A 134,983-nucleotide genomic window follows, 5' to 3' on the forward strand; every position below is an offset into this window, starting at 1 on the left:
TATATGAAAGTACGTACACAGTTATTGCTTCTTAAAGTACCGTAGTTCATCGATTCACTGTATACATTAAATATAGCACTGTACAATATTACATGTTGTGGTGTTTAAAATAATAATGTACTGTAAATATTGATGATATAATTTAAATAACCTGTACTCATCAGCATTGTGATATAATATCAATCAACCCCCATGAATGACAAGGCATGGGGCTTAATCCAGCAGTGGATTGACAAAAACTGGAAGAAAACTAAATTATCTTCAAATAATAATAATGTAAAAATATAATTTCCAGCCAACGTTGTATTATTACGTTATATCTCATTGGAAAACCATCTAGACCACTTTTCATACATACATTTGAAAATTGTATTAAAATGTAAAGCTTATACAACATTGCAGTAACAATTGGCACGGTTGGCTACATAAGCTCAACGTACGTACATAATGAATAAATACTGCTGTGGGTTGACCTCTGTAAACAAGCCCTTTTACACTGGTTTATTGTTGCATTCTGTCACTGTTTATAAGACGTGCATTTATAAATTAGGTTAAGCTGGCATTGGTCGATTTAGTCAAGATGTAAATTCACGGCAAAGCAAGCATTGGCTTTGATGCCACATGCCTGCGATTTAGTGTGCCACTTGCTTTTGTATTTGATGTCAAAACTAAGAATTACCGCATGCACATAATGTTAGAGGAATGTTAAATATGGTTTACAGCGAGGTGAGGGTAATTTACTCTCTTATCACCACGTAATAACTTTGACGCATAAAAATCTTAATTGTGAATACTATGGGACGTGATCATTAACTCTGATTATGTTGGGTTTTTTTTAATTAAAGGAATAAATTGCTTCGGAAGAGAGATATATTCCAATGCTGATATATCAAATGCAAATACCAATGACCATTACTTAAGAGGAATGAATATATCAACTTAATATGCATTAGAAGCTGCCAAATGTTATACGTAGCATTGAATGGCAATATTGCAGTCAGGTAACACGTGATTAGAACTGGTCTTAATTCTATCATCTCATGATTTGTGATCAAATGTCATCATTGGGTGTCAAATTTTGTACTTAATTAAATGCTACAAAGGTAAATTGCTGAGAAACCTGGACAGGGAGTCCTCAATCTGTGGGTAATGGACAACAGTGGAACTGCGAAGGTAATGGGAAACAGTGCAAACACGCGGGCAAAGTTGTTGGCTGCTTAGGGGACATTCCATCTGTTCAGCAACATCGCAGGCAGCGTCGTCAATAACATTCAATGGTTCATTATGACGTTAATGTTTTTAATTGCCCCAAGTATTTTAAATGTTCCCCTGATATTAATGACTCATTAACATCACATATGGTCAAACGAGGCCAGGCATTTAAATAAATGTTCTGATGGAATTGCCCCAAAAAAAACACATCTTCACATGGTCGACGTTCTTTTTTGTTGTTTTCAAAATATACAATCATAACATTTGCTCACAATTCTGCACTAATGCCATCCGAATGTGTGCAAATATAGGAGTTGACCAAAATTGTCTCTGGAATGGGCGAAGCATGCTTTTTTGTTTCTGCCGAGCCCCAGACCTCAGACTGTTTAGAAGCACGGATCAGTCCGACTGCACAAGCGACCAACATTCTGTGGCATTAGCGGGACATTTTTGTGGGAGAAACACCGCCTCTGGATAAAAAAAAAATCCCTGCGGCACATGCAAGAAATGCATACCGCCCAATAACTGGATCTGTTTATCCACACAGACTTCATAACTTGCTGTCAAAGCAATGGCTCTCTCTGCATATCCACACTGGAATCCATCCTTTCCATGGATGCTGAAACGCACCATCCGTGAAGCTGTCATTTATAGCTTATTGAAAGTAATTAAGCATTAATTTTATATCTCAAACCAATTTCAGCGCTTGGTAACAGTGCACTCTAGCATTCAGTGCACATATTCTGTTCTATTTTTGCGAATGGCAATACGATCAGGAGCTAAATACCACTGTTTTGGTCTAGAGAGGGCTTCAGTTTAGTGGGCATATTATTGCTGACGATGTGTCATCTATATTATGTTTGGGATTTTTTTTGTAAATATTTAGTTTAATTCAACATACTTTTTATGATTTCAGATCATTTATCCTCTGTGGATTTTTTTCATTTTGCCCCCCCCCCACACTTTAGTGTACTGTCCAAACGACACCAGATTAGAAGTGGCTACTGTTACATTGTGGGGGGGTGGGAGGGGATTCATGGTGTTGGGAGCTCCTCAAGTCGTCTTCGAGAAGTCAACGCATTTCACATTACAAAAAACGAAACGCACTTAGTGAAAACTATCTTGAAGCAGGTGTTTGCGATTGTTTTGGTATAGCTTTTTTTTCCGTCTACTATAATATTTTCAAATACACAACAAAGTTTTTTTTTTCAAAATTCGAACCACTTGAAACATGTTTTGAGAGTTTACTGACAATTTTGTTGATGCTACACAACCCCCAAATATTGAAGCAAATGGGAGCACAGAGAACATCGTGGCAATTGCCAAGCCTTTGGCCACGTGTGGGAAAATATAAGTTGTCTCCATTTCTTCTCTACACCAGTGTCCAGATGGCTCCGAATCAATTGCCCTCAAACCCCTCTCTCTCTCTGAGATCAAAAACTGGCCGATCCTTCTGTGCTGCACTAACTCTAAGAATAATTTACAGCCCTTTGTCATCGGTGGTGCAATGGGTTTTGTTTTACCATACTTCACCACACAGGTCTGTGAAGGGGTGGGGTGCATGATTGGTTCAAATATCACTTGCTATCGATGTTAGCCGTGACTGTGAATTGAACTTGGATTCATAGAGCAGCACTCGAGCCAATACACCATCGCCTTATATAAAGCAGTTTATGACCAGAACGCCAGACAGAGTGCATATTTGAAATCTGGTGACGTGAACGAATTGCACGCAGATGTAGCGCGTTAGATGTAGCTGCGTGTTAGTGCCTCTTGGCCTGGAGGAGTTTGTCTGTGGTCTCCCTCTCCTAATGGGTGTTGCGACAGGCGTTACAGCGCGACGCATTCCCCCCGTTATTAAACTCGCAACTGGATCCCGCGGAGAGAGTCATGCTTCTCCGTGGCTCTAGCAACAGAGCCTGCTGTGGCGTTGTCATAACATCATCATCACCAGCGTGTGTGTGTGTGTGTACTCGTCACCGTGGCAACCCGTCCAGCCTCTCGAGCATCCAGATGCGCGAGACGTCTCTATTAGTGCCGCGTTGCCGGGTGCGCGCCGTCGCGTGCTGCCCTGCCGCACGGAATAGCGTCGAGCAATGAAGAAGAAAAATATTTAAATCCGTGAAAAAACGCCACATCGTTTATATCTGGACAAAAAGCTGAGCCAACACGTGTTGTGTACCAGCAGGGCATTGTGCTCTCGATTCCATGCAAGCGGCCCGCGAGCGTGCGTGGCTCCTGCCGCAATTTGGCGGCCGGACTTCAATTTGTGGGGCCCTGCTCTTTGCGTCCCGACGCGCTTGGTGTGGCATTTGGCGGGCACATTTTTTTTGTAACCCTCCCTCTCTTTTAGTTTTGTCCTTCTCCAAATGCAACCATTAACTCTTTGCCTCCTTCGATAGACCGCAGAATCGTCCAATAAAGCCACGCAGAGTGCGCAAGGGGGTCCGATTGTTGCTCGGGGGTGGGGGTCGGCTCCGACGGAAATGAAAGCTGGAGGAGGGGGATTTGTTGAGTTCCTGTCTTGCCGGCAGATTATTGAATGCGCAGCGCATAAATTTGAAACACATTTCACGCCACGTTTCGGAAAAACACGTTGCGGAAACGGCAGCTTTTCCTGCGCCTGGATATTCATACCACAGTTTGGACAACCTGGACCCTGAGAGATCCCAAAAGGATTCTCACCTAAACAGCGCAGGCATCATCCCGACTCTGCAGGAACGAGTTTCGCTAATGTCCGTAAATGCACTCACGTTGGCCGTACACCCTCGGAGTTATTCCTTGGATATATTTCATCTTGCAGTCATTTCAAGGAAGAGGAAGGTAATCTGGATTTGGTGCGATAGTGAGAACAATAATGGATAGCTCACGGAGAGGTGACAGGGACGCACCGACATACCAGGAGAGTAGCGTAAGACGGAGCAACATTGAGGATAAAATTTGCCTCGGACCTGTCCACTGTCAGGTAACTTAATGATGGTGATGACGACGAATGCAGTCGCGTCATGTCGTGCTTGTTCACTCTGACCTGCATGCATGCAATCTCAAATCGATGGAAATTGGACAAATGTGTTTTGAACAAAGGTGTTTATCAGACAACTCAAATTTTTGTTACATCCAAAAAATAGAGCAATAAGATGCACTTGCCCCTCCACCCCACCCCTCCCTCAAGAATATATGATCAACTCGCCTTTTGCATCGTCCAAGGACGGGTGTATTGCAGTAAATCTGAAACTTGCAAGCGAAAAGCAGACCGCGACGTGATATATTCATTGCATCAATTCGTGTGCAAGTTGTAAGGGCGCGGTGACACAGACCTGTTTCATTTAAAGGTGATAATCCCTTGTTCATCATGACGTCCTTTTTACTTTGATGTCTCAACAGCGTTACGGAGATCGCGTGACGCGAGGGTTCTGCCTTTGTAGTGAGGATTGTGAGTAGACGCCGAGGAGGGGGGAGAAGGCGCCTTGCCTCCCCCCATGTGGAGTGACGTCAGCCGCTAATTATTATGAATGGCGGGGGGGGGTGTCCATTTTGAGGACGTCACCTGCTCATTAATATTAATGAGGGCGGCTGGTCGATGCGGAGTGACGTCACGAGCGTTAAGGACATTCCTGGGTGAATATAGTAAGTATGTGCAAAATGTTACGAATGTTGGGTACAAAAATGCATGTGTGGCCTTCCGAGTGAGGCCGTCTGTTGAGAATTCCTTCTCTAAAATTTTGGCCAAGTACGACTGGGGGCACCTTCAACTCCTGAACATGGAAGACCACACTCAGATTATGAGTGGCTGAGAAAATCCTCGTGATGATTCCACCATCCCTTGCGAACTGATTCAAGTGTAGAGTGTTTTGCTTATATTGTCATGGATGTAGCAGCCTCTAGTGGCAGCAGGGGTCACATACACCGATTACTTACAAGGTGCATAAATCAAAAATAACAATTTTATGGATTGCACAATTCCATACGTATATCGTGATCAAATTTTAGTATTTAATCGATTAATTGATGCATTTGGTATAAGCATACGACTAATATTTGTTGCAGCTTGACAATGCTGAATTAAATAATGGAAAGCATGATTTCGTACACAACAGATTTTAACTAGAAAAGAGATATGCGAACAAGCAATTTGACCGTGCTGTCGTACACACAGTGGGGATATTCAGCAGAAGCTGATGACGTCATGTATTAGTATGAATTGCGCACTTTTTAGATTGTGATATCAAAAGAAATCGCCCGACCATAGAAACGTCATCATGTTATAAATTCTGATCATCATGTTGTTTGTCTAAACGGCATGTGCAAACAGCACACACGGTTGCTACACGTGTATGTATGTTGTACTTCTTTCGTACCGTACGTAGCCAACTGTGCTAATAGGAGGTGTTGTATTTTTCGATATAAAGCTTTCGTGATTGCAGGGATTCATCTTCTTGGTTCTTTCGGGAAAGTCACGTAGAAGGGAAGTAATAAAATAATAAAAATAAAACATAATACAATTATTCTCACGACGTTTCGGCCACAACGCAAGCAGCCGTCCTCAGGTGAAAACCAGGTCCGTCGAGGTGAGACACTGCTTAACCAATACATACTTCACCTGGAATGGAACTTTCTACAAGCAAACTGAGGGCACCCCAATGGGCTCGCCCCTATCTCCAGTTGTAGCCAACATCTTCATGGAGAAATTTGAGACTGACGCCATCAAGACTGCCACTCTACGCCCGACCTTATGGAAGAGGTACGTAGATGACACTTTTGTCATCTGGCCACATGGCCGGCCTGCTCTAGACCAATTTCTCGACCACATCAATTCCATACACCCAGCCATCAGATTCATCATGGAAGTCGAAAAAGATGGCAAGCTACCCTTTTTGGATGTACTAATTAAAAGGAGACCTGATGGTTCAATGAGCCACTCTGTCTACAGGAAAGCCACCCATACGGATACTTACCTAAAACCGGATTCCCACCACCATCCATCCCAGAAGAATTCCCTCATCAAGACTCTATACCATAGAGCCCAATGCATTTCCGACCAGGAACACATTGGCAGTGAACTCAAACACGTACGCCAAGCTCATAAGGCTAATGGTTACTCCGACTACACAATCCGCAAGGCCATCACTCCAACCATCAAGAAAGATCCTGTTGAGAAGCCTTTTAAGACCATCACCTTACCCTACATTGCTGGGGTCACAAAAAAGATCTCGAAAATCCTGATTAAACACAAGATCCAGGTCGATTCAACACAGTACATAAAATCCGTGATCTGGTCCCGTCTGTAAAAGATGTGGTTCCAGACATACAGTACCCTGGCGTCTACAAACTAAGTTGCCTCTGTGGTAGCAGTTACATTGGAGAAACCAAACGACATGTCTCAGACCGCATCCGTGAACATAAAGCAGACCTGAAACACGGTAGGACAAACACCTCGACCGTGGCAGATCACTGTTACAATTCAGTGGGCTCACATGACATTGACTTCTCCAAGACAGAGGTTCTCTGCAAGCCATCTGGCTATCATGAGAGATTCGTTCATGAGGCGATCCACATATACAAACACAGAGACAATTTCAACCGAGAAGATGGATTCTGGCTTAGCAATCATTGGAAGGACGTAATAAACCATTTCGGATCTTAACTGATTGTGTTACGTTTACGGTGACTTTCAGACCGCGTTCCACTCACTGGCATGGTGCAGTGTGCAGAGTAATGTATGGTGTCGTAATTGTATAGTAAATATATAGCAGTGTGATACACATTACGGTGGGTAGAATAATACATAGTGTTATATTAAAATGGATAAGGCAGCAACTGCAGCAGCAGCAGCAGAAACTGCAGCAGCAGCAGAAACTGCAGCAGCAGCAGCAGAAACTGCAGCAGCAGCAGCAGAAACTGCAGCAGCAGCAGCAGAAACTGCAGCAGCAGCAGAAACTGCAGCAGCAGCAGCAGAAACTGCAGCAGCAGCAGCAGAAACTGCAGCAGCAGCAGAAACTGCAGCAGCAGCAGCAGAAACTGCAGCAGCAGCAGCAGAAACTGCAGCAGCAGCAGAAACTGCAGCAGCAGCAGCAGAAACTGCAGCAGCAGCAGCAGAAACTGCAGCAGCAGCAGCAGAAACTGCAGCAGCAGCAGCAGCAGAAACTGCAGCAGCAGCAGAAACTGCAGCAGCAGCAGAAACTGCAGCAGCAGCAGCAGAAACTGCAGCAGCAGCAGCAGAAACTGCAGCAGCAGCAGAAACTGCAGCAGCAGCAGCAGAAACTGCAGCAGCAGCAGCAGAAACTGCAGCAGCAGCAGCAGCAGAAACTGCAGCAGCAGCAGCAGAAACTGCAGCAGCAGCAGCAGAAACTGCAGCAGCAGCAGCAGCAGCAGCAGAAACTGCAGCAGCAGCAGCAGAAACTGCAGCAGCAGCAGCAGAAACTGCAGCAGCAGCAGCAACTGCAGCTCCCTTTGATGCTGTTAATCCTGCATAATGCACATGCATATGTAGTACTAATCACATTCCTGCATTTCCCATAAATATGCTAAATTCCTCTTGATATGCAAATTCCTTTGTCAAGGCGCCCAGCTTATATATATGCTCCAAGCTCGTGTGCTGTTTCATTCAGACTCTGTCGCCTCGACGGACCTGGTTTTCACCTGAGGACGGCTGCTTGCGTTGTGGCCGAAACGTCGTGTGTCTTGCCTCACGGCAGATGGGGAGCGTACGCTCACAGGAAGTTCCTTTTTTTTATGCTAATATGGGTCACGTGACCAGGAAGTGACGATGTTAGATTTCCACTGTACCACGCGGGCGTCAGCCATTACACAGATAAGTCAAGATGGCGGCACGCATCGCATCTCAGTGAGACCACAGCCGCACTTGTCCATTGTGGGAGCTTAAGAAGCATTATCTGTAAGTTGTTTATATTCCTATAATATTGTAAATGCTGTTGTAATGTTGGAATGACCGTTATAGCAATGTAAATGCCTTTATGGTGCCGTTAAGTTGTTGTAGTAAATACGAGGCCTAGTTAGTAACGAAGCCTGTGACTTTTCTTATTGTGGATGTTACTTGTGATTTAGTAGGTCGAGTCAGACTTGTGCCTATGTTGCGATCCTGAGAGTGATGACGAAGTATCTCATCCACAGTTTAGTGTTAAGTGTAATGCTGTACATTTGGGGTGCAGTGGGATGAATACACTATGTGCCTGTATGCAACGCACCAGCTTGTGCCTTTGTCTAGTTGTTCAGGGGTAATGTGGGGGCCTGGTCCTTCCAGGATCTATTGTTATCTGAGACAATGTTCTGATGCTGTGGTGTTCATTGTGTGGGTGTTTCCGAATTATAACAGATGCTGTATCTGTGTTTTCTCACCAGTTTTACCTGTTACAATCAATAAATGACAATCGGAGTTGGACGGTCATCCTGGCTCCGAGGGTTTATTGAACACATGGTTATCTACTCGACTAGCGGTGCAACGCAGCGCACAGCGAGGCCGAGATATCGTGAGAATAATTTTATTATGTTTAATTTTTATTATTTTATTACTTCCCTTCTACGTGACTTTACCGAAAGAACCAAGAAGAGGAGGTGTTGTACTCTTTGTCATGTGTGATAATGCAATGATTTGCATATCAATGCTCATGCAACATTTTTCAATTCACAGTCCAGTATGGGACTCAAAATGTAACAATACATAGCTTACTTTTTTTAAACGGCTTTAATGCCATGCCAAATTCTGGCATTGTTGAGGAAATGAATAGTATTGAAATAAAACAGATTCGCCAAATTTTTGTTGTGAAGGTCTAATAGCATCATACTTCTAGCCCTCACGAGAAAAAACAAGAACCACCACACATGGCGTTTATGATACTTAACACATTTGAGCACATTTGCAGAACTTAAAAAATATACACGCAGCGAATGCTGGGTTTTCAACACAACCAAATGTCATATTTTGGCCGGCACAGTCCTGGTTTCAGCAAGGCTATGCCAGTATCTTGAAGCATTTTAGCAAAATTCAGGATGTTGTTGCAGTTCAACATTTTTTGTCCTCATGCTCAACCCTTGCTAATGGTAGAAGGTGGGCCTGAGGCGTGGGCAGGGCTGGCAGAGGGCTAGGTGGGACCGGGCGAGCATGAGGCAGTAGTGTAGCAACATCAGAAACAGAAGCCACTCACTTTTAGGTGGGGCTATTGAGTGGACGTATCTTTTCAAGAGAAGGCAGTGCTGACAGGGAGGGAGGGCCTGGCAGAGGGAGGGCGCTGACAGATGAGGGACTTATATTCTTAGGTTTTTTTGGAAAAGTCACGTAGGTAAAAAAATGTAAATTAATCAAAGTAAAATAAAAATAAAATAAAAATCACGACGTTTCGGAGGCAACACAAGCTTCCGTCTTTAGGTGGAACCGTCACAGCACGATAGCTGTATCAAGTGAGAGAAATTCCAAGAAAACAGTCCTTGTGTATATACTGGTTGAGGGTGGGAGGAGCCAAGGTAGGCCCTGAATATTATTTTTGTGAGGTTCGGTGCGGCTGAAGCACGCTGTTAGGAATGAGCCTTTGTTGTGTAAACTAGGTGCGGATGATGTAAAGGAACTTCTTCTTGCGTGCGGCTGATGTAAGAGATGCAGAGCAAGAGCTGCAATTCCACATTTAGGCGGTCAAGCCAGATAACCGCGTCAGGAGCAGCTGAGTGTGTCGCTGCGACGTCTTTCCTTCATATGTGTGGAAGGGAGGGACTGACAGGGAGGGACTGACAGCACACCATGTGTCCTCGTTGATCCTTCCAGAAATTTGCTAGCTTCGTAGTGTTTTAATTAAGTTCATGATTCGAGATATTATGCACCATCTGTTTAGAAACAATGCACGGTTGTTATAATTTTAGCACTCTTGTGGAGCACGTGCCGCTCGCTACACTATCCCCGATTGCATTCGCGTTCTTTTTAATGGACCTCACAGTCGATTCGTGTATAACGAAATGTATAAACGAGTTGACTGTAAGTATGTATAAAGTAAAAATACACAATGTAGTAAGGAGTTCAGAGCGGGATTGCTGCAAGACTGAGGACTACGCGGGCAGTCTGGGGGTGTGCCCAATCTTCGCAGACCGTTGTATAAGTTCTAACATTCTGCGCGTACATCCTTCACGTCAGTGGTCTGGCGCATCCACTCGCGAATACTGGAGTCCGACGGGTCGCGATTCGGGAATTAGCACACATTTAGTACATCGCGAATTTCGAACTCGCCAATAGAGAGGGTTTACTGAATAATGGTATTAATATCCTCTTTGGTTCTTTCGGTAAAGTCACGGAGAAAGAAAATAAATTAAATAATAGAATACGACGTTTTGATTTCAACACAAAGCAACCGTCATCAGGTAGAACTAAATTTGAGAGAAAGACAAAACACAGACACGGAGACACACAGACAGACACACAAGCAGAGAGAGACAACACAGAGACACACAGATAGAGAGACACAACATAGACACACAGAGACCCAATGCCTCTGTGTCGAGGCCTTAAATAGAGAGAGGGGGAGGGGGGCAGAGAGAGAAGTGGGTCTACTGGAGCAGAGAAATTAGCATGTCAATGAAAGACCCAACAAGACTGGTACATTTTTGAGAGAGTTGTGTGGAAATCCACCCCGAAGCGACCGAGGGAGAGAAAGAGCGAATGGGCCTATGAAAGCCTGGTAAATTTTAGAGAGAGAAATAGGCCGTTTGAGAAAACAAGCCGTGTTGCAATCGAAACGTCGTATTATATTATTTAATTAATTTAATTTCTACGTGACTTTACCGACAGAACCAAAGAGTAATTCCTGCAGTCACGAAAGCTTCAAATCAGGTATTAATATAATCATCCACAGCCCTTTGTCAATTCCATCGCCGCTGGACGATGGCCTCCCCACGTCATGTCGGATCATGGGAGTTGTTTGACCATTGCTTTACCGCACTCGTCAGTTTGGGTTGGTGAAAGGAGAGGGTTCATATTCTTAGGGTTTTTTCGGTAAAGTCACGTAGGTAAAAAAATAAAAATTTATAATCTAGAATTAATAGCCTCTACGGGGAGGAATTCCACCTATCTGTTAGAGTTTTTAACAGACAACGAGACAAGAAGTCACAGCTTCTCGAGACGCTGGCCTTCCTAAAGAGATGCCGAGATAACAAGGTAATACAAATACTGTTTCTTGGAATTTCTCTCACTTGATACAGCTATCGTGCTGTGACGGTTCCACCTGAAGACGGAAGCTGGTGTTGCCTCCGAAACGTCGTGATTTTTCTTTTCTTTTTCTTTTTCTTTTATTAATTTACATTTTTTTACCTACGTGACTTTACCGAAAAAACCTAAGAATATGAATCCTTGCAGTCACGAAAGCTTCAAATCTAGGAAGAAAGGACAGGGCTCAGATCGGGTTCAGATATCAACCACAACTGACATTGAGCCATGGTCAGGAATCAAACTTATATTGACAGGTGCATCGTACAATGTGCTCACCACTTCGTCTACCACTCGATCCCCCAAAGGATCCACATCTACCCACTTATATCAAACTGCATTCGCTTCTCACTTGGGCCACCGGACATAGTTTTTCATCAATCCGTGAAGAGCAATCACTGCAAATTAACTTATATTCTCAGGTAACACGGTGGAGGCGAAATGTACATTGACAATATATGATCAATTCCATGGTGAAAGTGCAACTCACGTAGCTGTGTAAAATACAAAGCTTTATACTCTTAGGTTTTTTCGGTAAAGTCACGTAGGTAAAGCCCCCCCCCCCCCCACCGTTCCATTCCCTGGCTACCACATTCAGATAAGCCCCTCCCCCCTTAACTTGTATTTAAGAGCTTGTCTCTTGGATTTTTCCTCACTTGATACAGTAAATTTAGCTGTGACGGCCCCACCTGAAGTCGGATACTTGTGTTGCCTCCGAAACGTCGTGATTTAATTGATTTATTTTCATTTATTATTCTTTTATTTCTATTTGTTTTACCTACGTGACTTTACCGAAAAAACCTAAGAGTATGAATCCTTGCAGTCACGAAAGCTTCAAATCTAGAACAAAGCTTTCTAGCTGCGCTTTATGAATGGGTGAAAGCGAGTGTCCGTTCACAGTGTGTCTCATCAGAGCGGTGCATTCAGTGCTAGCTTAGGCTGGAGTGCAGTTAATGGAACTGTAAATGTTTTCATATCTAGAATGACAGCTCTAAAGCCCATGTCTGCGAGTGTGTATATAGTAAGCTGGATAATGGATGTGTGTGTGTGCACTATAAGCATCTTGAATGTGAGAAGAGAAATTTACATCCTATGGCGAATCCAGTTGGGAATACCTCACTGATATACGGTGAGCATTAAATACCATTATGTTGAAAACCCAAACAATCTTCCATCATTATACAACTCAATGTCATCTGCTTCATGCAGAAGTATGCGGTCACGTGCACTGAAGCATTTACCCGTTCATTAAAAATATCTGTAAATACAGTACAGTTTGCATGGGATATTTCTTCCAAAAAGTTTAAACGACATCCCAACATCGTTTGGGATGCACACTCGAACAAGATTATTCTTGTAATGTGTCCTGAGAAATGCGAATACAGTATTTACATATAATTCATGCATAAATACATTCTCTTCACGTAGAAAATGTTATTATTGAACGGCCAATGTGCCTTGTGGAACAATATCATCCAGCAGTACTGAATTTGTTCAAGCAAACTCGGAACCAGTTTTAAACCTTGTGGGTCTCTTGGGCTAATGGGACGAAACATATGTATTTTGTATGTGGAGCATCCTTTATTTATTTTAAGAGCTGTAATGTAGCATCACGGCGCAAGAGTTCAGTCCGAGAGCCTGAGACAAAAATAACTTATTGGGGTTTTTTGGGGGGGATTTCACAAACTCCAGATGTTAACAAATGAGCAAAGCCATTACAACCCACCACATGGTCTCCAGAATTCCCTGCCTTGCGTTTTTTTTTTAAATGATCAAAATCGTATACTTATGCAACTCCTACATTGGCACAATTAATAAAGGACACGTTTTTGCATTCTTAAACAATGTGTACGGCGACACAACGCGCAGACCAAACGCACAGAGAGGATTTTTCCTTGTCGTTTTACTGGAAGATGGGTTTTTGTTATTTTCCCAAAATCATTTTGTTTTCAAAGCTACTTACAGCGGATTAGGCTGCCCAAGGTTCATTGAAGGACCTCTTAGGAATGGGGTGGCAAATATTCGGAACGTTTTTTTGTAAAATTTATGTGCATGACTCATGAGCAACATTCCTGTCCCTTAGTCAGAAATTATATTATTAATGTCTTCAGCAGAGACATGTTTTCTCACTAAAAAGCAAAGGGAATTAGTGTTAATACATGTGGTGGAAATTTAATTTGTATAAAATGCAAAGACGACTTTATATTCGACAATTTTGATTGGCAGGCTTAAATATCTGCTGCTAAAATTACCATCAAGAAGAAAGAGGAATAGTTCAAAAGGTATAATAGGTTGGTTTTAAAGCAGCTATTACCATTTTCCTGAGCTGAAACATGTGTTTGGTGGTATTTGGCATCGCAGAGGAGAGAAAATACCAACCGATTTGTTGCATCAACTATTAAACTACAATTATATTTATTTTACCATGTAAGGCCCACTGATCTATATAGCTCTATTTCAGAAGCTACCTGGCCACAAATGACAGATCAACGAAATGGCTTATCACGTGGAAATTTGCATGTTTATATGCCACTGCAGGCAGCATCTCCACAGATTGTGACCTGAAAGAGGCCAACAGCTCCGATTAAATATTTCCCAGAAATCCTGTGTTGGCAATGAAATTCCAGCGTGCGTGTGGCTGTCTGAAAAACAAGCCTCTCCAATTTCCCAAAGGTCTTATTGTCAGCGTATGTGCACAACCGTGCGCCGGCTAGTGCCGTGTGGTGCACACAGAAAGGAATGCGGCCCTGGTTAAAGCATCTCCACTTAAACGACCGGCCGCTGAAAACCGTTGGAAGTGGCCCGAGTGAAACGGAGACACATCTGGGTCCTCGTAGAGTACAGCTGGGATATCTGAGTATTAAGGTAATCGCTTACTCATTACCGATGATCGGTTCGATGACTCGACCGATCGGGTAACACGCCAAATAGATGGGGGGGTGGGGGGGAGTGTGACGCTGCCGGGCTTTGTGATGTGTTTGTTATCAACAGCCACGTCGCGCTGGGTGTAGCGTAAAGGGGGTTTCCCGCTTTCGGGAGACAGGGTGTGGGGGTGGTTTCCATTATTAAAGGGGCCAGAGTAATCGACCATAAATAAAGCAGGCCATTAAACATGTTTGGTCGATTAATCGACTTAATAAACTAATCGTCCCAGCTCTGTTATAGACACTCACGCACCGAAAGACAAAGCGGCTAGTGGGAGAATGCTGGGCGGACAGCATTGCCATCAACAAATTACAAAACTGTGGACACCTTTTAAGACTTACGATTTTACAGATAATCTGCGGTAACTTTGTTTGCATGCATTCTGTTTAATTGCAAATCTTTAATCTTAGCGATGGACATGTTCCGAACTGCACAGACTGGAGTGTGTCTCGCAACCACCAGGCACCATGGTGGCGACATGTTCACTACCTCGCCTGGTATGCAGGAGGTCGTCGGTTCATCCCGACCCCTGACGCCCATATTTTTGGAGGTATGTTCTCCCCGTGGTCGCGTGGATTTTTCTCCGGATCTTCCAATTTTTCCCTCCACATTTAGAAACATGTTATATATGTCCACATGATAAGCCACTTCATTGAACTATTATATGTGACCAAGTTGATTCTGAAAAGGAGCTAAATAGCTCAGTGGGCCTTACCTGGTAAAATACAAATAGTTTATAGTTGATTTTACAAGACAGTACAGTGTTGAAACCGGTCATGTTGGCAGTTGTGGACTGTCTTGCTCATTATAAAACAGCGGGGGTGATGTGCCAGAAAAAAAACTGAGCATTGTGCTTTTTCATCTTTCAAAATGATACAACATTCCCTGCTTTCGGATAAATCCGATTCTTAAGTAAAATCTCAACACCCTGAAACTTATATGTGGCATGAGACGTACACAGCATGTGCAGCATCTGAGGAATCTTGGGTCAAGTAGCTTTTCAGCTGTGTGCCATCAGTTTTGACATGGGCTTCAGCCAAACTTTTTTTCAGAGTTCTATAGCTTCATCACCGACTGAAGCTTCATCACAAGTTCGAGAGGGGGGTCCTCAATTTCAATGGCAGGTGTGGCAATCTTGATAACCGCGTGTGAGAACACACACCGGCTTACGGAGCACGTAAACATAACTTGGGTGGCCAAAGCTGCCGTTGATCAGTTGTGGAACTTGGAAAGTGAGGTATTAAAACAATGTACCGCACACGAGTGCACTGGCACTCTCTAATCTGGTGGACAAGTATCCTTGGATTGTTGATTCACTGAAGGATGAGAGTAACACCAAAATATTCTATTGATTATAACAATGCATCCTATACTACAGGGTGAGTCGTGACTTTGGAAACATGGGACACTTCTGTAACCTGTTATTAGGCCTAATGGTGTATAAAGTGTTGTCTCCACCCAATCTAATCCACTCTACCTCGCTGGCCTCTCTGCCATTGTCTGAAATGTCACCTATTCCGTAATTTTTACCTTTTTAAGGCAGTGTTTTCAAGGAATGTCTTGAGTTATTTTCAAATATCTGGGAAGAGCATTGCTTTTCCCAGGGAGTGACCTCAATAAGGTTGTAAACAGCCGCACGTATACATCTCCGTCTGGGCTCCTGGGCAGCAAATACATTGTGCACGTGAGAGTGGGAGGAGGTGCACTACCACAACACACGAATTTGCATGACGCAGTGTTAATATAGCATACCGAGACATACAATAGAAAACTCATACTTCAACATTGTTCAGAGAACTTCCGTAGCAATGTGTGAGATAAGGATGGGCGATCGTCGATCGTTCACAGGTGAATTCCACAGCCTGGACATCAATGTGACGCTATTGGACGTCCACACAGCTGATCGAAGAAAAGCTGTACAGCAAAATAAGACATTTTCCACTTTGGAGTGTTGAAAGCTGTGGAGTGTTGAAAGCTTTGCAATGAGTAGGAAAACCTCAAAATTTCTATCGCGGCCAGAAGCTCGGGTGAACATGACCTACAGAAGCGCTGATTGGTTAGGCAGACGTGTGAGATGCATTAATTCGTAAGTTTAATTGATTCTGACGCGCATGATATATGAGAATAATTATGCGAGTATTTATGCTGTACACATGCATCTCACACGTCTGCCTATTGAATACGAATGCTATATTTCAGCTAAAACGGAGTAAAAACCGTGCTTGTGCGGGCGACGACAACAAGCATACTATAGGTGCAGTAGGCATTGTGAGTAGTGGAGGGTAGTGCAACTCTGTACTCTCCCCACCGTCCACAACCCACACACTGACCAGTGTGGTGAAGTATGCTCATTTAAGCCTCACTGCCTGCATGGCTTCAGGAGGCACTCACCCAACAGTGGACCGCATATGTCAGGATACAAATCATCAGTACAGTGCTGGCGTGTCAGCATGTGATTCAATGAAGCCAGCGTGGGGTATCTGTTTTTTTTATTCAACAATCGAAAAAAAAACATCAAAGAGGGAAACACAGAGGTCATGAGCGCATAACGAACCCGGAGCAATATATCCTCAAATTAGGGACCGATTGGAGACACTTGGGCTCACTGACCTACCACAGTAGGAGCAGCGATGGGGGGGAGGGGGGAGGGTAATTATGTAACCAAACAAAACCGGACATAAAATAATATCAGCGCGATGCCCGAGTTTATCATTCTTGTTTTTGCCTCGGAGGCAACGGTCGTCATGTGTTTGCAATAATCTTTCAGTGTGAAGAGTCCGTGCCAGCGTGGGTTATTTAAAAACTGTATATATGTGGGTTACCAACTTTCTTCAAGACACCCCTGAAATCCACGTGGGCAGCAGCACTGACCCCCCCACGTTCTCTCCACTCACGCGCAATGCACACAGCGTAAGCGCAGAGGCGCCCCGCAGCTGCGGACCGTATCTCGTGACCCGAATTTTAAAGGGTTAAAATATTTTTTGCATTAAATATGCGACATCACCAAACTATTCTGACGCTGTCCTGGGCAGGTTCCCACAGGCCAGGCTCTAAGCTTGGTGTGGTCGCAGAATCATGTAAACACATCCGTGACTCATACACGAAACAGTAATTGAAGTTGTCTCTTAGATAAATGTGGCTCTGTGGTTTATGGGAAATAACGCTTTCTGTTTACTTAAGGCTATTAAAAGACGAAAATTTATTTTTCGCAAAATAGTTACGTAGTGTCCTGGCACGCAGCGTAGGACTCCATGTTATACGCACATATAAGCCTCGCAAGTATGGTAAATATGTCTATTATGTTAATAATTTGCACCTGACCTAAAAGTGACTCTCACGTTTCCACTGTATTCCTCATTTCATAATAATATAATCATTTGCAGCACTTTGTCAATCTACTGCTGGATGAAGACTTGCCCACGCAGTGCCAGTGATGGGGATTATTGGACCATACTTCACCACACCGATCAGTGCGAGTTGGTGAGGAGGGGTTCAGTAATGGTTAAGATACCACTCATCAGGGAGGGTTAGCCTTGGCCAGGAATCGATCTCAGGTTTCCGGGTTAACACCAGTGTGCGAGCCACTTCGCTAAAGCACTCGGCTTCGCAACCCCACCCATTGCAGAACCACCTGACACATTTATATAATAAAACAAACTGTGGATGCAATACATTATAAATAAGGTATTATATACAACAGCACACCATTCAGCAAACGTTCACGTAAACAGCATTTAATTGGCTGGGAAATGCTTCGCAAATGAAACAAAAATTCATCGTGCAAATGTCATCGAATTTGCCAGGTGTGGTGTCCACGCTTGGGAGGTGGATTGACAACCGCGCACGGTGCAATGTCATGCATCTTGCTGTGAGTATGTGATTAAAAACTGAACATCTGTGATAAATAGCTTTACAGATCATCGGATTCCTTCAGTATAATTAAATATTCGTATTCTGATAGGATAACGTACGATGCAAATACATAGTCTGATTATGAAAACCACTGTCCGTGCTGCATACTCGCCAAACATGCCGAATTGAGCGTTAGACTGACGGTTTTTAAATCCATTTCACTGTGCACGGATTTGGTAAAGCTAATCATTCAGTTTCTTTAAAGTGTGGAGATGTTTTTACTCTTTTTTATGAATCAGTACTCTATGCAATAAAATTGCTTCAAAATTGGCAGCCTCCCCTTTAGATCATGCTATGAAAAAAGTCCATTGCTGAAAACGTCACCTTTTGTATACTTTTCCTTTTTAGGCAACCGTGTTATTGACGAATGTGTTGCGTTTTTAAATATATGCTTGTGCAACACTGCCAATGCAGTTCCACCAAATAATTCGCAACAAATCAGTATGGTGCTGAGGCTCAAGCCAGCAGACTGCATTCACAGTTTACGTCTTCATACGCACACACATCCTCACTTACTCACTTCCATAAAAACTGCCTTTCAGGAAATAATATTTTAATTTGTGATTTTGGTATTATTTTTAATATCGATCTCTTTACATGTAACATTCGATCCGACTATCCCTGGCAAGATGTGTGCTTCAACAACAGCAATATTTTATAGGGAAAATGTTTCATTGATTCCATAAATCAGGATCTGATGAAGGCTTCCCCATGCCATGTCAGTCATCGGTGGAGATGGGAGCATCCAGTACCGGTTCAATATCACTAGTTACTGATGCTAGCCGTGGCCAACAATTCTCTAACCACTGTGTCAGGAATCGCTAACCACTGTGTCACCGCTCTAATTCCACCCAGTACGCTTATGCATCTGGCACTGATGAAGCTATAAAGTGGGCAGCCTCGCCCTATGTGCCGGCAAACTATGACGAAGCCGGAACTGGCCTTAGTCATACCAACTCTGGTTGGAGTTTCTAAAAAAAGACCGGCTGTGACCCATTCTCCAAAACCACTTACATAAGTGTATGCAACCCTTTATGAAATCTAATAAAATTGTTATAATTTCCTCAGGAATTCTACCAATCCGTGGGATTTTTTTAAAAGCTTGTTCCAATTATTTTTTTGTGTTCAGGAGAAGGTGGCTTAAGACCAATACAAGTTATGCACTCACCGATCACATTACACAAACTAATTCCATTAGCGCGTCTGTGAGCCAATTAAAATGGGTTTGTGTGCAGTTAAGTCTGCCAAAAAAATATGCACAGACGTGTATTGACACATGGTGGCTGCATATGTTGTTTCGAGCTAATGTTGCAGAGTTGGTCTTGGGCCTACAAAGATGCCTCCTGAAGGTAAGGCATGCTCCAAAGTAACTTTAAGCCAGATGTTGGCCGTTATATAATGCAAAGAATACCAAGAAAACTATGCATAAGGGTGAAGACAAAGGTGCATTCATCTATAACTTCCCTGAAACACGGCAGATCCAATACCCCTGCCGTGGATGATCATTGTTATAACGCAGTGGGCTTGCACGATATTGTTTTTTTTTCCGAGACCAAGGCACTCTGCAAACCTTCGTGCTACCATCAAAGATTTGTCCATGAAGCCATCCAGATATGTACACGGAGACAATTTCAACCGAGAAGATGGGTATAAGCTGAGCAATCATTGGAAGGACGTTATTTACCAGGCAAAGTCGTAACTTGCAGTGGTGCTTCCATTCTTCCCTGCCGTTTGGCTGTTATCTCCGACTCTCTGAGTTGCATTGCCCTGTTAGGTGCCTCTGCATTAACGGGCTGGGGTCTCACTAACATGGCCACCTCTGCTCCCTTAGCCTCGATGTATCGATGGTTCTGGCTGTGTGATGGGCTGTGTGTCTCACTGGCGCGACCACCGTTGCGGTGGTTCTCTTGCGTGGACGCGCTTGCCTCTCACAGCGCAGTTGGCATCGCCGCAGCTTGTGTTACACATAGACATGACATTAACTTGCTAATTCCCCTAGACTCTCTGCCTAATCTCTCCCATAAATACAGTGCTAATCTCCCATTACCGCGGCTATTGTGCACATATGCGGGGGCGATACTTTTATGCGGCGACGGAAGCTCATTTCATGCTAATCTCTCTCCCTAATCTCTCTCTCCCTAATCTCCCCCGTTAACACAACTGATGTGCTTGCGTGCGGGGATGGAAATCCTTTTCAGCTCAGACCCCGCCTGCTTGCCCTTCGCCACATATGTAACCTCTTGTTGTAACAGCTCTCTCACTGTGTTTCTTCCTGGTTCAGCAGTTTCACTGCTAGATTATTATTTCCGTCTGAGGACGACTGGTTGTGTTGCGATCGAAACGTCGTGATATATTACTTTTTATTTTATTTTTCTACCTACGTGACTTTACCGAAAGAACCAAAGAGTATGGGTTCCCTGCCCACCCCAGATAACAGAGCTGTTTGAAGCTACTGGACTCAACACACAAGAGTTTGCTTAGCATAATTATTTAAACAAACGCTTAAGGATTTGAATTACATTAAGAGTGCGTTCAAATTCATAGTAAAACAATTAAGCTCAACATGAATTCAACTATGCTTATGTATATTACAATAAAACAACTGACATGCCTTTTGGCAATGTTCCCACACGATATCAACGAGGTCTTAAAACCCCGGTGCACATGGAGGATACATTTTAAAAAATGTGCTCAGTGATTTGTGTCAAGATTTGGACATTGATAAACCATTGCCATCATGAAAAACAATCATCCTCAAACAGTGGACTCGTCACCATGAATCGTCACTAGAACGACAGCAAGCATATGCTTAGGGGCCGTCCATAAATGACGTCACGCACCTAGGGGGGGGGGGGTCAGACATTTGTGACGATCTGTGACGAGGAGGGGGGGGGGTTTGAGAAATGTGACGTCACATCAAAATGCGCAACTTTAAATAAATGTAGACAACACGTTCTACTTAATTGAATAGCCTTTTAATAAAAGTTTTCTCCTACAACATCAGAGTGCAGCGCTACATTAAATACGCACTACAATGAGAATAGTTAAAAACGATTTGAAGCATGTTTTCTATTTTTTTGGGGGGGGGACAGAACTTTGTGACGTCATATTTGAGGGGGGGTCTGACTTTTTGTGACGCCGTGTGACGACTGGGGGGGGGGGGGGTAAAAAATCGTCCAAAATCGCGTGACGTCATTTATGGACGGCCCCTTAGTCCATGGGCAAATCTGATTGATACAATTTGTTGGTCTCAGTTTTGAGCTCGAGGTTGCCCAGATCCGCGAAGGATTCACAATGCTTGGGGCTTCGCTGATGGCTGGGAATGGTGGGACGACACAGATAACGATCAATGATTTGAAGGATTACGCAGCAGCAATAATAATAATATAAATGTATAGAAACCAATTACAAACTACAACATTTTACCCCAATTGAATGTGTGCATAGGAACATCAGAAGATGTGCTCTAAAAATAGGATTTGAAATATAAAGGCACGAACGTGAACAGAATATGTTAATCACGATCGCAGCGGCTGCCAGTTACGCAAATGTGAGTGCGGGGATCGTCATTTATCTCCGGGTCACAGATCTCATTCACTCTTTGTTCCTTCATGCCTCCTCGTTTTCTTTCTCAGCCTATCTTTTGCGCTTTTTTTTTTCTTCCTGGTGAGTTTGCATTGTCGTCCTCGTGTTTGGTAACGTGCTTTGAGATGCCAGGGCATTTAAGCTCTAATTGAATGTAAATCCTTTCCCGTTTTTTTTATTTGCTGATGGGTTATCCATTATAACAAACCATGGGAATTAATCACAGGCAACGACTGAAGAACTTAAAATAAAAAGGAAGCCTGCAGAGTCTGCTACACAAATGAGGGTAACCTATTAAACGGACACAACTTGAATATATTTAATCATCTATACCTAGGGCAAATATTGATCACAGACTGGGATATTAATTAATTAATAAAGAGGTGAGCGAGAGCATCGAAAAACGAAACTTAACAGCGAAGAGCAACGTACCAGGGTGCCTAAAGAAGAAGGTTTTCAATCGGTGCGTATAACCTGCCGTGAAATGTAGATCGAGAAAAGTGAATACTGCTAAGTAAATGGAACAAAAGCTCAAGGGTGCATAACGATGCTTGGAGAGGTGCACGCTTGCAATGACACTGAAAGATAGAAAGAGGAACACGTGTCAGAGGACAAAGGTCAGTTAGCGACATCATGTTGACTGTGGAGAAAAGCAAAGTGGGCTTGGGTCGGCCGAATCGTGAGAAAGTATGATGGCCAACGATCGAGACTGATAACGGGAGAGTTAGCCCAATCAGGAAACATCCCTGAGATGTACACTATGGGGTGTGGATCAATCAACTTTAAGGACAGTGCACATTATCAGAGTTATGTTCTTTTGTTTGTATTATGACTGCAGGTATTGCGGTCTATGCAAACATGACTCCTTGTAAAAAGGTGTCAGTTTTGTTGCCAGATAGAAGGGTAAAGAACCAATTATCATCCCTGAGATGGTGACCACCTGTGAAGCTTGGAGAGATGAGATCACTTTTGTTCAGGAGATAAATGGATTGTGGCACCAAGAAGGATGGCAACCAGTTGGGGATGCCTTCATGCAGCAGTGGATGAAGCGTGATGATGACGATGTTGCATCACTGGAGCAAGGTAGCCAGCTGCTCCAGGGGGGGGAGGGGGCGAAGCCATATGCTGTGTTCAATCAATCTTCAGCCTTCATACGCCTCCATGGCCACATGCGAATTACATTTCCAAATGTCTCCCATGCCACTTAAATGTATGAACATTGCCCCCCCCCCACCAAACGCCCTTCTCATTTACCCAAGAGAGCCTCGCTGAATTTAAAGACTCATTTTCAGAAGCGTCCTGCATTGGAATCTGTGGTCAATTCGATGAATGAGTGTTTGGGAGGAAACCGAAGCGCCCAGAGAAAACATGCATACGGGCGGTTAACACGCTCAAAGGTCCGCACAGATAGATTCAACAATCCATTGCTGTACCGCCATCTCCTGGCCACCTCACAGCTCAAGCCTCCAACAACTGGGCCATTGCCAAGGCTGGCGGTCTCCGATGCGGGCACTGAACCAGGCTCAACCCTGCGAGATCGAGTGCAGTCAGGCTGATTCGGTCACAGCACGAGACACTGCCTTTCTTGTGCACGTCGCACACGCGAGCAGAGTGCAATAAGTCGTTACAATGAACGTCGAACGAAAATAAAAACAGGTGCAACGCAGAAGCGTGCTGGAAAACATCAACAACAACAGCGACGACGAGAAAAATCGAGTCCGATTAGAGAGGTGTTGGTTGCACAGCGCTGGCGAGTGCTGGCGAGCCAGCGTGCGCATGGCACGGCCGGCACGCTGAGGCCTCGCATACCGTTGTGATTACGGTTATCATAGCAATATCATGGGTGAGAGCGTGCGCGCAAAACACAACTGCATTTTTTTGCTAAATTTGGTCAAAGAAAACGGCAAGTCATTTAGAAGATTTTGTCGATAATAAAACACTTGTGTCAGGGAGCGAAAAGAATGTTAGAATCTCCCTGTGCTGTACGTGCCATTCCAGCGCAAGTGAAGACAAGCCCAAGGAAAATATAAACATAGGCACCGCCAGGCCAATATTACACCCCACTACGAGATATTCCAGAGTGAAATATCGTTAAGTTGTCTGACAGAACGATAATCCAATAAGATAAAGTCGCTGCCCAAGCACATGAAAGGAATTTCCTCTATTGCACATTAAGCCATTTTTTTACACCAAATCATGCCAGAACTGAAAATTAATAGCTCTCATTGCAGAGAACATGCAGTTAGCTTTAAAAAAAATCATATGCACACTGGGACGAAGTGCACAGACTCTTGGGACAATCAAACTTCGTGCGACGGGAACATTTCTCGGGTAGCTTTTGCTGAAAATTTTTCCACATTATTTGTTGTTTATAAAAAATATTAAAAGTTTTCCGCAATACCACAACGTGGCATGCGCCCTTCTATTCGTATCACATGCGGTAGCGGTGCCTTTCGCAATCGCAAAATCTGTATTTTTTAATGACCAAACATTTACATTGGTGCATGGTGCTTTTGAAATATTTTGCATAGGCCTCACTTGGTAGTAAAATACCAGAATGTATTTTGTTTTGAAGAAAGCCAATTGATTTGAACAATTGGTTACCGTCTTATAACACAGTGGAGCACTTATGAACCCATACTGTCCCTGGTGAATCTTTAATAAAAGGCTCCTCCATCAAAGTATGGCATTAGTAACCTTTAAAAACCCCGATGTACATAATTCACCTATGATGAATGTGCACCACATTTGAAAGGTTATCAAGATTTGTCCAACAGCTCAACCATATATATTTAAATTTTCCATACAAATGAACAAACCGCCATTACAATAATATGGTCCTCATAAATCCACGATTACAATTTTCGTTCATAGGTATCCGTATTAAATGCTGCAGACATATCAGTTTTATAAACCAAAAACGATGCGTGAACAGTGATGTGTCAGAGCTGCCTTTCCAATACACACTGTCCAGTAATTAATTAGCGATTCATCTTCTTGGTTTTTTCGGTAAAGTCACGTAGAAGGGAAGTAATACAAAAAACCAAGAAGATGAATTCCTGCAGTCACGAAAGCTTTAAATAGAAATTTAATTAGCGATTCTTACAGGACTGACCGAATGGATCTGCAGAAATGCACAAGACCGGGAAGGATCGTTTTTTTTTCTCCTTTTATTTGTTTCTAATCACATATGTTCACTCGTCTCACACCGAGACATGGCCATGTGGCTGAAACAGGGTCACATCGTCTGCTCGCTGCTCACTGACTCGTCTCCTTTTAGGAGCAAGCCGAGTGAGCTCTGATCAGCCATGGGAACAGGTCCATGCTGTAACGATCAAAGTCCCTTGCAGTGGCCAGGGATAAGGACCAGTTAAGCCCTCTCCACAGCGCGTTTACTCTGCAATTTCACGAGCCACGCAATGCCAGCAGGCCACTGTGTAGCACAGCGACCCTAGCATTACTGAGAGCCTCCGCCTGCCGCGGAGATTTTAGCACTGTTCCCTCCCTTCGATGTGGATGCATGTATGTTGAACTTCTTTCGCAACCGCACGTAGCCAACGGTGCTAATCGGATGTGTGACCAAATGTGCGACAAAAAAGACAACTTCGCATTCACTTTCAAGCATTTGTTTGATAGTGTTTCGGCTGAGTCTGATACAGCTGGAGTGTGATGGCGAGCACATTGGACTTGGAATCTAGAGGTCAGCGGTTCGATCTCCCAACGTGCCAGTTGAAGCAGCGGTGCACGTTTCTTCAATGCCCCCCCACCCACCACCCACCTTTGTCCACCCAGCAGCATAAATGTGCACACCACAGTTAGTCGAACGGCAGGTGGCGTATGGTGGGGGTAAAGTGTGGGTACTCCGACTTCTTACACGGATGTCTGTTCAGCGTGGAAGAGCATGCCAAACTGTCATCCGGAGCGTCTCTCTCTCGATCTCTTTCTAGTAGAGAACCTTCTGCCAAATTTCGATTTAAAGCTTTCGTGACTGCAGGGATTCATCTTCTTGGTTCTTTCGGTAAAGTAACGTAGAAGGGAAGTAATAAAATAATAAAAATAAAACATAATAAAATAATTCTCACGACGTTTCGGTCACAACGCAAGCAGCCGTCCTCAGGTGAAAACCAGGTCTGTCGAGGCGACAGCGTCTGAATGAAACAGCACACGAGCTTGGAGTATATATATAAGCTGGGCGCCTTGACAAAGGAATTTGCATATCAAGCGTCCCAATGAACACCGCTGTCTTTCCGACAGCCCTGTGCTTCACCTGAGGACGGCTGCTTGCGTTGTGGCCGAAACGTCGTGAGAATTATTTTATTATGTTTTATTTTTATTATTTTATTACTTCCCTTCTACGTGACTTTACCGAAAGAACCAAGAAGATGAACCTTCTGCCAGTAATGTCACGAGCAAGACATTGGCAGGGCTGCGTCTTTTGTCAATCTGCTGCTGAGCGAGGGGCTCCTCACACACGTGTGGATCGTGGGGGTTACTTGACCATGCTTCACCACGCGGGTCAGTGCGGATGGGTACATGCGGCGATACAGATGCTGGAGCTCGGTGCAGTAACAGCAACGGATTTGGCTTGTACTGCCTTCCGATTAAAACATGGCTCCGCAGCAGCCTGCAGCACCTGTTGTGTGCACAGGGGTCGCACATCGAAGCTCATCCCTCCCTTAGATTCCAAGGTCTGACGAGATCGGGTGGATTCTGGGCGATTTGGTCACAAGCAAAACGAGTTCATAGGAAGAAGTCCTGAAACACTAACTGGTAGTTCATGCCTTTAATCCAGCACTGTTGAGGTGATGGGTTGGTGTATCGCACAAATGTTGCGAAAGTCCCTTCCAATGGGCGTCGAGGTGCCATACCCTGGCTCGCCAGGAGAAGTGGTAAAGTAAATTACGGAATAGTATCAGCTGTCCCTTATGTATAGGATGGAGTATTGCCCCCTTGCACGCGTAGGTTTTCTCCGTGTGCTCCAGTGTCCTCCCAGATATATAAACAGTCATGAATTGGCTGAAAACATTGTTATATATAGGATTGCAGCACTTGGGCAATGTTTGACATTGGCTCGCCGCCTGGATGCCTTTCAGCTTGTCTGTGGTTGCTCCGCGATCGTAAGATCGATTTTGCATGAACAAGGCTGTGTAAAACTTAGAATTAGTATCACTATCAGTAGCACATACAAATACAATACCCTAGGATTTGATAAATATAGCGAGCAGTGCACAGACCGAGGTCAAATTGCCTCCTGATTGAACTAGCCTGCATGGCAGTCCTGAGCCAGTAGTAGAAATTCCACATTCTCATGCTGGGTGCTAGTTTCCCTGTTGGGACAACGACGAGAATGATGCACGTGTCGATTTTGACGACAGAATACGAGTTATAATGCCGCAGTCAGCCAGGAAATGCATTACATCGAAAGCAGAAGCCCGAAAATATTGTCCTGCAAATCATACACATTCAAGTTTATTTGTTTTACCAGGATATAACTCAAGAGGCGTGAATAGTCTAATTTGAGCGGTGTCCTGGAAAAACACCATAACCTACAATGTAGGTCATTTTCGATAACCCAAGATGGTTATATTGAATACACATGAGCAATCCAGTTTTCATTGTATTATCTTACCACAGATGGCCGCACAATGACCCGAATCATTCACCCATTTACTTGATCTACGTATTCTGCCAAGTAACAAAAGCCTTCTTTCTCGACAAAGGGCTTTTGTGGGTTTATCAAAGGTCTTTTTTTAAATCAGGGCACCCCTCAATAGTGTAAGTCTTTCCCTGCGCTGCGCAACATACCAGGACAGTGTTTGTTATAACATAGTGTTTGTTATAACAGATACTGTACAAAATGGGTGGCTATCCTACACCATTCGTCAGAGGAAATTTTAAAGAAAACGGGAGAAATTAACTGAGGCACCATGGTCGTTCCGTAGTTTAATTCTGCCATCTACTGCTTGGAAATGAAACTTCAAGCTAAATGAAAAATTAAACTTCAGAGCCATCCTTTGAACTGCATCCCCTTTGTAGTTCCACATATTACGCAACCTCAAGCTCACAGTCGGTTGATATGCGGTTTCAATTTGAAGGTTAATTATGTCTTCAGTTTTAAAAAGAAAAAAAGTGACGAATTTATGGTCTGAATTAATAGTTTTGTAAATACATGGAACGGAACGCATCATCACCGTCCCAGCATGGATAAAAAAGTCAGATCTCAGAGTATGTCTGACACCGCGATATTTTACGAGAGCTTCTCCCCCATCAATGAAGGTGGAAACATTATTCTTATTTATAGTTGAATTACAGTCGTAATTGATGACCACACACGATGCTTAACTTAACATATTGTTGATTACAATGTATTATTGTATGTGTCTCTCTGTGTTTGTCTCTGTGTGAGTCTCTCTCTGCTTGTGTGTCTGTCTGTTTGTCTCCGTGTCTGTGTTTTGTCTCTCTCTCAAATCTATCAATCTTTGGAAGAACGTAATCAACCAGGTGGGGTGTTGACTGTTTTGTTGGCCGACTCTCTGTGTTGTATTGCATTATATTTCCAAGTTGACTGTTTTCTCATTCGTTTGTACCTGATGATGGTTGCTTGTGTTGCAATCGAAGCTTCGTATTCTATTATTATTTAATTAAATTTCTACCTGACTTTACCGAAAGAACCAAAGAGTATTATTTATTATCCATATATATATATATTTTTTATGTACAAATCCAAAAACGTGGAATTTCTCAAGTGCTCGTGGTTCCTTTAGGGCGTTCCAGATGCTGCTTGGACTCTCGGTTGACTGCTGCCCTACTGTGGAAGTGTGGGTCCCTGTTTCATTGTCCACGCATCAGTTGTCTCCTCTTCCCTTTGATCTTTTGTGTGTTTTTGTTCTCTTTGTCTTCCCCTCCGTCTCTTCCACAATGTCTTTGGCATTTTATCTGTGAATGTGTAAACAGTTTCCAGTCGCGGTGGTATGTAAGCAATTAAAGAATGCAAATCCTTATTCTCATTCTAACCCAAATTTGGTTTTGTGCTCGCAAATGGACACAACCACCCGTGCTACTATTCAAATGCTAACATTTGCCCTGCGCTCAGTCACTTTCGCACGTGGATCAGGATTGTAGGCGTCAGTTCAGACCACTGGCGCAGGAGTGAGATGAATTTCGGCATTGCAGGACCGCATGCGACGTCGAACAGTGCGGGGAGGCCGTCGTCCAGAAGAGGAGAGGCCACGGCCCATGCTAATGAAGGCGACGACTCACTTGAGCTCAGCATTGTGGTGCTTTTAAAGACAGTACCCGGCCGGAAAAGTCGATAGGAGATATGAGGAGCCAGGGCTCGGGAGCGTTGAAGGAGTGGCAGCCAAGAAAGGGAAACGCGCCCGAGACGACTCCCTCTGTGGAGATGGAGTAATGCAATCTGTTGGTATGCAGCTACGACATGGATTGTTACATCGTCGGACTTTTAGAGAAGATAATGGCTTGGGGGAGGTGGGGGGTGGAGCTTCATTCAGCAGTGGATTGATCATGGCTGGTGGTGATTATGATGATGATGAGCACATCTCCTTCATGAACAGATGATAAAAGACAAGCCAGATTGCAACTCGTGGTCCAACCAATGGACCATTAGAAAGCCGCTGTGGCCTGCACCCTTTCGACGGAGGAGCAGCAAAACGGCACCAACTCTCTCCCGAATCCCTCTCGTGGCCAGCCGGTATCGGCATTGGCGTTTAGCTCCTGCACACGTTGCCAAAGGCAAGGGTTGAATATCATGATCATATATCCGATATTCGACTCTTGATGGAATTGAATAAGGTGGTAAAAGGTAAAGGTGCAATTTATTTCCCACAGCGCTGCTGGCAGAAGAGTTCCCACTGGAGGGATTGTAGGCAGGCTCTCTTCGATGGTATCTTGACCTTCTCTTCCACACTAGAATAAAAACAATAAACACAAATTCAAAAATGTGTTTACCACTATACTGTCTTGCGTATATCGCACAAAAACACTGCCAGCCCAAAGGTCTCTCTTGGCACTGTTGTTGACATGCCAGGCTTGGCAAGCCCAAGTTGTTTTCCACTCAAGGATGGTTTATAATAGGCAGCTGCAGTCGCGGGCACCGTCCGTGCTGACGCCTACGTAAAGCGGACGTGATGGAAAATTTTCATTCAGAATTACCGCCCCTGAAAGCACATCGGTCAGGTCGAAAATATACTCCACATTTTCCCATCCATGAAAGTCCTGCACACCAAACGTGAGAATAGTGTCCATTAACGCACTCAATAAATCACGTCTCTCTCGTCATTGCAATACACTAATCAAACAATCGACCACGTTGTAAATCATTGTCAAACGAGAGGAGACTTACGATCCAATTAACCTCGATCAATCGAGTACATAACACGGATTTATCTATAACCACCTATTATAATCATGACACAAACAAATCTTTGGTGTCGTGGAGAATATCGGTTACAAAAAACCCAGAAGACAAATCACCTCCTTCACATATTTGTCCCTCCACGTGGAAAAAGTCTGAAGTATTCTTGTACACATTCCATCAAACTTTTGGGAATGCATATTTTCAGCGGTATTGGTTTAACACAAGCTAATTATGTACCAGTTTCAACATTCGGTGTCTCATCCACAATCAGGCTCGCTTGAACCAATGCTGTTGAACTGCCAAATGTTTATAGGCACGGACCCACGAATGAGCGCCTCGTCAACAAGCAGGCTTGTTTGACCAGATGCTGTTGAAATAATAGGTCAAGGAGCCACGGATTAATATTTTTATCTGTTATGCGATATATAGCTTAACACCAAACTAGGACCCATATCCACAGCAGCATTGTGATATGAACCCGGCAACCAAAGTTCTAGTGTTTTGGCCACAGCTAACAACAGCGTTAACTACACTATTTCTGTACCCCCACTTCACCGACCTGTCCTGACCAACTTAGGAGCAGATCAAGGTTGAGCATCTCCACCGTGAGACGCCAAATTGTAGAATGTTATTGATTTAGCATAGAAAATATATTGAATGTTTTCAAAAAATATTTTATTTTAAAAGCTTGACATTTCAGGACCACCAACTCCCCACCCCTGAAACGTTTCTAGATCCGCCCCTGCACCAGCTTGGTGAAGTATTGTCAAACAGCCCTCACGAATGGCACAACATTGGGAGGCCTTCACTCAGCAGTGGATTGACATCATGGCTGTAACTTATTATGACGAGCATCAATACATGCACGGGACTTGTGGTCAACAAGCAGAGAGGAACTAACCCACTCCACTGAGAGGCGACCAATCACAAATGTCCTCTTGCCATGCCCCTTATGTGTTTGCAGCAGTTACACATAACCCAGTCAAAATAAATGGTCACATATCAACGACTGAAATTGATAAACATTGACTTAGTCTTCAAATGTGTACACCCCCCCCCCCCCCCCCATTTTCAAATCCTCTGCTGGATGAGGGCACCCCATGCCACACAGGTGGTGCGAAGTTGACCATGCTTCATCGCGCTGGGCAATGCGGGTTGGTGAAGTGTTGTTGAGTTCATATTATTTATAACGCGGTTAGAACTCAAGGGACAAGGAAGTGCAGTTTCATTTGCAAGAGGGACCTGGGTCACCGGAATTATGAAAAATGAAAGTGAGTTAGTTGATCCTCTTCATCCCAATATGGAACAAAAGTTCTCTGCACTTATTCCTGTCCTTGGCAACATGTTGAACCTCGCCCCAAGAGAGGTTGATCGCTGCTACCAGCTCGTCCTTCACGGTTTTTCCGCCCAGGTGATCTTGGATCTCCCAGGTTTTCTTTTGCCCAGTGATGTCCATCGTCGGGAAAATGTTGGTGTACGGTCCTCGTGGATTGTCGGTAAGTCTCCGAGCCATCTGAGTCGTCGCCTCTTGGTGTCTTGTGCGATATTAGGGCAAGCAGTCTACTTGTACAGTTCGGTGTTGTGGATTTTGTCGAAAAATAATTAAACAACATAACAGTTGGACTATAAAACAGAACAATGGATTTTCTGTACTCCCCTCTGCTGGCAGCATACTCCACCACATCACCCGACATCAGCTGTTTTATGCGCGGTGTCACCCATCCAAATCACTCTTCCGATGTCAGCATACATGCAGCATGTGACGCACGAGATAGCCATGAAACAAACCAAAACATCCAACGTACTTTCACACCGCCTTAATAGGCTTTAACATGACCAACGTTCGGGACATTTGTGTTGTACTTCTTCACTGCTTCACGTCTGCTTATTGTTTTTCTGCATTTGATGTTTAACCGGGGGTCTCCCTTGAAGGATACTTCATTGCTACGTTCCATTGACCACTGGCAAGTGAGCCGGTCTGTTGCTTGGTCCAGATTCCCACGGCAGGCTCGACGAGGCGAGCCGGCACCAACCGGGTCGGGCAGTTCGATGTTACCGGCTCCTACAGCTCCATGTCGTGGGGTGGCTGCCTGATTTCCACTCGGGACGATCGCGAAACGAAGTTGTAACGTCGTCACGTTGCGAGGGAGACGCGTGATGCGATAGCATCCCTCGATGATGAGAATCACAATTTTAATTTAGACTGGAGGAATCCGATGAGCTATGAAGCGCTTTTTCAAACTTGATTTGAAGCTTTCGTGACTGCAGGAATCCATACTCTTTGGTTCTTGCGGTAAAGTCCAATATGGGCGGGTCAGCAAGTTACAACAACAACAAAAAACAATTAAAAACAATTAAAACATAGAGATAAAGATAAGAAAGTGACTAAATATAAGGAAGTAATAAATACATGAATAATATAAGTCTCACTTATCAAGCTTGGGCAAGGCAGAAATAACAACCACGAAACAGTCCCAAACGACACCATGATAACACCACACAGTAGCCCCTCAATAAAATGGGACATTAACATTCCACTGTCGATACACATGCCTCTCACAGCAACACGACTTTGCATTTCATATCCATTGGATTATCTTTACCAGGGTTATCGTGATAGAGAGAGAGCTCGTGCGTCACTGCGTTCAACCCTGCAACGCGTTGAAGCACAGAACAATGTTATTAATTTTCGATTCAAAGCTTTAGTGACTGCAGGGATTCATATTATTGGTTCTTTCGGTAAAGTCAAGCACCTGATGATGATTGCTTGTGTTGCAATCGAAACGTCGTGAGACATTTTTATTTTTATAATTTTATTATTTCCCTTCTACGTGACTTTACCGAATGAACCAAGAATATGATGTTATTAATCACATTGAATAGAACGGCGTGAACATTCCAGCTGCTGTTTTGTTGCACCTATCAAAATATATAGATTATATCGTAACAAGAGTAGACTGATGCATGCCAACGCGTAACCTAACCCGAGCATGCCTTAAATAATGTCACTTTTCTCCAGCTGCAGAGGGGATGTGTTTGGGATGGAGGGAGGAAATATTGGAACGAGACGTGAATTGTGCTGGGCCATTACGAAAACGGGCCGGCACAGTTCGGGCCCTGCTTTCCGACAGTCATGGAAACTTAGCATCAGTCTCAAGGGTCTCTTACCTGCTCATAAAGGCTTCTTGCGTTCATCGGAGAGAGAGAGAGAGATATGGAGCGATGCAATCAGCTCGTGTACAGGTTGCTAGGCGGGTTGTTGCATTGCAGAATTGTGAGAGTTGGTGACGGCTTGAGTCTGAGAATCATCCAGCAGTGGAGTGACCATGACCGATAATGCTGAGAAGGTTGCAAACCGGTACAAAATGTGCACAAGCAATGAAAGCCATCATCATCGTTATGTTCTTTCGGCAAAGTCACGTAAGTAGAAAAATAATGTGACTAACACCAAAAGAACCAAGGAGTATGGATTCCTGCAGTCACGAAAGCTTCAAATCAAGAAAGCCATCATGTAAGTTTGGCAAAAATGGTAACCATGGTGGCCATAAAAACATTCGCACACAAAAGTTACGTGTCATTTCAAAATACATTTTTTGTCACATCGCGTTCATTGTTGCCAACGCATGCCAACGGAAATATCAAGGCAGACATAGTCTTGGTAAACACCGCACACACCTCCCATTACACCCAACTCCTGTTGCACAGCCCAAAAAAAACTCACAACAGCTGTTTGCATCCGCGTGTGTTTTTTTTCTTTCTGAAGGGCATGATAGCATGTGTATTTTGTTTGCAATTTGTTTTTGAAATGCAAATGGTATGCCGCGTTCAATATTGTAGAGGGGGGGGAAGGTGATAAGATTTTAAACTAATTCAACGTGAGCCACAGGGAATAATTGCACCACGTGGACAGGCATGTGAATGTTGCGCAATCAGAGGCATGATGTTCAGGGGGGGGCTTTAGCCCACGCCGATATGAACCCGGTGGCCTGAGTTTGATTCCACGGCTAACATTCGTGGCGGGTGATAATATAATCTGACCTGGTCCTGCCACCCACCCCCGTTGTTCCCCGCCTCTCCTCGTCCTTTACCAACCCTGACCAGAATACTGACGTATGCCAAAACAACCCCTATGACCGAGACCGACCCAGCATGGGGAGGCCTTCATCCAGCAGTGGATTGACTGTACAAACACGAATCGCTATTATTCGTGATGTAAAACATTGGTAGGTTTCTGGGCAAATCGATGAGACAATTCCTGTTCAAGACCTAAATTGCGTCTCAGCTTCTTATTTTGTATGGCTCATGTAGATGCTGTGCAAGAACAACGATTTCACGTTCAGATGGACAAGCCAGACCACCACGTTATAGGTTGTATAATATGTTCTGGATGACCACAGTCGCAAACTGGAACGTTTTGACACCTCAGCTCATTGAGTGAGATGTCAAACCATATTTACGAGTTATTACTACACCACATTTTTTCCTGATGACGACCGCTTGTGTTGCGATCGAAACGTCGTTGCTTTTTGTTATTTTCTTTGAACCTATCGACATGACTTTACCGAAAGACCCAAAGAACACCTTCCTCCAGTCACTCAAATGTCTCGTCTCGGAGCCGATACTCAGAACCAGCAGATATCACATTCGGACCTCTTTGTACAAAATGCTAACATTTCGGACTTTTCCAACAACCCTGCAAGTAAAATCTTTGCATGATGGTCAATGTAACATGGGTCTGATATTCAGCCACAGCAACATGTTTTATATATATAGCAACCTATACGAAATTCTGCAGCATCTTACATCAGCCACTGCCAGGCTGGGCACTGCCAACGACCCGCTTCGAGTGGCCAATTCAAAATCTACTCTTGCCTATTCTCGACCCGCCTTTTAACTCGTTCGCCTTGACGCCAATCCGGCGCTCGCAAACAGCGCACACCCACCGAGCCCGCCCCCATTAAGAGGCGACCGGCCAATGAGAAAGCCGTAAACAGACACTCCCTAACCCTACCCCCGTCTCATCCAATTAGCGCGGCTCGGCGGGGAGCTCAGCGATTTGGTGCCAATGACGTGGGCGAGTCTCACGCCGTTAAATGCCAAGGGGTGCGCTGCGCACTGCGTCACAGGAGAAGCTCGTCCGTGCAGGTGCTGTTGGCTGAGTTGAGAGTCGCTAGCGGGGAATTGGAGTTACGCGATTTTGTCGGATTTTTTTTTTATCAAACAAAAGCAACACAAAGTAATTGTCAGAGATGGCGTTGAGGAGGAGGCATTTTCTTAACCGGATCAGGGAGAGCGCCTCGTCGTTTCTATTCCAGAAGAGCAGTCAGTCCAGCGTCGGCATTATCGGCGTGCCCTTCTCCAAAGGACAGGTGATTATGTAATATGTCTCCCTCTCTCTCTCCCTCTCCCTGTGTTACGTATGTGTACGTATGTTGAATTTCTCTCGCACCGCACGTAGCCAACCGTGCTACTGGGAAGCGATAACGTAAAACATGTTATGTAACTTGCGTTTAATATCAATGTCTTGTTATTTTATGTACCCGCGTTATTGCAGCAGTGACGCCTCGTTTAAGTAACAGGTTTCAATCGTTGCTAGACGTGGACAAAGTGTGTCTGTACTGTATTCACAACATGTTTCATGTCTTGCTGCTGATGATTTGGGTTTCCCATTGAAAATGCCAACGTTTTGGTCATCAAATGTTGTCATTTATCACCGTAAATCATCCAGCCATACACATTAATTCTTAATAAAAGTCGCGTTCTCTAAATAATTTAGGGCTTGCATGTACGTCCGTTGAATTTCTTTCGCACCGTACGTAGCCAACTACAGCACACGCAAATTATTGGAACGAAGCTTGTAGAGTGTAGCATGTGCGAATATAGTTTAAACACTAAACAAAACACTATTTGGTGATAACTGCTGCGTTGGAACTAGTACACAAATAGCAAACCATTCAACACATTTGTCAATTATTCTCGTTCCTTTAGAGAAAAATAGGCGACATTTTGGGCAACGGCCCTTCATTGTGGAAACACGCGCACTCACACAATAGGTGTGACTACTCACACTCACTCATTTGCAAAGTCAAAGTATCCCCTGTATAGCACTAGCAGACTGTTGGGGAAAGTGCTGTTGGCGAGCACCGATGAGGGCTGGCACGTCGGGTCGCATTTGTCTTGGGAGTAGGTGGCGATGTGTACACATCGTACCAGGTACTCAATTAGGGCCGAGTCGACCTAGGCGAAGGCCAGGGCTGGTTTAGATAGTCGCCACTGGTGTTGGCCGTAAGCGCTAATCGAACTCGTGTCGCTGGGTTCGGAGCGCAGCGCGGCGCGGCGAATTCGCTACGCCACCGCTGCCCGCGGCGACGATTTGCGCGTTACTCGCACTCGGCAGACAAGGTGCGGTGCCTCGCCTGTGATCACGACCTCTGTGATTTTTGCTCTCCCCAGAAACGAGGCGGAGTGGAGCACGCGCCGATGCTCCTGCGGAAAGCCGGACTCGTGGAGAAGATTGAGGAAATGGGTGAGTAAATCTGGCTGAGTCAATCTGGCTGAGTCATTCTGGATGAGTCATTCTGGATGAGTCAATCTGGCTGAGTCAATCTGGCTGAGTCAATCTGGCTGAGTCAATCTGGATGAGTCAATATGGCGAAATCGCTCACTCGTTGGGGGGCGCGCACACAGCAAACCGCTTTGAGCTGGTCTGATGGGTAATATCGACGACGTACGAAAATAACATTTTATGGGTAAGTGATTGAGAGAACGATCTGGCAAGAGTCACTCCTTGGGGCTACTTTCATTACGCACATTGAGAGTGCACCGAGGTCACCGCCGTTGCAGCATTGTGTTGTGTTATTGAGTCCCTCGAGATAAATACACTACGGACGATGTTAGGGGTCGTTAATTAAATATAAAGATGAAAATTAATGCACGAGTAGTAGTTGGCATTTGCTGAGAAGCAGGCGAGATCCCACCAAGACAATGATATTCTTTCAAGGGAGACCTGGGTTAAAACAAGCGCAGGTCGATATAAAACAAGCTCAACTGCAATGCCGTCTTGGAAACTGATACGAAATATTATCGATTACTCAAACATTTAAAAATGAGGTCCGATTTAAAATACGTGTGCACAATTGATATAAAGAATTGCAGACAGGATTTGATTTAAATGTCCCATTGCTTTAAAATGTAATATGCAATTTTTTTTATCGGCTGCAGTTGAATATGTAATTAATCCTAATGAAAGTATCAATACAACATGACCCTTGAATAATGCTTAGCCAGATTAACAAATGTATCATTATTATTCTTTGGATCTTTCGGTAAAGTCACGTAGATAGGTTCAAAGAGTAATAAAATAAACCAAAAACGTCCCTCATGACGATCGCTTGTGTTGCGATCGAAAGTCGTAGTTTTTATTTAATGTAATTATTTTTTATCCGATCTACGTGAATTTACCGAAAAACCCAAATAATATGAATTCCTGCAGTCACGAAAGCTTCAAGTCAAGATTTAAATGTGTCATTAATTTATCCTTACAGTACTTACTTTTTTATTATTGTACCTCTTCAGCCTCTTTTTGCACTCTGAAACGTCACCTATATTATAATTTTTATTATTTAGGCAGTGATCTTGACGAATGATTTGAGTTTTGTTATTTGTGCTTGTGCACCACTGCCAAAGCAAGTACTGTATAAAAAAAGTATGTGTTTAGTCATATTAAATCCCTTCCAGAATTTAAATGTAAACAAGCTGGGAATATTCCTTTGAACAAGCAGCCCAAAAATACAATCAAATCTTAATTGTCTAGACGATTTAGAATAATAATTGGACAATTAATCATGTACGTTCATTGTCATTAAATGAATCAGTACAATCCTCGATGAAACTAATACTTGAGATACATCAAGTTTGAGATAAATGTAATGAATTCCCTAAAATGATAAAAGGCGATACAGTATATAGTATGCAATGCCAGGGCCACTTTAAATGTCTTATACATTTTTAAACAGAATGAGAACCTTTAAATCGTTTTTCTTTATCAGTTTTAGAGTGGATACGCATCCAAAGTTCCATGTCTTTCACCGATTCAAATGCTATCTCATGTATGAAATGCATCACTTAACAACAGGTGTTAATATATTTAAGACATTATTGTTTATAGAAGTATGCTGTTGTGTACCTCGCGCACCGAGTGCAATTATTATATACAGCACTCATTGTTTCTTCTTGAGCATTCCTTGTGGAAAAGATCTCAGGACCTCTCTGGACAAATGTGAAAACAAACTTCATATGAAGTGACAGATTAAAAGGGAATAGACAATGCCCCATTAAATTATAGATATAAATGTTGTTATTTGAAAACAAAAAAACCGACGAGTTCGATTGCCCCTCGTGGCCAACACCAGTGACGATTATCTGAACCGGTCTTGGGCCTCCCCTCGGTCGATTCAGCCTCAAATGAGTACTGACGAGACATAGTGCTGGCCACCCCCGTACAATTGAATTGTGTGGATTTAAATACCGCGGTGCGGTGGTAAGAGTTCTTTACTACGCACGTCGCTATGATCCCAGCGACGTGAGTTAGATTCCGGTACACGCTTGATATTAGCAGCAGCAGCAAGTGATATCTGAAACCAACCCGCACTTGCCGGCGTGGTGAAATTAAGGATAAAGAACCCACCACCGACATGATCTGGAGATGCCTCAATCCAGGGGTGAATTGACAAAGGGCTGTCAAATTATTGTATGAATTTGAAATCGAATGCAAGTACTGCTTAGCAGAAGAATCAGGATTGTATTTTCTGAGTCGAGCCCCTTGAGCTGTTACAGCCCTTTGTCAAGGGCGTCTCAGCGTGCAGAGAACAGTGGCAGCAAATTGTTTAACACATTGCAAGTTACACATGCTTTAAAGTAAAAGTTAATATAAAAAATATTATCTTAAACATTTCCACAATCCTCTAAATGTCCATAATTATTTACACTTTTATTAACCATTGCTTTTTATACACTCACTGAATACAACTGCCTTATTGGCCAATAGAGCGCGACTTGGGCGATTACTGCCTTGGCGTAATTGCAGTCGCTGGCCTCTGGGAGGCACTGTGGTATTTTTAAAGTTTTGGTCCATTGCCAAAACGACTTCTTTGAGTCCAACCAGCAGCTGCGCGGCGTTCGGGCTCGTGGCGTCGCGACACAATCCTCAGCCCTGTTTTTCGGCACAACAGAGATTATTACAGACAACAGACAGGTGATCCGACAAAATGTTGGTTTGTCTTCCACTCTTCAGGCAACCAAATCCGTCTGGGTGAAGTTTGGGTTATTACATCTCTCATCTTGCAATATTAGCACGCATTCGAAAATTAAAAAAAAATCTCAAATATGTTTTTAATATAAAAGATTTCGCTGTCTACATGACAGTGAAACCCTCTATAAAATTTACACGTCCAAGCAATGTACATTCACGCGACACAGTTTAGTATGCCACTGTTGTATATCGTAGCCAGCAAGCAATGCATTTAAATATAGGAACAGGTATAAACATGTTTTTGAAAATCTGGTTTTGCATGGAGAAGGAATGGCATTTTCCATACCCCAAGACGACAGCCAAAGATAAATAATGATTCATTGCCAGGATACCCTCCATCGGTGATGGTGGCACGCAATTTTAATTGATTTATAATTGGGTCCCTTCACACTACTTGCACATTGCGTGCCCCCCCCAAGGCTCCACTGAAGGAATCGTAAACAAGGGGATTAGCCCGCAACGTATACATTACGGTGTCGGATACCAGGGAAGGTAAAGCTATCCTCTCGTATTAAGCCTGCGTATCACCAGTGTGCACTGCACAGCACATGCTGGTGTTGAGCCATTAAAAGCTTGAAGCTTTCCTGGCAAAAAAAATCTTAAACCCTTGGTGCCAAATGCTGACTTAAATGTTGAACGGTGTGGTTTTATAAAATTGCACGTAAATAATGTTGTCGATAAAAAATACAATCAAAACACACGTTAGCATTGTGGAGGTGGACGTAGTGGTTTTCACGTCCCACAGAATCAGTGAACCATTTTCGCAAGAACACTGATTATTTGTTGCAAATGTAATTGTTACAATTTAGATTTAAAAGGGCATCACCAACGCGCTTAGCCAAAGTCATTTTGAATATAAGCCGACATTATGGCAACAAAATAGATATTGGCTCCTCACATCTTTCCTTCCAAGAGATTTTGCTCTTTATCAAAATAAAATACATTACATTACCTCTCGTTCAGTAGTAGAACATGTGTATAGAATGTAACATTTGATATTAAAGCGATTTTTATTTAGCCAAGCACATTGTAATGGAACATTATGATGGAACATTAGAATTCAACAGGGTCCCCACCTCTCAAGTGGTGTCTACGTGTTTCGCGAGAGTTTATCTCATCCATATTCTTAGGTTTTTTCGGTAAAGTCACGTAGGTAAAACATCAAAATTAATGAAAATAAAATAAAACAAAAATTTATTTTCATTAATTTTGATGTTTTACCTACGTGACTTTACCGAAAAAACCTAAGAATATGATTCCTTGCAGTCACGAAAGCTTCAAATCTAAAATTATCTCATCCAGTATACATGGCTCAACCATTGACACAGCATGCAACTCGGGCAACATCTATCATCTAATGTCTACAATTTTATGGCAAAGCAGCGAACGGTTCGTGTGGACGAGTTAATTTTATAAGTACATTTTAAGAGGTGAATTTGACTTCGGTATGCATAAATATATGAGCGAAGCGTGTTTTCTGACCGCTGAATATTCCACTACATTGTGTGCCAATGCAAGTAGTGATGTATTATAGCACTGCCAATGTCGACTTTTGCCTTATTGCTTGAGTATCTCACAAGTTGAGCATCCGTTCCACACAATCGCTAATCCAATTTCTCCAATGAAACTAACGAAGTGTGGCATACACTTCTCTATATGAATATAAACAACGTATTTCAGTTATAATTTACAAGCCCAAACAGCATCGTTTGTAAGGCTTGGAAAACACTTCTTGCCATAAGCATGTAAAGGAATGTTAGCGGCGGGGTGGGGGGAAACAGTTCCTACAAATAACCGAACATTATACAGAATCTTTTTTACTTGAAATTTCAGCAGCAGTGCAATAACCAACAGAACAACACGGGTAACTGAGCAACGAAATAATGTATCAAAATAAGGAGACGGGGGTTAATGTGCCATCTGATTAACATCGTCCCCCCCCTCCCTCGCGGCGCTATATGAGTCAGGGAGGTCTTAATTCGTTCTTTCTTTCCCCACTCCGCGCTCCTGCAAACCCACGGGCAAAATACGCGGCCGCGCAGCGTTCGCCTGCGTCTGGCACCCGTGTGGTGATTCATCCGCGTTACGCCCTACGACGAAGTTCAGCCCTGTACCGGCCCGAACCGGCGTGAACAGATCCAGTCTGCCCTCCACTTTTAGCGCAACTCATCCTGTTACCCCCCCCACCACCACACACACCTCCTTGTCTGGCAATCACGCTTTCGGGCATCTCGTGTACGTCATCCCCAGCCATCACGAAGGGATCGCCGTGTCCCCGATGCTAGTTCCACTCCCTCCCTCCCCCGCTCATTGGCCCCGGCTGTAGAGGTTTATAATTATTATTTGAGCATCACGCAAACAGCGGAGCACGTTGAGCCCAGCCCACAAGTCCCGTGAACAACAGCTTCGCCCCAGCACCCCACCCCACCAACTCTGAATGCCACACACACACCCCTCCAACTACTCACTCATCACGACACCGCTCTCTGGGGCTGGAATTGTAACTCTGCACAGCGACACATGACCATCAATCCTGCACAAAGCATGTGTCTGGTATGGCTGGCTAGCCGCGAATGACTGTGGAGACACCCCACGACGCGCATTGAAGCCCCCCCCCTCTCAAGCCAGAGCCCCACCTGATCCCCCCTCATCCCCCCCCCAGCCCCAGCGAGCGTGCGTGGTGGTTAAAGGCAGCTGAGACTCATACGGGAATACCGGCCATTCCGGAGTGTCAGCACTATCAACAGACTTTGTAGGAAATGCCTCGAGGATTATTTTTACCTCTTTAAGTTAAACATAAATTAAAGTTTCAAATTATGTTTACCGCGCAAATGCAAGCGCCTCGTTTTAGAAGAAGCATGGCCACGTAAAATATATTTGATCAGAAATTATTTCATCGTCATACATTATTTGCGGCACTGCGTCAAATACACTCGTGCGCATGGAGGGGCTTGCCAAGCCGTGTCAGTCATTTGGGTTGTTTGGCCGTAATTCATTCACCACGCTGGTCAGTGCAGGTTGATGAATGTGGAAAATTAAATCAGATATCACTTGCCACTGATGTTTAGCCTCGACTGGGAATCAAATGGATGTCACCGGGTTCATCGTGCAGTACGCCAACCAGAATCATCTTTATTTATCCCGGAGTTTAGCCGGTTATTTATTTATTTAATAATCAGGTAAATCCTGTATAATTAATAATGTACCATCCTTTGTAAATCCACTGCTGGATGAAGGCCTTCCCATGCCGTGTTGGTAACGGAGGATGCTTGACCATACTTCACCACGCTGGTGAGCGCGGGTTGAAGGCGGGATCCAGGACCAGTTCAGATTCACTTGCCAATGATGTTAGCCATGGCGGACAATCCAACAGGGTTCATAGCACAGTACACGAACCACTGCACCACCGCTCCACCATTTATTTATAGCCACATCAAGACATTTGAGCTTGTGCGCATGTGCTAGATTAATTGCTACCAAGGGGAAAATGGCAGTGGCTAATGATCATAACACGGGTTTCATCATTATTGTGCTATGTTTGTATGTAACTATGGCAGGCTACAACGTGGCCGACCTTGGAGACCTATCGTTTGGTGAGGTGAAGGATGACACGCCATTCCAGAAACACGTGCCCTTCCCGCGAACCGTGGGCATGGCTTGCCAAGGGCTCGCGCAGGCCGTGCGACAGGTGGTGTGTGACGGACGCACCTGCATCACAATTGGAGGTGACCACAGGTCAGTTTTATTCATGAACCCACTCGACCCTCCCTTTCGTCCAATCCACTGAACCCCGCAGTCAAACCCACCCACCCATCGAGCCACCAACCAACCAATGTGCACACGCATTCACACACTCACCCACCCTCCAAGCATTCCACCTACCCACTAACCTACCCACTTACCCGCCAACTCAACCAGGCACCCACTGATCCACCTACCCACCAACCAGCCCACCAGTACACCCCACTCACCCACCCAGATAGCCGCCACCCACCCAACCAACCAACGAACCGACCCACCCAACCAACCAACGAACCCACCCACCCACCAATCCACTCTCACCCATCATTGCAAATGAATACTGCAACCAGTCTCAAAGCAAACTTTCTGTCTATGCCATCACCCACCAACATCCACCAGCCACCCACAATTTACAATGTCTGTTGGGCAAAACTCTTCATTGTGCTGGCTACATTCGGTTGAGTATACATACATATGTGCCAGTGTCCTGCCAATGGTGACGGTGGATACATCATATAATGCGATAACTAAATAATATGTAAACTTACTCTTTGGGTCTTTCGGTAAAGTCACCAAAATATGTAAACAAATGACGAAACTTATGTAAATGGCAAGCTCGTCAATTCTTACCCTGCTGATTAGATGCATGCATGAATAATTTGCAACCCCATGAATGTAACAATCCTATTTCAGCACCGTTCTTTTTTATTGTACTCTGCTAAAAATAAATGTCCGCAAATATTTCTGTGGGACACTCAGCAGGCCGCAGATTGCACTGTGCACGTGCGCTGAACACGAATGTGTATTGTGCGCAGCCTGGCGATAGGTTCGGTGTCTGGGCACGCAATGGCACGGCCCAACCTGGGCGTGATCTGGGTGGATGCTCATGCCGACATTAACACGCCACTCACGTCGCCGTCCGGGAACCTGCACGGCCAGCCACTCGCGTTTCTCCTGCAAGAGCTGACGAGCAAGGTGGGTGCTTGTGGCGGTGGGCAAAGCAGGGCCACCCACATACACACCCCGAGAGGGACACAGTTCGTCAGTGGCTCATGGTGGAGGTGAAATACTCATCAAGTTTCTGGGGCTTTGCTAGGCGTGATTCGTAAAGATAATTGGAAAAAAAACATCTGCGAAGAGGTTAAAGACAACTATCCCATAACTTGATTATTAGATCCAATTGAGGTGCATTATGTTGAACTTCTTTTGCACCGTTCATTGCCAACCGTGCTAATCGGAGGTGCGGGGAAAGGACAATAAACTAAACGCAAAAAAGCAGTTCTAAAGAAATTAGTTTTCAATCTCGATTTTTTTTTTATAAATGCAGAGCTGTAGCGGCTTCCTAATATCGGAAGGAAGAGCGTTCCAGACAATCACAGAAGCGCATCTGAAAGCGCGTGATGCGGTGACCGTCTTTGTTCGATGGTTAGCCAAACGCCGCTGCAAGGATGACCGGAGTTCACGTGATGGTTTATGCTCCATGACGAGATCATCAAGGTATTGCAGTGAATGTGTGGCAAGCACTTTATGTGTAATCAGTGCGACCTTGTCATGGATTCGTTCGGCAACTGCAAGCCAATGCAGCTCGGCGAGTACTGCACGGACACGGTCGAATTTTGTAGTCGGAGGTTTTGCAAGTAATATTGCTACAAAATCCATCACCAAGAATAGAATATGGTGAAATAGCAGTACGTATTTATAGTTGGTGCACAACTTTCATAAAACATGCCTATATATTAAAATGCGGTGTAAGTCCGAAATGTAACAAAATATGTTGCGCTTACAGACATACTTTCACAAATAATTGCGATTTGAAAAAATTAAAGAGACTCAGCTTCGTTTGACTGAATGTGCTTTGCTATCGCCGAGGTCTGGGTGCTGACATGTGCTGCTGCTGCTGTTGTGCGTGAGCAGGTACCAGCTGTGCCCGGCTTGTCATGGGTCTCCCCTTGCTTGACGGTGCAGGACATTGTGTACATCGGGCTTCGGGACATCGACCCTGGCGAACAGTACGTCCACCACTTGACTCTTTGACAGTTAATTAATTACTACACTTACGACATAAAGCTCACGAGCTTGCGTCAGCAATTGTCTGCCATGACAGGTTGCCGCCCAGCATGATGAAATATCGTGAAATTGTTGTACGCAACCTAATACCCCCATTCCCCCACCCCCTGAATTGTGCTGATCTTGCGAGATCTCGTGACACTAAGCGGTTGAGCCAAGTTAGTGCTGGGATGGCAGACTGCCAAGGTGGCTATGGGATGGCAGTAACTGAACCTGTCTGAGTTTTACATTGTCACTTGTTCGATATGGGCATTTCCGTTTCCAAATATGGTATTTGACAGCATTTTGAAAAAGAGTCCAGGCTTTCCTGTTCGACAAAGGGCATTCCTACTTTTTTTTTATAAATGCACAGGTTCTTACAAATTCATGAACATTATAGGTAAATTCTAGACACCTTGTTGATAAAGTATTTACATCGTATTTTATGGATTACCCCCCACCCCCAAACATGTATTTGCATCGTGCGTTATCAGAATATTTATTGACACTGGAATCCGATTAGTATAAAGCTCCTTTACACAGACGTTCATGAATTCATTACCGTAGAGAATTCATACTATCCCATTTCCTGACCTCATTTAGTTACATTCTGAAGAACTACGGGATGCAGTATTTCTCCATGCGTCACGTGGACCGGCTTGGCATCCGCAAGGTGATGGAGATGTCGCTGGAGTTTCTCAATCCAAGGTGGGGAGCACTGACATTAAACACGAGGACATTTTTTAAAGAATAAAAAAACATATCACAATTGTGTAATGTTTAAAAACAGCATTTTTAATTATGCTAAGGCTTCTATTACTGGTGTACTGCGGTGGCGAGATGTTAACAACCTCGCCTGGTATGCAGGTTGTGGGTTCAATCCCACCCCGGACACCTGTATATTTGGAGTTTGCATGTCTCTCTCCCCGTGGTCACGTGGATTTTTCTTTGGGTCCTCCTCCACATTTAGAAACATGCCTTTAGAGCATTTCACTGCTATACATTTCCACATAAGCCACTTCGTTGAGCTATCATTTGTGGCCATGTCGCTTCTGAAAGAGCGAGATAGCTCAGTAGGCCTGACCTTGTAAAAAATACAATAAATTTACCTGAGATGTATCTGTTGTGATGTGTGCACCAGAGGACGGAGGCCGATCCACCTAAGCTACGACATCGATGCATTTGACCCATCGCTGGCCCCTGCCACTGGAACCCCTGTCTTGGGAGGCCTCACCTACAGAGAAGGCCTCTACATTGCCGAGGAAGTCCACAACTCTGGTAAGTGTATTGCTAAAGGGCCGTCCATAAATGACGTCACGCACCTGGGGGGGGGGGGGGTCAGACATTTGTGACGATGTGTGACGAGGGGGGGGGGGGGGGTGAGAAATGTGACGTCACATAAAAATGCGCAACTTTCAATAAATATAGACAACACGTTCTCTTTAATTAAATAGACTTTTTAATAAATGTTTTCTCCTACAATATCAGAGTGCAGCGCCACATTAAATACGCACTACAATGACAATAGTTTAAAGCGATTTGAAGCATGTTTTTTTTGGAGGGGGTGGGCAGAGCTTTGTGACGTAATATTTGAGGGGCGATCTGACTTTTTGTGACGCCGTGTAACGAGAGGGGGGGGGTCAAAAATCGTCCAAAATCGCGTGACGTAATTTATGGACGGCCCCTAACATCGTTATATTCAAGAAAAAGTGTAGCAGGTCTATTTACTTGGAATTCCATGTATTACAAGAATAATAAAGATACTCTCTGATTCTTTCGGTAAAGTCATGTAGATAGAAAAAAATAATAAAATAAAATAAAACACGACATTTCGGTCGCAACACAAGCGTCTGTCTTCAGGTGTGAAAAAATGATCTGCTGTTGTGGCTTTTTTAGGCACGGGAGGGGAGAGGGAGGGGGAATTTGGCTGTGGGAGTTCACAGGGGAGAGGGTTTGTGGCATGCATAGACGGGTGGGGCGAGAGAAATTCGCAAGTAAATGGACTTGTAGTACAAGTTGTAACCGGTAGTCGTCGTCCTCACTCACTCACCCACCCGGTAGTCGTCGTCCTCACTCACTCACCCACCCGGTAGTCGTCGTCCTCACTCACCCAACTGGTTGTCGTCGATCGATTACGACTTGTACCACAAGTCTCTAGCCCCACCCGTCCCTGCAAGCCACAACCCCCCCCCCTCTCCCCAGTGAACTCCCACAGCCAAACTCCTCCCCCCCTCTCCCCTCCCGTGCCTATGTAAAGCCACAACAGCAGATCATTTTTTCACACCCGAAGACGGACACTTGTGTTGCGATCGAAACGTCATGTTTTATTATATTGTTTCTATCTACGTGACTTTACCGAAAGAACCAGGGAGTATGGATTCCTGCAGTCACGAGAGCTTCAAATCAATAATAAGGATGCATTTCATCCAGGTAAAGCGAGAGAACCTGGTATATTAAAAAAACCACACATGAAGGGCGTAACACTCAAAAGCTCCACACAGATGGACACAAGAACCCCTTGATGTACTGTCATCTCCTCCTCACCTCAATGGCCACATTTAAAACACATTCCCAGGCAGTGGCTGAAGCGAGTACAGTGCAAACAAGGCTAAACCCTGTTTAGCTTCCAAGCCAACATCTGATGAGAAAGGGCACATTGTAGAGGCACAAATGGAATGTTTATGGTCCCAAATCTCTGACAATTGCGTGCGTGTACCTTATCCAGGCTGCCTGTCAGCGATGGACTTGGTGGAGGTGAATCCACTGCTGGGCGCCAGCACCGACGCGGTGAATGCGACGGTGCAGCTCGGCTTGGAGGTGGTGCTGTCGTGCCTGGGCCGCGCGCGCGAGGGATCCTACAGCTTGGGCTACACGCTGCCCTCGCCCGTCAGCGGGGCCACGCCAGAAGAGCTGGCAGAGCAGGAGCTGTCGTTGTAACCTCCCGCACACCACTCCCCTCTGCCGGGGAGCATTAAATGGGCCGTGGGCTCGGTGGGTCCAACCTCCCGACATCATTCTTGTCTTCCACTGTGTAACATAAACAGGCCCTGTCAAATGCATCGACTGCGTGCATGCAACAAATGGCAAGCGCACAAATGCCAATTCCGCAATGGGTAGCTCAGAGGTCAGAGGGTAGAGGCTGGTGCTAGCGAGATGCTCGATTCGAATATGGGCAACCGCCAGGGTATCGAACCAGGTTCAAACATAACGAGTTGATGGCCTCAGCCCCATCACAAATGAGCTTGACTTCTCACGCAACAAACATTTCTCACCACCAGATGTGGACAGAATTAATTCCAGTAAACATGAAAAATATTTACATTTTTCTCGTGGTTAAGATTTGCTTCTCAGAGATAGACGCCACACCGTTTGTTCATCGCAGACCTTGCTTGGACAAGACTGCTCCGCTATTGAGCAGGACGAAATGCTGCAGCATATCGCCATTGGTGTCAAAAGCAAATCTGATCACAGCTTAGCATAACAGCAGAGCATAAAACTATCTAACAATAGACATAGTTTTTCAATGCTTATGACAATCTTGGTGATTTAAAGGCAATGCCAACTTGCGAGTGAGGTTTTGAAAATGTGCTTTTTGGAAATTGTTTGCGCGAAATAGTATTTATTAAATGACTTTTTGTTAAGTATCTTGACCTTTTTCAATGCAGTGTGAGAGATTTTTTTTTAGATAAACACATAATTGTTTGTAGAATTCTTTAAAACGATAAGCAAACGACATTAAAATAGCAGAAATGCTTTTAATGAGGTTTGAAATTAATTCAAACTCAGGAATAATTGTTTTTACGATGCTGTTTTGTTGTCCGTCTTGGTGTGCACTCAAGTGAGTTTTATATGTTAGAGCATTAAACATGTGAAATTGCTGAATATTAATACAATAAAATATATTTATTTTATGGAAAAGCCATCTCTGTTTGCATCAATTAGTGTATTTTATTTTAAATTATGAAGGTTCACAGTAATAACAGACAATAATACCCATGTTTGCAAATGGTCGTTGATGCTGTAATGCGCACATATATAATCTGTAAGAAATAAATGCTAATTAATAAAATAGGAAATTACAGAATGGCATTTTGGGAGTGCCTTTTGTTAGAGGATATACCAGATTAAATGTTTCAATTACAACAATATAACATTAAAGGTAGGCTTCCTAATGAGATGTTGATGTGATTATTAAGCGTGCGTTACTCCATTATTACATTTGTATTTATAAAAATGCCCACATTCATTCATTGTTGCCTTGCAAGAGAATAAAAATAAGCTAACGTTGCCAGGGCATTTTTTGTTCATTTGTTCTTAAGCACCACTGCCAACGCAGCCCTAGATGTTGTTTTATTGAGATCCGGGCACCCATGGCAATAATACACGGCACCAGTAAATAAAAATGGCACCAGTGCAATATATCAACAAAGTACACCATCTTTAATTTGTTCGACACAGGTAAGTGTGCACGATACATTGTCATGAAGCATCTTACAAAAATAATTAATATGTTAAAGAAATTTACATTCTTAGTGGCAACATTTTTCAAAAATAAGAAAAAAAAATATTTTGTTTATCACTACTGTATTAGCGTATCTCATGCAAGCAGATTACTGAACTTGAATACTTATTTCCCAATGCAACACTTAATTATGAATTCCCTTTTTGAAAATCGTTTTGTCATACGTTCTACCAACTGTCTAATTAGCAGCATTTAATCATTTGTAAATCAAACATTTGCTAAAAAGACTAAGACAATTCATAAACATATTTAAAAAAAAATAATGTTAATACCTCACATGAAAGCCCAACAACCAAGATCACAGCTAATTCCCACGATACTAAGAATCTTGTACAAATGATATGCCAGCATTAACAGATGACCAGTGCAATAGTTAAAACAAAAAACAAGTCCGTAGATCCCTTGTCAATTCACGACTGGAAGGTCTCGTTGCATCTTGTTAGTAAGAGGTGGTTTGACCATGTTTCACCACACTGGTCAAATATAAACTGAAGGAGACTGGGAAGTGGTGACGGGGGATAAAACAGGTTCAGATATTATATTCTTTGGGTCTTTCGGTAAAGTCACGTAGATAGGTTCACAGAAAATAACAAAAAAAACTATGACGTTTGGATCGAAAACACAAGCGGTGATCATCAGGAAAAGGGGGTTAACTTCTAAAGGCAAACTGTTTATAAAGGTTTAAAATGGGCGTAGCCCAAATGTCAGCAGCATGGTTGGGGCAGCTAATGTTAATGTAAGTGATGAGCAGCGACTGCGATTGGCGGTGGGATTCCACCAAATGAAGGGCTGCCAGGTAAATATTGGCATGTTGTGAGATCATTGAGCGTCCTCCACGGCGAGCGTGCTGAGGTGGCTGTGTTAATGGCAGAGATTAGCATGTTAATGTGAGAGATTAGCATGTCAATGTGAGAGATTAGCATGTTAATGTGAGAGATTAGCATGTCAATGTAAGATCGCAGAGCCACCGCCACGACGAGGTACGACACGCGAAGGTGAACTAATTAATGTTTGTTGATAGCCAGTGGGTTTGCAAACCTACTGGTTTGCATACCCACTGGCTATCAACAAAGATTCGTTCATGAAGCCATTGATATATATATAGACACAGACACAATTTCAACCGAAAAGATGGGTTTACATTAACAGGTAAGATTTCTTACACCAACACAGCCACCTTCGCGCGCCGTACCTCAACGTGGCGTCGGCTCTGCGATCTTACATGAACATGCTAAATTTTACCTGGCAGCCCTTTAATTGGTGGAATCCCACCACCAATCGCGGTCGCTGCTCATCACTTACATTAGCATTAGCTGCCCCAACCATGCTGCTGACATTTGGGCTACGCCCATTTTAAACCTTTATAAACAGTTTGCCTTTAAAAGCTAACCCCCTTTTCCTGATGACCGCTTGTGTTGCGATCGAAACGTCGTAGTTTTTTGTTATTGTCTTTGAACCCAACTACGTGACTTTACCGAAAGACCCAAAGAATATGAATTGCTGCAGTCATGAAAGCTTTAAGTCAAGGTTCAGATATTAATCGCCACTCATTGTTGGTCACGGCTGGGAACTGAACTCGGGTCACCGGGTCCATAGCGCGCAGTACACTCACCGCTGCACTACAGCTCCACCCCTACTGTCTTCGACCTTTGGCGACATCCAGGAGCTTAAGAGAGATATTCTATTTTTAAAAATTCAAATATATGGATATTCCAATGGGATAATTATTAGTGCACATAGGTGTTTCATTACGATAAACACTAAACCATTGAACCATTAACATTAAACATTTAAGCCAATGTAATTCGTGAAATAAATTAATTATTTTGACCTCGTCATTCCCTGGTTTAACCTTAAAACAATATTCCTTGGTATGAATGGCTTCGTGTACCCAAAAGGAAAGCGCATACTAAACCCTTACAGAACACAGACTTCCAAGACAACAATCGTTTCACGTACTCGCTTTAACAGCTTGTTAACCTTTACAAAAAAGGCTATTGCACAGTAATGCTCTTTGTACATCTATTTCACTGATATCAAAAGCTATTAGTGGCCAAAGAATTATCAAGAACCACCTCACATCATTTATAATCGGAATTGTGTGCAATCACATTGGCATTGCATGTCCTGGCCTATTTGTACATTATCGGCTAAAGTGAAAACGTTCTCCCTGAATATGCAATAAATAACCACTCTGCTGTACATTACAAAAGATGACCAAAGAGTGATCGATTACGTACAGGCCAGCTTCATCTAATACTTGTGAAATATGCATTCTAATTCAGGAGTGAGGTCAAAGAAATTAACCTTAAAATACAAAGCGGTCTATTCGGAGCACCTTCGGATATAGTCGTTCAAGGCTCAACTGCACTTCCAATTTATAAAGTCTACAAAACTTCAGAAAAATACATTCATCTCACTATTTGAATTTAAAGTAACATACCGTGCAGTGACAGTCAACAACGAGGTTCATCAAAACACACGTATAATTTGTCAATAACATATTGTTAACATTTATAAAATGATTCCTCCACCAATACGGCTGCCGGGTTGTCTCCCAGAACCACCGGTGCAGGAGCACAAGTCGGTAAAGTTTGAAACTATTGTCCCTTTGCATCCATTAATGGCCTTTCAGAGCACAATGTGGTGCGTGTGCTCCACAGATTAATGATACAAAGATTACAGCACAGGACTCTTGAAACAAGATCCTAATGTTCATTCAAGCGAGAATAAAGTGCAGCATTCCACATTCAGCCTTTGTGCATGCCTGCAAAACTGCTGAGATCGGGCAGCATCCAATTTTGTCCAAAGCCAACAAAGTTGACTTAACATTTATCTAACACCACCACCAGCTATTGAAACAAACGAGTGTCAAAGAGAGGGAAGGGTCACAGAGAAACAAATAACCACACACAGACCTATTAAGGGCACTTACTGATAACCCTGAAGGATAGTAAGGGGCAAATATAACCAGGGTGCACTCATTACTTGGCCCGGCACAGTAAGCACAAGAGGCACACACGACAACAAGCCACCATTTGATCATTGCCCATGACAATGGAGGCCTCTACAAACTAATTTTGGCAAGTGAAATGGAAGTAGGTTCCACTTGTCCCTGCACCGCCCATCAGCTCCTACAAAACAAGAGAGCTTGTGACGGGAAAATGAAATGCACGCGGGGGTAACTTTACATTAGTGTGGGTAACATGAATAGAGCGGCGGCTCGCAGTCGTTGCTTTGCGAAGATTCAGGTTTTGGATTGGCCAGGCGGCGGGGCCGTGTCGCCGTGGGTGCTCAGCCATCGTTCGCACAGCTCCACCATTACAGCCTGCTCCAGCTCAGCAGCTCGCTTGCGGATCGTCTCCACCCAGCGTGATGCATCCCTACCCGGCAGCTTCACGGCGACCAGGTAAGCAGCCCGCAGTTTTCCACACAGCAAGTGGGCCTCAATCTGCGGCACAGGTCAATGCGCGGGTCGGCAGGATGCTCATTACACAAAGGTGATGGTGAGCACTCGAACATACGTCATCAGGATTCGTAAGATGTGGAGTTAAAAGCATGACCTTGAAACGCTGTCATAAAATAAGCAAATGAAACATGGCATATTGTGTGGAAATGTGTGGGTACCTTCGCAGAATTGTTCTTTATCTTCATGATCAGATTTTCAATCTCCTTTGCCTTAAATATAACACGTAAAATATGATCAGTATAAACGTAATTTCTTAATAAATAGTTCTTGATGCATACATCACTCAAATGCTTAAGAGCGAACAGGTTTTTTTTATTGGTTTATAGGATTGTACAAATTGTCACAGCTCACAAATAGTGTAGCCGTAACCTTTGAAAATCCACTCCATACAGGAGCGACACCTACAGTATCGTATGCCTAGCGTGCAGAGTTTCTGTCAAGCTAAGGTAGAAAACCAAGAATAGCCCCATGGGCGGCTATAAACAGCACACTGTTCGGAAAAGGGCTCTGTATAGGGTTACCACAGCTAGAGTTTGCTTGCCAAGCCTGACTCGCACACACACACACGCACCTGCAGCTGTCCCGTGCCAGGCTGCGCTGCGGTTGCGGCGGCCACAGCACGGACCGTGTCCAGGGCAATCGAGTCGCAGTCATTGGGATCTGCCGAACCGGACTCGGACACATTTCGCAATAGTGTCTCCACCTCGTGCAGCTGCCTCTCCTCCACTAAGCGTCGCGCCACCCGAGTGTACACCGTCAGCGCCGGCAACTGAAACTCCTACAACACGCACGCACAGACGTATGCACATACGCTCGCACGTGCACCCTGAATAAAACCTTCTGCCAAAATGCCCTTGAAAGAGGATGACGGCACAATGGCACTCATGATCTCTTTTGAATGAGAAACCTGGGTAATGGGATCGAGGCAGGATGTAGGTGCAATGTAAACGTTGGAGTCAAGCAAGACCGGCATTCCGAGAGACCAACTATACAGGTATGCGCCAACCACATGGTACACAGAAGCACCGAATAGTCACAAATCCCATCACTAAGTTGCGTTTTTATTTTTACATTAAGTGCCAATTACTTTGCTTTCTCTCACATAGCTACTAATATATTTGTTGTGTTTTATATATGTATATATCTCTATATCCCATTCCTCCTTATCCACACATAGCCTACAATGTAAGGTTTAAACCAAAAAGTATCCCTTGAACTGTAATTGCAACATGCGTAAACATGCAGACTTTACAAAATGTCGACTTAAAAATAACCCATTTTAGGCTACCATAGAAAAGAGTAACGTCTGTCGCGTGGCAACACCACATGAGTGGGGTGGGAAGTGATTGACGTTAGATGTGTCAAGCACCAAGTCAGCAAAGGAATCACACAAGTTTTAAAAAATAATTACTTTAAGTAAATTATGAAATATCTTTGCAACCGGTAGATGTAAGATTTGTGAGTCGACGAAAGTTGCAAGTCACGCCCGACTAACCACACACATTAAGGATTTTTACATAAATACCAAAAAGGCTCCAACAGCCAAACTAAAAAGAAAAGTATTGAAGATGCTAAGCAGTGGGAGAAACGTCCCCAAGCCGTGCTGCACTGCTCCCTTGTGTGCATGAATCACAATGTTTAATTCGGCCACTGGTAGCAAACCTGTATAATTCGGAAGGCATTTCCAAATCCCACCTCCACGTTTCCACCAGAGAGCATCAGCTGCACGCAGGAAATCCAAATGAGCTCAGGTTAAGAGGGCACAAACGCAAGAGTAAGTCCTGGGAAATAACAAAGGCCCAGGAAATAAAACGAACACTGCAGTCAAAGGCATAGTTGCAAATGTTACAAGCCGTCTAAACAAATTTAGCGAGACATTTTACAAAGAGTTTAAAAGCGTATACTTAATATTTACAGACATTTTTTCTTGACATGCATAAATGTGTTGACCTTCACTTCCTATACAAAGGTAATCTATTAATCCGTCCAAAGAGTTCAGTCAATGTTGCATGTTAATTCACGATCAAAATTAATCTCTCAAGAACGTAACACAGGTCCACATTCCACAATCACTCTGTGTGCGCAGTGTGCAACGCTGCAGTGGGTGTGAAACGGGACGCATATCCTGGGCCTACCAGGCAGGCGACCTCACTCTTCACGTTGTTGTCGTCAAATAGGGTGGGCGGAGGTCTCGCCCTCGCTGTATCGTACTGGCTCAGAAAGCGGGTCACCTCAACCTGCAGCTCAATTCTGCGTATGTTCCTGCAAGCGCAAAAAATTCTGTGTTTAATAAAACAATTGTGCGAGTCATCCGAGTTGGTGCTTAGTGGGGGACTGCTTGCACTGTATGTATCCACGGTTGTCCATTTTCTGTAATGGATGATTGGCATGCGAGTCCCGCTCTCTCTCTCTCTTAACCTTGTCGAAAGGTGCAATGTTGTACTCTCCGGTAACATCTGATGTTTTGCGACTTGCTGTGAGGTGGTGTTATACAGCTCTGTTAGTTCTGTTGATTTAATGTTTCTGTCTGCTCTTCAGGTCAGATTACAACGTCTCACAAATACAAAACTGCATTTTGGAATTGTTATTTTTTTACAAATGTTTGGTGTAATGCTTGTTTTATAGTAAATGTTTAGTTCTAAAGTCACAAGCAGAACATCTTTTATGAAATCAGTAGGAGTAAAATAATAACGACGCAGCATGTAAGACAACGTGCAATTATTATCAAGGTACAAACCTTGACAGCTCTATTTTGGACATCTTGAGAGTGAAAGGTGCATTTTGGCTCGGAGTGGATGAGGAGCCGGGCAAGATGCGACTGGCAGCCGGTCCACTCGTCGGTGCCTTCGCTTGCTGTTCACTCAATGCAACATTGAGGTGGTTCTTGGCCCTCTCCAGGAAATCCAGTCGCGTGGCAAGCTCAGCGTACGAGTTTGCACCTTTTCTGAAGAAGTTTATGCACGTCATCGCTGCTCGCACATTGTCCTGGGTAAGGGGAGGCTCAAAGTTATCGTTCATCCACCATCGACAAATGGTACAAGACAAAAATCCCCGTATAGCCTTGACAGACTGTTGGGGCGAGTGTTGTTAGTGAGCATCTATGAAGGCCGGAACGGTACACGAGGGGGATGGGTGGCCAGCACCACACCTGACGCCTTTGTCTCCCCAGTGGCGATGTTTTTACACACCGCCCCAAGTACAAATTTCAAGCTGAATAAACCTAGGGGAGGCCCAGGACTGGTTCAGATAAATATAATCGTCACTGGTGTTGGCTGCGGGAATCGAACTCAGGTCACCAGGTTCATAGCGCAGCACGTGAACCGCTACACAACCGCATCATGCGTATACTTTAACATCACACACACACTGCGAAGAATTCTTCAAATGACTATCGTGTGGTCAAGCTACATCCAGAGATGGTGGTATGGAACATTATGCCGAATGCCAAAGAATGAACATGGAGACACAAATCAAATTGAGGGCCCACCTTCATGAAGCACTGCAGGGCATAGAGCACATTGGGCATGTTTTTGTTGTCCATAGATTTGCAGGCCGCGATGAGGTATTTTCTCCAGCGCTGCAGACTGGGATCCAGCTCCTCCAGATGCTTCTCCAGCACATCAAGCTGGCCCTTGCCCAGGCATGGCACGAACAGGCCCTCTACAAACACGTGCTCTGCGCAGTTCTGTATAAAGAGCAGAAGCCACATATCTCATGTGTGCTGCACACAGGAATCCTGGAAGAAACTGTGAGCAAGAATTAAACAGCCACCTGATTATATCGTTGACGATTTTAATACTGCAAGAAACTATTGTTAACAATTACAACTGAAATTTAATTGGTATCTAAATACAACATCTGCTTTGTGAGCGAGGAACATTACTAGGGAAGGCGAAACAAGAAGCACTGAAGGGATTTGAGCCAGGGGGAGTTGGGGTGAGGATACACGGGAGAGGGGGGCAGATTGAGGGTAACCCGAAACATTATTAGCTCTGACATTGTCAGAGTTTCAAAGTAAACCAGGCGTAGAAAATCTAACCCATGAACACCAAACACAAACTATCTGTATAAACGCAAATTAAAAACAACGAGCACCTTTTCGAGCAGAAAGGTGAGGGCTTCGTGGTAACGGCCGTGTCGACCGTAGAAGCTGACGAGCGACAGGTACGTCCCGTAATGCTGCAGGTAAAAGAGGCACTCCTCTAGCCGCGTGTCCCGCGGCGGGGCTTTGGGAGAATGCGGCGCAGCCACGGGAGAGCCCTCCACCTTCAGCAGCAACTCCAGCTCGTTGAGCGAAGCCAGCACGTCGTCGTCCTGCCCAACAGCCGGTATTCACAACGTTGCGCCAAACATCAATGTTACCAACGCCCAGAATGATCAACAATATACATCTGTATATTGTACGAGTCTTGTAAAATTTGTATTCTCAAACGTACACGTGTGATTTCACACTTCCTTTTTGGGTTTAGCCACATTCTTTGTAGCTGTTTGCTACAGCTTATCAAAAATTACGTAGTAGGTTTATCCTTTGCCCATGAAAATGACAGTCGTCCACGACCCTGTGGGAAAGTAACAGCTATAGGCGAATGCTGTGGTGTAAAAATTGCAAAAGTAACCCAAATAATTAGCTTTTTTATTAACATATAACAGTTATACTCAATCACAGTATGTGAATTGGCATTTATATAGAAATGTTACTTATAAGATGGAGCTAACAGGACCAATAATATACTTCAAGATAATGGAGCGCAATGTTTACATTCATGTGGAACTGAGTGGAGAGATGTGGTCATTTCGGATTCATTGTGATGGGGGACTTCAAGTTAAGTATATTTTGTTTACCCAAGTGAGAACTAAAGAGACCAGGATAGTCTCATTTACAAGACTGACCTAGGTTACAAAAATGGCATTAAAAAAACAAAGAGAAATAATGAAAAAACCTAAAACAACTTTCACACATGAGGAATTGAAATGATCAAAAACATAAATTCCCTGCAGCGCAAGTGGGCTCGGGCAGGTTGCCTCCATATAGAACGGAGCATAAATGACAAAGGTAAAAAATAAAATTAAAAGTAAATAAAAGTAATAATGGAAATAAAATAATAAATCACTTAATGCAGTAATTTTAGCTGTAACGGTCCCACCTGATGACGGAGACTTGTGTTGCCTCCGAAACGTCGTGATTTATTATTTCATTTTATTTCCATTATTACTTTTATTAACTTTAATTTAATTTTTTACCTACGTGACTTCACCGAAAAAAACCTAAGAGTATGAATCCTTGCAGTCAAAAACAAAGCGACAGAAATAACTTTTTGCCCACCATCGACAGACTGCCCGGCATGGTGCTCTCCAGGTGTTGCACAACTTCCTGCAGGACAATGGAACCCATCGACGTTTGGTTCAGGTCTGGCGGTGGCCTCATGCAACGGGAAAACTTCTCCCGAGCCGAGGAGAGGCAGCCCGCACGCATGCAAGCCATGCCCCAGAAACTCCACACCCCGCTCGTGTCCAGCCCACACTTGGTCGAAACCTGCAATGGCACAGCATGGTTTGGCACGCATGTTCGATGCATTTATCACAGAGCTTTAGGAACGGGACTATAAAGTAACAAGCGTCACACTGCAGGCTAAATATTGTTTCGCCATTGTTATAGTAAGCTGGGGTTTGAAAGCCACAAAGCTAAGCGTGCCATAGTAAAAATGGCATTTGTTAAATCGTGAATATATGCAGAACTCAATTCCACATCTCCAAATATAAGCCTTTGTGTTACATGCTATATGTATGTTAAACTTCTTTCGCACCGTACATGGCCAACCGTGCTGGCTTAAATAAACATATTTACTCTAACAAGCAGGTTTTATGCGTAATGTTAGTTTACTTTCTTCAAAGAGTCATAATTTTATGCAAGTCAAGTTCAATGAAAAAACAAAACAAAATGTGAAGTATTTGAAATGTGACTTTCTGTATTAAAATTTAAACAAACGACTATTTGCATTATAAAACATCTGATGATCAAGATACACGGCTGATCAGTTTTAAGGCTGAAATATCATTTCACGTAGTTTAAAATCCATACTTTGCTCAGACAAGAGCGCTTGCCACGGAAGGGTTGTTGTTTAGGACTGACCTCGATCGCGAGGAGGTATCGCTCGTCCTGGATCAGCTGATCGCGCAGTCTCGTGACGGCGCTGGGACGCAAGATGTCGTACAGGGACGGGATGAGCCGGTAGCTTGCCGACACCAGGATCTTCAGCACGTCAACGCGGCTTATGTAGCTGTGAAAACAGCGCGCGAGACGGCACGTACACATCCACAAGTCACCACCAAGGCCTCCGCTATAACCCCTTGACATCAATTTCATGCACACGACCAAATTGCCCAAGATGCACCTAACATCATCAGATCTTGGAAGCTAAGCAGATTTAAGCCTGCTTGGTGCTTGACTAGCAAATCATCAGGTGCAACCATTGCTGTACCGTATGTCTTTATACTACCCGCATTCACCAAACCGCACTAACCAGCATGGAGAAGTATAGTATGGTCAACCTGCTGACAAGTTATAAGGAGTCTTCATGCAGCAGTGGATTGATAAACAGGCTATACATGTAAATCGATTCCATATTCATACATCGTGCCTTCATTAAGTATATACACTATGGGCAATTGCTATATGGAAGCACCATTGCTTAATGGAAAGACTAAAACTAATCTTGCTGTTGTGGAGCAAATTGTGTTATAATTTAAATAAAAATCCTTCTGCTGCACTGCAAGCATGTAAACGAGACAGGACATTAAACCACGGACCTGTCACAGACGCCGAGGTCCTGGCTGTGGCCAGCGGAGGAGAACATCATCTTGGCGTTGAAGAGCAGGTTGCGCATGATGCCGATGACAAGGACGCTGTCCACCTCGGGCTCATTGAGTGTGAGCGACAGCTCGCGGCAGTGTTCGATCAACTGGTGGCTGCACTGCACCACGTTGCTGTGCAGCTTCAGCAGGGCCACACACAGCGACGCGCTGGGCGCCTGGGCCACGGGCACAACGTTACCGTCCCATTAACAAGACGAGCAAGGCTAGAATTATCCTTTACACTACAATATAGCTGTGGGCAAGAGTCGATCAATGGTGGAGTGGGAAGTCGGCAAGCAAAGGACCCCCCCCCCCCCCCGATGTGTTTTCGGGTTGTACTGCGTGTTGTTCGGCACTATGTCTGATGTTTAGCTCCACCTGCTGGAAGCTTCTTCTGGAACTAAATTCTAAGAAGCTCTCAGCCCGTGGAGGAAAACATTGGACATCAAGCGGAAAAAATAGGCGGTACAACCTAAAAACACAGAGGAATGATTTTCAGCACACATACACAAACACCTACACCGTTACGCCTAGTGGATTGGATAATTGTATTTATACCACGACAAAACTGCCTCTTTTCCATATTAAGAAGTAAAATTATTTGTCAGAAAGCTTGAAAGAAACACAATGTGAATCAAGAGCTAAAAACAGTGGCAGGGGTACCTGATCGTAGTAGAATTCCTCACGAATGCGCTGACTGGTTGAGGTATTCAAGGACATAGACCACACATTGTCCTCTCCCGCTTGCAGAACAATCTGGAGTGGCGAGTCTGCCACCTCCTCCTGCCCCGGTTCACCTGCAGACAACAATCGTGGTGCACTTTAATAACAATAATGAATTTTATTTATATGACAAAGCCCCAATGGGTGTCTTTAGGCTTTATTTAAGGAAGACCATATGTTGGGAAGTTTAATCATATAGTTTTTTTTACATTTGATTTCAATGTTGGAGGAAATCGGAATACCTGGAGAAAATTCACAACACGTGAGAGAATAACTTTGGGTAATGACCAAAAGGATGAAATCGCGGGAACACGGGGCCAAAATGAGGTTCCTCCGCAGGGTTGCCGGGCTCACTCTCCGTGATCGGGTGAGAAGCTCGGTAATGCGGGAGAGCCTCAGAGTCGAGCCACTGCTCCCCTCTGGATCGAGAGGAGCCAGTTGAGGTGGTTCGGGCATCTGGTCAGGATATCCCCTGGTAGATTCCCCCTGGAACTCTACTGGGCACGTCTCACTGGGCGAAGACCCCGGGGCCGGCCTAGGACACACGCTGGCAGGACTGTCGATCAGCTAACCTGGGAAAGGGAGGTCTGGACTTCCCTACTCAACATGCTGCCGCTGCGACCCTCACTAAGACAAGCGAACCGAGGAACGAACGAATGAGTGAATAACACTCACATACTCATTGTCACCTCCTGCCATCTCCTGGCCACTTTACAACCTTGCAGGCGAGTGTGTTCGATCCCCCAAAGGCTTCGGATCCAGAACCGAGCCAAGTTAAGGGTAACAATGCATCATCTTGCTCACAAATCACTCTTTTCACTGAAATTTTTTAGTGTTTTGTGATTGATGACCTGTTGATTACCACTATATGGAGCAAGTCACACAAATATTTCTGTTTGAAATTAACTTGATTATGAGTGAATCACTGAGCAGGGAGATACTATGCAGTAAAATCAACACTTTTTAGTGACTGCTTTATGTGTTATCAATATATTGTACATAACTATTAACATATTTACTCTTTGGTTCTGTCGGTAAAGTTATGTAACGAAATAACCGAAGAGTATGGATTCCTGGAGTCACGAAAGCTTAAAATCAAGATTATTAACATATTTATTTATTGAACATTAAGATACCTTCTATTGGAGATTCACCTTCAGTAGGTCTGTAAAACAAACACACAAGACAAAAGATGCTTGTTAAATATAAAAGTACCAAACAGCCCTCTATAGATCCAAAAACAAAGGCAGGGTGAAAATCTATCCCATACAGACGAAACAAGTGCAGTGCGAATTTTAGCTGTACTGCCTTCTCCTGGCAAGCCAGGGTATGAAACCCTGACGTCCACGGGAAGGGAGTTTTTAAACATTTGTGCGATCCGCCAACCCTCACCTCCAGTGCTGGATTTCCAAGCAAGTGGCGCCACCACCGCCCGGCTAAAATGTACAAGTTAATCGACCCGACCGCAAAATGTTGCCTTGCAAAGTGTTGTAATGCGATATACACGTGCAAGTAAAAGGGCCTACGAGAGAGTGGGAGGCCGTACCCATCACTTTGGAAGTAGTCGTAGCACTGTGAGCAGACACGCACAGGCCCCGAGTTGTAGGTGTCCACCACCATGGTCCTGCTGGAACAGCTGGTGCACACCACACGGCCACAGCGGCGACAGTGGTGCCGCCTGTTGAACTGCAAAGAGACAAAATCGAACCAGTGCTTTGAAGCCATAATAGCAATTAAATATATATATGTCTTTACAGGCCTTGGTCAATCCACTGCTTAACGACAGCTTCTCCATGCCAGTCATGGAGACCTGATTGGCCAAACTTCACCACATTGGCTAGTGTGGGGGGTTGGTGAAGGTGCTGGGGGCCAAGACTAGTCCAAATATAACTTGCCACTGATGTTAGCCAAAACCAAGAACCAAAGTTTGGTTGCCAGTTCGCAGGCCATGTTATCTTTGAGCTTGTGCAAAGTGGTGAAGACTTGCTGAAAGGTCAGAGATCAAACTCAAATGCTACAAGTTTGCATTGAACAAAAGAAGCCCTCAAAACCAAATGGGCACGCCAAACCAAAACCACGACTAAACTACAGAACATATGTATTGAAATACATCTACTGAATATCTCATTTATGTTTATTCCTCACTGCTTGATTACCAAAACCCATAGCCAATGTCGACAACGATAAGCACCAGTAATCCGCCCCGTACCATGCTGAAGGTCTCTTGCTGGCAAGCCATGCACACGCGAGCCTTCTCGTCCAGCACCCAATCGTTCTTGGTAGGGACGGTGGCCGGTGGAGACCAACTGTTAGTCCGTACTGCACGGCTGGCTCTCCTCTCCACAGGCGTGGAAGTCCGTGGGCCAGGAATGGAACCCACAGAGCCATCTGGACTCGACCCGTCTTTATCTGTGGTGAGAGAGCAGACGTCAAAATCAAATTGGGCATGTTTGTAATGACGAAAAATGTACTTGGTCGCGTATTTCGTCATTGAACGCGCTTGCCTTTTTATGCCTTTGACGTGAAAAATAACAAGGAAATTGCACAATAATCAAGTGATGAAATGACAAGATTGGTGATATGAAAAATGGTTTGTACACATATATTTACAGCCCATTTTTCAATTTAGCATGACGAGGACCTCGCTATGCAGGTTGTGGGGGTTGTTTTACATTATTTCACCATGCCGGTCAGAAATGATTTGTGAAGGTAGGGAGTATAGATGTATAGTACAACAATTTATTTTTGCTACACTGCCTTTTTCCGCCCACACCATGTTGAAAATGCCATAACAAAAACTAAATGCAATAAGGTACCATATTACCTGAGGCTTGGGAACCAGACTTGGTGGCCTCAGGGGAGCTTCCAAATTTGGACATTCCAGAGTCAGGTGTGCTGCCATTTGAGTCTAAAGACAGGAAGACATTTACAAGGGCTTGTGAGATGGCAGCGTGGGCAAGTATCCATGTTGTGCTGGCATCATGACACAAAGGTAAGTGCATTCATTTTATCACTATGTTAGGAATATTCTATGGCAACGGAATTCATCTTGTTTCCAACATTGTCAATTTTCACACGTCTCTACAATAAAGAGAAAAAACAATACGCTTATTTATCCCCATCGAAATTGTTTGCATGTCAAAGTGATCTTATCTTACATGTGTTTATAAAGCACCTTATTCCAAGGTGCTTTACAACAATTATAAAATTGTATATAAGATAATAGTGGTTGAAATAAAGTGTGGGGTTACTAAAAGAGGTGATGTAGTAAGGGTAACAGGAGAACATGTGGGAGTGATAAAAGGAGGGGTTAAGGTTGGCCTGGTCATAGCTGGGAAGTGGAGGCAGGGAGTAGCAGTAGGAGGGACAAGGGAGAAGAGATGGGGTTGTTTCAAGTCCGGAATGTTAGCAGGTCAGTGAAGATGATTGTTTTATGTGCAATGGGAGTTTGTTCCAATGAAGGGGAGCAAGAAGGGAAAAGGAACGAAAGCGTGACTGGGCGCATGGTGAGGGAGGCACAGGGAGGGATAGTCTTGATTGGGAGCATCGTTGCTCTTGCGCGACAGCACTTGCCTTGTCGACTGCGGGATCGTTGGGACACATAAGGGAACTCCAACGCCTTGCTAGCATACGTTGAGAGCAGCACGTCCACATCCTCGCTCGTGATGTCCACGAACCTCCCTATGAGCAGCGTGCGCAGGGTCCGCACGGCGCCCTCTGCCCAGTTAACGCGCATGTTCATCAGCAGCTGCTCCAGCAGCAGCATAGGCGCACTTACCAGCTCCTGGTAGTGCACGTGCACCGACTGAGGCAGGTCCAGCAACAGCTGCACACAGAGCCAACAGACGGAGCGCAAGATACACGCGTGCACACAATAGTATACGCACACACTCGTGTGAACGTTCGTTTAATTGAGCCGCGTTCACAAACAATGTTTTCTGGATTCAAGACATGATCTATTATTTACGAGCTCTGAACTAGCTTGTTTTTTTCTTCTTAGGCAATCAAGTCACAAGTCCATGAGGTAAAGCCACCAAAATTGTACATATGCAGCCTTTTTATCAATCCACTGCTAGATGAGGCCTCTCCGACACCATGTGGGTCATGGGGGTTGTTTGACCACACCTCAACATTCTGGTCAGTCAGTGTGGGTTGGTGAAGGCAGGGACCACAAAGGTTGGAGCATTTTAGAATACATCAATGGATTTCGCTGCACTGCCCTCTGCTGACAATGTAGCCCTGCAGCAGGCTCAATCCCGCTTAGATTCCGTGATCTGATGAGATCGCATTCCGGGTGATTTATCATATGACAAAGCCATTAATTAATTATTAGAATCAAAATATATCAGTCATGATCAGTCCATTTTCAGGTTGAAAAACGCCTCTAATATAAATTCTATACGAATGAACTACCGTATGAAGCCCTCACCTGTGTCCCAATCCAGATGGTTTGAGTAAGCTTCCTCTGCTCGGGAGACATTGACGGCAGGAAGTGTGTGCTCAGGTAGTCGGACAGGAAGTGACTGGCCGTCACGCTGCGGAACTGCTCCAGCAGCCGCTCGCACACGCTCTGGCACGTTTGCACCTCTCCTAGAGACTCCAGAAGCTGTGAACCACACCTTACATCAGTTCAATACACAAAGACACAAATCTCCTGCTTAGCCTTAAACTGTTAGGGCAAGTGCTGTTAGCGAGCCCCTATTAAGGCCGGCACATCACATGAGGTGGTGGGTGGCCAGCACAACGCCTGACCGCCTTTGTCTCCCCAGTGCCGTCATTTCCACATTGCACCAGGTACTCATTTGAGGCCGAGGCGACCCAGGAGAGACCCAGGACCGCTTCAGATATTCGTCAATGGTGTTGGCCGTGAGCAGGAATCTAACTCTGGTCGTAAGGTTCGTTGCGCAGCATGCTAACTGCTACACCACCGCTCCCCCTTCAATACACACCACACACAAGTGCACAGGCATTGCCTGCATGTATTTTTCCGTGCAGGCGTGTTGCTTGTGTATGATTAGAGTGAGGGCTCACGTGCTGTGCATGCTCCGTGTCGCCCTTCTCCAGTAAGTGGGCCACCTCCTCCTCAACGATTTTCAGCAGACAGTCCGCTCCCACAGTGTAGAGCTGGGCCCACTCTCTGCACACTGCAAACTTCTGCAGAACCAATACACATCCATGCTGGCTGTAATGTGCAATCGAGATCTGCTTGCAATTAGACGTGATATAAATCCTAATATTAAATTGCTAATTTACTAGAAATTACGTACAATAAAACCCGGCTAGCCGTATTTTGCACTCAACATCTTCAAGGATAACAACAACGGCAATGAGCACCGTAATGCAGAGAAAAGCATGATATTATGTGATGAAGTGGATATACCTTTAAAGCATGCAAAAGATAAATGTATACGCTTTGGTTCTTTCGGTAAAGTCACGTAGGTAGAAAAATAAAATATATCAGGACTTTTCGATCGCAACACAAGCGGTCGTCCTCGGGAGGAAAAAATAATTAGATAAAAGTAAAGAGTGTGTTACCTTCACTTTCAGCAGACCCTCTAGAACGCGTGCAGGATCTTGAATTGATTCCTTCACCACATCGGTCCAGCTTGTGCAATTTTCAAGAATGGAGAAGTTTTGTATCTGAACAATGATAGACAAAGCACATCACGATCAGGTTTTAGACAAGGCCATAATAATGCAATCAAGCTCCCAAGCAAGAGAATACAGTGACTGGTGAAGCCAGTGCAGTAACACACACCAACATTTTCTGTAATTTACTGAATGGCAGTTCCACAATTCTGGATGTACATTTTAGATGATGGGTCATCATTTAAAAATTGCGGGTAATCAATAAGTGGCTGGTCTTTTTCCCTGATAGGCTCACAAGTGACATTACATTTAAGACCAAAACAGGAGGATGTATCCACAACTCTGGGTGTCACCAGATAATGTTAGTTGTAATTACAGGAAAAACGTTGTACTCGAATTGTAAATGTTGTGGGTTTACTCTCCAACACACCAGTGTGCTGTACTCGTAACGAATTGGCATGTTTTGCTTACGTGACAAACCTTACTAATTGGCTGTGTCAGGTGGTGGCGGGTTTAATGACACATTTATATTGACGCGATCTAACCACAAAAAACTATATTATGGAGAAATAACTTATCGTTTACAGAGAAATGCTCGTAAAATACCTGGGTGATGGACGTGCTCAGGCAAATAGACTCCGTGCTAGGATGGAGATGGTGCATCCAGTTTTGTGTGTCAAACCATTTCCTTGTTGCATATACAAGCCACATTTTCCAACACTACAGACGCTTTCAATATCACACTCTGCATGTATCATTAAGATGACTTAAACATTTTGACTGTGAGGCTGACAAAATTTTCGAACTGCCATAAAAGTTGCTGTACATCGCAACTCTTTCGCACTGCAAGACCCACGAGAGTTGACAACACTCATCCAGCGGTAGAAACATGCGCGGCGACACACGCTCGGGTACCGTGCTGTAGAGCGTGATCTCGCGGTGCTTGAGCTTGAGCTGCTCTTGGAGATGGGGAGCGGTGTCACCTTGGGATATGCACAGCTCCAGAAGGTCGAGGCATTGCTCGGCCGGCCAGCGCTCCAGGCCCCACAGGGCCACCCGGGCACGCACCTCAGACCCTCGCATCATCAGCAAGAATCGCCAGCCCTCTTTATCTGGATGGTGGGCATTTTCAACAGTGCGGAGAGAAAAAAAGGTTAAGTGTGAAACAAGTTTTGCAAGGTGCAGTTCCATTCTTTGGACGGTCCCACGTCAATGTTCATGTGGAAAAAAGCAAAGTGAATTCAGAAGTCATCCTACATTGAACAATTGCATCAACAGTTTACCCTGTGCCTACCACTCTCCCCCACTGCGTGAATAAATCTACTTTGTATAGCAGATGTTGTGTGGATTGTTACATGACAAGATTTAGATGGTGATGGCTTTGGAAGACCTTTATCAAGCAGTCGACTGACCATAGCTGATGAGGATGCATTTTCCCCATTATTAAACTATTTTAAACTATTTTGTATTTTAGCAGGTAAGGCCCACTGAGCTATAGAGCTATTTTCAGAAACGACCTGGCCACAAATGATAGCCCGATGAAGTGGCTTATCATGTGGAAATTTCTTGCAGCCAAATACTATAAATGCATGTTTCTACATGTGCAGGGAAAAAACTGAGGACCCGGAGAATAAGCCACACGACCACAGGGAGAACATACAAACTCCAAATATAGAGGCATCGGGGTCGGAATCCAACCCACGACCTCCTGTATACCAGGCGAGGTAGTTAACGTCTTGCCACCGTGGTGCGCGCCTTCTATTGTCAATATTTCCAAGCGGCACCTTGTGCCCTCAAAAGCAAACTCCACCGACAGCTTCATGTACCGTACCTGTTGCAGCAGCACAGCACAGAAGCGCGTCTCTCAAGCGGTCCCACTCAGCGTCCTCGCGCCCGAATCTGTTGAGCAGCTTCAACGCGCGAGCCCAGTCTTGGGCTGACATTGCCACCTCGAACGCTCGCGCAATCACAGCCGCACTCCGCTCATCGTGCAGGCCGCACAGCAGCAGGGGGCAGCAGTCGCAGCCTGGCCAGCACTCGCAGAGATCCTCGCCCTTCGTCTGTCCCTCTGTCACCAACTGCTGGCGTCAATCAACAACTGCTTTCAGATATGTTACTCGCTTAATTAAAAGAAAAACATAATCGGTGCATTACAGGATATTATATCGCAAGATCGTGAGAGATGGTGACCTTCATTCAGCAGTGAACTGACCATAGCTGATGATGCTAATGACGATACATTGGGAAGGAATATGGCACATGAAGAATTTAGGGATGAGAATTTGCATTTATAGGGTGCTTAAATGCCTCAGCAACTCAAAGTACCTTACATCACATTTTCTCAACCGTTTCATGTGGGTATGAATTGTGGTGCCGCCAAATACCCCTAGGATGGGAGGGTGCCCAAGCAGAGCGGCTGTGCTGCTCAGATATTCGTGTAGAACGGGAAAGTCGTTGAGCATCAGGTGCTGGAGTTCCCGGCGCAGTGACGTGATCTCAAGGGGCCGCTCCTTCTTGTTTTTCTTTTCTTTCCGCTTGTCACCTGGCCGCTTGTCCCCGGTCAAGCATGCCACCATTGCAAGCAAGGGGCTCACCTCCTGCCAGTTAAAATGTCACCATGAGCCTCGACGCAGCAAAAAGCACATGCTTTGAGGGCGTCTGTACATTTTGGAGTGTTATTCAATTACAGCAATGGTTCCCACAATTTTTCTCAGACCACAGTGCAGAAAAAATGCAAATAATCTGCGACAGTTCCGTGGACCACTGCAGTAGTGATACAAAGGCCATAGGTTGGTAACCGCTAAAATACAGTGAAACCTCAACTTAGATTTCTTCAGGAGACCATAAAAACTGAACTTTAGAGCAGGAAAAAAGTTGGATCAGGGAACACTATTTCCTACTACAGCAGATATTTATTTCATGCTGTCTTTTTTCTGGCTCTTTCTCTTTCTCTCACTGCTTCTCGGAGGCTGTATATCTCTCGTTTGTTTAACTTCTTTTGCACTGTACATAGCCAACTATGCTGATCTGGATACAAAGTGTGGAGCGAGAGGCAGGTGATACGTGGAGTGACAGGCTGGAAAAGGCACACGATGCAGTTGCATGGAGCAAAGGAGGGATGGTGGTCTTCCCAGCTTTTTGTCAGGGCACAGTGCAAAATGCTTTGAGGGCGCCTGCATCATGTTCTTAGACATTTTTAGCACAAAGTCGTCAACAATTCCCATTAAGGTACTAGGCAGTTACATCGCAAAATTGCGAGAGGTAGCAGCTTCATTCAGCAGTGGATTGACCATGCCTGATGATGTCAACCGGAAGTAGTGCAGCAAAATCCATTGATGTGCTTCATCTCCATGCTCCAACATCTATGCTCCCCACCTTTACCAAGCCAGTGACCAGCATAGTGCCAGACGGTCACATAACCCCCACAAAAACTGCATGGCATAAAGAGGCCCTCATCTAGCAGCGGGGCTGACAAACGTGCGGTACATGTACAAACACACAGCATATATTACCTTGAGATAGGCGAGCGTCGCGGCGGTGAGCGAATACTGGCAGACGCTCTGGCTGGATTCACCCGTGTCTTCAGCTTTCTGGCCTGAGCTCAAAGGCAGCAGCTCGAGTTGGGCAGGCAGGCAGGATGCCACCGCTCCGTGCAGCATGGCTTCCAACTGGGCAGCCAAGGTGGCATTGGCGACCCTCGGCGAGGCTCCACCCAGTGGGAGGGGCCTGCAGCAGGAGTCTAAGATGACGCGCCTCAGGTTGAGGGCGAGAGGGGGGCACTCCTCCTTTATGAGCACCTCGAGTCTGACAATTGCACACAGCAAAGATACAGCTTTATCACATACAGGCAGAAACAAGGACACAAAACCTCTATCAGCAGTCAGTAGATGGAAAGACAACAGATGTGTTTTGTATGTACACAGTTTTTAAATAACATATTATTACATTGGCTTGGGCAGGGAAAGGTCGCTGGAAGGCTGGTGGTCAGGATTAATGGCAAAGTTGCAGCCAAGAGTGGACATCCACACTATGAAGATGAAGCATGAAATCAACCTGTGTGTGGGTGCAAGATGGATTGCTACATCCCAGGACCATGAAAGATTGTGATGGATTGGGAAGGCCTTCATCCAGCAGTGGATAAATAATGGTTGATAATATTCTTACTTAAATTAGTTAATATGAAGTGACATTTTTCAACATCAATGACAGTACAATTCAAGACTTTGTTTTGTTACAGTAAACATCCAGTGTAACATGTACCTGCTGGGCAGTGTCTGCTCTTCGAACAACAGCTGGGACAGCAGATCCACTGGCCTCTTCTGGAGCAGCACCAGTGTGTTTGTGGGTTTAACATTGGCCGATGAATCTAAGACACACAAAGATCCATGCATTTGTTTTGAAAACAAAGTGACCAGTGGAATGTGATATGCAGAAGCAGAATCACCCGTTTGAGTTTGGGTGCTGATAAAGCTATGCACAGTCCATGAAATGGCTACACACCGTAAAGCAGCATTCGGAGCAATGTATTCGTTTGCATTGAAATTACAGTTGAAGTCCATACGCGTGTTTATTTTGCAATAATGATAATAAAAAATAATAACTCCAGGAAAACCTCGCCGAGTCTCAATAGTTTTTTTTCAGGAGTGTCCTACATTGACACGTTTGATAACTTGCACGAATGTGTTTGGCATAAAGTATATTGGAAAAAACCCCAATGTGAGCATGTGATAGACACAGACTGTAAGACAGCAGGAAGATTAACATATTACATGGGTTAGTAAAATAAAACCTGGCAACTTGAAAAAGAAAACACATGAAAACAAGAAGATGACAGTCACAAAGCCAAATTTCTCCACCTCGTATCCCAGTGGCTTTAGTTAACAACATTTCTGTGATCCCATACCTCAAAAGCATTGGATCACAGGTGTGCACCACTATAAAACATGCACTGGTTTTAGGGCCATCACAACCTTCGCTAACATCATTAAAGGCTACAAAGCTGGCAAAGATCACTGAGACACTAAGCAAAAGCAATGTACGCAAATGTAAGATTTCGTATCTCTTAGAAAGAAAAAAAAGCACACGCTAGGTGTACCTGTCTCCCGGCCTTGGCTTCTGATGATGATCATGGACAGAACATTGAGGTAGTCGAAGAGCCGATGAAGGTATGCAGGAGCCGGCTCCGTGGGTTGCCCGAGCACCTCCTGCGGGTCCATCACCTTGAGCAGCTGCTTGATGAGATGGCGAACAGACTCGCTGTCTCCCGACGGCGCCTTGGCCCAGTTCTTCAACAGGTGAGCGACCACGTCGCCCTGCACGTCTGACTCATCACACAACGCACGGCAACGCCAACCCAGCACAGCCTGGGTTAATGCCTCAGCAAGAGAGCATTTTGGCGAGCAGCTCATGGAATACGAACATATCTGGTATTCTTGATCAAACGGTAAAAATACATTCAATTTAAAACAGGTTCATGCCAATTTACAGAAAAGCTATTACGAAGTGCATGTTGTCTATACGTGCCACATAAGCTATGGATTGAAAAAATAACAGGAGATATCCCACTCATGTATTTTTCTAACATTGTCCCAGTGGCTTTGCTTTTTACTGGTAGAGAAACGCCCAAGTACACCAAAACCCCTTCATAGTTTTCTTGAACAATTTTTAGGAGCACACACTTTGAGTGCTGACAGCTTCAAAGATGCGCAGCAACATGCAGTCGGCACGGGCCCTGTCCACGAGTTGGGTCTCCATGTGCTCGGCGGAGAGGGGCCCGGGGTGAGCCAGCAGCAGCTCAGACACACTCACGTTGAAGTGTGAAGAGAGGTCGGCATCATCTGAAGCACAAATGTCACAAATTGAGCCGCTCAACTATTAAATACATACTTATATTACCGGTGAGTGCACAGAGGTCACGATTACACAAAAGTTGAATGTGGTGTGAAAATAACCAACAAAGGACGCACCGCTGACTCCTGATGGCTGCGTGTGGTTGATTATTTTGCTGACTTGCTTGAGGAAGGTTGGAAATCCCCGAATGGAAGTTCCTGTGCTCGCTTTGTGATCTCCTTTCTTGCCTTCAAACAAAACATGCGTTTCCATATTACCGTCAATGCGGCATTGTTCACAAAAGTCGTTGCTGACACCATGCTGCGGACATTATACACAAAGTGCTTGCCACAAATGAACCATAATACCTTGCTGATCTTGTCAAGGAGCCTAAACCATCATGCAAACTCTGGTCAGCCTCACAGCGGCTTTTGGATAGCCATCGAACCATGACCGTCACCGCTTCACTCACTATCAGATGCCCTTCTTTGGGTGTCTGGAACGCTCTTCCTTCCAATATTAGGAAGGTATTGGAGCTTATGTAGTCTTAAATCTAGATTAAAACGAATTTCTTTAGAACTTCAATTGTGTATAGTTTGTTATCCTTCACCCTCACCTCTGATTAACACGGTTGGCTACGTAGGGTGCGAAAGAAATTCAACATACATCAACATACATTCAGGAGCGGCACGCTAAAGCAGACGACGCACCTCGGCTCTCGGCGATGGTGCCCGCCAGCAGCCTCCTCTCCGCCACCTCGAGGAGCGTGCGACATGTCTTCCAGCTGGTGCTGCGTGTGCACGCCAGGTCAAACGCCACCAGCGCGGGCGGCGGGCACTCGGCGAGGCGCCGTCTCAGCAGCGCCGCGTCCCGGCCAGGGGCCCCGACCCCCGCGTCAGCCGCCTCGGCCAGCGCGGGGGGCAGAGGGAAGTGGTCCGGCACGAGGGTCATCAGCCGCTCGACGGAGCCCACCACGGACGTGGACGCCACGCCTGAGACACGGCCATTCGTTCATGGGAATGGGTACCACTGCCGAGGATGGGGAGGAACCAATGTCTGCACGTATGTATTTAGGTCTATATAAAATCGTGAAAATGAAATGAAACAAATAAAAGAGAATCACAAGTAAAAAGTCAAAAGATTAGAATAAATGTGTAATGATGGTGGCAGCTTAAGCAAGGCTTCATTCAGCAGCGGACTGACCATGGCCGATTATGACGATGAGTTGAGGCATCGTTGTCGCGTGCCAGGTACATAAGGCTCATGTCTAGTGTACCTTACTTGTTTATACCAATTGAAGTTCATATCACAAGCCGCAGGAAGATTTCTGAATACCTCGGCAGCACACACTGGGTTAGCTTACCCGCAGCCGCAGCGGTGGCAATGGACTGCAGCACGTCGAGTGGCTCATTGGGGCTGGGGACGCGCCGGGCCGGCAGCACAGCTTTGGCCTGGACCTCCAGCCGCTGCAGCTCAGCCACGCGTGCCCCGTACTCCTCAGCAAAGCGCAGCTCATCGAGGCTCTGCGCCGAACCGAGTCCAAACATGGCCACCACCTGCGAACCATTTGAAAAGTCTAAAAGTTATTTTCTGTTCCCGTTTACAGCCTTGAGCCAGTGACGAAAAATCCACATACTGATGGCAGGGGCAAGTCTATGCTAAACCACTATTCACCTCCTAATAACGTTTTATGGAGCCCAGAGAGATACTGAACTAAGTCAAACCCCAGCCTTTCCCTTCTGATTGAGAGCTGCTTACTTTACCACTAAACCACCAGTGAAGTTTGCAATGTAGCAAAAAATACAAATACATTTTATCGTTAAGACTCTGAATTTGGGGTGCAGCGGTGACAGTGGTTTGTGAACTGTAATTTGAACCCAGCAAGCAGAGTTCAAATCCTTTCCGTAGATAACATAAACTAAATGTATTCACTAAAAACACAAGATGGGCAGATTGAGCAGCAGTGGGGACATGCTGCACAAAGCTCTCTAGAGATCATTGTAACCCCCATGCTAACGATGAATAGTTTTAAATAAAGTGGGAAAGGGGACGTTTGATAATATGGTTAATGGCAAAACGGCAGAGAGGTGAGGTTTATAAGGTGCGAACAGTCGCACGAGAATAATAAAAATAACCATGGAGAGCAAATTCAAGTTGCGGCACCTGTTGAGCCTGAGCATAGTTCTCCTGTAGGATGCACGCAGTGAGGAGCGACTCTGGTGGCGTGAGCATGAGTGGGATGATTCGGCTCTCTTGCCGCAATGATGATCGCTCATTCAGTCTGCTCTGGCCGGTCCGCTCCGAACCCCCGCTGCTGCACTCTGCAGACACGCGGGACGTGGTGTCACAGCCGTGACGCTACGCTTCCATTACAACAAACGTGTACAGCCTTTGTGTTAACCACTGCTGCGTAATGGCCTCCCCCATGCCGTGTGGATCATGGGGGTTGACAATACTTTAACATGCTGGTCAGTGCCGGTTGGGTAGAGGGAGCACAGACTTAGCGGCATTAGTACGGTGCCATAAAACAATTAACTTTGTTTGCACTGCTCTATGCTGCCAACGATGTAGTCCCACCACCTATAACAACTGTTATGCATTGTGTCATCTATTCAAGCACTCTCCAGACTGAAACTTGCTTCGCTTCAAAGATCTGATGAGATTGGGCACATTCCAGGTATGTTGGTCATAGGTTTATATTACATAAGGCCAGTAAAAAGGAGCAAACAAATATCGTCAGCAGCACGTGTAGCACTGTCTTGCCACTGTGTGCACAAAACGGATACTGTGAATACTGGGGCTCATTACGGATTTACTTAAGTTCTCAAGTTAAAAGACACATGATGGCCATCTTTTTTATAGACCAACGGTGGTATGGCGATGATTTGAAAAATAGTGTAATTCAGCCATATGGCAAGATGCATCTCTAAAGCGCAATTGCTAATCATTCCATGCAATGGTTCCACCCCATCTCCAGGTTAGGTAAAAGCCCTCTAAAAAAAAGACAAAATTTCATTTTGTAAAAGGACCTTTTGTCAATTATTTAGGTGTACTACTCTTTCATTGTAATGTTTATCTTTCCAAAATCATAAAATTTACAAACATCTTTCAACAAACAATAGCCTCATAATAAATATTACACACTGTATAGGTAAGATTCTGCACATTACATGTTGTTAATTTTACGCAATACAACACGAGTTGGATTTAGGGTGTCTAAATGTACGATTAAGGGATGGGTTTTTACAATGAAGGCGCACAAAGACGCTTGCATAATGCAAGTAGAGTTACAGGACACTGCGATGGTTGTGTTGAGCACCTGCGGCAGATGTAGGAATGTCACTGTTCCATGCCTCCTTTATGCATTCACTCCACTCTAGGGGAAAAGGACAGACATCAAATTGAAATAAACGAGGATTTTATCATTGCAACCTGCATCATCACAATACCATATTATTGTACAAAGTTGGAAATGCACAACTCTTGACAACAGTGAGAAACAAAAAACAAAGTATTGTACCTTTATGTTGTGATTGTGTAGACCTTTTGCCTTTAAACCTTTTCCTTTTAAGTTCTCTTGTAAAATCAGGGCCTTTGTGCGGACCTTAGAATGCATGTGACATGACATCAAGCAGCTAAATAAGTGGTCTGCACGGGTTAAAAACAGGAAGCACTTTGCTCATATTCAAGACATTAATCTTGTGGGACAATATATAATGTGTACTGTGAGCTATGCATTGCAAGGCAGTACTTCTTGCAATGCTTAAACTGCCTGTAAAACAAGACTGACAAAACACGAAGTATCCATGAGCTATAAATACATGGTTTAAAGCAAAGACACTGAACCGAAAGCTATGCACGTCACTTTAATAACGCCGGCTACACAGACATTTATAACATACGCACCTGTGAAATGATTAGCGAAGATCAGCCTGTACCTCCAGTGTGCCTCACTGATGTAATTTGACAGGCGAGAAAGGCGGTGGCTGAAGAAGTCCATACTAACGGAAGACACAACCGAGTCGACAAGCTGTAGTGTACTTTGCGTGGGACAGCCTTCATCCTTGAGTGTTTCCAGGCTTTCCTCTAAAAGGCAGAGTATACTGTGAGTAAAATGCTCATCGACTATAAATCCCGACTTCCTCTTCAAAGAAAAGGCAAAACGTTTCAAGGCTGCCTTAACTTTCTGTGGGTTGCTCTGACTAGTATCAGCGATCTCTGCATCGATTTCGGCACTCGTTTCCGTAGAAGTGCCATGAGAGGTTGGCGACTTGTTGGAAAGCGTACTGCTCTGAAGTGACATCTTCTGCAACTCTGCCCGAGTCTGCGAAGTTTGGTCATCAAGGTCGGGCGGGCTGCAGCTCAGGATGTCCACACTGCTCTCCAGGCTTTCGGCGGCCCACTGATCGAAAGTCGCGTCCTCCACGTACTCCTCCGAGTCGCTCTCCGTGCCAACGCCTTCCCCAGCGAGGTCTTCAAATGTCACAAACAGCAGTGAGAAAATGTTCTCCATCACCTCCAATCGCAGGTTTGGAGGGGAAATCTGCTTCAAGTGAGAGTGGCACTGCTCAAAGTGCCACTCAATGGTCGAGAAGTCTTCCACTGGGCAGTCCAAGCTATTTAAATTGGTTTCAGCATTATCAAGCGGTGATGGACAACCTTCTCCAGATGTCGGGCCTTCCAAGCTAGATGTAGTCCTTTCAGCATCTTTCTCGGTAACGTCCTGATTGGAGCTGCACAGGTTAGTGACAGTCTGACTAGTGTTAGATTCATGGGAAATGGATGGTCGCCTGGAAGGGAAATGTTTTAGGCATAAGGCGCTAATAGCATGCTTCATGGCACAGAAACTATGGAACAGTGCTACATTTCTTTGCTGGTCCAATGTTGGCAATTCAGAAGAAGTTTCAGCGTCTTGATCTATGGCACAAAAAGGAAGATACAAACATATTCTTAGGTTTTTTTTCAGTAAAGTCACGTAGGTAAAACATCAAAATTAATGAAAATAAAATAAAACAAAGAATCACGACGTTTCGGAGGCAACACAAGTCTCCGTCATCAGGTGGGACCGTCACAGCCGAATTAGCTGCATCAAGTGAGGCAATGATTCAAGAAGTAATCCCTTATAAGCAAGTTGAAGGGGGGAGGAGAGGGGGGGGGGAGCTCATCAGAATGTTAGTACAACGCATCGGGAGGGGGGGGGGCGGGGCCAAAAAAATGGAACGGCGGCTTGGACGCGGTTGCTGCTGCACACGCCAACACAATGGACAGAGAGGGGGAGGGGAGGTCTGATACACATGATAGACAAAAGAACGAAAATGCCCATGTTTATACCAATGCTGGCTGAACAATGAAAGGGTACTGTTAAAAAACAACTGGGGATGTTAACACTCGGTAAAGGGAAGTAAAATAGTGCCTGTCAGATAAGATGGTCCAAAAAAGTGTAATTAAGTCTTTTTTGCGTGGTTGATAACATCTTTCCAATGATTACTAAGTTTGTACCCATCATCACGGTTGAAATTATGTCTGTGTTTGTATATTTGTATGGCTTCGTGTACAAACCTTTGATGGTAGCCGGGAGGTTTGCAGAGAACCTTGGTCTCGGAAAAGACAATTTCATGAGAGCCCACCGAGTTGTAGCAATGATCGGCAACGGCAGAAGAATCAGTTCTGCCGTGTTTCAGATCTGACTTGTGCTCGCGGACACGATCAGAAACATGACGTTTCGTTTCTCCAATGTAGCAATCACCACAAATGCAACTCAATTTGTAGACTCCAGGATACTGTAAGTCAGGAACGACATCCTTCACAGATGGAATCAGATCATGGATTTTATGCACTGTACTGAATCGGACTTGGATCTTATGTTTGTTTAGAATTTTGGAGATCTTTTTGGTCACGCCTGCTATGTATGGTAACGTGATGGTTTTGGTCGGAGCTTCATGTGGCTGTTTCTGTGTGGTGGGAGAGACAGCTTGGCGGATAGTACGGTCAGAGTATCCGTTCATCCTGAGGGCCCGATGTACATGTCTTAATTCACTGGTCAGGTGGTGTTTGTCAGAAATGCCATGGGCTCTGTGGTATAGCGTTTTGATGAGAGAATTCTTTTGAGATGGGTGGTGGTGGGAATCCGGTTTCAAGTAGGAATCTGTGTGGGTGGCTTTCCTGTAGACAGAATGTCCCAAGGATCCGTCAGGCCTCCTCTCAAACAGAATATCCAAGAATGGTAGTTTACCGTCTTTCTCCACTTCCATGGTGAATCTGATGGATGGGTGTCTAGAATTGATGTGGTCCAAGAAGTGGTTCAATGCTGGGAGGCCATGTGGCCAGATGACGAAAGTGTCATCCACATACCTCTTCCATACCTCTTCCACAGGGAAGAGGTATGTGGATGACACTTTCGTCATCTGGCCACATGGCCTCCCAGCATTGAACCACTTCTTGGACCACATCAATTCTAGACACCCATCCATCAGATTCACCATGGAAGTGGAGAAAGACGGTAAACTACCATTCTTGGATATTCTGTTTGAGAGGAGGCCTGACGGATCCTTGGGACATTCTGTCTACAGGAAAGCCACCCACACAGATTCCTACTTGAAACCGGATTCCCACCACCACCCATCTCAAAAGAATTATCTCATCAAAACGCTATACCACAGAGCCCATGGCATTTCTGACAAACACCACCTGACCGGTGAATTAAGACATGTACATCGGGCCCTCAGGATGAACGGATACTCTGACCGTACTATCCGCCAAGCTGTCTCTCCCACCACACAGAAACAGCCACATGAAACTCCGACCAAAACCATCACGTTACCATACATAGCAGGCGTGACCAAAAAGATCTCCAAAATTCTAAACAAACATAAGATCCAAGTCCGATTCAGTACAGTGCATAAAATCCGTGATCTGATTCCATCTATGAAGGATGTCGTTCTTGACTTACAGTATCCTGGAGTCTACAAATTGAGTTGCATTTGTGGTGATTGCTACATTGGAGAAACGAAACGTCATGTTTCTGATCGTGTCCGCGAGCACAAGTCAGATCTGAAACACGGCAGAACTGATTCTTCTGCCGTTGCCGATCATTGCTACAACTCGGTGGGCTCTCATGAAATTGTCTTTTCCGAGACCAAGGTTCTCTGCAAACCTCCCGGCTACCATCAAAGGTTTGTACACGAAGCCATACAAATATACAAACACAGACATAATTTCAACCGTGATAATGGGTACAAACTTAGTAATCATTGGAAAGATGTTATCAACCACGCAAAAAAGACTTAATTACACTTTTTTGGACCATCTTATCTGACAGGCACTATTTTACTTTACTTTACCGAGTGTTAACATCCCCAATTGTTTTTTAACAGTACCCTCTTCATTGTTCAGCCAGCATTGGTATAAACATGGGCATTTTCGTTCTTTTGTCTATCATGTGTATCAGACCTCCCCTCATCCTCTCTGTCCATTGTGTTGGCGTGTGCAGCAGCAACCGCGTCCAAGCCGCCGTTCAATTTTTTTGGCCCCGCTCACCCCCCCTCCCCCTCCCGATGCGTTGTACTAACATTCTGATGAGCTCCCCCCCCCCTCTCCTCCCCCCTTCAACTTGCTTATAAGGGATTACATCTTGAATCATTGCCTCACTTGATGCAGCTAATTCGGCTGTGACGGTCCCACCTGATGACGGAGACTTGTGTTGCCTCCGAAACGTCGTGATTCTTTGTTTTATTTTATTTTCATTAATTTTGATGTTTTACCTACGTGACTTTACCGAAAAAACCTAAGAATATGATTCCTTGCAGTCACGAAAGCTTCAAATCTAGAATTAAGATACAAACATACTGCATGAGCAATTGACCTCAATCTGTTGAGCAAACTTCAATATCTATAACTCAAGCAAACAAAAATAACTAAAATCTTAATGAGGGCATACATATGTTGACAAAATCTTTAAAGACTCACAGAACCTGCCCAGTCTGGTGAAGTAGACTCTTAACCTCCACTGTCATGGTTGATGAGATACATCATAATGCAGACATGAAAGTGACGCAAAAAATACAACTTAAAAAAACCCGAGTAATAAGATATGTGACAGCATCTGCAGTACATTAGGTATCATTTTTTCCCACGTATGCCAGACTAGTTCCTTGCACAGCTGTTTCGATTTCAGCAAGGAAGTAAAAGTCTAAAGCCCTTTGTCAATCCACTGCCTTTTCAGTTACAGGGATTGTTTGATCACACTGTACCTTGCTGTTTTGTACACTTTGGTGAAGTGGAGGTGAGGGCCAGGTTCAGATAGCACTTTGCTACTGATGTTAGCCATGGCCGAGAATTGAACTCGGATTGCCGGGTTCATAGCGCAGTGGCGCCCGAGTCACTGGGCCATGGCTGTCCTGTTGTGTGGTAACAGCATGCGCATCTGAAGATGGTGCCGGGTTCCAAACCTTTCCCCCCACACCTCCAGTTAGCACGGTTGGCTACCTCCGGTCCGAAATAATTTCAACAAACATTCATACAGACGTACAGACCTGTGTCGGTGACCATGGGTTTGAGTAGCACAGCCAGCACCTCCGCCTCATGCAGCCCCAGGAGGTCTGTGAGGTGGTGAAGCTGGTAGAGGGTAGAATGTTGCTCCTGACTGTGCAAATGCCGCGCTAGGTCGTGCACACTGAGGTTTTTGCTGTGGATGGAGGGGTTACCCAACATGTTAGGGGTGTACTGTAAAGATATGCTACTACTGCCTGCCCTATCCCATCCCTCGCCATGCAATGAAGTCACGATTTAGGGTTTGAGATTCCATTAATACATTTTTTACTTTGGATGTAGCACCTCTAGAGGCTGTAATGGTACAATACAAAATGGATTTCTAGTGTGTAAAAGCAGTAACACATATGAAGATTCAACGGAAATATTTATAAAAATAGTAAAAATAATCATTTACAGGTCAGGTGAACCAATGACATATAAAAAAATTATATATTCCTACAAGCACAATTTAACGTGTGTATCGTATACATCAGAATTGATATGATGCAAAGTTACATGCCTACAATAACCGGAAAGATAGCCAATACAGGGAAACCAATTTCTCTAAACATACGCAATTGTCTGCTCTTTCTCCGATGGTCCACATTTGCCATATTGCAGTGCTTGGACAATAATATGCTTTGGCATCATCGTTCTCGCAGTGATTGTGGAAGTGTGGCCTCTACCTGCTCTTGCGGATGCACCACTGCAGGACGTCCACCTGCGAAGCTAGGCTGTTGCAGGCATTCGCCAGCAAACGGTCTCCATGCACACCCTGGCACCAGTGAATGCTAGCGTTAATAAAAACCACACTCACCCACCCACCAATCTTCCCTTATTGGACTCGGCCACTCTGTGCTCAGATGCTTGTAGTTACTGTTGTGGCAAAGTGGCTGCACAACTTGCTTTTGCAACTCTTTTGACACAATTATAAAAGATATTATATGAACGCAAGAACAAAAGATTCCGTGCAAAACAAAATGAAGAGTAAATGGAAGATAAATTCTATGTTGTCATAATATGCAAAGTTTTGTCTCGGAATGAACCCATTTCCAGTTATGTTTACAGTTTTAACTCTAAATTTTTTTTTGTAGCAGCACTATATAACATTTTAGTGTTAAGTTGGTTATGTTTAACACTGTTTTATTTGTTGCACTCTAGAACCATTTGAAACCGTTTTCTGTTAAGATATTTAATTCTGCATTTTAACTTCTTGCACGAGAACGATTCCTGTAACGGTGTATTTATTTTAACCAGGTCTGTTAAAAGAGATGTGATCACAATAGCCTTATAATTGGAATTAAACTGAACAGTATAGTGTATAGACATTACAATACATACTCAAAGCATCTAAATGCGACGGTATCTCAAGATGATAGACAGAAACAAATGGCAAAGTTATAGCAGTCAGCCAGTAAAGACAAGAACCTTGAGCCAAGACTTCAGTCAGTGGGCAGAGTCGACAGCACAGAATGCTGGGGGGCAAGGACATTTCCATACAATTCAACAATTTACAAAATTAACCTCAAAAGAAAAGTTAAAATTATACAAATATTCTCTGGCACCAAGAGGCGGTTGGTTAGAAGCTCTTCCCAGGTCTCACCCTGTCGCAGTGCAGGGTGCGCAGAAGCTCGCGGGCCGACTCCGGGGTGGAGCAATGAGTCCACCCCAGGAGCAAAACCAGGCGACACAGGGGCTCCAATTCACCCGACAGTAGCTGCCCCAGCGTCCCCAGGTCACCTCGCTTCACGAGTTGCAAGGCAGCCATCTGTCACCAACAAGACAGTTCAATAAATTATCATTGCACCAGTGGGAATTGTGCATTGCCGTATTCCACGGATTATAAGACAACTTTTTTTCTGTGTATTTTGCAGAAGTTGGGGATACATCTTATAATTGGGTAGGTGTGTGTATTCAGATTTGTATCACTCTATTGGCTCCGCACACATGTTTGGGATGTGTCTTGTTTTCGGAGCGTCTTCTAATCCTGGGAATAAGGCGCTTCCTTTAGTCCATCACGTTTTTATGCTGCACTTGACAATTATACCGCAGTGTTCATGGGATGGTTATATTGGCAGTCCAGCCCTATGTTGGAGACTCACCACGATGAGCTCTAGAAAATGTTTTCCATTGGCAATGCAGTAAAAATAGAGCTCTTTCCAGGTGCGAGCCCGGTCAGGATGCGACATGAGGGACAGCACCATCTTCTCTCCCTCCTGCAGATCACCATATGCCACTGCACAGCGAAACACAACCATACAACCAATCTATGAGGCGAGTTCACATTTTACAATCTTGTTTTTCAAATTGGATTTGCACAAATGTTTGAATGCGGTTGCATTTAAAAAGTCTGCACAATGTAGGACATGCACATTAGGGGATCCACCAAAAATAGGAATAAAATATAGTGTTTTAAATTACATGGAACAGCATATAGAGAAAACAGGAAAGCATTGAGCCTAGACTTGAACAGGGGCAGAGTTGGCAGCAGAGATGACTGTGAAAGGAATTCCCAGACTACAGGGGTTACAGTACAGAAAAAGCAACCTCCTATTGAACAGAAGTTGACTGAGGGTTTTGAGTGAAATCCTTTGTTAATGAAGCGGAGCATGTGGGGGTGGGTAGAGACAGAATAGTGAAAAGGCAAGGGCTTGTATACATAATTTTATTGTTGACTGGGGATTGGATTGGAAGCCATTAGATCTGAGAATTGGGGTGATTTGACCTCATATACAGGTAGGAGTGAGGAATCCTTCAGTAATTTTATGACATGAGATATTGTGGAGACCCCAGAGGGCAAACTTGCATTTTAAAAGCATAAGTAGCACTGACTTGCATGATGATAATGGTGACAAAAGCAATACAAGTGGAAGTGTTGAGGAGTAGAGTGATGACGGGATGTCACTCGCCTCAGGAGGAGTGACGTCATATCCCCTCGGGGTATTTGAGGGGGGACCGGTGACATAGACGGGGTCTTCGCCGGGAGCCAGGGGAGTGAGTGGTAGGGGAGTAGGGACCCCGAGTAAAGGGGAATTAGCACCAGGCTAGAGGGCTACTTTACCCGGCTGGCTGAGTTGGCTGAACCCTCGGCCAGTGCTGAGGGAAGAGCCCGATAGCCTGGTAGGGTGTAGGGAACTCCCAGTACCCTTCCCTTGGGGAGATTAGTTAGTACAAAGTTGTGTTAACCCCTTCCCACGAGTTAGGCGTAAGCCCCTAATAAACAGTTCGGCGTTAGCCCCTATACAACTCGCTTCCGCGTCGTTTTTACAACACAACAGACGTAACAAACACAAATTGTAATATCTGATGAGCATTTTTTTCACATTAAAGAGACAAGAATACAAGAACTTACCATCCCCCTCGACTGCACTAAACACTGCATTTTCATGCACACTCTTCTTTCTGTGCTCTTCATCCACAACTGCACAATAATACTTGACTAAGAAGTTGTTTCCCTGTCTGAGAAGGCAGCTGAGTAAGCGGGTTTCGCTCAATATGCTTTCGGCACCATGGCAAGCATCGTGGAGCTCCAGAAACAACCTCTCAAGGTCCACAGTCCTTGTTGGGGCACTCAGGTTCAAGGTGGCCACACATGAATATAGGCGCTCTCTAATTTCACCCACTTTGCAATCGCTTGTGTCACTGGGGTTGTCCGAATTAGAACTCTTTCGAAGCTCTACTAGGTGTCCCAGAATAGAATCCACAAACAACTGTTGCAGGGCAGGATGGTGGATGCTGCCATGCGACATCTCTGCATTCAGGCTGCTGATGATAGCATGGCCAATCCAGGAGTCTTGGTCAATTATATTTTGCAGAAATGCTTTGCTTTCATTTGAGAGATGAACATCGGGGTCATGTTGCTCACTGCGTGTCAGGCAATGGGTCTGCTGGAAACAGTGGTAGAGATTCTGAAATGCAGAAAAAAATGAACAATTATTTTATAATTACTACTGAGCCAAGAATGTCTGTTTGTGTGTAACGCGCGTGACGTCACTCCACATGCCGCACCCCCCATGTCATTAATATTCATGAGCGGGTGGATTTTTACACTCACGCAGAAGAATGTCGAGCAGACAATTTTCTTTTTCGCAAATTCGCTTTAAGTTTGACGTTTCTTTATTGAAAGTGAATGTAATAAATAATTCTACCAGCAAAAGTGGATTTGGTGTCTTTATTTTTTTCTTCAGCACTTGAGACAAAAGGTAAGTCTAATTAATGCTTCTACATTATGGTAAAATAGACATTTCTCGGTGATTTTCCAGATATTGTACCGAATTAAATTTATTTCAACCCCAGCGACCGAAAGCAGAAGAGAATAAAGTATCAGAGCAGTGAATTTGAACAAATTGAAGGTCAGTTTATATACAGTGCTACAGTGACATGAAGCGAGGTGTTTTATGACGTAGTTTTGTGCAAGAATCACTGCCATTAGTAGTGCTACAGTGAACTGCAGTGAAGTGGTTTACGACTTCGTTTTGTGCCAGATTCACTGCCATTAATACAGTGCTACAGTGAAATGCAGTGAAGTGTTTGATGACATACACTTGTGCAAAATTCACTGCATTTAAATTAACACAAGATACAATTGTACTCTGCTAAATTTTTTCGTAAATATTACAGCTTCTGTTCTAGGACGGGCAAACAAGCTACTAAAAAATAATTAGCTTACTTTTGGGTAAGCATTCCTCAATGTTTAAATATGAAACTAAACAGTGGAATATACTGTTTACAGATGGCAAAGTAGACATAGTGACATCCATGTAAGAATATGCTTTTTTAAACGGAGAGAGATCCAGTGTTTTATTTTTAAATAAACAGTCATTGAAAAATGACCCCAACAGCGTGTAAAAGGGAAGTTAAACCGGTGGACCTTGTCACTCAGAAACCCTACTATGAATGCACTTCATACACTGACATTTCTCATTCATATCGTAAGTTAATAGGTTGTCTTCCAAAGATAAAATCATGTCGAAGTGCACAGTATTTTTAGGCATAGCATGACAATTTTAGGTTGGTATTTGGAATAATTACAAAACCTTTAACAGCAGTGAAACAAGCAATGACGATTCTCATGTTAATTATTACCACAAATCATAGGGTGTATTTTGACCTGGTAAATATAGAATGTGAGGGGAGCTAGAGTGCAGTGATAAGAGTGCTCTAATCACAGCTAACATCAGTGGCAAGTGATATATGAACCAGTACTGGGCACCCCTTAACAAAGATGCACTGACCAACTTGGTGAAATATGGTAAAGGACCCCCATGACTGACAGTGGATTAACAAAGGTTTATAAAATGTAATCAAATGAGTAAACTTACATATAAAAGCTAAGGCTGTTAAATGTTAATAAACTATGCGTCAGAAACTTGTTTAAACAAAAATTAAGAATTTAAAAAAATCATATTTAGTTTTTTTAACATGCAGAGCAATATTTCAACTTCTTTAACATTACACAGAAACCAGCTGACTAAATGATAGGATGTGTTCCATGTCGTCTTTAAATCTGATCAAGTTAATTCTACATTGGTAAATACATGCTTCTAATTGGCACATACCTATAGATTGTCTGGGCCTTTCATAATCTAAAGTAAATGTGACCGATGCTTTCATTATACAGAACTTATACAATCCTAAATAAAAGTGTGGCCTTCCAGTTTAGGCCATACGCACAGCCCACTTTCTTTCAAGCATTCGCCATGTACTGCTCCGGGCACCTTTAGAAGTACGTGGAGAAACCTTGAGGGAATCAACGATAAACAAACGCGGCCCAACCCAGAAGACTTACGAGCGGCTGCGAGAAAACCTGAATGTAAAACAAATAATTAATGAAAATCATTACAAAACCAAAGCTTGCAGGGAGGGCAGTGCCACTACCTGTATGACGTCAGCCGGGATCTGGCAGCTGCAGGAGTCGAGCAGCAGCCGGAACTCGACATCTTGATGGAGCAACCTCAAGGGGCCCTCCTACAAGCACAGGTTACAAATGAGAAACTATTTTCTGTTTGCCTCAGAAATGCTAACAATCCACCATGCTGGCATAGATAACAATGTGTTACCTCAATGGGTTCCAAACATATATTTTTTCAGTAAAAAAATTACCTGGCTATTTTAAAAATGTCAATGTAAAAATATATCTAAAATCTTTTCTTACCAGTGCACCACCTTTTAAATGTTCCAACTCATGAAGACAGATCATCGCCAAACAATTTGCAGAGTAGGGACCATCACCTCTGAAAAGTTGACAATAAAAAATATACAAGGTTCATGTATTCCTGGCATGTTTAGTGCGAGACAAAACTACATTTCTCCACAGTATGTCAATCATTGTTTGTTTTTCTAATTTGGTCCAATTAATGTCAAAACTGCACACATATTACAATCAGTGAATTAGTCATTATTCGGTAACAGAAATCCTGATGAATGGCTATCAATTGTAGGCTTCACTTGTTGTGTAACTTGCTGTAGTACAGGCTGCACTAGAATTGGACATTTTATCAGCATAACAAATAATTACAATATCACACCCAATGTCAGTTGTGTGCAATCTTCTGTAAAGCAGGCTTTAGCCTTTACGAGATCATTGTTATGCAGAAATATGGGTCTTGACTGGTATTGCAAATTGTGATATTGTTTCGATGCAAAAAATCATGGAACACCACATGTTGGAAATAAATTATACAGGGAGATAAATTAAGAAATATGCAGCTGTGAGGAAATTGTGGTAAATATTTCAACTGGACATAAGGGAAGTTTCATATACCGTGCTATGTAACTTCAATAAAATTGCTGTATGCTGTTTTTGCAGTACAAAAAATTTACATGTTGAAATTTGTGGCACTGAGAATCTTCTAAAATATCTATTGTATTTGCATGTACAGAAACAATGCAAAACCAACTCCTGCTGACTTAAAACATGTGATACGGCATTCTTACAGGAAGTGGCGAGGTTGCGAGGCAACAGCCTCCAGTAGCTGAGCCACATCGAGTCCCAGAGCAGCCTGGTTTTCACAGAGTCGTGGCAGGCAGGCACGTGCCAGCTCCCACCTGCCATTGCACAGGTTCCGGCAGAAAAACCTAAAGAGTTCCTGCGCTGAATAAGCTTCTTCGTTCCCAAATGGGTGCATGCTCCCTCCAGGCAGCATATGGCCACCCTTCCTGTGAATGAACGCAAGCATAAACAACAACTTACACATGTGAGCACAATTCTGAGAACGCCTTCATCATCATCAGTGGTCATTCCACTGCTGGATGAAGGCTTCCCCAAGCCTCCACCACCTTTCAAATGCCTGTAATAATCCACCTGCACACTGATGTTATGGCTCCACAATTATCACACGATGAATTAAGGCAAAATGAGTGAGCAATATTTAATTTGTATAAAACTCCTTACAAGCAAATCCACAGCCAACCAGTTAGTGCTACTACGTCTTATAACTTCCTGTGGTAATAGGCTTTAACAGGGGTGAATCATGTGTTTTTTACGAACTCGTGACATGTGGTCAGATTAATTATTTGCCGATTACATCTCAAAAAAGGTACACAAGGTTCTAATTACAACGCAATGGACTTTAAATACCTGTCTTCAATCCATGTATTCAACAGCCAGATCAACAAACACTATAATTGTTATTTTCTTAAAGTACTGTATGCAAGAAACAAGGACTGTTTAAGGGTGTAACACTGTACGCCAACTGTTCTTGAGCCTTTTTTGAGTTTCGGGTTTAGACCGATCACTTTAACTAGAGTGGCAGCCTTACAAATAACAACTTCCCTATGCTCTTTATCAGAGCATATAGATGTACCAAATCGATTGGCAGCGAGGACGCGCTGCACTTTGAATGAATCACGTTTAGTTCTCTCCGTAATTTATTTGAAAAGTAACAATTTCATTTATCCAAACAAAAAAAAACTTCCCTTTGAGTTATCATTTCAAACCAGCGGTTAGAAAGGCAAATATCCCCTGTAACCGAAACTATGACTCCCAATTGAGACGCAACATTAATTAACAAGCCCTAGGGACACGAGATCCCTCTTAACAAATGCAGAGTGAAGTCAGACCAAGCAACGCCCATCGCCAATACGGTGTGAAGGTCTTCACAAAACCAATGGATTGACAAATGGTTGTAGATTGCATTTACCACCTCGGCACTGGCCAAAACCAGTGCCGGTCATGTTTCATTATCGTTCATTCATGTTAAGCCCGGAAGGCAACGCTCAGCGTTTTTTTTAACGGGTGAACAAAGATCAATTCAAAAACTCGTCAATAACAGTGGGAAAAATACAGAAACACACGAGTCGGGCAATGGCTCTTCGTGTGCAACCACTTATAAGGCGCCCATTCGCTAACCATCAGCACAAAAGCAAAAAAACACACAACGATCACAGAGCAGTATCGTCTCCAGGTGAAGTAAATGAGACCACCATATATTTACTGTACACATTAATAAGTCATTATTTTACGTACTAAAGCTTAAACACAGTACAATTAAGTAGCATTAACTAAAAGTTACACAGCACACCCATGTTGATGTTCACACACTAAAATTGTGGATGTCCGATATTCAACCGGGAAAGCGCCACCTCCGATTAGCGCTGCGAAAGAAGTTCAACATATACTTAACATTAACGTTTCAGAAGGGGTCTGTATTTGCTACGTATGAGAGGAAACTTGTACACAGAGTAACCATTGGGCTTTCCTCCCACACGAAGTACGTACAAGCGAGTGGCACCGTCAGCCCCACCTGCTTTACCGCAATCTCCAAACCACCTCGCAGTCTTTCCCCCACAAAAACGTCGACCGCGATTCGCCGACACGCTCGCCTCAACAGCACTGGACCACGCGGCATGTGTCGCCACCACACCGCCTATCCCCCACCCCCCCAGGGCCAACAGCTCAGCCTCGTCGGCGTCCACAGAATCAACCCTGCGGCCACACTCGCGGCTTAAGCGGGAGCCGAGTGCCGGCGGTCGAACGGGGGGGGGGGAGCCTCGATCAGCACGGGACGGGCCCGACCAAGGCCGAGCCGAGGCGTCGGCAGCGTGCAACGGGCAACGTACACGGTCTTCACAAACAGTTGCCGCTCCCACAGAGCCGACGAGCGAGCTGGCGGCCCAGGGGTTGAGCGCCGACCCGAGTCGTGGGATCGGGACGCGAGTTCGTCCGCCGTGTTGACCGGGCGCTTCGCGGCGCGCGCACGTGACTGGCCAAACAGCTGATCGGGCGTGCTACGGAACCTCCAAGTGGCCCGCGGAACGCGATTCGTTTTGTTTTAGTCCAATGACCACTCTGGCCACTAGGTGGGGGAGGGGGCCTATATAAATGATTTGGGGCGTATGGCATTCCACAGGACAATTGCATTCCACAGGACACGCACGGCTTGCTACCACTCCCATCCACGCACTCGCCTACCTCTCCCCACTCACCTGCACGCACTCTCCTGCATCTCCCCACTCAACTCACTCCCCTCCACCCACTCACCTGCATCTCCCCATTCAGCTCCATGCACTCTCCTGCCTCTCCCCACCCAAATCACTCCACGCCACGCACTCTCCTACCTCTCCCCACTCAACTTCACGCAATCTCTCATACCTCTCCCCATTTCCCTCCACGCACTCTCTGACACCTCCCCTCTCATCTCACACAACCCTTGCTGACAAAGTGCTGTCATTCATATTTTTGGGATAATTTCTATGAACACTATTGTGGTTATCATGAATTTGTTGCTGCAATTTATAACCACTTTCATTCAACTTAAATCTTACGTCTTAGGGGCCGTGCATAAATGACGTCACGCGATTTTAGACGATTTTTGACCCCCCCCCCCTTTAGTCACACGGCATCACAAAAAGTCACCCCCCCCCCCTCAAATATGACGTCATAAAGCTCTGCCCCCCCCAAAAATAAAATAAAAACATGCTTCAAATCGCTTTAAACTATTGTCATTGTAGTGCGTATTTAATGTGGCGCTGCACTCTGATGTTGTAGGAGAAAACATTTATTAAAAAGTCTATTTAATTAAGTAGAACGTGTTGTCTATATTTATTTAAAGTTGCGCATTTTGATGTGACGTCACATTTCTCACCCCCACCCCCCTTCGTCACACATCGTCACAAATGTCTGACCCCCCCCCTTCCTAGGTGCGTGACGTCATTTATGGACGGCCCCTTATATTTAAAGGTCTTAACTTATTGTATCTCATAACATGAGTTTATATACGAGTGTCAGGACATACAACATGACTTTACTGTGTTCAACAAACTGAATAGTTTATTTCATTTGGTTACAACACACTAAAAACGCATCACAACTTAACCAAATTTCGCCTATATAAGCTTCAGTTGAATCATTAACAGGGTTCTGCGTTGTCAGTAATCTATTAAATTGCATTCGCAATGCACACCTTTTTTTAATTATCACATGCTTTCTTTTAACTCACTCTGTTGTTATTGTTGTCATCGTTGTATCCTCAAATCTTGTAACTCGATTTTAACCACTTCCCAATGTGGTATCAACTGCAAACTTGGTATACTTGTGTCATACTGATGACAATACTATATTCTATCATAAAAAAATCTATATTTTTAAACATTATTTTTTATATGTTATGTTTCGGCTTGGGTCTAATTGTCCACGGTCAACTGACGTTGGCTGTAATTGGCCACGTCCCTTACGTTATGGCAAGCTTCGGGGCCACTTCTTGGAGTCGTGGAGTTCTGCCATTACTATTACATTTCATTTCATAAAAGCGTGTTTTAAAAAAAAGTTGTTTTTAAATATTACTTATTATGAGTCCAGCGTGTGCTGCTAAGTTATCGAGGGTGCACTGGCTAAGATTAAGCTGTGATGAATGAACAGTATACTGAATAAGATCAACTCCACTCACCCTCTGATGTGAGCGAGTGCAGATGCACGTTTAACAAGTGAGAGATAGATACCCTGTGCTGTAATCTTAGCTTTGGCTGTGCCTTCTAAGATTTAAAAGATGTGCCATTGCAGAATAAAGCAGATTACTTAGAAAAATGTTCCACATTCTTCAAGACGTAAATGAGTAGCAAGTGTTTGATGGTAGATGCGCACACTCGTCCCACGTGTTATCACGTTTTCGAGGCAATTTGGACAATATATGATTTTCTAAAAACGTATTTTTACAGCGGAGTACATCTATACTGTACTAAATACATAATTTTAGCAGATGTAAAATGTAATTTTCGACCCGCGACATTACACTTTGCGTGAAACTTACTTTATTCACCAGGTTTCTAATTGACATTTTAAAAAACTGTGTTTATTCACATTGTCCAAGACTGTTAATGTCCAATACTCTTAATGGGAGGGGGGTGTGGGGGTCTATAATAAACACCGTATATAGTTCTTGGAGACAATTTTTTACGCTCAATTTGATTATGCCAAAGTACTGACGGAGGTGAAATATATTTAGAAAAAAATCGAATTTACCTTTGAAACAAACAAAAAAAATCTACAGTATTAGAAAACATACATTGCAAGAATAACAGCATGGCTTTATACATTCTTGCAGTGCTATGTCATAACCTATACACCTTTTTTTACTGGTAGGAACCTCCTGGTTACACCAGCCCACAGGGGATTATTGTGTCCGTCGTGCAGGGAGGGGCTGGGTGGGGAGGGTGGGGCTGGGTGGGGTGGGGAGGGGCTGGGTGGGGAGGGTGGGTAGCTGGGTGGGGGGTGGGAGGGGTGGGGCTGGGTGGGGAGGGGAGGGGCTGGTCACCCCGTGGTACCCTTATAAAACTCAACGTTTAACCTACTCACGCAAATATGCCCTCACAGTCGGGCATATTTGCGGAATACACTACGCCGCCGTTGACCCTGGCCATTGACCGAGCAACCCAACGTTCCTACCAGCTCCCTCCGCAGGAATGTGTTAACGAAGCTGGAAAACATTCATGGGACTGAGTGGCGGTGCAGTGTTAACCGCACTGCACTATGAACAACCCAGTATTTTGTGTTCGATTCCCGTTAACGGCTAACATCAGTGGCTGACATCTAAACCAGCCCTGGGCACCTCCTTCACTAATCCCGCACTTACCAACATGGGCTACTGTTGTCAATCAACCACCATGAACAATATGGCATGGGGAGGCCTTCATCAAGCAGTTGATTGACAAATAGCTATACATTACCATAACGTTTTCATATCATTCTTTAAAATACTATAAACACCCAATAAACATTGAACGTTGGGCCAACGTTGGCTAACGGTTCCAACCACATGCCAAACGGTGCTCCAACTTTGCATGTTTACTGGGCATTACTCAATTCATACTTCCAGTTGTGAAATATCTTAATTCTTCATGATGTGTAAAGTGGAAGCAAATCAATTGAAATTTTTAGTTGGTGTTTTCAACAGGTAATGTTTGTATCTGTGTATTATATGAGGAAGCAGCCAAAAAGTTTTCAAAACGAGATACAGTAGATACAGGATTAAACTCACCTCCAAAGTCACATGAATCCATCTTCCGATTCGGTGATCTTTCATAACCATCCACTTATCATGTTATATATGGTTATCCTTTTATTGATACCCACACATATGTCCCACCCACCTGTTAATACAATTTTGTAATATGTTAACACTTTCCTCTGTGAGATATGAAGCCATCACTTTCACAATATTCAATCACCTGTTGAGATTAAAGTAAGCGGACCATGACAAATCAATGGGTCATCTATACACGGATCACACTGTATATCATTATTGCATAAAGATGGGATCTCAAAACAAGGTAATCCTAGCAACTGATTGAAAAACGTATTTTTTCGCTTCTCGTTAATAAAGTATTTTGACTGCCTCACGTATGTTGAGAACATTTTTCCTGGCCAGGTGCAGAGATATGTTATTGTGTGTCTTCATCTGGCTGAAGCAGTCCCATCTGGTCACATGATCATTATGTTGCAGGCGTGGATCTTAACCACTTCCCAGGATCTTGGTGGCACGCTGGTTGGCATCGTCGATGCGTGCCTTGTTCGAGTCCGCCTACAAGCACAATCAGACAGTTCTCATTAACAAGGAGCTGCCATATGCTAAGGATGGCCTTTTAAAGAATTAGCAATCACATTAAAGTGTCTTTGAACATTGCAGGATCCCGAGAGATAGCGGCTTGGAGACACATTCATTCATTAGTGGATTGACGATGGCTGCTGCTGATGATAAAATACTTTTCAAACATACCTCATGCAACCCAAATGGTATCTTAATGGAATTATCTTATTCTTAATTTTAGAACTTTCGTGACTGCAGGAATTATTATTTGGTTCTTTCGGTTAAGTCACGTCTAAAGATAAAATAATAAATTAAATTAAATAATAGAATACGACGTTTCGATTGCAACACAAGCAATCATCATCAGGTATAATGAAATAGCGACATAATATCTAACCAGAAAACTATAGACAGACATATTAGCAGACAGATATCACAAGATACATACATAGCGAGAGCAACACAGGTGACAGAGAGGGGTGATCGTCTCTGTGGGGTGGCCTTAAATAGACAGAGGGGGGGCGGAGGCAGAGAGAGGGAGGGGGGTTAGAAAAAATTAGCATATCAATGAGTGGTCCAAAAGAAAACGTGGTGCTGCGAGTACGATGGCACAGCAAGCAAGCCTGAAAATCAGGAGAAAGACACACTAAAATTAAATAACCTAGTAAAATATCGAAATGTAATGTAATACAACACAGAGGGTCGGTCAACACACAATTAACGCATAGCCTGGTTGATTACGTATTTCAAAGATTGCTAAGTTAGAATTTAAGTGTGAACATTCTAAAGAGGACACAGGCAGATAAAACAAGTCGCCAGAGAGAGAGAGAAAAAAGATAAGCTTAAAACTTCCCCGTAGAAGTGGTTCAATCTTAATTTTAGAACTTTCGTGACTGCAGGAATTATTATTTGGTTCTTTCGGTTAAGTCACGTCTAAAGATAAAATAATAAATTAAATTAAATAATAGAATACGACGTTTCGATTGCAACACAAGCAATCATCATCAGGTATAATGAAATAGCGACATAATATCTAACCAGAAAACTATAGACAGACATATTAGCAGACAGATATCACAAGATACATACATAGCGAGAGCAACACAGGTGACAGAGAGGGGTGATCGTCTCTGTGGGGTGGCCTTAAATAGACAGAGGGGGGGCGGAGGCAGAGAGAGGGAGGGGGGTTAGAAAAAATTAGCATATCAATGAGTGGTCCAAAAGAAAACGTGGTGCTGCGAGTACGATGGCACAGCAAGCAAGCCTGAAAATCAGGAGAAAGACACACTAAAATTAAATAACCTAGTAAAATATCGAAATGTAATGTAATACAACACAGAGGGTCGGTCAACACACAATTAACGCATAGCCTGGTTGATTACGTATTTCAAAGATTGCTAAGTTAGAATTTAAGTGTGAACATTCTAAAGAGGACACAGGCAGATAAAACAAGTCGCCAGAGAGAGAGAGAAAAAAGATAAGCTTAAAACTTCCCCGTAGAAGTGGTTCAATCTTAATTTTAGAACTTTCGTGACTGCAGGAATTATTATTTGGTTCTTTCGGTTAAGTCACGTCTAAAGATAAAATAATAAATTAAATTAAATAATAGAATACGACGTTTCGATTGCAACACAAGCAATCATCATCAGGTATAATGAAATAGCGACATAATATCTAACCAGAAAACTATAGACAGACATATTAGCAGACAGATATCACAAGATACATACATAGCGAGAGCAACACAGGTGACAGAGAGGGGTGATCGTCTCTGTGGGGTGGCCTTAAATAGACAGAGGGGGGGCGGAGGCAGAGAGAGGGAGGGGGGTTAGAAAAAATTAGCATATCAATGAGTGGTCCAAAAGAAAACGTGGTGCTGCGAGTACGATGGCACAGCAAGCAAGCCTGAAAATCAGGAGAAAGACACACTAAAATTAAATAACCTAGTAAAATATCGAAATGTAATGTAATACAACACAGAGGGTCGGTCAACACACAATTAACGCATAGCCTGGTTGATTACGTATTTCAAAGATTGCTAAGTTAGAATTTAAGTGTGAACATTCTAAAGAGGACACAGGCAGATAAAACAAGTCGCCAGAGAGAGAGAGAAAAAAGATAAGCTTAAAACTTCCCCGTAGAAGTGGTTCAATCTTAATTTTAGAACTTTCGTGACTGCAGGAATTATTATTTGGTTCTTTCGGTTAAGTCACGTCTAAAGATAAAATAATAAATTAAATTAAATAATAGAATACGACGTTTCGATTGCAACACAAGCAATCATCATCAGGTATAATGAAATAGCGACATAATATCTAACCAGAAAACTATAGACAGACATATTAGCAGACAGATATCACAAGATACATACATAGCGAGAGCAACACAGGTGACAGAGAGGGGTGATCGTCTCTGTGGGGTGGCCTTAAATAGACAGAGGGGGGGCGGAGGCAGAGAGAGGGAGGGGGGTTAGAAAAAATTAGCATATCAATGAGTGGTCCAAAAGAAAACGTGGTGCTGCGAGTACGATGGCACAGCAAGCAAGCCTGAAAATCAGGAGAAAGACACACTAAAATTAAATAACCTAGTAAAATATCGAAATGTAATGTAATACAACACAGAGGGTCGGTCAACACACAATTAACGCATAGCCTGGTTGATTACGTATTTCAAAGATTGCTAAGTTAGAATTTAAGTGTGAACATTCTAAAGAGGACACAGGCAGATAAAACAAGTCGCCAGAGAGAGAGAGAAAAAAGATAAGCTTAAAACTTCCCCGTAGAAGTGGTTCAATCTTAATTTTAGAACTTTCGTGACTGCAGGAATTATTATTTGGTTCTTTCGGTTAAGTCACGTCTAAAGATAAAATAATAAATTAAATTAAATAATAGAATACGACGTTTCGATTGCAACACAAGCAATCATCATCAGGTATAATGAAATAGCGACATAATATCTAACCAGAAAACTATAGACAGACATATTAGCAGACAGATATCACAAGATACATACATAGCGAGAGCAACACAGGTGACAGAGAGGGGTGATCGTCTCTGTGGGGTGGCCTTAAATAGACAGAGGGGGGGCGGAGGCAGAGAGAGGGAGGGGGGTTAGAAAAAATTAGCATATCAATGAGTGGTCCAAAAGAAAACGTGGTGCTGCGAGTACGATGGCACAGCAAGCAAGCCTGAAAATCAGGAGAAAGACACACTAAAATTAAATAACCTAGTAAAATATCGAAATGTAATGTAATACAACACAGAGGGTCGGTCAACACACAATTAACGCATAGCCTGGTTGATTACGTATTTCAAAGATTGCTAAGTTAGAATTTAAGTGTGAACATTCTAAAGAGGACACAGGCAGATAAAACAAGTCGCCAGAGAGAGAGAGAAAAAAGATAAGCTTAAAACTTCCCCGTAGAAGTGGTTCAATCTTAATTTTAGAACTTTCGTGACTGCAGGAATTATTATTTGGTTCTTTCGGTTAAGTCACGTCTAAAGATAAAATAATAAATTAAATTAAATAATAGAATACGACGTTTCGATTGCAACACAAGCAATCATCATCAGGTATAATGAAATAGCGACATAATATCTAACCAGAAAACTATAGACAGACATATTAGCAGACAGATATCACAAGATACATACATAGCGAGAGCAACACAGGTGACAGAGAGGGGTGATCGTCTCTGTGGGGTGGCCTTAAATAGACAGAGGGGGGGCGGAGGCAGAGAGAGGGAGGGGGGTTAGAAAAAATTAGCATATCAATGAGTGGTCCAAAAGAAAACGTGGTGCTGCGAGTACGATGGCACAGCAAGCAAGCCTGAAAATCAGGAGAAAGACACACTAAAATTAAATAACCTAGTAAAATATCGAAATGTAATGTAATACAACACAGAGGGTCGGTCAACACACAATTAACGCATAGCCTGGTTGATTACGTATTTCAAAGATTGCTAAGTTAGAATTTAAGTGTGAACATTCTAAAGAGGACACAGGCAGATAAAACAAGTCGCCAGAGAGAGAGAGAAAAAAGATAAGCTTAAAACTTCCCCGTAGAAGTGGTTCAATCTTAATTTTAGAACTTTCGTGACTGCAGGAATTATTATTTGGTTCTTTCGGTTAAGTCACGTCTAAAGATAAAATAATAAATTAAATTAAATAATAGAATACGACGTTTCGATTGCAACACAAGCAATCATCATCAGGTATAATGAAATAGCGACATAATATCTAACCAGAAAACTATAGACAGACATATTAGCAGACAGATATCACAAGATACATACATAGCGAGAGCAACACAGGTGACAGAGAGGGGTGATCGTCTCTGTGGGGTGGCCTTAAATAGACGTGACTTAACCGAAAGAACCAAATAATAATTCCTGCAGTCACGAAAGTTCTAAAATTAAGATTGAACCACTTCTACGGGGAAGTTTTAAGCTTATCTTTTTTCTCTCTCTCTCTGGCGACTTGTTTTATCTGCCTGTGTCCTCTTTAGAATGTTCACACTTAAATTCTAACTTAGCAATCTTTGAAATACGTAATCAACCAGGCTATGCGTTAATTGTGTGTTGACCGACCCTCTGTGTTGTATTACATTACATTTCGATATTTTACTAGGTTATTTAATTTTAGTGTGTCTTTCTCCTGATTTTCAGGCTTGCTTGCTGTGCCATCGTACTCGCAGCACCACGTTTTCTTTTGGACCACTCATTGATATGCTAATTTTTTCTAACCCCCCTCCCTCTCTCTGCCTCCGCCCCCCCTCTGTCTATTTAAGGCCACCCCACAGAGACGATCACCCCTCTCTGTCACCTGTGTTGCTCTCGCTATGTATGTATCTTGTGATATCTGTCTGCTAATATGTCTGTCTATAGTTTTCTGGTTAGATATTATGTCGCTATTTCATTATACCTGATGATGATTGCTTGTGTTGCAATCGAAACGTCGTATTCTATTATTTAATTTAATTTATTATTTTATCTTTAGACGTGACTTAACCAAAAGAACCAAATAATAATTCCTGCAGTCACGAAAGTTCTAAAATTAAGATTGAACCACTTCTACGGGGAAGTTTTAAGCTTATCTTTTTTCTCTCTCTCTCTGGCGACTTGTTTTATCTGCCTGTGTCCTCTTTAGAATGTTCACACTTAAATTCTAACTTAGCAATCTTTGAAATACGTAATCAACCAGGCTATGCGTTAATTGTGTGTTGACCGACCCTCTGTGTTGTATTACATTACATTTCGATATTTTACTAGGTTATTTAATTTTAGTGTGTCTTTCTCCTGATTTTCAGGCTTGCTTGCTGTGCCATCGTACTCGCAGCACCACGTTTTCTTTTGGACCACTCATTGATATGCTAATTTTTTCTAACCCCCCTCCCTCTCTCTGCCTCCGCCCCCCCTCTGTCTATTTAAGGCCACCCCACAGAGACGATCACCCCTCTCTGTCACCTGTGTTGCTCTCGCTATGTATGTATCTTGTGATATCTGTCTGCTAATATGTCTGTCTATAGTTTTCTGGTTAGATATTATGTCGCTATTTCATTATACCTGATGATGATTGCTTGTGTTGCAATCGAAACGTCGTATTCTATTATTTAATTTAATTTATTATTTTATCTTTAGACGTGACTTAACCGAAAGAACCAAATAATAATTCCTGCAGTCACGAAAGTTCTAAAATTAAGATTGAACCACTTCTACGGGGAAGTTTTAAGCTTATCTTTTTTCTCTCTCTCTCTGGCGACTTGTTTTATCTGCCTGTGTCCTCTTTAGAATGTTCACACTTAAATTCTAACTTAGCAATCTTTGAAATACGTAATCAACCAGGCTATGCGTTAATTGTGTGTTGACCGACCCTCTGTGTTGTATTACATTACATTTCGATATTTTACTAGGTTATTTAATTTTAGTGTGTCTTTCTCCTGATTTTCAGGCTTGCTTGCTGTGCCATCGTACTCGCAGCACCACGTTTTCTTTTGGACCACTCATTGATATGCTAATTTTTTCTAACCCCCCTCCCTCTCTCTGCCTCCGCCCCCCCTCTGTCTATTTAAGGCCACCCCACAGAGACGATCACCCCTCTCTGTCACCTGTGTTGCTCTCGCTATGTATGTATCTTGTGATATCTGTCTGCTAATATGTCTGTCTATAGTTTTCTGGTTAGATATTATGTCGCTATTTCATTATACCTGATGATGATTGCTTGTGTTGCAATCGAAACGTCGTATTCTATTATTTAATTTAATTTATTATTTTATCTTTAGACGTGACTTAACCGAAAGAACCAAATAAGAATTATCTTATTGTTAAACAAGAACCAATTTTTTTTTTGAATATTTCATTTTCATATGAGTTTTGTAATACCATTTCAATTTGCTTTACACGTGTCCTGCATTACTTTGAGACCCAAATATCCACTCATAAAAGTCTCAACGGGCCCTCACCTCACCGAAATTAAGATGAAAGAATTCCCGAAAAAATAGAAAAATAAGATATTAGTCGTCAAAGGTGTGAGTTTAAATTAACATACAGAATAAATTAACAAGTCAGGCTTGCGTACCAACAAAAAGTATTCCCAGCAGATGGCAATGTTATCATTAAATGACTACATTGCATGACACTTCGAGCTGGACCAGCAATAAAACAAAATCACAAGGAGATAAACGCATCTTCATTTTGGTTGCTGAGTAACAGTCACGAGGTGCTCGCACCTGAGTTCAATTTATCCAACATCAGTGATGACTGTATGAAAACGTTTTGGACCTCCCCTCGGTCGACTCAGCATTAAATGAGTACCTGGTGTGATATCTAAACATCCGCACTGGGATGACAAAGGGGGTCAGGCATTGTGCTGGACACACCACCCCTTGTGCAGTGTGCCGGCCTTCATAGGTGCACGCTGACATCATATACCCCAACAATCTATGTAGGCTACACGGGTGGGAAATCTATCCTTGTCGATTACACTGGTCAACACACTTTTTCTGGCATAAGGTTTTCCAACGGTTTTAAGGCAATTTTGGGGTGCATCAGTTTTTGTCTATCACATCAGGTTTTTGAGATATGAAATATTGCATTTTCAATAAAAACTGCAGAAGAAAAATATTAAATAAATGTGAATATCTACAGAAAATGATATTATAAACACACTATCCTAAAAACACAGCACCATATTTTAACACTAAAGCAGTCACTGACTCGCAACAACTTGCATTCATAAGTGACAGAGTTAATTTCGGGTAAAATCAATGAAAATGGGGTATGCCGATAGCATAAAAATGAGATGTTATAGAGCAAATCTGAGATCAGATTTGGAATCAGCACCCTGAAATTAGTCTAAAACAGCTGCAAAAGTCCAGGCCAGAAAAAAATGATTTTTTTGTTGACCAGTGTTACCTTCTCCATGATGCGGCCGAGCTGCCGGTTCTGCGTGTCGATCTCGTTGCCCATGTCCATGGCCATGTGGCGCAGGTTGCCGATCATGCCGCTCACTTGCTCAAGGTTCTCCTCCATGTCGTTCTCCCGCGCGTCGTTTGTCACCCTGTGTTGGGACATTGACGTTGCGTGGGGGAGAGACGGTGGAGGAGGAGAATATACAATATGAGAAAAAAGGCGAGAAGGGACGTGGAGGCAGGGGGACGGGGGGACAGGGGCAAGCAGTGGGATGTGGGCATAAATTGTAGGAGTCAATATGAAAAATGTTCTTATTCGTGTGTTATTTACGATACCGGTGTTGTGATTTAATTCATAAAAACAACATAAGTAAAAAAAGCTAGGATAGGAAAATTAAGCAAATAACACAGCAATATTGACTCATTTACAGTCACCTTCAGAGCTGCCAATGAATCATTGTTAAAATAAAGAAAGAAACTAACTTATATTTAATGGTACCGAAGAAAATAACTTTTAAAACTTTCCAAAATCATTGTCTTAGATTCAGAATTTAGAACTTCACACACCACCGACATATTCCTGTTAAACATGACTATGCCAAATGCAAAACATGGTTTAAGTTTTCCAGAACATATATAGAATCCATACTCTTTGATTCTTTCGGTAAAGTCACATAGATAGAGAATTAATAGATCACGACGTTTCGATCGCAACACAAGCAACCGTCTTCAGGTGAGAGAGAGAAAGCTACTGAAACAAGGTCTTATATAGGCCTGAGATGGGTGGGATGATAGAAAGAATCCTGAATGAGAAGTGTTTCTAGGTCATTTGCAGACCATTCACTTTAAGATGTTTTTTGTTCATGTTTTTGTTTTTTGTTTGTTGCGGTTGCACCCGATTCAAGAGCCGAATGGCTCACAGGGCTATACCTAATAAATGAACTTGAACTTGTGTTATGTCGTGTTGCAAAAGTGCCCCTATGTGTATTCTAGCACCTGTTATAAGGTGACGACTGGATCGTGAACAACTTGCATCAAGAGGGCCACCTGACCTGCGTATGAAGCCACCACTGCAGGCCATCTGCTCCCGCTCGTCCATGACGTGTGCTGGCTGGTTGGACACAACTCCATCCTGGTTGTTCCCCCATGCCTTCTTGTAGGCATCACCTGCCTCAAAGTTCTTCAGTCTGTCTCATGGTGGGGGCAGTGACGCAAAGGGCGTGAGACAGCTGAACAGAGATGAGCCGGCTGCAAAATTCTGCTGCGACTGCGAATTGTAGAATTGCACTTGGCAAGTGCAACCCGGTAAATATTGTGTTTGCATTATTGAACCGTCATTTATTGGTGTTTTATGTATTTCGAGTCTGTTACGTGTGCAACCATTAAGCTGCCCAGACTATAACGATCATAATTTTGCGTGTGTTTTAATTTGGTATTGATGTACTACCATACAGCGAGCCACTTAATCACAAAGGGAAAGTGCTGACAAATAACAAGAATATAATTAAACCTGCCATTAGATTTTATAGCTCATGGTGAAAACATTGTCAATGACTTCAAACCATCACTGGCTATTGTATACATCCTCAATAACAGAATAGCCGTGTTCAAAATCCTATATTTATCCATAACTAATTCATTTAAAGTACAGGAAAATGTAATAGATCCATTACAGATGGCACATTTTTTAGCTTACATCTTTTGATCCTCTCAGTTGCATTATTTGCAGATCAACATTACACTGCATGACTGTCGATCCCTAGCCCAAACAAGTAGATGAAAATGTTATATTTTAAAGTTCTACACCAAGCAGAACCAAACAAAACCAAATATGTCCAAATGGCTTCATAATGTATAGAAAATCTCTGTTTTTCTCAGTAAAATAGCAAAAAGCAACACAATGTCACACTGACACACGTACCTGTTTTCATAAACACTACGTATTTTGTATTGAAGGTAGGACATACGCATTGAATTATAAACTATTCTACTAATTCATCCGAAATACTGCAAACTGCTGACAAGTGTTAACTCAAATAATGTACTGCCCAGGACATGTTGTATTGAGGGTTTCGTAAACGAAAACGTTTTGTAAAGTGGGCGACAAATGAGTAACATTGTAATTAATTGACTGGTAATGCTTGGCAGTGGTGTTGTGACGAACGCTGCAAAAAGGGGAGCTTTAATCTCCCATGAGCCTCCGATATGCTTAAATGCCAGATTGAGCCGATGGGACACAGAAATCACCATGCAATCGGTGTGTCCCCCCCCATCACACCAAGCCTCTGGCTCAAATAATTGCCCAATTGTCTGGTATAGATGACGAGTAAGTGACTGTAAGTGACCTCAAATAGAGGATTCTGAAAGTTGAATTCACACAGAACCGAAAAACACCCTTTTTACAACACCGATGATACTCGCGGGACATCGGACACAATGGACAGCATTGCAAGGGTGTGAACAGCAGTGTGCAATTTCTGTGGAGGGAATTTCCTTTAATTAAGCGCTCACACATGGTTGAAAAAACCATGCTAACTACTAAGGGAATAACAAAGATGATGACATTAGCATATTCAGCAAACTGGCACGCCCATACACGAGGAATGCAGTGATCGAGTTGGTGCAACTGCAAGCTGCAGTTAAGAACCAAAGTTGTGATGCTGATACAATTTGAAGTGAAGCATAACTGATTTGTTTTCATTGCTAAAATTATGTTTATATGTGTAGACATGTAGTTACGGATTGCAGACACAAATTGAAATAACGAAAACCTCTGTCTACTGCTATATAAACATCATGCATGACAGATTATTAATTTTTGGAACCACGTTGGGAAAAAATGCAGTTCTGCAAGTACATTTCCAAATTAGTACCAAACTAAAATATGTTTCACTTCAAATAAGAATGACAGTTCTGAAAGCAGGATCAAAAGAATACACGGCAAACGTGGAAATGAAGTGAGGGACTATACATACGTCAATGCAGTATACAAGTCAGAGATGAATATTAAGTAATTTAAAACAGGCTGCGGGTTAGCCCAGCATGCCCTTACTTGCAGACAAGACGATTTAAAAAGGCAACTTCAGTGGCAACCGATATCGTCTTTCCATGCATGAAGAGCAAATGAGACGGTTGTTCATGATGGTATTCATACTTTGTGGAGGCAATGGCCTTCCCAACAAACTTGAAGAATTGTAGGACATACGTTGTGCATATTAATAGCAAGGACATTGCATTAAAATGCAAAACAAATACGCTGATATTAACAAATCACCATTTGTAATCATTAATAATGTTCAACAAAGTAGAGAGGGGTCTATAGAGAAGCACACATGTCTAACCGAGCTCAACATTAAACTGTGCCTTGGCGATGTCAGCAGTTATTTTGTGGGTTTAATGACACTACAAAAATCTGATCTTATTGTTTTTTTATTGTCCAGAAATGCCAATATTGTGATAATATTCACAAGAGGATATTTTTGTAACAACTGGTGAATGTTAAATCCAAGCATTCCACAGAAGCGTTGTCATACATGTCAACTAATTTGATAACATTATAGGCTGCACAACACACGGACATAAAACATTATTAGATTTTGACCTATTTGACCGATTTACTGATTTTGTTGACAGCTGTCAGAGTCATGCATCATGCACTGCGCACTGGAATGGAAAGGTTTCCAGAATAAAAGATAAAACGTAACATGTATGACAAACCACGTGTGTAGCATCATGGATAATGACCGTGTATTGCCACATCATGCTTTTAAGCTTGAGGGTAGAGCAACTCTATGCTAATGTATACCCACATTATCATGCAAATATATTTCTCTTTACAGACCAGCATGGCCAGGCATGCCAAGACATGTCTGGGGGCATGGTAAGAACCTATAAAGCAGATACGGAACTAGGCTCATCTAGTTTATGGTCTAAATAACAAATCACGCCTGCTCAGACCTACTTATCACAAGGGCATAGGGCACACAGGCCGCAGCAATTTCCTATACTCGACAAGTTTTTTTCTGCCTCCTTCATATCCTGATTGATCCCATCCATGCCTTGCTCGGTATGCTCCAATTGTTCTTACATAGAATGGTTGAATGAGTGCAGGTGGGAAATTGAGGGGACAGGGTGGAGAGGGGAAAAGAAAAGACCAAAACACAAGAACAGACTTAGAGCATGCCAAAGACAGAGCACGGGATGAGCGTGACACACAATTATGCACAGAGGCCCTCAGACGACGTGGGCCAGTACCTACTTTTCACACGGACACGCGCACAGGCCACAGCATTTCCCTAAATCTGTTAAGTTTTTCTCGGCCTCCTTCATATCCTTGTTGATCTGGTCCATGCCTTCCTCAATCTTGTCAAGCTGTTCTGTTAGAGAAATAAGCAGGAACTCTTTAAATTTCGTTCAAGCTGGGCAAATATTACGATATTAAACGAATAGAAATTTGTTCTTGCCAACTGTGTGTACAAATACGTGTACAGTACTGTACAACTAAAATTGAATTTAAAGGACCGTATTGGCAATAAAGTAAAAGCACAAGTTGAGAATATTTTAATATGTACGCTTTCGCGACGAATATCATCCATAATACAGGTTTTTGGGTTAGATCGCGTAAATATATAAATGTGCCGTTAAACACGCCACCACCCGACACATCCAATTAGTAAGGTTTGTCACGGAACGGAACATGCCAATATTTTTTACTAGTACAGCACACCGGGGTGTCAGATTGTCAACGTTGTGGCTTTGCTCTCCAACACACCGGTATGTTGTACTTGTAACGAATTGGCATGCTCTGTTTATGTGACCAAACTTACTAATTGGCTGTGTCGGGTGGTGGAGGGTTTAATGACACATTTATACATTTACGCGATATAATCCAAGAAAACTTTTTCATGGTTGAAAATATTTCGGAAATGTAATCATTTCTGAAAACAACTGCCTGGCAAAAAAAAAGAAACCACAATGAAATAATAATGTGTTCAGCAATTGCCTTTGTTGAAGGCAGCAACAAGTCGTGATGTAATTTGTTTTCTTTTAACCTACGTGACTTTACCGAAAAAACCAAAGAGTATAGATCCTTGCAGTCACGAAAACTTCAAATCTCGAATTAAGTGTGTTATTATTACGTTCAATAATTCCGTACTTCAAAAGCGTCTTGACCAATATAGCTATTTTAGAATACCTCCTATAAGGAAGCATACCTGTGCCATGTATGATTTCTGGTCAAAATAGTTGGACTAGGTATTATGTCAACTGAATCGTATATATATATAACTCTCTCAAGATATATAAAGTATAACATGTCAATTGGGTTTGAAGTTTTCGTGACTGCAGGGATCCAGACTCTTTGGTTATTTCGGTAAAGTCACGTAGGTATAAAATAAATAAAATCACGACGTTTCGATTGCAACACAAGCAATCATCATCAGGTGGGAAAACCACAGCAAGAACATTTTTTGCTGAAAAATGTTCAGCCTCCCACTTCCAGCCCCGCTCACTTTCCCCCGTCCCTCTCCAAGCGTCCACGCAACGCTCCCCTCCCCCTACCCCCTCCTTTGCCCCTCCCCCCTCTCTTACCTATGTAGGGGTGTTAGAGAGAGAGCCGTTATGCATGGCAGCTTATGGGAAACAAACACAGTGGGCGGGGCTATGTGAGTGCACGGGGGGGGGGTGCTCTCAACGACGTCCGCACCAGGCAGCCCGGGGCCCCACCCCTCAGCGGGGGTTGAGTATAAAGGGGGATGTGTCAGAGGGCTCGGGGCAGAATGTTAAAGCTAAACCAGTGAAGACCGAAGATCGTCTAGCTAGAGCCCTGGACTCCCCTGGGACGCCGCCCTTGTCAGGGCCGCGCAGGACCGAGCCAGCGGCGTGGTCCCGAGAACCAGAGCTAGTGCTCTGGGACTTAGCCCGACTTACCAGTGTCGGGCCAAACAGCCTCCCCTAGCCCGTTAGTGGAGGACTAGGCGGTAGGTCAGAGATAGCTAGCAGTGTATTCCCAGCTAGCCGGGTGAGGGGGCCGATACCCCCTCCAGTATTGTATGTCCGCGGTTGTGACAACTGTTGCGGAATAAATACGTGTGCCTCAACCCCGGGTGTCCAAGAGTCCTCAACGGTATTACACCTATATAACCTCTTACCACGGCATCTCTCTCCCACTTCAGCAAAACATTTTCTTGCTGTGGTTTTCCCACCTGATGATGATTGATTGTGTTGCAATCGAAATATCGTGATTACATTTATTTTATTTTATACCTACGTGACTTTACCGAAAGAACCAAAGAGTATGTCAATTGGCTTATGTAACGTTCTCACATTACGTCATCTTCCCTACCTCTGTATCAGGTGTGAATCACGGATTCTCTAAATATATGTCAATAACATGATTGCATCTTCAGAACACACGCATTGTGAACATATGGCATATCTAACCGAGGTAAACTTTTGGACCAGATAACATAAACATTCCATTTTTATTTAAAACAATATTGACGGTTTCGCTGTGTCCAGAGTTCAATCAGATGACTCACAACACACTGCACGCTCGCCTTTCAAACAATTAAACTTATTTTGTAAAAATGACACCTGGTCTCCTGGACTCTTACTGAGGTGTCTTGGCACCATGCTCAATGCGCAGCGTCTTACCTCCTTGCTCATCCAGCATTACCAGTGTCCTTATGCCAGCTTCTTTGCTCTAATTCAAAAGGAACACAAGGGACAGAAGCTTAGGGAATAAATGAAAATGATTCATAATGGGTTTTTTTAATTAAAAACAACTTCTGTATTGCCACATGCGGCCCGGATGAAATGTCGCGCGTTCCGTATGTTTAAACCCCCAACGTCACTCCCAGCTTGGAAAGTGAGATCTATTGGTTTGTCTCAGGAAAACTGGGTCACCACCTCCATGAATCCCCTTTATTTCTCTCGAGTGAAACAAATTATCGCCATGGCATTACCACTTGAGCTTTAAGGCAAGCTGAGATGTCCGACTGTGAGATCTTTATTGGAAGTTGTAATCTGTGAATGCTCCTTTCAACGCTGCCTCGATGACCAGTCTCCGGAAATTAGCTTCCAAATGTACCAGCTCTATGGACACCGTGAGCATTCAGTAAAGTGCAGGCTGAGTGAAGATTCAGAATGATGTAATCATTCATTCGATTAGAACCAAATATAAAATAAATAAATGCTATACTGTTGTAATTCCAATGATTTTAAAGTAAGTATGAATGTTAGAAGAACTGTATTGTTATATATACATATAACATTTACTCCACAGTGTAAGGTGGCAAACAACTGCCATTACACCCTCTTAAATTATTTCTGGAAATGTAATTAGTTGCAAAGCATAACAAATTAAGGGCTTCACCCTTATTTAAAAAATCATTAGCTGTAAAAATTATATTTTCATATTAAATGCAAATATTCACCTACAGTCACATTGCATTACTTCAAGAATTACCTGTCATTAATCTTTAAAAATCTTTTCTATCATAAAACCCACAAATGTATCTGTCACGGTTTCCTTGTTGTACGGTTTTAAACTTTGGTATATGTCATATACAATTTACGTGGAGTAAATGTTCCTGCCTTAAGAAAAAATTAGATACAGTTCCACAAAAGGAGGATGTTTGCTGTGTTGAAGAATAAATGCTGGCTCACCTCATCCACCAGCTGTAACATTCGACGAGTACTTTCCAGTGACTGCAATACAGAAAACCCAACGTGCAGATCGTATAATAGGCACACACTTCACAACACAGTGACGTCGTTATCGAGTGTGCAGGCAGTGCAACTGCACCGGGACCCAAGGGCCAGGGGGGAGCAGGCACCCCATTACGAAGAAGTGGGGGAAGAATTCGACAGTGGGTCCCATATTTAATTCCTTGCACCAGCGCTCATGCGGACCACGCTACACCACTGGCACAACACACAGACTGGGCACACAGAACACCACGCAGACTGAACATACGCGACACAAACACTGAACAAAGAACATAAGCACAGCAGCAGAAACAAATGTGAGTGTGGTTCATGCCATATTTAAGGTTCGTCGTCATCCATGGTTTATCCACTGCTCAATAAAGGCCTCCCCATCTCACATAAGGTCCCGTGACTGCTCCGACATGACGATGAAGCTTGACACCGATAAGGACCTAAGGTGCTCTCCTGGATTGGGGCCCCATCATCAGTGAGATACTGAGTGAGAGGCAAGACAAAATGAAATATCTTCATCGAACCCACACTGACCAACTCCCCATGACCGACACGCCTAGACATCATGTTGCACAACAGAATACCAGCTTGTAGCAAAACACATAGCACAGACATAAAATTCCACACACACCACAATCAGCACGAATTGCACCAAAAAAACATTCAACCATTATGTGTGACTGTCTTTCAATGTGCAATACATTTGTCCCAGCTATGTTCCAATGTTAACGCCACACTCATAATGAGCACAACAAAACTAAATATCATACCGCCCACACATTTTAAATATCACGCAGCAGATGTAATCTAAATGTCATAGGGCCAATTCTGTATAGATCACAGGGCTTTCCCAGTGTGAATGCTACAACATGTACCTTCTTCTTACCTATAAACGTCATTCTTTATCTGTGTGTCCGTCTGTCTGTCCGCCTGTCTCTGTGTGGATGCAACTTGCGAAGGATTTGGCTCGCGAACCGTGGGGTTTATGTTAAAAAAAAGTAGCCGGGTACCACGCCGTAAGCCCCGTGGTGAGCCAGCGCTATTCCGTTTTCCCACCCGTCAACTTTAAAGTAATTAAATTAGCAATGTAGTGATATTCCGCATTATTAAATTATTTCCTCGAGCCGCTACAGCTGCCTGGTGGAGGGTGGGGGGGGATTTCTCCTTCGCGTTCAAAATCCAGCAAAAAAATACACGCAGCGCTCTTCCTATCCGATATTAGGAAGCTACTGGAGCTGTGCACTTATAGATCATCTGGATTGAAAATTCACTTCTTTAAAACTGATTTGAGTCACGTTTGTCGTCCTTCCTCCGCATCTCCGATTAGCCGCGGTTGGCTACATACGGTGCGAAGGAAGTTCAACGTACATACAGACATAGCAGCTCTTGAAATATTTTGCTTTTTTTTATTACAGAATTCGTAAAAGATGTCCCTTCTTGTTATTTTGGTTGCCGGCCGCTGGGACAGGACCCCTCACCTACTATACCGTCTGAAGGAAGAGAACCCGCAGCGCTGACTCAACGGGCAATTATACAGGGTGGTCCAAATGTATTGTGACCACCCCCCAAATAATTGACCCCTCACATTTTTTTCTCCATTTGCGTAATAATTTCTGTTTTAAATAAACCTTACTTTTATTTTTGTTGACGTTAGACGATTAAATGGGACGGGGGAGGGGTGGGGTCACAAGACATCCGGACCAAGCGTAGAATACGACTTCTGGACACCCCGGGTGTTGTCGAATCACCACACGGAGACCAGATTCTGATTCAGGGCTGCTCGCCGTTTATTCACTCCTCTTCCTCCACTCCACTCGCACTCCGTCTCTCTCTCCACACTTCCACCCGTGGCAGGCACTCGCTAGCCCCTGTCCATTTCTCCTTCCTGGCTTCCTCTCTCCCGAGGCTACCCCTCACGTCTCCCCCTTTTCCCCACTCCACCCTGAACGTCTCCACCCCACTCGCCTCACTCCCTCTCCTCTTCTCTCTCGGTCCCCTTTCTTCTATCCCTTTTTTCTAGGGCTTCTCCCTTTCCGCCCCTCTTTCTGTGCTCGCCCCCTCCTTGGGTCCTCACGGTACTCCTCGACACAAGCACCGAAGCGTGCATCGCATGCACCGGGGGGAAAACATGCCGAAGTAGTTCACGAACAAAGGAGGCCATCGTGGCCAATGCTGTTGACACTACCGCACCCTGCCATCACTTCCTTCCTTCTGCTAGATCCTACAACCCTTACGCGAAGTCGGCACACGTCCTCCCAAAATTTCACTTGTAAAGGAAATTCCACTTGGTAGAATAGGGAACGCATCTTTTTGGCCCTCCCACTATTAATCAGGAATTTTAAAACAAATCCTCTTTACTTTAAACAGTGAGAGGTATGCATCAACGCATTTGACATTTTTTTCACCGCAAAAATAGCATCCGTTGTACAACAGTGGCATGTTTACAAACATCCTATTGATGTGTGTATGCGATTACCCACAATGCTCAGCGACAACACGACGAGTTGTTTTAAACCTGGACTCAGCTCTTTGATTTTGGCCTCAGACCTCCACGTACCAGAACTGAAGATGGCATTGAGAACACCGCAATGCCCTGGTTGTACATCGAGAGCCAATACGCCAGCACATTTCATTTGTTGGAGTAAACCACAAAACTAAACTACGTTTTATTTTACCGGATAAAGATCCACCGAGCTACTTGGTTCGTTTTCAGAAGAGACCTGGCCACAAACGCTCGCTCAAGCGAAGTGGCTTCTCGCGTGGCGATGTATAGCAGCAGCCAAATGCTTCTGAACGCGTAGTGTCGACTCTGAACGTATAAAGGGGGGGGGGGGGGGGGGGGAAAGACCAGGGCGATAAGCAAGTACGCACGCAGTTGGTAGACCCAACACGTTAACCCCCTTTTAATAAGATTTTTCGACCGTCAAAAAAATAGGTCAACATCATTTTACATATTCTTCATGTCTGCGGTTCTCTGTTCTTTTAGCACGCGCGTTCGTGTCAAAGACAAATTCACTGCTGTGGGTTGCCAGACCACAATCTGCACGATCCGCTTTGCAAACACGATTCGAGAGGGGGCTATGTAAAAAAAAAACGCCTCAAATACCTCTGCGGCAATAGAAGAGATAAGCTACACACGTATCAGGTATTGCCGTACTCACCGAATTTGCAGTCCGTTGCCAATTAACGGTGGCGAGATTTCAAATTCCTCGCCTGGTATACAAGAGGAAGTGGGTTCGATCCCAACGCTGACGCCTGCGTGGATTTTTCTCTGGGTCCTCCGGTTTTTTCCCCTCCACATTTTGCAACACGCGTTTCGAGTATTGGGCTTCAATAAATGTCCACTTAAGCCACTTCGTTGAGCCATCATTTGTGGCCAGGTCACTTATTTAAAAGAGTTGTGTGGCCCAGTGGGCCTTACCTGCTAAATACACATTTTGCTTTTTTAAATTTAACTGCTCGCAGGCTTCTCCATGTAGTATTATATGTCGAGACAACTCTGCACGATCCGTGTGGATTTTTTGGAGACACTCATGATCAATATCACTCGTCACTCATGTGAGCCGTAGTACTCACAGCACAGAACATAAACCGCTAAGGGGCCGTCCATAAATGACGTCACGCGATTTTGGACGATTTTTGACCCCCCCCCCCCTCGTCACACGGCGTCACAAAAAGTCAGACCCCCCCTCAAATATGACGTCACAAAGCTCTGTCCCCCCCCCCCCCCAAAAAAATATAAAACATGCTTCAAATCGATTTAAACTATTGTCATTGTAATGTGGCGCTGCACTCTGATGTTGTAGGAGAATAACATAGCATGCTGTATATGCTATTGTGTCTATAGCATGGTGCGTATGTTATTGTGCAGTTTTAATGAGGTTTTAGGAAAGGGCGGTCCTGCACAGATGCTTTATTTTCTGTCCGTCTGCTACAGCTGAGGTGTAAGGAATTCCAACAAGACCTACATCTCTGCTTTATTGACCTGCTCAAGGCCTATGATACCATCAGTAGGCCTGGCCTCTGGGTTGTTCTGCGTGCTTTCGGAGTCCCTCACCCTCTGCTCACGATCAAGTTCAAGTTCATTTATTAGGTATAGCTCTGTGAGCCATTCGGCTCTTGAATCGGGTGCAACCGCTACAAACAAAAAACAAAAACATGAACAAAAAACATCTTAAAGTGAATATTTGACTAAGTGCAAACAGAAAATCCAAGAAAACAGCAAAATATTGCAGAAAAAACACCGTACACCAACGTTGTGTGCAAAAATCCCAGTGGGATGCAAGTCAAACAACAACAACATTAAGGACCTTCATGATGGTGAGCGGGCCCGGGTAAAACTACGTGGCCGAGAGTCGAAGCCATTCCCTGTACACCTTGGGGTGCGACAGGGATGTCCTCTGGCTCCCACATTATTTTACATCTATTTTTACCACGTAGTTCGTGAAGCCTTCAATAGCTGCTACAGATACAATGGGAGGCTGATCGATGCCCGGGTGTGGTCATGGGATGGCTCCGGATTGCTAAACCATGTTATGTATGCCGATTATCTGGCAATTGCTGCTCACTCAGACGAGGAGTTGGAGGCGCTGCTGCTGAACCTGGAGCTTGCCACTAAGAGGTGGGACCTTGCCATCAGCCCCACCAAAACTAAGGACCTGCCTGGGTATTTTGTACCATCGGACACTCTACCCCCACAACTCCCAATTGCTGATGGGGCGGTTGTGGAGAGAGTGGAGAGTTGCCCATACCTGGTCAGTGTGCTCATGACCGGCTGTGGTTTGACAGCGGAGGTCTCATTCCTAATCAGTCGAGCGGCATTGTCTTTTCATCGGTTGTGTAACGCTGTGTGGAAGCTACCTGGTATGTCACTCCGCACGAAGCTACAGGTCTTCTCAGCCACAGTCATTCCCTGCCTTCTTTACGCTTGCAAAACGTGGACCCCCCTAATGGAACATCTTCGCCGGTTATAAACATTTAGGCTGGCCTTCCTACGATCCATCCTGGGTCTAACCAGGCTGGATTGTGTGAGGAGCTCACAAATCCTTTAAAGATGTAGACAAAGTCCCATCGGTGAGCTCCTCCGGCAGGCAAGGCTGCGTTGGCTGGGTCATGTAGCCCGCATGCCCAGCCACCGCATGCCTAAACAGCTTTTGTTCGGCCGGATCGTGGGGGCTAAACGGGCGCGGCACGGGCTACAGAAGAGATGGAGTGATGTGGTACAGGAGGATGTAGAGCTGAGTGGACTTGCTGATGACTGCTACCAGTGCTATCAAGATCGCCCTCTGTGGAGGAGGCTCGTGAAGGACGCTAATGGGCAGTGGAGGCAGTCGTCCTCCAACAACGGAGGGCGGAGGAGCGATGCTCACAACAACGAAGCAGAGCCCCGGGTGCCTAAAGCACAGCAAGTTGGCACAGTAGGGGGCACAGGTGGTGCATCAGCCAGTCGTCTCAGTCAGTCGACCTGTCGCATCTGGGTCTGCCCCGTCAACTCCTGCCAGCAGGCGTTCGACACTTCACGTGGCCTCAAGTTGCACATAGCCTGCTACAAGCGTCGTGGTGACGTCACCGCCACATAGTGGCGAATGGCGGTTGTTGTTGTTATATGGTATTGTGATATTTTTTTACACTTATCATTATTTTTCTATCTACGTGACTTTACCGAAAGACACAATTAATGTACATTAATAATGTTTGTGTGCAGACAACTAATTTTTCGATCCCATGCTTCTTTCGCTCAACTCATGTACACAGAAACCTGGTATTTTAATAATCACCTTGCTAATATTCACATATTTTCGTTTGTGTGCTCACAACTAATAATTTATTAATAACTTGCTCTGCGTTTATTTATATGTTATTGTGTCAAATCACGTTGATAGAAACCTATTTTAAAATAATCACCTGGCAAATATTACAATCATAATGTTTGTGTGCGGACAAATTACCGTATATTTCTATTCCTTGCTTCTTCCGCTAAACTCATGTACATTTAAAGTGTGTATAAGTCGACGTGTGTGTCTGTCTTTTTCGCCTGGGCAACGCCGGGTACTTACCGCTAGTTAAATATATGTATCACATGGCTGTCTTAATTTATAATAACTTACAGACGTTGTCAATCCACTGCTGGATAAAGCCTCGCCAGCCCCCTTGTCATATTGATCACGGGGGTTGTTTTCCCATGCTGATCAGTAATGCTGAGTTGGTTCATTGACATTTCGCTCCTGAACATATTGCCATACCCACGAATGGAATAGTCCGGGTTGGTGAATGAGGTCCAGGACCGGTTCAGATATCACTTTCCACTGATGTTAGCTGTGGCTGGGAATTGAACTGAACAAATTCATAGCACATTGCACTAACCATCGCACCACTGTTTCACTGGCAAACTTACCAGTGCTTGCAATGCAGTTTGCAGGTTTATACAAGACTACAAGCACTCGGTGTCAATGCCGCTGGACTCGCCCAGCACAAATATCATGTCACTCACAGTTGGGTAATGAAGGACAAAATTACGTAAATAACATAAATAGCATTGTGAATATCCCAGAGCCCGCTGGAGTATGATGTACACATCATTATGGCCTTGTGACTCAACTTGTGACAGGTTTCACTCAATGATTGATACTGTCATTTTCTCAAGCATGGAGCATAACTAATAATAACTCATCCCTGCAGGCACTCATATATATAACTCACATTTTAATAACATCTGTAAACATTGCTGCAATGTTAGCCTCAAATATTAAGTTACCATTCGGGCCTGGCTAAGAAAACACGTCTTAACAGACTTTTGGGGCAAGTGCTGTGAGAGAGGACCTGTGAAGGCCAGCAGGGTAGACGAGGGGGTGGGTGGCCAGCACAACGCCCATCCACCTTTGTCTCCCTAGTGGCGATGTTTACACACCGCACTAGGAACTCCCTTGAGACAGAGTCGACATAGGGGAGGCCCAGGACCAGTTCAGACAATGCGTCACTGGGGTTGGCCATGAGCGGGAATTGAACTTGGATCGCCAGGTTCGTAGCTCAGCGAGCTAACCACTACACCACCGCTCCCCACACGTATGTTTGCGTGTGAATAAATACATACGTACACATGCAGCTCTACTGTGTACAATGTGTATGTGTTTTCTACACATAAGGCCATTTTCCATTCGGCATTAAGCTGCAGCATACAAGGATAATTTTGAAGGTCAGGCTTACATTTTTCCATCCATTCTTCCAAAATCCATAATTCTATATTGGTCACAACAGCTCATTAAAATATGTTGAGTAATTTTTTTTCAATATAGCATGTAACTGTATAATATTTGCATTGTTTCAACATTACAATGTAAAATAAACATTATACTGTACTGGTAAGAACCTCCTGGTTACACCAGCCCACAGGGGATTATTGTGTCCGTCCGTCGTGCAGGGAGGGGCTGGGTGGGGAGGGAGGGGCTAGGTGGGGAGGGTGGGGAGGGAGGGGCTGGGTGGAGAGGGGAGGGTGGGGAGGGGCTGGGTGGGGAGGGGCTGGTCACCCCGTGGTGCCCTTATAAAACTCAACGTTTAACCTACTCACGCCGGCTTGTGCCCGCCCTCACAGTCGGGCATATTTGCGGAATACACCATGCCGCTGTTGATCCTGGCCATTGACCGAGCAACCCAACGTTCCTACCAGCTCCCTCCGCTGGAATGTGTTATACTACTAGCAGGAAGTTCTGGCGTTGCCCAGGTCTTAAAAATATTTAAAAACTACATCTTAAAAATCTAACAGCAGTTCGTACTGACTGTGGTGGTACATTCTATGGTGACAGCAGTGCATACTGTGGTGGTACCTGCTTTCACTGCAGCAATGCATACTGTGGTGGTACCTGCTATGATTACTGCAGTGCATACCGATTGTGGTGGTACCTGCTATGATTACAGCAGTGCATACTGTGGTGGTACCTGCTTTCACTGCAGCAATGCATACTGTGGTGGTACCTGCTATGATTACTGCAGTGCATACCGACTGTGGTGGTACCTGCTATGATTACAGCAGTGTATACTGACTGTGGTGGGACCTGCTATGAAAACAGCAGTGCATACCGACTGTGGTGGTACCTGCTATCACTACAGTAGTACATGTTGACTCTATAGCACTATTTATCGACTGTATAGCACAAAGTACTCACCTGACAGAGTGGCGTGGTGAGGCCTAGTCCCGTGCAGAGCCTCCGGCCTCGCCTAGATTGTCCAGCCGGCCGAGGTGGCACCTTGGCAGGCTTGGGCTGGGCTGCTACCCCTGACCCCCCCCCCACCCCCAGCCACGATCTCCCCGGCCGCTCTGCAGTAATATCTACGGCCTATAGTGGTAGCATCTAGTGACTGTATAGTAGTAATAACTGCACAATTTGGGGTGGGGGGACATTACTCAGTGAAGAATTTACCTGAGCATTTAGTGTATTTTTATAGCATGTTTAACGCGAAAGAAAATGTCCCCCTCACTCCCACCAGAGGCGTATGACTTGGTATGGGACGTTCCCCCCAGGAAAGGCTCATGAGTTGGTATGGTCGTGCACGCGTCATAAATAAAGAAATATAAGTGAAGCTCACCAAAATGGCACTAAATCGCTAATTTGACGGATGTGAAAAAGGAATAGCACTTGCTCATCGCGGGGCTTACGGCGTTGTACCTGGCTGTTGTTTTTTTACGTAAACCCCACCATTGGAGAGCGAAGAGCGCGACCACACACAAACCCACACACAAACCCACAAATCCCGCCACAATTTTTGACTTTTTTTATATATAGATAGTTTACTCATGCAAGTCTTCCGTGCTGCCTGATATAGTTGGGTTACCCTATAAATACTGAGCAGTCAATTGCATTGAAAATAGTCCACAGTCCCAGAGCGTGCTGCTCTCTCCGTGGACAAGTTTGACTTTCGCTGGCGAGAATATTTGACAAATCTTGCGAAATACACTCGTGTATTTTCTGAATATTCACGTTCTCTAAATATGTGTTGTGTATATATATTACTTTTGATTAATAAAGGAAAACAGCACTCATAAATCCCTTCTGGTCAAGACTGTAGATAGAACTAAGATTATGGCAGCTGTCTAATCTTGTAAATCTCCTCCCCTGTAATCCTGATAACCACAAACTATTTATGTTTGACACTCACATGTACCGGACGAACAATCATCTCCTCCAGCAGCGTGGTAATAGGGAGGTTAGGCAGGACAGCCCAACATAAGTAATCTCCTTGAAAAAACTACAACCACCGTGGATTGTATCTGCCATGGGAATATCTGTCACGTGAATAGCAACATCTACGTTAAGTTGGAGCTGTGCAATAATTACGGTTGCCACCTGGCCTCGTGTTTCTTTTACCTGGAACATTAGACGTTAAACGTCTCGGTGTTTATCAGTTACATACAGTAGGTCTCCCTGCTTCCCATGATAACTCACATTTATTTCTACCTCAGAAGCAGAAATTCTCGATATATTGTAAAGTTCCTGCATTTGAACTTGAAGTGTGAGATAGCTGTGTTTTTCCATGAGGTTGTGTCACACCAGACTACTGAGAGCCTTTAAGATCATTGGTTCAAGCCCTGACCTAAACAAGTGACAAAAGGAGGCTCACCTTATGGGTGAGAAAGGATTTCTCGTGTAAATGGAGATTGTCATCTCAGCATCATCATCAATGATTACACTCAATAATGATAAAATACTGCACTACAATGAAATCACCGTGCATGTGCCCGATCTCATCAGATCTCAGAAGTTAAGCAGGTCTGAGCCTGTTTGGTATTTGGATCGGAGACTGCCTGGGAGTACCAGATGTTGTAGGCTTGGGGTGGGACGTGGCCAGGAGATGGTATTGCAGCAATATATTAGTTTAACACGTAGGCTTTCACGATCTAACCCCAAAAAAAACTCTAGTATGGAGCAATGGATTATTTAACATATCTGTGCAGAGCAATGCTCGTTACACCCTCGGGAGATTTGTCAAAGTACTCTATTTTCAAAATCCTCTTAAATATAATTGGCCAAATATCCCTATTCAGGACCCTCCTGAAAAATAGTCTTAATTGTCAGTGAGGCTTTCCTGGAAAAATAAAAGGGCACTATTATTGTGATGTTATGAGTACTAGTGTTTCAAATCAGCTTCATAGTGTCGTGACATCGCTGGATGTCAACATGCTGGGTGCAGTGCCGGCCCAAGAGGGGCACGGCGTGCGATGTAGCGACATCGTGGATACCACAATGGTGTGGGTGTAGTACCGGCCCTAGAGGGGCCCCGTGACCGCTGAATATAATATCGCTAGATGGCACCGTGCTTTACATGCAGTGCCGACCCTAGAGGACAGGGTGTGTGGGTGTCGGCCGAAGGATGATGTTACGTGAGGCCATGGCGCTCTGGTTGACCCGGGAGGACACGTGACCAGTTAATTTGACAAAGGGGCCCCAAGAGGGGGCTATGGGTGGTCACGTGATTGGGACCCAGATCCTTCCCGAGGATTCTGGAAGGTGGACGTGGCCAAGGGCAGAGCCGGCCATGCTACAGAGAATATAAGCCGGGTCCTGAGAGGGACCAGGGTTGTTGTTCATCCTGGAAAAAAGCCCTTCATCTACGTTCTCCGTTCAACAAGTCTCCAACACGTGGACCTGGACCGAAGCTGTTGGTCCCGGTCCGTAGTAGCAGTTACGTTGTAACTAGTGTAGTTAGCCTGGTGGTCACCACCATTGGTTGTTATTCTGTTGAGGGGAAAGTTACCCCGTATGTTGGAACTGAATAAATGTGTTGCCTCCAAGTCTACGTCTGCGACTCAGTTAAACCCACTACAATAGTATAACATAACGCATTGAGAGTATAATGAGAGAAATAGAGCAACATTTTCATAATGTAAAAAGTAGCCCCTGTGTGTCGGAAAAGCAACTCCCTGACCAATGTTTTAAGATTATGACGACTGTGTATTATTTGTCTGCATATGTTATAATACTAATGTGAGTCCAGGACACTCCTTTTTATTTGCAAAACACTATCATATAGATCATGTATAACTTGGATCTCCCTTGAAACATAGACTTCTGGTTTAAATGGACTATTGCTGGTTATAAATAAATATAATCGATGTACCATATAACACAAAGTGGGAGCCCATATTATTTATTTTTAAGCTTTTCAAATCCCTCTATGATCGAGATGCTGAGCATTAATCGGGTAAAGCCTCTGATGCGTACTTCGTATGGATGTATTGTTAACTTCTTCCGCACCATATGTAGCCAACCGAGCTACTCGGAGGTGCGGGAGAAGGACGACTAAACACAAAAAGCAGATCTAAAAAAAGACGTTTTCAATCTAGATTTTAAAAGTACATAGCTCCAGTGGTTTTTTCGGAAGGAAGAGCGTTCCAGACGGCCGCAGAAGTCCATCTGAAAGCGTGCAATGCAGTGACCGTCTTTGTTCGATGGTTAGCCAAAATCCGCTGCAAGGATGACTGGAGTTTGCGTGATGGTTTATGCTCCTTGATAAGATCAGCAAGCTTTTGCGGTTCATTTGTGGCGAGCACTTTGTGTGTAATGAGTGTGACCTTAAAATGTATTACTTCGGCAGCCGGAAGCCAATGCAGCTCAGCAAGCACTGGACGGACACGGTCAGATCTTGCATTACCCGTCACGACACGTGCCAAAAAATGTTGTACATGCTGCAGCTTGGTAATGTTTTTGCCAGACGTCCCGTATAGTAGTGAGTTGCAATAATCAAGCCTTGTCGATACTATGTTACACGCTGCCGTGTTGGCTATGTCACAACTCAAAAGTGATCGAATGTGTTGTAGCACCTCAAAAAGTAATTGCACCTGTGCTTTTATACGGAAGGTATGTGCCATGCTCAGACAGATATGTTTCTATACATTCCACTGCAATAATAAAAGCAGCTTAAGGTCAGTAAAAGAACAAATTAAATATTTAGTTGTTTCGTAACCTTTAGAAACCAACACAACTCACAACAATTTAGCTTTTTCCCCCAAATCTAATATTTTGGCTATAAATGTTTTATCCCTTTAATAATGTTTGTATCGTAGTTCTGTAATGTCATCTTCCAGGGTCATTCTCTAATTGCTAGGTGTTAAAGCTGCAAATGGAAAGGCACTTGTCTCATGGCGTAACGCCAATATAATCGTTGGATATAAAGCAACTGGGAGAAAAGAACAGAGGGTTGTGACAACAGCATTCCACACGTAAAGTTGAGTCCCTCGTACGATGTGGCCATATGTGTCAACGTGTGTCCTTACGCACCTCGTCTGTGACCTGGTCCGCACGCTCCTGCATTTTCTCCAGCTCACTGCGCATGTCCACCGCATTCTCCATGGCGTCCATGGTGAATGACGCCTGTACTCTGGAGCACTTGCGAAGACGTCTGTCCTCTGGAACCCCTTGGGCGGCGATAGCAGTGACTTCGTCTCAGCTGAAAGACAGAACAAGCACAATCGAATATGTACACTTACTTCGCATGCACTGGTATAGCCCTGGGTGATTTAAAAGGTCAAAGTGCAGCCCTGATAATTGCTTGTTCATGCCACTGCTGGGCGAAGGAACTCCATCAGAGAGAGCTCTCGATAGAGGCCCCCTCTCAGGAGTAGTTTTGTCTACTCTTCCACACTCACCAGAAATCTTGGAAGAGGAAGGTGCACCCACACTTTACCCCATTGCACGCAACCTGTGGACTACCGACTTATAATGCTGGATAGACAGACTTGGGAGGATTTAAACAACTTGTTCTATTGATTCAATTGCCACACCAGGAGATTAAACCGGTGACTTCATGATTGCAGATTCAATGTGCTAACGATTACACCACAACAGCATGACCAAATAAATACTATTATAGCTCTGGGGTTTTTATTTTATACAAAAGCATAAAATCAATTAAACTGTTAAGATGCGCAGAGCAATGCTCATCATTGCATATTACCTGCTATGACACATGGATCAGAAACATGGGACATTGACACAGGCAATGGATCAAAAGCTGACACAGGTGCAGAGAATCGTGGAGTGACGCACGCTTGGAATTACACTGAGATATATAAAAAGAAACATATTGGATTTGAGAACAGACATCATTTTGGCGACTCAAAAGAGGAATTGGGCTTGGGCAGAACAACGTCGCAAGAAGAAATGTAAGGACGGTGGTCGAAAATAACGACAGAGTGGCAAACAAGGGAGAGACGCGCCCAACAGGACGTTCACCGTGGAGACTGAGCGATAGAATGAGCACGTGTGCACGTTTTTATTTGGATTGTTGCATTATAGGGCCGTGAGAGATGTCAACGGCTTAGACAGGCCTTCATCCACAAGTAATTTGAGCATGGTTTCTGATTTTCATATTACTTATTAACTTGTTTTATTTATAGTAAGATTCCATCTTCTGTCAGAGACGATGGGGCCAAATGATCTGATTTGATTTCTCTGGTCTGTGGACCTTACCCGCCAAGCTACTGCTATAGGATTAGAGAAAAAGCTTGGGCTGATCGCATCAGCCCCTCACCTTCAAATCCTCCCTCGTTACACTCGCATCCCATTCGTCATGGTGATGATGGTCTCACAGCAGTTAGGTTTTTGATGCAGCAAATTATTCCTGGAATTAGGATTGACAGATAAAACGAATAAATAATGTACTTTATTGAGGAAAGTTTGACTCTTTTATAGGAGGGTGGTGCACTGGCATGGTTGGCATGTGGTAGAAAACCTCATCGCTTACCCATGATAATAACGGCTGAATGTGGGACCAACTGCAAACCCGCTAACTATTTTTTTCAAACAAAGCAAGGATATTGGAAAAATTCCCTTTTGCCAGAAGCAATTTTACAAATACAATAAATGTTATTTCTAAATAGCTTTGGAGCATTTCTCATTCATCAATGGTAGCTTTCCTGCACTTAAGTCGGTACGTTTCTAAATCCCGATTATCCAAGCAAATAAAACACCGTTCATGCTGTATAGATATTTTGGTCTAAATGAACTGGAAATTATCATTTAACCAGTGCAAGAGTAAATCCCAGCTCTCACTGACAGATTGTGAGGGCTCCCATTTCGCCAAGAGAAAACTGCGTTTGCATGAAAATAATGTTGGGCTTTGAACTCCGTATGGGTTCACATGACTGCAAAGCTTGCGAGTGAGGCTAAAAAAAAAAATCACGTAGTATGCTGCAAGATGAGACATGCCAGCATGCCTATCAATCTGTCAAACAACTATGCATCTGAATAAAAGAGTTAACGTATTTATGAATAAGTTCAACTGTTAATTGTAGATCATTAGACCTCCTTGCCAGTACCAAAAAATAATAATAGGGTTTTCCCCTTTTTTCTGGCAACAAAACTGAAACCTTTTTACAAGGATTCGTGTCTGCATTAACCACAATATTTGCAGTCAAAATGCAAACAAAAAGACACTCTTATAATATATACATTGTCCTTTAAACTACATTTGGTCCACACCAAGAGACGGCTTTCTTTTGAGCCTCGACCCAATTGGTGCTCGACCAGAGGACGCCAGAATGCGTACAGCTCAAATACATTGCACTATCAAAGTAATGAGGGCTCGGGGTGAGCATCTACATCATTAGACCTCCTTTGCCAGTACCAGAATATAATAATAGGGTTTCAGTTTTGTTGCCAGAAAAAAGGGGAAAACCCCTATTATGTCAATTGTAGATTGCAGTTTTGTGCACAATATTTTCCAAAGCTTTCAAAGGTTCTGAAACCAACCGAAGTGCTACTTGTAGCCAATAAAGATTGCAACGTGCCCACTGATGTGTTACATTATTCAATTGCTACACAAATTAATCAATTAATGTTGGGAAGGAAGTGCGACGCAAGTGGAACACCGAGTAGATAGATTTGGCGTCATGAGTTTGATTACTCACGAGCACAAAGTGGGGATTAAAAATACCCCCTGATTTTGTTATTGTGCCACTTCATCGGTTGGGAGAAGTCTGAGCCCCGTGATCAGATGTACAGTACAGTAATCTTTGTAGCACAGAAATGGCTTTTGCAAATTGTCTGGGGTCAAAGTGGTTCAAATTTAAATCCCGCAACAAGTGGAATTAATAAATGCAGTTGATCATAATCGTTCATGTTGGTATATTTGGGCTGATGGATGTTATTATACAGTAGAGATATACATGGTGAAGACGTTATTGTGTGTCCTCATTATCCATGTCACCATACCATAAGTTAACAGGAGTCCTCGTGGATTATAAAAGCAGTCACAGTAGAAGTGTAGAACTCTTACTGACGCGACAACTTCTTTGTCTTTCTCGTTCCTTTCATTCCGCATACAGTTCACATCTCCGACAGCATCACTCAATGTACCTCCATACTCTTCAATGCACAACTCTCCATCTCTCTCTCTCCACCAAGGTCCGTTACTCCGCTTCTCCACTACGCTCTACTCGCTCCGTCCTTGCTACTCTGTCCGTACTCTCTATATCCACTACTACCGTATACTGTATTCTCCTTGTCCACTGCTACCTTATACTATACACTCTTATCCACTGCTACCTTATACTATACACTCTTGTCCACTGCTACCCTATGCTATACACTCTTATCCACTGCTACCTTATACTATACACTCTTGTCCACTGCTACCCTATACTATACACTCTTGTCCACTGCTACCCTATACTATACACTCTTATCCACTGCTACCTTATACTATATACTCTTGTCCCAGGCACCAACTCCAACGCTCACTCCAACTGCGACTCCAACACTAACAATCACCCCCGTATCTCCATACGCTCACTGCCTTTATCCCCGAACCAATCAGCCCCAATTAATTTTGTCATCCCCGCTTCACTACTCGCCCCCAGGCCCCCAGCCTCACGTGATCCTGTTATCGTAGCCACCCCGGCGCCAGTCATCAACCACTCACCCTTTCGACCAATCACCGGCCTGCATCCTCAGTTACCCTTAACACCTGTGGCATCTCTTAATGACCTCACCCCTTAATTGGCGCAACAACAACTGCATATCCTCAGTTGCCCCCACTGTCCGCTGCACGCTCGCAATCGCAACCAAACATGTGGCACGTGTCATTTAAAGTCCTGCAGAAGTACTGATTATGTATCCTCAGGTACTTGCATCTCTATTTCCATTCAATGTGTCAGCTCGCAAACCTATTCCCTTAATTAGTGAACAGCGTTATGCAGTTTTGATGAGATACTGATGTAATAAAACACTGTGGTAAATATAATAACATCTTTGATTTAAAACGGCACATGCACCATTATCTTCTTCTCGTTGGATATCATACAAATATTACACAAGAGGCAATCATAATGTCATAATATGCATGTCAATCAGTGTCTTGCCATGCTAGAGTCCATATAGCTTTTGCACATGAGCTGATCACATCATTCACATTTACACGGATGGTTGTCCTCTTGGCAGTATTCTCTCCATTGGATGCCATTGCCACCAGTGTTATTGTCTGGCTCGAACCCACTTACTTCCCGTGACAGTCAATAACAATGTCGCACCTCCAATTGTCACAGTTGACTCCGTACGATGTGCAAAGAAGTTCAACATACATACATCACCAAATCGGGTACGTTCTCGAATCCATGCGCTCTTGTTTCTGTATCTCTGTTTGATGTGATGCGTGATTGCAACATCTCACTTCAGTCACATTGCCATGTGTGCCATCGATGAGATCCATCGCATCGATGGCTCAGCCCACACACGGTGTCTGTGTAATTCCAAGCGTGCATCTCTCCACACACCTATACATACTCTTTACCCTTTGTTGCATTTTCGGAATTAATCACCATATTTCTGATCTCCATGTTATAGCAGTTAATATTCCCCAATTTAAAAATTGTCTTCTTTACACACATTGGTATGTTGTTTTTCCTTTTCGAATAAAATTTTTCAAAAACACACTATCCTGCTCTCAAGCATCTGTCTATTGTCATCGTTTTGAAATCCAATCTGCCCGTCTGTAATTCTCCGAGACAAACATATTCTGTTCTATTCTCCAGTAGTATCCCTCGAGCAACTATTTTGCTCTGTAGTGGACTCACATTGTCTCACGGATTTGTGTTCATTTTAATGTTCCTAAATACTTTACGCATTTGGTCGTTATATTTGGTTTTATTGGTAATTTCTTTGAATGTAAGTTGTGATCTAAAACAAAAAAAAATCGTCCAATTTGCAAAACATCCAGCTTTTATGTTCTACTTCTAAATGGCATTCTGGGTATTGTGTCATTACATTTTTTTTATTGTTCAATTCATATTCTTTGGTTCTTTCAGTAAAGTCACGTAGATAGAAAAAAACATAAAAAGTGAATTTTAAAAAACCACGACGTTTTGATCGCAACACAAGCGGTCGTCATCAGGAATAGGGGGGTTAGCCTCTAAAGGCAAACTTTTTTTAAAGGTTTAAAATGGGCGTAGCCTAAGTGTCAGCTGCATGGGCGGGGCAGCTAATGTTAATGTAAGTGATGGTATTAGTGGGCAACGACAGTGCTGGTGGTGGGTTTCCACCAATTAAAGTGCTGCCAGGTAATCATTGCACCTCGCTATACACAATCACACTGCTGACAGTGTAAGTTGCTGTTAGAGGTGATGGTAGTGTAGTGTATGTAAATACTGAGGCGCACACACTATTGGTTGAGGCAACGCGTTTCATAAACAACCTCACTGATCACTGAGTTCTACAGTTAAGTGTGGCTATACTGTTCCTAGACTGTTTGCTATGAGTGTGTGAGTTAGCTGAACGAACGGGCCAGCCAGCACATACGCTGCCTGACCCACGATCCTCAGCTAAATCTCTACGGCGAACGAGGAGCAAAGAGCCAAGAGCGAAGAACCAAGAGCCAAGACCGAAGAGCGACGACCCCTTGAGTTGATCCCCATGCATAAGCCCCGAATCACCCCGGCGCTCCTCCCTTTATCTATTGGCCCCTGCCCCACCCCTTACTGTATCAAGGACGGTGCCCCCGCTTCCGGCGACGTGTCTTGTACTCCTCCAATCGAGACACCGCTTTAGGTCACATGCCATTGACTCTTCAAATCGAGGCCCACTTCCGGTCACATGCCCTTTGCTCGTCCAATCGGGCACCGTTTCCGGTCACGTGCCCTTAGCTCGTCCAGTCGAAGCCCGCTTCCGGTCACGTGCCCTTAGCTCGTCCAATTGGGGCAACTGGCGCTATGGTACAGTGACAGTCTATGTCACTACAGTAGTAGTGGGTAATGATGGTACTGGTGGTGGGCTTCCACCAATAAAGGGCTACTGCTAGTGGTGATGGTAGTAGTGGGCAGTGATGGTGCTGGTGGTGGGCTTGCACCAATTAAAGGGCTGCCAGGTCTAAAATGGAAACATGACAGCCAATTATGACTTGAAATGGTTGGTAATGTCCTTCCAGTGATTGCTGAGTTTGTACACATCTTCTCAGTTGAAATTGTGTCTATGTCTGTATATACGGATGGCTTCATGAACGAATCTCTTTTGATAGCCAGTGGGTTTGCAAAGTATCTTCATCTTAGAGAAATACATTTCATGTGAGCCAGCCATATTTAAATAATGATCAGCCACGGCAGAAGTATTGGTCCTACCGTGTTTCAAATCTGCCTTATGCTCACGAACACGGTCCGAGTCATGTTGCTTAGATTATCCAATATAACTGCTGCCGCAGACACAGCTTAGTTTGTAGACGTCGGGATATTGCATGTCAGGGCTCTTGTCCTTCACAGATGGGATCAGATCATGAATTTTATGTACTGTGTTAAATCGGACCTGGATCTTGTGTTTGTTCATGATTTGGGAAATATTTTTGGTTACCCCTGCTATGTATGGCAAGGTGGTGGTTTTTATCGGATCCTCAGATGGCTCCTTCCTCACGGTTTTGGTGATGGCTTTGCGGATTGTGTAGTCAGAGTATTCATTCACCTCGAGAGTTTGGTGTACGTGTTTGAGTTCACTGGTTAGGTGTTCATGGTCGGAGATATATTGAGCTCTATGGTGTAGAGTTTTGATGAGGGAATTCTTCTGGGATGGATGGTGGTGGGAGTCAGGTTTTAGGTAGGCATCAGTATGGGTTGCTTTCCTGTAGAAAGAATGGCTCATTGAGCCATCTGGTCTCTTTTTTATTATGACATCCAAGAAAGGTAACTTGCCATCCTTTTCTACCTCCATGGTGAATTTGATGGCTGTGTGTATGGAATTGGTGTGGTTGAGGAATTGATTCAGAGCCAGTCGGCCATGTGACCTGATGACAACCCTGTCATCCACGTACCTCTTCCACAAGGACGGGCGTAGAGTGGATGCCTGGATGGCGTCCGTCTCAAAATTTTCCATGATAACATTGGCTACAACGGGAGATAAGGGAGAAACCATTGGGGTGCCTTCCACCTGGAATGGAACATTGTAGAATGTTCCATTCCAGGTGAAGTATGTCTTGGTAAGGCGGTATCTCACCAAGGCCGGTACATCAGCATTCAATCCTTGTTGGACCAAATCTTCAATGATTGCAATGGTATCGGGCACAGGAACTTTGGTGAACAAAGAAACTACATCAAAACTAACGAGCAAATCACCTGGGGACAGTGAGATGTCCTTAATTGACGATACCAGGTGAGCTGAGTTAAGTACAGAAGAGGTGGTCTTACCAGTGAATGGCTGTAAGGTCTCAGACAGATATCGGGCCTGTTTGTAGGTGAGTGAGCGAATGGTGGAGACGTTGGGACGAAGGGGTGTACCTTCTTTATGGATTTTTGGTAAGCCATATAATCTGGGTGGTCTAGCAGCAGAAGGTTTTAAGGAAACCCGTTTGTTCTGTTCAATGAATGAAGCTGTGTGCCAATCATCCGACTACAATGTAACTCGTGAAAATGCACCACGCAGTCCATTACTCGATTATGTGCGAACCACAGACCGTTAAGTTTTGTTTTATAAATAAAAGTTTACGTTGCTGATGAGAATAATAATACGTTTTCAGCTGGAAATTGTGCATTACTCATGTGTATGTAAACATTTAAAGCACAGAATATAATTTCGTTGAAATTAAATTATTAAAATATCCTCCAGTGGTTGTGAATGTTGCGCAAAAGAAAAACGCTTATCCCACATTTGACTTTCACATTTTCAATGGCCTCTTCTTTGGTGTCACAATTCAACAATCGGCAAACGGACAACCCTGAGAAATGACTCACGTAACATTCCAAAGTACCGATGTTCCTTGCATCAGATCACAGAGTCCAGCCGTGAGCCTTGTTTTCGACTCAAATGACATTTGTCTAGAATGCTCATAAGCCGATTTGCTATTCTGAAGGCTCAATCTCTGCTTGGCCTTATTCTGACACACTTCAGTTCACTCAATCTACATGCACACTCGTTGATCCACTGCGATGGCAAATGCAACGTGTAGGATTACATTGAGAAGCCACAATAAAATGAAATCTCGGTAGAAATCATTTGGCCAGGTGCAATTAAGAAATTCGTTCCAAGACGGGTCAGACGTCATGGAGTGAAATGCGTAAAATTTACGTTTAAAAATACTTTTTTTAAGCGAAAACAATTTGGTTTATATGGCGTATAAATGTGACCGCTATCTGAAGACGCTGTAATTGTATTGGTAGACATAACCAGAACATAGTCAAGAATTATTTCAATTAAACATAGTGGTGTATGAGTTAGCAAATGTTTACCTAATCCACTATGTGTACTGCTGCACCATTAAAACCGTACAGACATCCTTGACTTCATCACCACTCACCAGCTCAGCAACAATTACACACATTTAGTCTATTCTAGACTTCTTGGTCGAGGAAGGGTTTAAGGTGGAGAAGCCTATTAGGGGAAAACTAGAAATATACAGAAGAACGTTTCACTTCGGTAACTGCTTTGGAGGCCATACACACTAATTGCCTTTCAAAGCACAATCAGCTCTTCACGTTGCAGGCATTAGCACAAGCTCAGGGTTGAGTCACCAATCCACCCACACACTGTTGCACGCGCAAGCCTCACGAGCTACATCATTATTGCACCGCAGCGTCCTAAAGGCTATAACAGTTAAATAACCTTCCCTCTATCATTTTTATTCTCGATTTAGCGTCACTTTCTCCACGGCTGTTAATGCTACGGCGTTTGCGATCACACGTTGCAATCCTACGTACATTTCAATGTAAAAAAAACATTCGTTAATAACAGCATAATCACAGCTTATATAGCGCCTTTCATACAATCTCAAGGCTCTTGAGATTTCTTATTCATTGATTATGCTTATTCACCACTGCCTTCGCAGCAGCAGCATCACCAAATAATTTGTTTAATCGAAAAGAGTATAATTAGTTATCTCTTCTCCAACAAAATGGTCACAGGAGCATGTGCAAATAAAGAAAGAAAATCGCACGATTTACTGACGTTAACACATCCACCGTTAATTGAGAAAATTGGTCGCCGATAATAATTATTATCACCATCATCATGTGTCGAATGGGAGTGCAACGGGCACTTACCCGGTTAGCACGCGAAGCTTGCTCCAGCAGGAGGGCACTACAGAGCCAGCAGCAGCTGGCAGCAGCGTGTGCAGAGTGGGGGAGCAGAGCGAGCGAGGGACGTGTACGGGGGGGGGGGATGAGCGTTCACATATTGGCGGCGTTGCGTGTTGGGGGGTGGTAGCGTAGAGGTTTTTTTTGGCTGACCATAGAACAAAGTCGGTCACTGCATCGCGCACTTTCAGATGCGTTTCTGCGGCCGTCTGGAACGCTCTTCCTTATGTTATTAGGAAGCCACTGGAGATGTACACTTTTAAATTTTCTCGATTAAAAACTCATTTCTTGAGAACTACTTTCAGTGTTTCGTTTGTTGTCCTTCCCCCACACCTCCGATTAACATGGTTGGTTATGTACGGTGGGAAAGAAGTTAAACGTATATATAAGTAGCGGTTAGCGCAATGCACTGAGCTATGAACCCGGCGATCGGAGTTCGATTCATGCCCAAGGTCAACATCAGTCGTGATTATCTGAACTGGTCCTGGGTCTCCCCTAAGTCTACTCGGACATAATTGAATACCAACATTGGTGAGATAAAAGTGGCTGAGAGTGGTGATAGCCACACCACAATTTTGTGCGCTGTAGCGCCTTTCATGGGTGCCCGCGAACAGCACTTGCCCCAACGGCCTGTGTAGGCTACACGGGGAATATTTGGTCTTGTGGTGGTGTACACTGGGAGAGCTGCAACACAGAGGCTGGGGTTTGTCACGAGAGGTAAACGCGGTAGGGCCGCCGTAGAAAATGCCAAGAGGTTGAGACGAAAGGGCGAGGAGGCTTTAGGTCAAAGAGATAGAATGGGGGTGGGGGCTGCAGGCAGGACTGGGTGAAGAGAGAAGGGCAAGAGAAGGGCAAGAGAAGGGCAAGCCATTATACGAAACGATTGGGTATGAATGGCAAGGCTGCGTTGCATCGTGCGTTCTGTCTGTGCAGTAGCGTGGCTGCTACAGGGTGTCTCCCTGCGTCCATTAACCCTTGCGTACAAATCCTCCCAATATGATAAATGGAATAAATGTGCACAAATGAGATTACATGCGTAAATTAAATGAAGATACTAAAAATAGAAATGTATTTTTTTTTTAAGCATATAAATATCATTGGGATTTTACCTCTTATTAAGAACGGGGAATTACGCTAATATATATTCTTCAGTACATATATGAGTAGATTAACTCTACCGTCTGTTGTCAGACCCACTGCTGGATGAGGGCTTCCCATGGCATGTTGTTTGTAGAGGTTTGGCCATACTTTGCCATGTTGCATGCTGCGACGACTTGGTGAAGAGGAGATCAGTGCAGGTTCAGATATTTCTCACCAGTGATGTTGGAAGTGGCCAGGAATTGAACTCGGGTGGCTTGTTTCATTAATCACTCCACCACCACTTTCAAATTAAATCTCAAGTCATTTGAAAAAATAGTTTTCTGCCTGTTATAGTCCAAGCTACGATTGTGACTTTGTAAACGTGGCAGTGTTGGGTGCATTCTGACAAATCTAAATATCTAAAAAGTTATTGTAAATCCCTCCTATAAATGAATATCCACAATCTGTTCCCAACAAAGTGATTCATGACTGCTGTTCTCTTATTACTCCTGAAATAAATGGCAACTAATCACGTAGTGGACAATTAAACACCACATTTAAATAAGGTTCGAGCTGTGTAAGGTCACATGGTACATTTACTTTTTTACATTTAATATCTCAAATTTGCCACATCAGTAAATGCATTAGCAACCTATTGTCACGAGAGTGACACAATGTGACACGATGTGTCACCGTCAGAAATGTTAACCTGAGGAAGTATAAATTTAAGAATTGGAGAGGGATTTCTCATCGTCGGCCGACAATTCCATGTCATCCAAACATATCTCATCATGGCCGAGGAACATTGTGATGCGGGTATTACAGTTGCCAAAGTGATTTCTCAACCTGAGTGTGAATAATTTATATAAATACCATTCTCATGAGCTGGGCAGTTGGCTCAGAGGTTCCAGCATTGAGTGGCAATAGAGAGACCATAGGTTTGAATTAGGGCCGCCACCTGTGATGAAAACTGGGTTCCCAAGTGTAGAGAGCTGATCGACTTAGCTGGGTCACTAATGATTGCACAAAAAATATCACGTGAAAATGTTGCTGCATTCTGGCTTTCAGAATAAGACAAAAATATCGTGTGAATATAAATAAAAGCAATTATTTCACCATCCTGGGAGATTTTCGAATCGATGTTGAGCCTCATGATGATGCAGGGCATATAATTGTGGGAAAATAAGTTAAAGTACATATATTATTTTACAAGACAGTTTTTCATAATGTTCGAAGGATGCATTGTCCCTGCAAGACCCATGATTATGCTGAATCCTGGGCGATAGCAACAATAATCTGTTAGTAACTGCACAATTGTAGGCGTTTCTGATAATGTGTAGTTAATTTGAGCAACAATGCACAATATATTAGTCGCCATGTATACATGGGAGTATATAATGTATATTTTACTATTTAAAAATGACTTTTTTCCGAAAATTATTGGAGCTTTTTTCTCTCGCAGAATTTCAGTTAATTGTACATCCTGTTATTGTACATAATTTCAGTATATATATATTTTTGCATTACTATGAAACAGATGGAATTTGCCTTAAGACACACGACTGACACTTATTCGCGATTCCAAATCTCTGACAAAATTGCAGAATTCCAATAACCCATTGGTCGCACTGGGGATTGAGGGCAAATGCACGAGATATATTATCCATTAGAATGTGATTCAGAATTGCCTCAGGCCTGGGAGTCTCAATACGTATGTAATTGCTTGCTGTAAACATTAAATATTTACCAGAACCTAGTCCATTGTGGTTGTTATTTATCCATTTACATCACTATATACACTGCTGTAGGCGGACTGAAAAATCACGACATTAATTCGGATTTCATGAAAATCGTATGTTAGTGCTCTTATTTGGACGGCAATACTTTTATCTTCCACCACCCTCAATAGCAAATCACCCACTCTCTCTCTGCAGTGCAACATAACACGTTGTTTTCTATTGTTCCTTCATTCTTTGATTTGCTATGAAAATGTTTACTAGGATGTAAAAGTAAAGTGGCATTACACAAACGAGCTGCGTTTGGCAGCACAGCATGAACGATAAAGGGATGGTGCGCCAGCAATGTAGCCTTGATGTAAGATACGATTCAAGGGTCTGTTGCAAATACTGTTCACAAATACATAAATTGACACAAAACTTGTCTGTAAGAATATAAAGAAAATACAAGAGCACCAACTTCATTATGGAAATGTATTCCCAACAAAATATATAAATTTGTGACTGTATCCACATGGTCAGAATATTTTATAAACGTTAAATGAGCTCAAGCAGTAGCTCACTAAACAATGTACCTGGTGAGCTGACCATGGATAACCTCATTGATAAATTATTTCTCAACTAGGTGCTGGTACCCCCTACAACAACCCGCACTGACCAGCGAGGCAAAGTATGGTCAAACAATCCCCATGATTGATGCGGCATGGGGAGGCTTTACCCCAGCAGTGGATTGATAAAGGGCTGTACGTTGATATTTTATTCTCATAACTGAGCTAAGTAATTCAAGGCATGTGTAGTGACATCGGGGATGTCACTGTATGGTGCCGGCCCGGGAGGGCCATGGCGTGCGATGCACCATCATCGTGTACACCCCATAGGCGGGTGTAGTACCAGCCCTAGCGGGGCTTGGTGAGTGCTGGGATAGCGCAGGCACCACGCAGAGCGTGGAGAGCGGGCTACCACAAGGGGGAGCGAGAGAGTGTCAGCCCAGGGACAGGGTTGCCCAGGGCCATGGCACTCTGGTTGACCTCGTAGACACGTGATCTGGAGTGTCCACAGAGAAGGCCCCATGTGGGGGGGCTAGGGAGTGATCACGTGTCCAGGGAGAGCTCTCGAGGGGGATCGAGAATAAGCTAGAACGCTCGAGAAGGCGGGCGGGGCCGAGGTTGGAGCGGCCACGACCCGGTAGGATATAAGGTGGGTCCCTGAGAGAGACCGGGGTCGCTGCATTCTACAAGCTGGAAGCTCTATGTCCTACGAGGCATCAACACATGGTCGGGGGCCCGAGTGAGGGTCAGACCATTCGTAGCTGTAACTCCTACATATAGAGTAGTTAGCTGGGTGGTCACCACCCTAGGCTGTATCTGGTGAAGGGGCAGTTACCCCTTTGTGTTGGCAGGTTGATGTTACGATAAATGTGTTGCCTCTAAAGAACAACGTCTCCGAGTCAGTTGGCCTCACTACAACTGGTAACGGAAGTGGCCAACATGCTTGTTTATACAGTTAGCTGTGGACTACGCGTTGCAGACCACGTACCAGGATGTCGGACGGCGAGGACCTCGTGCCGCCTACAGCTTTGGAGAATGAGCTGGAGACGCTGCCAGTGGAGCAGGGCACCATTCGGGCACTCGACGCTTTGCCGTCGGTGGAGGCGATCCTACG

General features: G+C 43.9%; 3 protein-coding genes across 5 annotated transcripts; 1 reads left to right on the forward strand and 2 right to left on the reverse strand.

Annotated features, from left to right (window-relative positions):
- The first annotated feature begins 34,337 nt into the window (after positions 1-34,337).
- LOC144719848 (arginase, hepatic-like) lies at positions 34,338-49,597 on the forward strand. Of its 2 annotated transcripts, XM_078596105.1 has the most exons (8): positions 34,338-35,581; positions 36,666-36,738; positions 43,080-43,257; positions 44,079-44,238; positions 45,178-45,272; positions 45,913-46,017; positions 46,451-46,587; positions 48,035-49,597. In XM_078596105.1, the coding sequence occupies exons 1-8, from the start codon at positions 35,462-35,464 to the stop codon at positions 48,244-48,246; spliced, it is 1,080 nt and encodes a 359-aa protein (XP_078452231.1). In that variant the 5' UTR covers positions 34,338-35,461; the 3' UTR covers positions 48,247-49,597. The 2 variants fall into 2 exon arrangements, with proteins under 2 accessions (XP_078452231.1, XP_078452232.1); XM_078596106.1 differs by lacking the exons at positions 34,338-35,581; positions 36,666-36,738 and adding an exon at positions 42,227-42,813.
- Positions 49,598-49,730: 133 nt separating this feature from the next.
- ZFYVE26 (zinc finger FYVE-type containing 26) lies at positions 49,731-90,057 on the reverse strand. 2 transcript variants are annotated; one of them, XM_078596104.1, is made up of 43 exons: positions 89,883-90,057; positions 87,759-87,980; positions 86,977-87,055; positions 86,700-86,789; positions 84,175-84,730; positions 82,925-83,058; positions 82,426-82,590; positions 81,509-81,597; positions 80,825-80,976; positions 76,200-77,210; positions 75,814-75,897; positions 75,613-75,669; positions 74,457-74,614; positions 73,657-73,849; positions 73,004-73,285; positions 72,431-72,541; positions 72,143-72,301; positions 71,560-71,784; positions 70,725-70,830; positions 69,977-70,268; positions 68,849-69,061; positions 68,296-68,542; positions 67,380-67,576; positions 66,411-66,515; positions 65,907-66,029; positions 65,305-65,481; positions 64,449-64,701; positions 63,700-63,783; positions 63,085-63,284; positions 62,422-62,561; positions 62,012-62,040; positions 60,816-60,949; positions 60,108-60,328; positions 59,431-59,578; positions 58,624-58,833; positions 57,396-57,614; positions 56,788-56,985; positions 56,038-56,285; positions 55,436-55,562; positions 54,963-55,022; positions 53,872-54,078; positions 53,459-53,509; positions 49,731-53,282 (listed from the first exon to the last, which is right to left on the reverse strand). In XM_078596104.1, the coding sequence occupies exons 2-43, from the start codon at positions 87,965-87,967 to the stop codon at positions 53,079-53,081; spliced, it is 7,947 nt and encodes a 2,648-aa protein (XP_078452230.1). In that variant the 5' UTR covers positions 87,968-87,980; positions 89,883-90,057; the 3' UTR covers positions 49,731-53,078. The 2 variants fall into 2 exon arrangements, with proteins under 2 accessions (XP_078452230.1, XP_078452229.1); XM_078596103.1 differs by having other exon boundaries at positions 68,296-68,545.
- Positions 90,058-93,449: 3,392 nt separating this feature from the next.
- SNAP25 (synaptosome associated protein 25) lies at positions 93,450-121,405 on the reverse strand. Its single transcript, XM_078596107.1, has 7 exons — positions 121,243-121,405; positions 108,920-108,961; positions 107,906-107,954; positions 105,510-105,627; positions 102,304-102,438; positions 101,256-101,400; positions 93,450-93,838 (listed from the first exon to the last, which is right to left on the reverse strand). Exons 1-7 carry the CDS (start codon positions 121,321-121,323, stop codon positions 93,770-93,772), a joined length of 639 nt encoding a protein of 212 aa, XP_078452233.1. The 5' UTR covers positions 121,324-121,405; the 3' UTR covers positions 93,450-93,769.
- Between the last annotated feature and the right edge of the window lie 13,578 nt (positions 121,406-134,983).

This window comes from Lampetra planeri, chromosome 7, assembly GCF_965212315.1.
Source record: "Lampetra planeri chromosome 7, kcLamPlan1.2.h2, whole genome shotgun sequence".
Lineage (NCBI taxonomy): Eukaryota > Metazoa > Chordata > Hyperoartia > Petromyzontiformes > Petromyzontidae > Lampetra > Lampetra planeri.

Bases quoted from the DNA above. Each gene is read 5' to 3' on its own strand.
- LOC144719848 (XM_078596105.1), top strand. From the start codon at position 35,462: ATGGCGTTGAGGAGGAGGCATTTTCTTAACCGGATCAGGGAGAGCGCC. The intron at 36,739-43,079 runs GTGAGTAAATCT...TAACTATGGCAG, and splicing joins GGAGAAGATTGAGGAAATGG to GCTACAACGTGGCCGACCTT. The intron at 46,018-46,450 runs GTGGGGAGCACT...TGTGTGCACCAG, and splicing joins CTGGAGTTTCTCAATCCAAG to AGGACGGAGGCCGATCCACC.
- ZFYVE26 (XM_078596103.1), bottom strand. From the start codon at position 87,967: ATGCTGCCTGGAGGGAGCATGCACCCATTTGGGAACGAAGAAGCTTAT. The intron at 71,785-72,142 runs GTGTGTGCTCCT...GTGATGAGTCAG, and splicing joins TGAAGCTGTCAGCACTCAAA to ACGTGCAGGGCGACGTGGTC. The intron at 54,079-54,962 runs GTTTGCTACCAG...TGCGTGTTGTAG, and splicing joins ATGCCTTCCGAATTATACAG to GAGTTTCAGTTGCCGGCGCT.
- SNAP25 (XM_078596107.1), bottom strand. From the start codon at position 121,323: ATGGACGCCATGGAGAATGCGGTGGACATGCGCAGTGAGCTGGAGAAA. The intron at 101,401-102,303 runs GTCAGGTGGCCC...GTCCCAACACAG, and splicing joins AGTGGTGGCTTCATACGCAG to GGTGACAAACGACGCGCGGG. The intron at 93,839-101,255 runs GTAACACTGGTC...TTGTGCTTGTAG, and splicing joins TCGGCCGCATCATGGAGAAG to GCGGACTCGAACAAGGCACG.